Below are 128,695 nucleotides of genomic sequence, written 5' to 3'. Positions count from 1 at the left end.
TAAGCGTGAGGCGAGTCGTGTTCTCCAGTCCGTTCAGAGAAGACATTCACTATGTTATTCAACTTTGTCATTGAGGTTTTGATACTTCGCTAGTGTATTACAATTATATATCTGCTAGCTTCGATTCTTTTAAATTATCGTTTTAATAAAATGAGCAATTGTATTTATGATTATGTCAGCTTTACCTACACAGATTTCGGCAATATGCGTTGACTTAAATATAAATACTTAGACATAATTAAACAAGAAATGCTACATTGCGTGAACTGTAAGATGAATGCTTTCTCTGGACTATTGTTAATTAAATACATTAACGCTGATCCTCGCAGTGTACGACTGTCTTCAACACGTCGGATATCCAATAAAATCAAGTACACAAAGACACTAACCTGATATCTGTTATATAAATAATTGCTCTATATAAATTATTGCATTCTACTGTACTCATGTGTGGATTTTATAATAGTTATTAGTGCATTTGAATCGGAATCCCTTTTTATCCCCCGCCATTGCCCGTCCGTCCATATCTTGGAAGTGCTTTGGCGGATTTCATTGAAACTTGGCATGAGTATATATATATATATATATATATATATATATATATATATATATATATATATATATATATATATATATATATATATATATTATATATATTCTATAATAACTGTCCACAATTGTTCTCCATTATCTAGCTTAGTGTCAAATATAAGATCCAGGTTGCTAGGGTCAGGGTCAAAGTCACACACAAAGGTCAAAATCACACATTTTGATTAAATATGCCTTATATGGTAATATGAATCCCAATATATCCCGAACTTAATGATGGATGATTAACCTTAAAAACGTATTTATGTTATTTCCACGTATGTCATGGCGGTTGTTGTGTTCACTCTGCAACACTCTGAAAAATTAGTGTATATTAAGATTGAATGTTTTCGTGGAAAAGGCAAGACTTTTTAATTCACCTAAACAAATTTTGAACGCCCAAGAACCCTCCTCTGTTTTAGTTTTGAGTTATTGTCTTTTGTCATTTTTGTATGTTGTTACTTTTCGGAGCAATAACTCAGTATGTAAGATTTCTATTTAAGAAAATGATCATAACAAGCAATTTCTCCTTTTGTCATGATACTATCAATCTTATTTGATTCATGAAACATATACTATCTGCATTTTATTGTCTGCAAACCCATCACAGGTACAAATAAGTAAAAAAATGACAAAAGGCACAACCCTTCACTTATACCTTTTCTTTTAGTTCTACACCCATCCATAAACAAAACTTATTTGGCTGGGGATATCAATTCAACGAATTTGCTTGTTATAAATGACGTTATGGTCTTCAGAGCAAAAAGAAATGGGCCGAATAAGGACTTACATGTATGCGGTGATTCGGAAGTACAGACAGACGAACGGACGAATGCGGACAGTGGTCTAGTGGTAAGATGCTGGGCTAGGGATCGAAAGGTCCCTGGTTCGAATCCCGCCCAGGCACTGGATTTTGCTGAGCAAAAAATTAATCCCACGCTTGCTCCTCTCCAATCAGGTGTATAAATGGGTACCTGTGAGGGAAATAAGCCAATGTGCCGTGGCTGCCTGGTGCGCCATATGTTAACGGACGACTTAAATCCCAGTGATCGGGGGGTTGATTGTGAAGTCGGCTGAAGATGTATATCGAAGCAGACTTTAAACCGCACCTTTAACCTTTTGACGAACTCGCGGTCAACGGCAACAATAAATGCCAATTTTTGGAAATATGTGTCATATAATTTAAACTCGCTTGTTACCAACAAGCATATAGTGAGCTTTTGGGATCGCCGTTTGTCCGACGTGCATCTTCCTAAAACTTTCGTTCGTCAGACATCCGGGATCCCCTAGACCGACGCATAAGTAGTTCTTGTGAAACATCACAGGAATAATCCTCCGGTGAACCTCTTGCAAGTTTTAGGTTACTAGAACTCAAATAGATTTTACAAATAAAAAATTCACAAATCTTCTCTGAAACCGCAAGTCAGAGATTTTATCTGGTGTTTTATCAGGTACATCGCATAGTAGTTCGCTAAAAAGTGTGTAAAAATTATGGAACAGAAGCAAAAACTATCTTTCCCCACGATTTATATTATCTTGAATATATAAAAATTATCAAAATAATCTCTGGTATCACACGTTTAAGAAATTGAATGTTGGTAAGTCAAAACAGAGATGAACAACGAAGTATGTAACATGTTTTGTGGTCATCTAATACGTTCCTTCAATTCATTTCTCTGTTACAAAAAATGCATCGCCCAATGGATGAAATGCTTTATAAAGTCTTATTTTTTGCGGACGCCTATGTTGGCGCATTTCCCGCATGTTTTTTTCCAATTTATGACCACCCATTTTAAGGTAAAACAGTGGGCCTGAAAGGCCCAAAGTCGCTCACCTGAGATAACAAGATATTATTGGGACAAATCTTTTGACCAAGTTTCATGAAGATCGGAAAATAAATGTGGCCTTTAGAGTGTAAACAAGGTTTTACTATAGCCATATAAGGAAAAATGCCCCGCCCCCACCCCCAACAGCCATGTTTTTTAACCAACCGGCATCATTTTTGAACTCTTCCAAGAAATTATCGCGATGAATCTTCTGTCCAAGTTTCATGAAGATCGGACAGTAAATGTGGCCTCTAGAGTGTTAACAAGATTTTACAATAGCCATATAAGGAAAACTGCCCCGCCCCTTGGAAGCCATGTTTTTCAAGCAAACATAATTATTTTCGAACTCATCCAAGATATCAATAAGACAACTCTTCTGACCATATTTCATGAAGATTGGACAATAAATGTGGCCTCTAGATTGTTAACAGGGTTTTACTATAGCCATATAAGGAAAATGCCCCGCCCCCTGGCGGCAATGTTTTTTTAACCAAAGGGCATCATTTCTAAACTCGTCCAAGATATTATTCGGATGAATCTTCTGACCAAGTTTCATAAAGATTGGACAATAAATGTGGCCTCTAGAGTGTTAACAAGATTTTACTATAGCCATATTTAGCCATGTAAGGAAAAATGCCCCGCCCCTTGGCAGCCATGTTTTTCAAACAAAGGTTACCATTTCTGAACTCATCCATGATTTCATTGGGACAAATCTTCTGACCAAGTTCATGCAGATCGGATATAAATGTGGCATCTTAGAGTGTTAACAAGGTTTTACTATAGCCATATAAGGAAAAATGTCCCGCCCCCTGGCGGTTATGTTTTTGGCCCGCCCCCTGGCGGCCATGTTTTTTAACCAACCGGCATCATTTTCGAACTTGTCCAAGATATCATTGGAATGAATGTTCTGACCAAGTTTCATGAAGATCGGACAATAAATGTGGCCTCTAGAGTGTTAACAAGATTTTACTATAGCCATATAGGGAAAAATGACCCGCCACTTGGCAGCCATGTTTTTCAAGCAAACGTAACCATTTTCGTACTCATCCAAGATATCATCAAGACCAATCTTCTGACCACATTTCATGAAGATTGGACAATAAATGTGGCCTCTAGAGAGTTAACAAGGCAAATGTTGACGGCGCACGACGCACGATGGACAAAAAGCGATCACAAAAGCTCACCATGAGCACGTTGTGCTCAGGTGAGCTAAAAAAAACATGACACTCTCTATACGTCAGTATTTTAAGGAAGCGGAGGTTGTGAAGTAGAACTCCCAAGCGGAATGAAATGCGCATCACGTCTTCCTTCTACAAGTTAAAGTTATGGTAAGAATTGTATATTAAAAATCGTAGATGTCTATCAAAACGGTATTGCATGTTGGTACTGACTTCATTTTCTTATTATGGGAGTTTTATTCAAACACATTTAAATAGCAAAATGGGAGTTTTATACAAACACATTTAAATAGCAAAAGGAAGAATCGTTAAGCGAAGAACTAAATTAAATGGATAATTAGTAATCTATTTGCTGTTTGTGTATATTTATAATGAAATATATGAACTTCTTACGAAAAACTTTTATTATTCTAATTTCTATAAAAACGACTCGAATATTTTTGTTTGAGAACATTTTGTACCAAGTTGTATTCAAGTCATTTATCCATGACACTTAAACACATCTGGATCACCTGTGTGCTCCACATGCATACGAAAGTGCGCGAACAATATATCTTTTCTTTATTACGTTATTATTCTCTAACGACATATCGCAAAAATATCTGGTCTCATTTTGATTTAAAACATGTATTAGCAATACGACGATTGCAGCAATGTGACTGAACACACTCTCGTAGCGAACGCGAAGCACGTATATTACACGAGTTTCAGGTCACAAATACCGAACGTTATCTTAGCCACCAAAAACACCCAATCAAAAAATATAAAACATGGTTCGACAAGTTGAGAATGGTTATAAAAGCACGACTTTAATAACTCTCTGTACCATACGGGAGCTTGAATGACATATTCGGTAATGGACGAACATTCCATCGGCATACTGCTTGTTTTATGAGTTCTAGACATAGATACTGCTGACATTATGGGTTCGTGATGATATAATTTTGTTCAATCTTTAATCAGAGCAATTAGTTGTTTTAAACGATACCTAGCAACCAGGGATGGATACTCATATAGTGTGCATTTGATTGAGATAATTGTGTTTGATCATTTTCCACTGAAAGTCAATATTTGTTGACTGTGAGATTTATGACTTTTTTTTTCCAAAGAGTGATATTTCTCGTTTCGTGTTTATTCATCAAATCGTGGATTAATTCAAACAAAGGTTTAAAACAAATTAAAATATGATTTAGTTATTCATAATCTTAATGTTCAGGTGATCCGTTCTGGTCTGAAATGCCCATAAGTGTATTCATACACGTGTTTGCTCAGGCCCGTACCCAGGCACTGGGCCCAGGGGCCCGGGCCCCCCCAGCTGGCTGTCGAGTTATGATTTTTTAATAATGGGCCTACTGCAAATTTTCTCACATGAAAGGGCCGACAGTACACTTCCCTGCAATACAAATGTGCAGATGGGCTTTATTGCCCCTGATACACAAGGGGATTAGCGCTAATTTACTCGCCAGTGGAGATAAGCCCCAAGGCAATGTTTACTTATCACCTTGTACACACATCCCCGATCTGTCAATTACCCATAGTGCTCAATGCTTCATCTTTTGATGGTGGGTGTAACACGTCTTTTGATTGGACAAGGAAAGAGAAACCGCGAATGGATGGAACTGATACAGAAGGTCGTATGTCTGAACGATAATAGTGATTTCTCTTTTGAATTCAAACCTCCTCTAGAGTCATAGCTTATTAAACATTTCTGTGAAAACGGTGTTGTAGATGATAAACATTTTATAATGAATTTACTTTGAAATTTAAATAGAGGAGGTTTGATTTCAAAGAGAAAATACTAGTATGTTATATGTCTGTTACTGACATATAACCATAGTAGTATTTTCTCTTTGAAATCAAACCTCCTCTACAGTCATACTTTATGTTACATTTCATAATAAAGATTTTTTAGTTTCAAAGGTGTTTTTATATTCTTTATAAAGTGTAATACATTTCTGAAATCTAAAGCTTTAAACTTGTGTATGAATTTCACACCAAGGGGTCGTTGATAATGCATGTCACGCTTTTTTTTTTACCATTTTTACCCCGGCATGTCACAAACTTTTACAAAATCTTGGACCCCCCTCCATTAAAGTACGTCGAAAACTCACACTTTCGAACATTCTTTTTAAATCAATACTTAATTTAAATTTAATCTAAAACTCAATTCATTATAAAACCGTATTAAAATTTCACTTACCGGTAAAAGAACTTTCACATTACAGGCTTTTATAACTGTAGGGTTGTTACGATGAGCAGTAGGAATATTTATCCACGTGTTAACCTCTAATAAAAACGAAATTATAATTTAGATTTTCTTTCAACCCTTTACTAACTAAAAATGGAACAGTCCAATTATTTCGTCATTGAAATCTGTGTGGAGGTTGTGCCAATTGAATAAGCCGGCCCAGCCAAGTTGCCTATTAAACATTCGAACAACAGAATCAGGAGATACGCAATTCGTCTTATTTTGACATAAAACTAATTCAAATGTTTCACAAATTTTTGAAAATTATTGTTAAATTCTACTAAAGAAATAATAAATAAATTATACATTTTTTTAAACAAATGTGTGACATCACACATGACCTGACTCCCCTCCCCCATGGCACAAGCTGTCACTTTCTTACTCACCCTCCCCCCCACCTGGAGCGTTACATACTTTATGGACGGCCAGTAATGGTTAAAGCTTAAGACTTCAGAAAGGTGCTGATTTACTTGTTATTTATCCATAAATTTATAACACAACATATGTTTCTATATGCATTAAAATTCACCTTGAACAGTGCCTAATAAAAAATATCTATTCGGGAGGGGCATCCCTTCCCGCACCCTCCCTATTTCGGCCCCCCCAGTCAACATTTCCTGGGTACGGCCCTGTTGCTGTAAAATGTTTTTCTTTTACTCTGGTATTTTTTTCCTGACAGTTTTAATTTGATTAATTTGCCCAAAGACCTAGAATTCTAGGTCTTTAATTTGCCTGACAATTCAAGCATCAATGGCAGGAGGTATATCGCTTCATTCTATATTCTGAGCGTTTATCTGGGTCGCGTTCTGAGAAAACTGGACATCAGGGACAACACTTTCCGCTTGTATGACATTTTTCGTTTACATGAAGTCTCTTTTTAGTAAAAATCCTATTTATGCGGAAAGTGTCGTCCCTGATTAACCTGCGCTGACTGCAGTTCATCAAAAGCCGTAAACTGAGAAATAATCAAACTGCGCGAACGTCACGTTGGTGGTCCACTACCAAAATCCTTTACGATGCATTCAAACATGGCCATCCGGTGGTGGGTATTGTGTTCCTTGATAAACGTTGCTTACTCTTATGCAGCTTTCTTCAAGTCGTTTTTTATTTGTTAACGATAGGCGTTTCACATACGCTGTGGCATTGTTCTTAATAGAACTATATAGACAGAATGTTCAATAAATGAGCCGTTCTTTGTTAAAATGGAGTTAAATGCATGCACGTAGTATCGTCCCAGATTAGCCGGTGCAGTCCGCACAGGCTAATAAGGGACAACACTTTCCGACAAAACTTGATAGATTTCATGAGACTTGTTTTAGTTTTAATGTTCTATCAGTAGTTGCTCGACCTTTTACCCTATAATCAGAACAGGGTCCACGGTATCAGAACGTCAAGTTAACACAAAATGATATGTATGCGACTCCTTGGGTATATCTAGTATTGTCTAGACAAGAGTTCACAACTACTGGTCAGTTTAAATTGTGATCCAATAACATTGTTTTATGATGACTAATTTAGAAGTCAGGATCTACCTCCATACCAGCATACTTATACAATGAAACTTTAGCTGCACCAACCAGACAGAAAACTAATTATTCAATGCGGCCGTTTATGTATGGCAAGGAAAAAATTGCTAAACAATACAACGCATAGAAAAGACAATGTGAACAATTAGTCAATAAACAGGTAAGTGTGCATAAACATTTTTTTTTACTTCTGATCATCACGGCCATAATAGCCTTAAAAGAGAATACATTTCCATTTTATAACCATTAAACTACTCAATCGAGTTAAATACAGACTAGAGCAGCAGAACGGTAACTAAGTGATGAAGGATGAAATAAAACAAAGCCTTTTCTGTAGCATTCAAGCCACATCACTTTGAATGGTCTGTAGCACTTTTGAAAGGGTTGGTTGATTCTTTGACCAGAGAGGAGCATTTCTTTAGCTTTCAGTATCCTTTCCTCAATATTATGACTTATCAACATACCAGTTTCTGGTCCCTACGCAAACAGTTTCTAGATATTGCTTCAATAAAAGGTTCACAAAGAATACTTTGCTTATAAGGTTTAGAAATACTGGTGTTTGTGTTGATGAAAATTGAGCAAGGGTAAGGTACATTATAATATATAGTTTATTTCATTTGTATTCATGAGACATGTCAGGAATAGGACCACATAAGACACATTAACATTCATTTGAGAATAGCTCTGACAAAACCATGTTTTATGCATGAACATAAAGTTTTGTCCCAGATTAGAATGCTCAGTAAGCACAGGCTAATCAGGGACAACACTTTAAGTCTAAATGGATTTTCTATAAGACTTTCTTTTAGCAAAATATTCCATGAAAGAAAACAGTGTCGTCCCTTATAAGCCTTTGTGGACAGCACATACTTATCTGAATAAACAATGTACCCATATGCTTTAAACTCAGTTTCCCCAAGGAAACGCTCATGCCTATGATTTTCACTTAAACCAAACAATTAACTAATCTTTGTCACATACGTGACGTATACCCCCACATGCTGCATTGACACAGACTATTTTGCATTCTGTCTTCACAAAACAAGAGAAGCTAATTTATGGCGATTTTTAAGACTTATTATGCCATCATCATTTATGGCCAATTTGACCTTCAAACTCTTGAATTCTTTTGCATGACACGCCATCTAATGACCAGTCATTTTAAAATCTCACAATGAATGAAATAGTTATGGCCCGGACAAGATTTTTTATAGCCATTTTTTACCTTTGAACTCTAAGTGTGACCTTGACCTTGGAGATATCAACATAATTCTTTCGTGTGACACACCGTCCAATGATGGTGAATGAATGATTTTAAAATCTTACAATGAACAACATAGTTATGGCCCGGACAAGCTCATTTATAGCCAGTTTTGACCTTTGAACTCAAAGTGTGACCTTGACCTTGGAGATATCAACATAATTGTTTCGCACGACACACCGTCCACGATGGTGAACAAATGTGCCAAATGATTTTAAAATCTCACAATAAACGACATAGTTATGGCCCAGACAAGCTCATTTATGGCCATTTTTGACCTTTGAACTCAAAGTGTGACCTTGACCTTGGAGATATCGACATAATTCTTTTGCGTGACACACAATCCAATGATGGTGAACAAATGTGCAAAATGATTTTAAAATCTATCAATTAACAACATAGTTATGGCCTGGACAAGCTCGATTATGGCCATTTTTGACCTTTTAACTCAAAGTGTGACCTTGACCTTTGAGATATCGACGTAATTCTTTTGCCGACACACCGTCCAATCATGGTGAACAAATGTGCCAAATAATTTTAAAATCTCACAATGAACAACATAGTTATGGCCTGGACAAGCTCATGTATGGCCATTTTTGACCTTTGAACTCAAATTGTGACCTTGACCTTGGAGATATCAACGTAATTCTTTCGTGCGACACTGTCCAATAATGGTGAACACATGTGCCAAATGATTTTAAAATCTCACAATAAACGACAAAGTTATGTCCCGGACAAGCATTTTACCTTTGAACTCAAAGTGTGACCTTTGAGGTATTGACGTACTTCTTTCACGCGACACACCGTCCCATGATGGTAAACAAATGTACCAAGTCATTTTGAAATCTAACGATGAATAACATAGTTAAAACGCACTAAGTGACCCCGTGACCTAGTTTTTGACACGGCATGAGCCATATTAAAACTTGACCAAGACATCATCTAGATACAACTTCTGACCAAGTTTGGTGAAGATCGGATGAAATTTTCGTGACAGACAGACAGACCGACAAAGTGACTCCTATAAAGCCACCATTACCAGTAATGAGGGTATGATTATAAACAGTGACATGATATTACCAGTTATCTACAATGATTGGTCCTTACTGTACTACAAGCACTTTATTTCGTATGATTTTATAAAATTAACCATTAAACAATGCAATAAGTTCATGGTTCTTTACTGTGCACAGCCAATGAATCTCATCTAACTACAATACACAATCCAGATATGAAATATGAAAAACCTGAGAATCACATAATGTTGTCTTACCACTAGTATACCATGAACAGGTGAACCATTTTGGACTAGCCTTATTAAACATTAAATCACATTGTTACAGTAAAATACAATTTTGGAACAATTATATATACAATTGCTAGTAAAAAACATTTGTGATTATTAAATTTTAGTGATTCTATAATTTAATTCCTTGGTGTATTTTCCAAGACTGATGCGTAAGAAATATCCTGATTATCGAAGTCTTCTTTTTTTTATACTGCAATTTCAACATAACTTGAGATCTTGATGAGATGCATTCAGCACTGAGGGTTCATTTGTTTCAATTCCACTCCTCCATTTTCCCAATAGCAGAACATTACCACTCGTTCTCATCGAATCTTTTCACAAGTTTGTCTTGGTCTTCCAAATCCTTCTGAACTTTCTTGCGCATGTAGAATATCGGGCAGTCACGGCTGAAAAAAGGGGTTAAACATATTAATCAGTTACCTGATAGTGCGCACTTTGAATTGTAAAGTTGTAACACCATTAAGAAACAGGAGATATACAAAAAAGAGGGTCTATATGTGGAAAGCAACTCAACTCAAAAGAGTAGTTAAACAATATTATTTGCAGACTTTGTGATGCTTGTGAAACAAATAGGGTTTAAATCTAGGTTTTCTACTCTGAAAAAACTTGACTTGATACGGTATAAGACAGTATTATAACAAATATTTTTTTTAATTACATACTTATACAAGGGACAAAATTGTCACAAAACCAGGTTGTCAGTTGAAAAAAAGTCTGATAAAGGGAGACAATTCAAAACGTGTATTGTTAACCACCTTGTGTAAATTTGACCTTGATTTCAATTAGAAAAAAAATCTGATAAAGAGACAACTCAAAATCAAAATGTGCATTGTTACTGATTGTTCATAGTTAAATAGTTGTTTCAAAATCAATCTATTTTTAGTTGTGGTGACCTTGACCTTGGAGATATTGACGTAATTCTTTTGCGCGACACACAATCCAATGATGGTGAACAAATGTGCCTAATGATTTTAAAATGTCCCAATGAATGACATAGTTATGGCCCAGACAAGCTCATTTATGGCCATTTTTGACCTTCAAACTCAAATTGTGACCTTGACCTTGGAGATATCGACGTGATTCTTTCCCGCGACACAACGTTCAATGATGGTGAACAAATGTCCCAAATGATTTTAAAATCTCACAATGAATCACATAGTAATGGCCCGGACAAGCTCATTTATGGCCATTTTTGACCTTCAAACTCAAATTGTGACCTTGACCTTGGAGATATCAACGTAATTCTTTCGTGCGACACACCGTCTAATGATGGTGAACAAATGTGCCAAATGATTTTTTAATCTGACAATGAACGACAAAGTTATGGTCCGGACAAGCTCATTTATGGCCATTTTTGACCTTCAAACTCAAATTGTGACCATGACCTTGGAGATATCGACGTAATTCTTTTGCGCGACACACCATCTTATGATGGTGAACAAATGTGCCAAATGACTTTAAAATCTGACAATGAACGGCAAAGTTATGGCCCGGACAAGCTTGTTCCGCCCGCCAGCCGACATCGCCAATCTAATAACCAGTTTTTTCTTTTGGAAAACCTGGTTAAAAACAAGAGCGCCTGAAAGCTATGATTGGGACAAATCTTCTGACCAAGTTTTATGAAGATCGGAAAATAAATGTGGCCTCTAGAGTGTTAACAAGGTTTTACTATATAAGGAAAAATGCCCCGCCCCCGTGGTGGCCATGTTTTTCAACCAACCGTCATCATTTTTGAACTCATCCAAGATATTATTGGGATGAATCTTCTGACCCAGTTTCATGAAGATCAGACTATAAATGTGTCCTCTAGAGTGTTAACAAGATTTTACTATAGCCATTTATAGTCATATAAGGAAAAATGCCCCGCCCAATGGCAGCCATGTTTTTCAAGCAAAGGCTACCATTTTCGAACTCATCCAAGATATAATTGGGAAAAATCTTCGGACCAAGTTTCATGAAGATCGGAAAATAAATGTGGCCTCTAGAGTGTTAACAAGGTTTTACTATGCCATATAAGGAAAAATGCCCCGCCCCCTGGCATCATTTTCAAACTCGTCCAAGATATTATTGCGATGAATCATCTGACCAAGTTTCATGAAGATTGGACTATAAATGTGACCTCTAGAGTGTTAACAAGATTTTACTATAGCCATATAAGGAAAAATGCCCTGCCCCTTGGCAGCCATGTTTTTCAAGCAAAGGTTACCATTTTTGAACTCATCCAAGATATCATTGGGACACATCTTCTGAGCAAGTTTCATGAAGAACGGAAAATACATGTGGCCTCTAGAGTGTTAACAAGGTTTTATTACAGCCATATAAGGAACAAGAGCTGTCACCAAAGGATGACAAATGCCCCCTATAAACGCTTTGATAGAAGTTATGAGCATTTTACCATGCTAAATCCTTGAAATGCACTAAGTGACCCCGTGACCTAGTTTTTGACCCAGCATGACCCATATTCGAACTTGACCTAGATATTGTCTATAGATACAACTTCTGACCAAGTTTGAAATAGAGAGCTGACACGAAAAGTGTGACAGACAGACTGACAGACAGACTTACAGACGAACAGTGCGAAAACTATATACCCCCTTTTCTTCGAAAGGGGGCATAAAAATGCCCCGCCCCCTGGTGGCCATGTTTTTCAACCGACCAGCATCATTTTCAAACTCGTCAAAGATATTATTGGGATGAATTTTCTGACCAAGTTTCATGAAGATCAGACAATGAATGTGGCCTCTAGAGTATTAACAAGATTTTACTATAGCCATATAAGGAAAAACGTCCCGCCCCTTGGCAGCCATGCTTTTCAAGCAAACGTAACCATTTTTCAACTCATCCAAGATATCATTGAGACCAATCTTCTGACCAAATTTCATGAAGATTGGACAATAAATGTGGCCTCTAGAGAGTTAACAAGGCAAATGTTGACGCCGCACAATGCACGACGGACAAAAGGCGATCACAAAAGCTCACCATGAGCACGTTGTGCTCAGTTGAGCTAAAAACAAGTAACTACTAAGGTGGCGATTATTTTAACCCCAGAGGCATGATTTGAACAATAGTAGAGGACCAATATACGATTTTGCACGCCAAACATTTAACCTCTTTCCCTTGTTGTTTTCAGCAAAAGGATTTTAACAGTTATTTATTATGAAAGTCTATATAAATCATGTGACCCCTAGGGCTTGGTTAGTTTGACCCCAGTGGCATGATTTTAACAAACTTTGCAGAGTATTACCATGCCATGTTCCAGACAAATCATTCAAACCTTGACCTTTTCTATTTCTTTTTAAAATGTTTGAAGTTGTTAAATTTGTCATTATACCGGTAAATCATATGGCCCATGGGACTTTGCCAGGTTCAACCCCAATAACCCTTATTAAACAAAATGTAGGGTTATGAGTTTTGTGCAATGGGCTTTTTCTCATCACTATATATACACTCACAAAGTTTAATGTTTACCTTTATATATTGTATCTGAGATATAGCCCTTAAAAGTTATACCATACAAATACATTTACAACAACTGGCAATTACTCTTATTTAAGGAAGTGTTGGGACATTAATAATAATGTCCTCCTAAATGGCCGTTTTTGTCATAAATATCTATACACATATGAAATTTAATGATGTTTTTGAGATTTAGCCCTGAAAAGTTTGTGACTGATGGACGGACTGTCAGACAATGCCAAAACTGTATTAATCTGCCTTTTGGCAGGATAATAATATATATTTTTAGTGTAAAAGTATATCTTTTAACATAGGAAACAGTTGCAGTATTACGGACTACCTGGTACAGAGTACATCCTCGTGTAGACTGCCCTGACAGCGCTGACACTGGGTCCACAGGCGGGAAAACTTCTCCTCCAAGGCATTGATCGTGGAGATCTCCTTCTGATAAATCTCAGATTCGCGGCTTTTACAGTGCTTGCACACAGCAGCTGAAGACAATTGTAAATAATGTAAAAACGTACAGTATTGTTACTAGAAGAGTAGAGTTCCATGAGATCAGACCGTGCTGCCCTAACACATTCACAATGAAGCAAATCACAGCTCTATTTTTCCCAATCTAGTTATTAAATGAAAAGAAAATACTAAATTTTAATTGTTCAAAACATATTCCCCAAAAATCACTGATAAGGATGTCAGACCTCGTTAAGATGAAGCCAGTAAAACAGTTAATTTTAGCATGAATATCAACTCTCAACAGGGGCCAGATATCCACTTCAGAAAGTTCAAGAGTTTGGGTGGCTAGTTACATGGGACACTTAAAATTTAAGAAGTAACTTTTGCTATCAACCACAAAGCAAATATTTTCAGTGTTCAATTGTTGGAATTTTACAACAGTTAAGATAATAAGACACAAATTAAAACAAGATGTGCTTGTGAAACACTATGTCCCCCCCCCCTATATTTGACCTTTGACCTTGAAGGATGACCTTGACCTTTCACCACTCAAAATTTGCAGCTCCATGAGATACACATGCATGCCAAATATGAAGTTGCTTCAATATTGCAAAAGTTATGGCAAATGTTAAAGTTTGACGCAAACCAACCAACAAACAAACCAACAAACAGACAGGACAAAAACAATATGTCCTCCAGTAGAGACTGGGGGACATAAAAATAAGTATTTTATGTTTTATTGTATAAAATAACATAAGTGTAAACTAGTCCTAAAATATTCCTATTCAAGGGTCTAAATAACATTGATCTGCGTGGAATGTATTAATGTTGTAGTTATTTTGGTGACAGCAAAATGTTTTTTAGACAAATGAAACATTTAACTGTCATGAAACCAGGTTATCAATGTCTAACAAAATAATGTAACTAAATTAAAATAATTATTTTCAAGCCTATATAAGGCCTGCATGTAAGCTTAAAACACACAAAATGTCATAACAATACAGTTACACCTCCATCAAAGTTCCAGATTTTGAGCAGAAACTGCATCAAAGTTCCAGACTTCGAGCAGAAACTGTTGTTGTTTTAAGTAGCAATGACCTTGATCATGATCCAACTGGCTAAATAATGTACTTCTAAGCTAGGTCTTAATATTGTCAGAAACCAAGGCACATTATTTTTCCCATTACACTTAAGTTATTGAGTGACAACCATTGTTCTATTTATAGTAACAGTGACCTTGTTCCAAATTTGTACAGAAGGAGCCTAAAGCTTTGTTTGTGCGTAAGCTACATTAGACTTTTTTTTGGATAATACATTGATTCAGACTCAAGTTATTGACATACATTTTTCACTTAGTTTGAAGATATGATAAAAACAAGAGCTGTCAGAGGACAGCGCGCTCGACTATTCGAGTGCTTGACAGTATAACGTAAGCCATCATGGAGAGGGGGGGAGGGAGGGGTATAATGTGGGTGTGTGATCATTTAATAATGATCTTTCAAAAATAAGAAAAAAAATTAAAAATTTGGGGGGAGGGGGGGGGGGGGGGAGGGGTTCTGGGGGGGGGTGTGTGTGGGGGATGGTTTAGGTGGAGTGCATTGTGGTATGTCAGGTAAGCGTTTTTTTGTCAAACGTTTTCATAGATTTATCTATAATATGCATATTCTAAGTATAAAAGGGGCCATAATTCTGTCAAAATTCTTGATACAGTTGTCCGCTCTTGTTCATAGGTTGGGGTCATGTTGGTAAACAAGTATGCAAAATATGAAAGCAATATGTCAAAGGACACAGGAAATATTTGGGGTAGTACGCAAACTTTAACATAGATTTATCAATAATATGCATATTCTAAGTATAAAAGGGGCCATAATTCTGTCAAAATGCTTGATACAGTTGTCTGCTCTTGTTTATAGGTTGGGGTCATGATGGTAAACACAAGTATGCAAAATATGAAAGCAATATGTCAAGGGACACAGGAATTTGGGGTAGTACGCAAACTTTAACATAGATTTATCAATAATATGCATATTCTAAGTATAAAAGGGGCCATAATTCTGTCAAAATGCTTGATACAGTTGTCTGCTCTTGTTTATAGATTGGGGTCATGATGGTAAACAAGTATGCAAAATATGAAAGCAATATGTCAAGGGACATTGAAAATATTTGGGGTAGTACGCAAACTTTAACATTTGCACGCAAACGGACACGGGAATGGATACGGGAACGGCAACGCCGGGGTGAGTAGGATAGCTCCACTATATATATTTCATATATAATAGTCGAGCTAAAAATATAATTAAACAAGAAGAAAAGGTTTATTTTGCCATTTTTAACAATTAAAGGACCATTATTATTAACTTCTTTAGGCGATCTAGCAGGTTATCACACTAGTCCGATACATCATGCCTACAAACACACTTTGTGAAATATTTATTGAACAATGTTTTTCTGGATGCCGTGGATTTCCTAAAAGCCAGTTGGCTGAAGGGCTTCCCATAATGTTTTTTTCTCACATGAATTAGTTAATTGTACTAGGCTGCTTTTGGGATATTTCAGTCATGTTAAGGTAGCGCACCCCTAATGGGCACATATCCAAATATAATCTAATTAATTATTTTCTTAATCAGCAGCATTTCACTGAACTTCATGCAAATTTGTAGGTAGGCTTTCCATGCTTTTTAAAAAAATATACCAATTTTTTCAAAACCAACCCCACGCTCAGCTTTTGTCCAGTTTATTTTCACCCCTGGGGTATATAAAAGTTCCATAATTCATTCAAATTTCCAAATATGGGCATGCAGTTGGTGTGTACAGATGCAGTAAAGGTGTTTAAACTTTAAACAAGATGAAATAGGTAAGTATTCTTGTACAGACATTTATTTTTTACAATTTTTTATCTTTGGAAGAGCGCCATGAAATGTAAGTGATTTTAGCCAAGTAAAAATTGGGTCGGTTAAAAACAAAGTGTCATAAAATTCAAAATAGTATCATATAAGTTATATTTTAAACGTATTTTTTTTTTATAGAAACACTATATACAGCAAAAACACCATGAAATAGACAGATTTACCGTTTACTTTTTGAAATAAAAATAAAAAAGCAACATGCATCATTCGTATTTTCAGCAGTTAATCACCCAATTTAGCCATAACGTTGTTTTAATTTTAAAAATTGAAGGATAAGCATAAAAATTTCAACATATGTAACAATAAACATAGCTTATATGCTGTATTGAATCAAATTACATTACAAAAGAAATAAAACGCGTCGCAAAAAGTATGTGATGTCGGCAGGATTCGAACCTGCGCGGGAAGATCCATAAAGTTTTGTAGTCCATCGCCTTAACCACTCGGCCACAACTACTACACATTTGTGCAACCTTTAATCATATATCCATAAGTTAACAGGTAAAAAGGCTTGTCGATCTTTGAAGAAATCGCAAAATCGTATTTTTTGAGATGATATTTGGATCAAAGTCAATATTTATTGTGAAAATAATGTATTCTAAAGGAATTACGTAAACATATATCAAAATTCGAAGTTTGAAAAAAATAAAATGCATTTTTCGGAAATAACTGATCATTGAAGATCGGCAATGATAGTAAAATAAATCGCGGGAAATCATTAGGGGTGCGCTACCTTAAGGAGTAGTGATGCAGCGACAAATAACTTTTCAACTGGAAGATCAGTAACATCTTTAAAACACAGCTGACTAGACCTCACAGCAAATTATGGAAAGGGATTTTAATGATAGTTGGAGTTATATATTATAAATTCGCAAGCCATGAGAATTCTTCCAATACCATCGTTATCAAGGGGCACTTTGCAGCCGATACAGGAGCTCTTCTTTGTGGCAAAGGCCATCAGCCCCCCGACCTTGGACGTCATCATCGTCTTTGTACGTGTATGTTCACCCTCTTAAATCAATTCACAAGTCATATGTAGGAATCACATATGAAAAGCAAACTAATAATATGTTGTATATATATATATAACTGATCTAATTTACTTCCTGTTAAAACAGGAAAATGCCAATAATAAACCACAAACATTACTTTTAAGTTTAATGATTATATACAAAATATTATAGCATTTGCAACACAGCCAGCAATTTTTAGCTTAAAGTAAATCAAATTGAAACAAATTTTCAATGGGGGCCATGTTTTTTAACCAACCAGAATCATTTTTAAACTTGTCCAAGATATCATTTTGATGAATCTTGTGAACAAGTTTCATGAAGATCGGACATTAAATGTGGCTCCAATCAAAGTGTTAACAAGGTTTTACTAAAGACATATATAGCCATATATGGAACAAGAGGGCCAAGATGGCCCTAGTTCGCTCACCTGAGAGGAGTTGGTTCATTCAATCTTTACCAAATGTCAAACTTGACCTAGATATTGTCCAGACAAACATCCTGGTCAAGTTTCATCATTATTTCATCTGCGAGTCATGATCAATGTACCTATGAAGTTTCATGATCCTAGGCGTAAGCTTTTGTAATTTCAAAATGGCACAACTTGATTACATAAGATAATGCATGCAGGCTTGTATGTTGTGTAGGAGAACGTCTGCTGACAAATCTGTGTGTAAGGACAGTCAGAAGGACAGACAGGCATCCATATGGTATTTGCAAAACAGCCCCTTTTACGTTGTAATGGGGAGTACAACAAATTACAGAGCAGCATAGATTTTCAGAAAAGTAATGAATTACTTAGTTCAACAGAATCAGCAAGGGGCAATGACTTGAGCAGCAAAGACACTAGGAGAAGAATTACTTACTGAGAAGCTCAGACTCTGCCCGTTTCTCCCCAAGGATGGGTTCAAATATCCTGAGTAGGGGCTTGGAGAGCTGGTTCTCCAGGTAGTATTGTGTGTCTATGGCTATGTTGTTCTCCAGCACGTAGATCGGATCCTGAAATGGGTCGCGGAAGATTAAGATTGGAATTGGTTTTATAGAGGAAACCCACAATAGAATCCTTTTTTGCATGTTGGGAACATAATTGAATGCTGCTTTATAATAGTGATGTCTCATAATAAGTGTGTATATTCTTACATCATTAAACCACTTTGCACAACTCAGTACACATAATTTATCACAATAAATCTATTGAGATATATTTTTATCTAAAATCATTAAGCAAGCTTAAACACTCAACTCACATAAAACTCTTTATGCAAGTAATATATCCTAACTTCAGTTTTTGATGCTCACACACAACAAGAACAAGATGTGTTTGTGAAACACAATGTCCCCCTATATGATATTTGACCTTGTAAGATGACCTTGACCTTGTGAAGGATGACCTTCACCACTCAAAATGTGCAGCTCCATGAGATACACATGCATGCCAAATATCAAGTTGCTATCTTCAATATTGCAAAAGTATTCATAAAATAAGCGATTTGGGACACATATATTTGACCTCTGACCTTGAAGGATGACCTTGACCTTTCACCACTCAAAATGTGCAGCTCCATGAGATGCACATGCATGCCAAATATCAAGTTGCTATCTTCAATATTGCAAAAGTATTTATAAAATAAGCGATTTGGGCCACATATATTTGACCTCTGACCTTGAAGGATGACCTTGACCTTTCACCACTCAAAATGTGCAGCTCCATGAGATACACATGCATGCCAAATATCAAGTTGCTATCTTCAATATTGCAAAAGTATTCATAAAATGAGAGATTTTGGCCACATATATTTGACCTCTGACCTTGAAGGATGACCTTGACCTTTCACCACTCAAAATGTGCAGCTTCATGAGATACACATGCATGCCAAATATGAAGTTGCTATCTTCAATATAGCAAAAGTTATGGCAAAATGTTTAAGTTGGCGCAAACAGACAGACCAACAGACAGACCAACAGACAGACCAACAGACAGGGCAAAAACAATATGTCCCCCACTACTATAGTGGGGGACATAAAAATACGTTTTGTGGCTTGCATTTATGATAAACAAATAGAGAATAACAGGTTACTGTGCATCGTTTTGTAATATATCAGGCGAGGCTTAGAATAATATAACGGCGAATAGAGCTGCAACGATTCACCAACAGCTCGATTCGATTTCGATTTCAGACACTCCGATACGGATTTTTTCGATTCGATTCATCTTCAAACCTAGTTATCCCCACGCTTTTTGAAAAAAAGGTGGGGATATTGTGGTGATCTCCGCCGTCCGTCCGTCTGTCCGTCCGTCTGTCCGTCCGTCCTGGCCACTATCTCCTCCTACACTAAAAGCACTAGAACCTTGAAATTTACACACATGGTAGCTATGAGCATATGTGCGACCCTGCACTATTTGGAATTTTGATCTGACCCCTGGGTCAAAAGTTATAGGGGTTGGGGTGGGGCCGCGTCAGAAATTATCACTCATTTTTTTAGGTTATTTTACATTTACTTCTTTATTTCTACACCGATTCACTTCAAATTGATACTGGACCTCACCTATGACAATACGGTCAATCTCAACCATGCATGGCCCCATTCCCAACCCTGGGGCGCCCCGCCCACATAGGCCACACCCACCAAAAATTTCCATTTACTATAATTTTTTCATTTCTACACGGATTCACTTCAAATTGATACTGAACTTTTGTTATGACATTAGGGTCAATCTCAACTATGCATGGCCCCAATCCCAACCCTGGGGCGCCCGCCCACATAGGCCACACCCACCAAAAAATTCCATTTACTATAATTTTTTCATTTCTACACGGATTCACTTCAAATTGATACTGAACTTCTCTTATGACATTAGGGTCAATCTCAACTATGCATGGCCCCATAACCAACCCTGGGGCCCCGCCCACATAGACCACACCCACCCAAAATTGCCTTTACTATAATTTCTTCATTTCTACACCGATTCACTTCAAATTGATATTGAACTTCTCTTATGACAATACAGTCAATCTCAACTATGCATGGCCCCATTACCAACCCTGGGGCGCCCCGCCCACATAGACCACACCCACCCAAAATTGCCTTTTACTATAATTTCTTCATTTCTACACCGATTCACTTCAAATTGATACTGAACCTCTCTTATGACAATACGGTCAATCTCAACTATGCATGGCCCCATTATCAACCCTGGGGCGCCCTGCCCACATATGTCACACCCACCCAAAATTGCCTTTTACTATAACTTCTTCATTTCTACACCAATTCACTTCTAATTGATGATGAACTTCTCTTATGACAATACGGTCAATCTCAGCTATGCATGGCCCCATTACCAACCCTGGGGCACACCTAGGTCAAACATTCGGCGTGGGGATACGCGTCGGCCTCTGCCGCGCCATTTCTAGTTTTATCATATATTCACTCTTCTGCCTCAAAATAAACATTTCTGTTCAAAAGTGTTGCATACCTAGATATCTTGGGCATTTGTCAAATTGTGTGTTTGTTTGATATAGTTTCGTTGGTTCAACAGCAGAGCTACAGATAAGGTGCGTATTTGCGTAAATACCCAATGTAAAATTGCCCATTACGCATAGAAAAATAACACTCTGCATACCGAAACCCAATTGAAATTGCCAATTACGCATATCGTATTTTTCTTCTGCGTAACGAGTAAATCTGTCCCAGAAATACCCAGGTCTGAAATACACAGATTCTTTCCGCTTGGTCCAAGCGCTTTCAGTATAACGTTCAGCACGATAATATGTACAGAAGAAAGCGTCTATGTAACTACGTGTTATTGTTGTGAAAATGTCGAAACCGCAAGGCCTTAAAAAGGAAAATATCGTATCCCAGACACAACAAAAACAATTTTAAGTTATTTAACCGCAACAACACAAAATCAGAAGCGGAAAATATAGTGAAACTAATGTTTGACGATATTGTGTCGGAGGCAAGCACTGACAGTGCTTACATTGTAAGAAATCTGGTGGGAAAAATCTTCGAACTTTTTTTTAAATCAAGACTGTATATTGTGGATACATCTACATAATTACACAAGATCTCTGAAACTAATCAATTAAGAGTGGAACTTAAGACAATGAAAACACCCAATTTTAATACAAAAATACCCAATTGTCAAGTCAAGTAGTGGGTACCGACTTTTCTGTACCCAATTGAAAATGAAAATACCCAATTGAACTTAAAAGTAGTGGGTATTTACCCAATTACTCAGAAAAGTTATCTGGAGCTCTGTTCAACATTGTTTTAAAAACTGTTGAAAGTGTGTTAAATTAACATTTGTAAGATATATTTTGCAAGAAACTGCCAATTGTCTTTCAAACTATGTCAATATTTCAATAAAACACATAAAAAAGAAAAGCAAATTAGGACTCAATTTTAATATAACAAACTTCTGACAAGAAGATTGTGTTGAATACACAATAATATATAATTAAATAAATAATCATAAGAACATCTGGAATCAGTGGAGTGATAGTACTATCACTATTATACTTATATCCAAAACCGCTACAAGCACGTCTACCATTGTGCCGTGACAGCATCACCTGTTACCTGTAGGACAAAGCACATTCTCTAATAAACTTAACAAATTCCCAACAGAAACAGAACTACTTTTCTGGCTGGCGGCTTGAGTATTTGCACTTGTGCTACCTCTTAGTCTTGCTAAATCAACGTTATGTTTGCATCTGTGAAGCACAGTTTACACTTTGCTTTATCGGGAGGGCAACCATCCCGAAACCCAAAATACTGCCACACTTTTGATTTGTGCTTCTTAGGCACATCTGAAAATTTCAATTTGTCGGCCACAACTTGTTCAGCCATTTTGACGCTTTTTCCGAAAGTAGACCGTAACGTGCTTATTGATTGGATGACTAAAGTAATAAGCAGCCAATCGCGCGCTTCGTAATTACAGGTAAAGATAAAACCTACACCTTCCCGTATCAAATAGTCAGAATACAGCAAGCTTTACGTATCTATGTATATATATGTCTATATGTTAAAGAATCAAATCGAATTGGGTAGGTTTGGTATCGTAATTGAATCGTCGCATTTCGAACCGATTTTCGATGCATCGGATCGAATCGTTGCAGCTCTAACGGCGAAGCTTGACTAGCCGTTATTTTATTCGTGCCGAGCCTGATATATTACAAAACGACGGGACAGTAACCCATTTTTCGGTTGATCATATCACATTTTCCTAAAAATCTGCAAAACAATCAATTTTTTATATTTAAAATGTACGCTGATTATGCTGATCCGGCTTTTACACGTTGACATACATGTAGCAACGGCGTTAGAAAAGACGACACGAATAATCGCATATTTTAAACATCGTATAGAAAAAAAAAGTTGTTTGCACTAAGAATGGCAAGAGTACACCCGCTTAAATTATAAATGTCTTGAATTGGTGAACAGGAATTAACTGCAGCGACAAATTTATTCGAAGAACACACTTAATCGAATAGTATGGTGACGCCATTTTGGAGATCAGATGTGTATTGAAATTGACATTTTGATAATGGTGTCAATATTGACATAATTGTGTTAAATCCTTTGTTTAAATAGTTGGAATTAGCATACAGTTATCATTTGTCTTTACTTTCTGTGCAACACTTGCGAGTGCAATGACTATATCAATATTTAAGATTTATTGTCCCATTGATGACATCATTTAACTTCTGCAGTGCGGGCTGTGGTGATTTTAAAACAAGAAGGCCAAGATGGCCCTAGTTCGCTCACCTGAGAGGAGTCGGTTCATTCAATATATTTATAAGATATTGTCCAGACAAACTTCCTGGTCAAGTTTCATCATTATTGAACCAAAACTCTGGCGTATGGAGTGTTTTTGTTTTTGTAAGATTTGACCTTGTGACCTATATTTTGAGTTGACCACCCTTACCAAACATCAAACTTTGCTTACAAAAATAAAAATTTTGACCAAGATTCATAAAATCTGAAACAAAATTGTGACCTCTAGAGTGTTTACAAGGATTTTGTATAATATAATGAAAATTTGGACAATCTCAGGGCAATATTATGGCATTAATAATGTGATTTTGCTCATTATCAAACTTGACTGAGATCTTTCAGCAACTTTCATAAAGAATGCTTGAGAAGTGTGAATGCTAGTGTTTACAAACCAAATGTGGACGGACCGACAGCGGACAAAGACCAATCCTGAGCAATCAGGTGAGCTAAAAAGTGTGTTTCACCGATCTGAGCCATTTTCCAACTTGTCCGAGAAATCAATAAAACCAATGTATTGACTAAGTTTCAGGGTGATTAGGCAAAAAATGTGACTTCTATAGTGTTCGATCACAATGTTTCTCTCTAGTCACATAAGGAAAACTGCCCCACTCACCCCTTGAGGCCATGTTTTTGACCGATCAGGACCATTTGCGAACTCATCTGAGATATATATAAAACCAATCTTTTCACCAAGTTTCATGATGATTGGGCAAAAAATGTGACTTCTAGAGTGTTCACAAGCTTTCCCCCAGCAGCCATGTTATTCAACTGACCAGAACCATTTTTGAACACAACTCTCGTATCAAGGAGACAAATGTTCTGACCAAATTTCATGAAATTGGGCCAAAAATGTGACTTCTAGAGTGTTCACATGTTTTCACTATATACATATAGACAAAAATGCCCCGCCCACTGGCGGCCATGTTTTTCACTGATCTGGACCATTTTCGAACTTGTCCGAGATATCAATAAAACCAATGTTTTGACCAACTTTCATGATGATTGGGCAAAAATTGTGACTTCTAGTGTGTTTACAAGGTTTCTCTATAGCCAAATAAGGAAAACTGCCCCGCCCACTGGCGGCCATGTTTTTCACAAGACCAGAACCACTTTCAAACTCAACCAACATATCATTAAGACAAACGTTTTGACAAAGTTACATGAAGATTGGGCATGAAATGTGACTTCTACAGTGTTTCAAAGTTTTATCGTTTTTTTGACCTAATGACCTAGTTTTTGACCCAGCATGATCCAGTTTCGAACTCGATCGAGATATCATTGGGACAAATGTTCTGAATAAGTTTTATGAAGATCGGACAAAAAATATGGCCTCTAGAGTGTTAACAAGGTATCTCTATAGTCAAACAAGAGCACCGCCTTGCGGGTGCAGACCGCTCATCTATTTTCTTTTTAAAGGTGAAGGGACTCTCATTTTCAATCACAAAGGAGGGAGGAGTGGAGTGAAGAGGGGTGTATAGTGTGGGGTTGTGGACATTTATTACATTATCTTCCAAAAAAGCGAAAAAAAATAAAAAAATAAAAATCGGGGGGGGGAGAGGGGGGGGGGGGGGGGGGGGGGTTGGGGGGCGATGGGGGGGGGAGGGGGGGGTTTTGAGTGCGATGGTTGGACGGTATTTCAAACATAACCGTTTTTAAAAAAATGGGGGGGGGGGGTATAGTGTGAGGGTGTGGTGGTAATTTGTGAGATGATCTTAAAAAAAAAAAAAAAAAAAAAAAAAAAAAAAAAATTGGGGGGGGGGGGGGATGGGGTGGGGGGGGGGTGGGGGGGGGGGTATAGTGTGAGGGTGTGGTGGTCATTTGTGAGATGATCTTAAAAAAAAAAAAAAAAAAAAAAAAATAGGGGGGGGGGAGGGGGGGGAGGGGGGGGGGGGAGGGCACGGGGGATGGTTTGGGTGGAGTCTATTGTGGTATGTCAGGTAAGAGTAGTTTCATCAAAGTATCAATCAAATCTAATTATAAATAAAGAAGTTATGGCAATTTTAGCAAAATTTAATAATTTGACCTTGAGAGTCAAGGTCATTCAAAGGTCAAAGTAAAATTCAAGTTGCCAGGTACAGTAACCTCATGATAGCATGTAAGTATTTGAAGTTTGAAAGCAATAGCCTTGATACTTAAGAAGTAAAGTGGATCGAAACACAAAATTTAACCATATATTAAAAGTTACTAAGTCAAAAAAGGGCCATAATTCCGTAACAATGACAACCAGAGTTATGCAACTTGTCCTTTTACTGTACCCTTATGATAGTTTGCGAGTGTTCCAAGTATGAAAGCAATATCTATGATACTTTAGGGGTAAAGTGGACCAAAACATAAATCTTAACCAAATTTTCAATTTTCTAAGTATAAAGGGCCTATAATTCCGTCCAAATGCCAGTCAGAGTTACATAACTTTGCCTGCACGGTCCCCTTATGATAGTTCATAAATCTTGCAAGTATGAAAGCAATAGCTTTGATACTGTAGGAATAAAGTGGACCTAAACACAAAACTTAATCAAATTTTCAATTTTCTAAGTATAAAAAGGGCACATAATTCTGTCAAAATGCCAGTCAGAGTTACATTACTTTGCCTGCACAGTCCCCTTATGATAGTTAGTAAGTGTTGCAAGTATGAAAGCAATAGCTTTGATGCTTAAGGAATAAAATGGACCTAAACACAAAACTTAACCAAAATTGTCAATTTTCTAAGTATAAAAAGGGCACATAATTCTGTCAAAATGCATGCCAGAGTTATCTAACTTTGCCTGCCCAGTCCCCTCATGATAGTAAGTAAGTGTACCAAGTTTGAATGCAATAGCATTGATACTTACTGAGAAAAGTGGACCTAAACGCAAAACTTAACCAAAATTTTCAATTTTTTAAGTATAAAAAGGGCACATAATTCTGTCAAAATGCACGCCAGAGTTATCTAACTTTGCCTGCCCAGTCCCCTCATGATAGTCAGTAAGTGTACCAAGTTTGAATGCAATAGCATTGATACTTACTGAGAAAAGTGGAACTAAACGCAAAACTTAACCAAAATTATCAATTTTTTAAGTATAAAAAGGGCACATAATTCTGTCAAAATGCACGCCAGAGTTATCTAACTTTGCCTGCCCAGTCCCCTCATGATAGTAAGTAAGTGTACCAAGTTTGAATGCAATAGCATTGATACTTTCTGAGAAAAGTGGACCTAAACGCAAAACTTAACCGGACGCCGACGCCAACGCCAACGCCAACGCCAACGCCAACGCCAACGCCGACGCCAAGGTGATGACAATAGCTCATAATTTTTTTTCAAAAAATAGATGAGCTAAAAAGGAAAACTGCCCCGCCCACTGGCAGCCATGTTTTTCAACGGACCAGAACCACTTTTGAACTAAACCAACATATAATTAAGACAAACATTTTGACAAAGTTTCATGAAGATTGGGCATAAAATGTGACTTCTACAGTGTTTACAAGTTTTTTTGTTTTTTTTTTACCTAGTGACCTAGTTTTTGACCCAGCATTACCCAGTTTCAAACTCGACCCAGATATCATTGGGACAAAGCTTCTGACCAAGTTTCATGAAGATTGGAAAAGAAATGTGCCCTCTAGAGTGTTTATGAACAAATGTTAATGACGGACGACAGACAAAGACCGGTCACAAAAGCTCACCTGAGCAATCAGGTGAGCTAAAAATAAACGTTTTTGTGATTTATGACTTTAAACTAGAATAATATATGTACGTTCTTGGGATCAAAATGTTTGTTTTGTTGAACCTGATTCATGTTGATAGAAATTGTTGACTTTATTGCTAATCAAAAACTCCAAACATTGAATGATATAAGAACTTCCTGTTGACCATGATATAACAAGACTATTGCCAAGCAATATATGTTATACCATTGTCAGAAATTCAGCCATTGTAAGATTTTTTTTTTTTATTTGTTGCCAGTCTGCAACCAGAATTTTTGATGTAGGAACAAAATCAAATGACTTGCATAATGTCCATATTGCCATCTATCCAAGTTTCAAATTTCATGAAAAAATATGAAGTACTTTTAAAATTATCTCAGGATCCAGAAAACTACCATTTTCAGCAGTATTTTTAGTCTATTTGTTGCCATAGCAACCAGAATTTTTGACGAGGAACAAAAAGAAATGACGTGCATAATGTCCATATTGCCATCTATCCATGTTTCAAGTTTCATGAAAAAATATAAGAACTTTTTAAGTTATCACAGGATCCAGAAAAGTGTGACAGACAGACAGACAGACAGACAGACAGACAGACAGACAGACAGACAGACAGACAGACAGACACACAGAGCAAAAACCATAAGTACCCTACGGTGAAACCGGTAGGGGACAAAAACATATATCAGGCAACGCTATATCGGGCAGATATGAATGCGGTGGCATGATAAAAGTTTTAAGCAAGTCCCACCTCAGACTTCAGATATGCAGCTGTTTTCTTGGCAGCAGCGATGATCACGTAGGGAACGCGATCTCCCAGCTGGGGGGCACTACCTGGGTCTCGCTTCTTCATCCTAAACAAGAATATCACGATAGTAAGACACAAGTATTTTCACTCTAATTCCAGATTGTTTGGATAGAGGATCAGAGTTAGCCACCTTGGCACCTTTATAATGTTAAATTACCTTGTTTTACATGTTACATACCCATATATATACCAATGAGTCAAAGTATAATATTCATCATTATTATCATGAATAGTGTTAGCAAGGTTTTACAATTTAAAAAAACCTGCAGTGCCTACGGGTGGCCATGTTTTTCAATAAACCAGAACGATTTTTGTACACAATGAGTTACCATTAAAACATATATCATAAAGATTGGGCTATACATTTGATTATAAGAGTGAAAACAAAGTTTCACTAAAGCCATATAAAGACCCCCCCACCTGGCAGCTATGTTTTTATATCAAACTGGAACCTGTTTAAGACCCCCATACCTGTTAGCTAGTTCCACGTGAGCCTGTTTGGCGGAATACTCTTCGTCTGTCTTAGTGAGCTCCTTGGTGATCACAAGATTGGAGATGTCGATGCGGTTACACAGTAGGTCCGATATTGTCTGCTTTGCATGCTCCACTCCGCCCTCAGGGTTTCTGCAGACAGAAAAGTTATCACAGATTAAACAAGACTATTGCCAAGCAATAAAAGTCACCTACCGGCTCCACCATTGTCAGAAATTCCACCATTGTCAGATTTTTGTTGTTGTTGCCATAGCAACCAGAATTGTTGACATAGGAACAAAATGATATGACGTGCATAATGTCCATATTGTCATCTATCCGTGTTTCAAGTTTCATGAAAAAATATGAAGAACTTTTAAAGTTATCGCAGGATCCAGACAACCACCATTTTCAGCAGTATTTCTAGTCAACTTGTTGCCATAGCAACCATAATTTTTGACGTAGGAACAAAATGAAATGACGTGCATAATGTCCATATTGCCATCTGTCCATGTTTTAAGTTTCATGAAACAAGAGGGCCAAGATGGCCCTAGTTCGCTCACCTGAGAGGAGTCGGTTCAAATAATCTTTACCTAATGTCAAAAATGACCTAGATATTGACCAGACAAACATCCTGGTCAAGTTTCATCATTATTGAACCAAAACTCTGGTGTAGGGAGTGTTTTTGTAAGATTTGAAATGGTGACCTTTATTTTGAGTTGACCCCCCCAAACATCAAACTTTGCTTACAAGGATTTTGTATAATATAATGAAAATTTGGACAATCTAAGGGCAATAATTATGGCATTAATTATGTGATTTTGCTCATCATCATACTTGACTGAGATCTTTCAGCAACTTTGATAAAGAATGCTTGAAAAATGTGAATGCTAGAGTGTTTTCAAACCAAATGTGGATGGTCGGACAGCGGACAAAGACCAATTCTTAAACCTCACCTGAGCAATCAGGTGAGCTAAAAAGTGTGTTTCACAGATCTGAGCCATTTTCCAACTTGTCCAAGAAATCAATAAAACCAATGTATTGACTAAGTTTCACGATGATTAGGCAAAAATGCGACTTCTATAGTGTTCTATCACAAGGTTTCTCTCTATATAGTCACATAAGGAAAACTGACCCAGCCCCCTGGCAGCCATGTTTATTGACCCATAAGGACCATTTGCAAACTCATCTGAGATATATATATATAAAACAAATCTATTCACCAAGTTTCATGATGATTGGGAAAAAAATGTGACTTCTAGAGTGTTCACAAGCTTTTTTTACTATATAAATATAAGAAAACTGCCCCTCCCCCGGCAGCCATGTTATTCAACTGACCGGAACCATTTTCCAACTCAACTCTCGTATCAAGGAAGCAAATGTTCTGACCAAATTTCATGAAAATTTGGCAAAAATGTGACTTCTAGAGTGTTCACACGTTTTCACTATATACATATAGAGAAAAATGCCCCGCCCACTGGCGGCCATGTTGTTTCACTGATCTGGACCATTCATGAACTTGTCCAACATATCAATAAAACCAATGTTTTTATTAACTTTCATGTCAGATGATTGGGCAAAAATTGTGACTTCTAGTGTGTTTACAAGGTTTCTCTATAGCCATATAAGGAAAACTGCCCCGCCCACTGGTGGCCATGTTTTTCAATGGACCGGAACCACTTTTGAACTCAACCAACATATCATTAACACAGACATATAGACAAAGTTACATGAAGATTGGGCATTAAATGTGACTTCTACAGTGTTTACAAGATTCTTCTTTTTTTGACCTAGTGACCTAGTTTTTGACCCAACATGACCCAGTTTCAAACTTGATCAAGATTTCATTGGGACAAATCTTCTGACCAAGTTTCATGAAGATCGGACAATAAATGTGGCCTCTAGAGTGTTTACGAACAAATGTGGACGGACGGACAAAGACCAGTCATAAAAGCTCACCTGAGCAATCAGGTGAGCTAAAAACAAGAGCTGTCACCATAGGATGACAAATGCCGCCTATAAACGCTTTGATAGAAGTTATAGCATTTTTCAAATCCTAAACGCAGATTTCGAAACCTAAACGCGGACCCTAAGATCAAGGTCAAGGTCACAGGGGTCAAAATTTGTGTGCATATGGAAAGGCCTTGTCCATATAAACATATGCATACCAAATATGAAGGTTATATCTCAAGGGACATAGAAATTATGAGCATTTCTTGAAACCTAAACACAGATTTAGAAACCTTAACACAAACCCTAACTTCAAGGTAAAGATCACAGGGGTAAAAAATTGTAAGCGTATGGAAAGGCCTTGTCCATAAACACATTCATACCAAATATGAAGGCTATATCTCAAGGGACATAGAAGTAATGAGCACTTTTTGAAACCTAAACGCAGATTTCGAAACCTAAACGCAGAACCTAAGTTCAAGGTCAAGGTCACAGGGGTAAAACATTGTGTGCGTAAGGAAAGGCCTTGTCCATATACACATGCATACCAAATATGAAGGTTATATCTCAAGGGACATAGAAGCTATGAGCATTTTTCGAAACCTAAACACAGATTTTGAATCCTAAACACGAACCCTAAGTTCAACGTCAAGGTCACAGGGGTAAAAAAATGTGTGCGTAAGGAAAGGCCTTGTCCATATACACATGCATACCAAATATGAAGGTTATATCTCAAGGGACATAGAAGTTATGAGCATTTTTCGAAACCTAAACGCAGATTTCGAAACCTAAACGCGGACCCAAAGTTCAAAGTCAAGGTCACAGGGGTAATTTTTTTTGTGTGTATGGAAAGGCCTTGTCCATATACACATTCATACCAAATATGAAGGTAATATCTCAAGGGACATATAAGTTATGAGCATTTTTTGAAACCTAAATGCAGATTTTGAAACCTAAACGCAGACCCTAAGTTCAAGGTCAAGGTCATAGGGCTAAAAAAATGTGTGCGTAAGGAAAGGCCTTGTCCATATACACATGCATACCAAATATGAAGGTTATATCTCAAGGGACATAGAAGTTATGAGCATTTTTGGAAACGTAAATGCAAAGTGTGACGGAAAGACGGACAGACGGACGGTCCTATCACTATATGCCCCCTTTTCTTTGAAAGGGGGCATAAAAACATCCAACCTTGAATAACAATTAACACATAAATGTAACACAACTACACTTATTATTATTAAAACATTAATAATCAAAGGGGAGTAACTACTGTATTCTGATATGCAATATTTAGAAGAGTTGTCTCACATGTTACATGACCTTAATTCATGATTGTTTGCAAGCCTTTTTACTATATAAATATAAGGAAAACTGCCACGTCCCCCTGGCAACCATGTTTTTCAACAGACCGAAACCATTTTCAAACTTAACTCACGTATCTAGGAAACAAAAGATCTCACAAAATTTCATGAAAATTGGGCCAAAAATGTGACTTCTAGAGTGTTGACATGTTTTCACTATATACATATAGAGAAAAATGCCCTGCCCACTGGCGGCCATGTTTTTTCACCGATCTGGACCATTTTCGAACACGTCCGAGAAATCAATAAAACAAATGTTTTGACCAACTTTCATGATGATTGGGCAAAAGTTGTGACTTCCAGAGTGTTTACAAGGTTACTCTATAGCCAAATAAGGAAAACTGCCCCGTCCACTGTCAGCCATGTTTTTCAACGGACCAGAACCACTTTTGAACTCAACCCACATATTATTAAGACAAACATTTTGACAAAGTTACATGAAGATTGGGCATGAAATGTGACTTCTACAGTGTTTACAAGGTTTTTTTCTTTCTTTTGACCTAGTGGCCTAGTTTTTGACCCGGCACGACCCAGTTTCGAACTCGACCAAGATTTCATTGGGACGAAGCTTCTGACAAAGTTTCATGAAGATCGGACAATAAATGTGGCCTCTAGAGTGTTTACGAACAAATGTTAACGGACTGACGGTAGTACGACGGACAAAGACCAGTCACAAAAGCTCACCTGAGCAATCAGGTGAGCTAAAAATATGAAGAACTTTTAAAGTTATCGCAGGATCCAGAAAACCACCATTTTCAGCAGTATTTCTAGTCTATTTGTTGCCATAGCAACCATAATTTTTGATGTAGGAACAAAATGAAATGACGTGCATAATGTCCATATTACCATCTATCCATGTTTCAAGTTTCATGAAAAAATATTAAGAACTTAAAAAGTTATCGCAGGATCCAGAAAAGTGTGACAGACTCACAGACTGATGGACTGATGGACACACTGAGCGCAAACCATAAATCCCCTCTGTTGAAACTGGTAGGGGACTAACAAGGGCTAAACAGTGGCTTTTTCACTTTCAGCAACCTCTTGATGGTATCACACTTGAATTTACTCCAAAAAATATTTTTGTGCACAAGACAAATTTCTTAAAGAATGAATGTCACTTGAATGAACAAAGAACTGCATAACTTTCACTTTTCACAGATAAAGACTTTCATGTCCATTTCCTGTGATAAACCAGAAATAAGTTACTTTGAAAGATCTTTGAACTCACTTTGAATTGTATGAACTGTAACATAGTAAACCTAGAACATACCCAGTTGAAAAAAAGACACTTTGTCCTCTAGTCACTACAAAACCAAATATGTGGGTCGTACATGTATTTGAAAATACCGGGTAAAAATACCACCTGTATGACCATGATTTCACCATTGCAAGCCCCACCTGTCAATGAGTATGAGCTGTAGACACTGGTTGATGAGGTTGGCCACCAGGGGGCAGTTGTCTCTCCTTACCGTCTCCAGGCCCTTACAGTCCATCTTGTCATACTTGACCGGGTTGGTCCAGTACAGGCCTGCATACCGCTTCTTGTTGATCAGCAAGTAAGGGAAGTACACCTTCAACAGTAGAACAAATTGAGCTTTGTCACAAATATCACTCATACCTTTGCACTGCTTTTTTGAGCAACGTTTAATTAAACGTAAATAGTTCACAAGTGTGCGGCTCTCTGAGAAGGAAAAGGGTCTTGCTGATCTAAACTTAATTTTTAAAAGTTTCATTGTAAATGCTTGAGAAATGGGGAAGAAGATTGTCCCACAACTTATAACATAACATTTTTTATACAGAAAGACTAATGGACCAACTGAAACACGGACAGTTATTCTGATACACTCACTGTCTGCATGAGTATAAATAAAATCACGATTATATCTCTAGGATTTACATGTTTATTTCACTATTTATGTATACAGTTTACAAAAACTATTTCTGAAACTTCAACAAGAGGGCCATGATGGCCCTGAATCGCTCACTTGACTAACCTTGCTTCATCAACTTAAATTCTATCAGCCCATATACAATCCCAAGCCAGATTTCATTAATTAATACATTCTGACAAAATTTCATTAAGACGTGAAGAAAACTGTGACCTCTTTCATCTACACAAGGTTTTACTAGCATTGGCCCGGTGACTTAATTTTTGACCCCAGATGGCCCATATACAATCAGGGCTCCCCCTGGCCCAAAAATTTCTACAGCCAACATTTTAGCCAAATGTATTTTTGTGTAGCCAAATTTTAGAAACTGCAGCCAAAGTTTAAGCAAAGCATTAGGAACGACCTGTTGTAAGTCTAGGCTAAGGGGTGTAAAAGAAGAAACTACAAAACAAAGCTTTAATATGTTTATTTCTATAATCATCATGTGTGCAAAACAAAAATAAACAGTTCACAACAAACCATTTATAGAAGTACATACATCATAACTCAAGCACATGTTCATAAAATAAGCATATGATAAATTTACATTACATGAGCACATGATATCCTGAACATATATTTTAGCAGAAGGCCATAATCCACATCATGTGTGCATAACAAAAAAAACAACAGTACAGTAAATTTCAAAACAAAAAGCTCATTTTGAAAAGTGTCAATATATAGTTATTATGAACATAACAAAATATTATTGTTATTTTAATATATTATTAATAATATAAAAATTGTTCATGTTTATTCATTTTAATATTGATTGTCATTCTTTTTTATTACCTTTTGATTTTTTCGTGTTTTGAAATGTTGTCTTTTTTCAACATACTACACCCAAATCATCATTCACAATTGTAACACATTTAGCCTTTAATCATTACAAACATTACGAACTTCTCGAAATTAAAATCAATTATCAACTTCTTTACTTAGTTACGTTCATTGTGTGACTAAGTTGATAATTCGCTTACGGCTTTTACTCAAATTGATTGAAATTGGCAGCAATCTTTCATCTTTAATCAGTAATTGTTTATTTAAGCCGATGAAATGTACAATTACACCATTGTTTTGTTTTCACACCAGTGATTTTCCTTTGTCATGATGACCGGTTCTGACCGGTGTTAATGCTGACTGAATACCAATTTTTCGGGTCAATAACACTGCGATGTATTGAAGCACCGTCTACAGCTGAAAGAGTTTATTATCTGGGACGGCATTTGTCAGGGAAAAAACGTTTATTTTATTCGCTGAATTTGCTAAATTTTCGCCATTGGCAAATCTGGCAAACAGCAGCGGGAGCCCTGTAACGATTCAAAATCAGTTATTATCAGGATAAACTTTCTGACCATATTTTATTAAGATAGACAAAACTATGACCTCTATTGTCTACACAAGGTTTTTCTATTATTTGACCTAATCACCTAGTTTTTGACCCCTGATGACCCAAATACAATCCCAACCCAGATTTCATCAAGATAAACATTCTGACCAAATTTCATAAAGATTGGATGAAAACTGTGACCTCTAAACACAAGGTTTTAACAAGGTTTTTCTATTATTTGACCTAGTGACCTAGTTTTTGACCCCAGATGACCGAAATACAATCCTAACCCAGATTTCATCAAGATAAACATTCTGACCAAATTTCATAAAGATTGGATGAAAACTGTGACCTCTATTGTCTACACAAGGTTTTTCTATTATTTGACCTAGTGACCTAGTTTTTGACCCCAGATGACCCAAATACAATCACAACCCAGATTTCATCAAGATAAACATTCTGTCCAAATTTCATAAAGATTGGATGAAAACTGTGACCTCTACAGTCTACACAAACAAATTGTTGACGGACACATGCACGCACACACACACGCACGCAAAACCGACGCTGGACATCACACGGTCACATAAGTTTTAATCAATTACTGTAAATGTATAGAAATTTGTCGGTATGAAATTTTGTGGTTGAATGAAAAATAACTAATTCGTTGACACGTAATTTCCTGGATTTCAAATTTTCGGGGAATACTGACCATCATAATAATTGAACTTTTATTAAAACAACCAGAGTAATTAACAAAGCATAATCTGCTAATCTGTGTTGACAGCAAGACTTGAGGTAAATGTGCACTGAAGCATGAAAGTGTTGCCGATAATTGTCGATAGGAGCGATAAAGCGGCGCACTTGTGGGTCCCCGCTCGTTAATTGCCATCAAAGTTGTTTTGACATTATTTGAAATTCTCAGCGCAATCGGTCCCCTAGTAGTAACAATTGAGTAATAAGGTCCCCAAAATACACATTTGAAAACCGTTATATCCCTTTTAACTTTAATTGGCACTAATTGACATATGTGATAAACTGTTAACTGCTATGTATTATATGTATTAACCATGATGAATAAAACGTACATTAACGATGATGAATAAACAAAGAAAAACTCATATAGTGTAATGTGACCTACTAAAGTGAAGTAACGTTTACCAAAGACGTATACTATTGCAAAAAGCAATGTCTCGGATAACCGACAACAAAAAAAATAATATTTCAACTTTTATGAGAATATCAGGTTCAAAAGCAATGAGGGTCATAAAACAGTGTTTTTCCAATAATGCCTGTAAAAATGGGGTACTGATATTGATCAGATGGCTATCAGCCACTGTTAAGCAGACAGCTAGGTTTGGTGGTAACTTGAGAGGCTTATATTGGCTAAATGGCTGTCAGGTAAAGGGTTAAGCAGAACAATTTACCATAATATCACTCTGAAAAAATTAACCTTTTTGTTGCTACAAGTGCAAATACATAATGCATTTCTTTGTATACAAAATGATCGGAAATATTCTGCAGCACAGAACATGTAGTGTATGATATCAATTAACACAATATATTTATAACAATCAAGGACTACATGATAAGTGTCAGTTTTCATCAGAAACCAGGTTTTTTTGGGGGTTGTGGGGGAAGGGGCCTTTAGCCCTTATGTGGGGGAAATTTTACGCGGGATTTTCCACTTTGGGGAAAAATTGTGGGCGTGGGAATTTTCGCGGCGTTCCCCTTTTTGGGGGATTTGTTTACTTACTCTCTCATTATTACAATACATGTGTACATGTTTGCACTATATTCATTGTTTTTTTCATAATTTATTACGTTTGGCAAGATTAAATTGAAATAGAATTGTGATATTATAATCATGAGACAAATTTTTTTATTTTTTTTCAGGGGGAATTTTTGGTTCTGAAAGGAGAAAAAACCAGCCTAGTTTGGTGGGGGAAGACGCCGTTATTCGGCGTCTGTTATATAAGGTAAAAAAAACCTGGAAACAGATTTATTATAGAAAATACATGCATTCAACCATTTTGGATCCAATAATGAAGAAAAAGTTATGTCAAGAATTTGTGTTTAACTTAAAAAAATAAAACACAAGAAATATGACTAGTCTTAGCCTACATTTACTTGCTCCATACACATTTGATCAAAGCCCTCAGATAGGGTCTTAGAAGCTCCTGATTGCAACCAGTCTATGACAAAAATAAAATCATTATCTTTTAGTCATTTTCATAACTTGTGTGTTGGCTAATGCATGCAAGCTGGTACCTTTTCAAACTCTAGCTTGATTGGCTCCACAAACTTGGTGGAGATGTAGTCAGCCGCCTCCCTGCCCAGCTTCATGGCTTCCTGTACAGTCTCCACACCAAACTTGCACATCACAGAGTCTGTGTCTCCGTAGATCACCTTGGAAAGCAAAACCAGAATGTACTTCATGTTTTAATGAGAATTTTAAAATAAAACAGGATTAACTGCCCAGTCTCTACATACTATTTGCACATCACCATGCTTTTTCTAGCTTTGTCAATGGGTCCATAAAAAAACCAGTCCCAAAGCGAAATTGTAAAAAAATCCCTATTTAAAAATAACATAATCCATTTTGATGTTTTACCCAAATAATTTTCAAATGATTAATTTATGTATCTCAATTATATTATTCAATAACATCAAACAGGTACATAACTATTATTTATTTGTTTGTTTTCTAATAACTTGAATTATTATTAAGTTATGTTAAATTGGTTCTTCTCACATAAAACACAAAAATTCCCAGAACTGAAATTGCATTTTTTTTACAAAATAACAAGGAAAAGGCATGATCCCTGAGTTTTTGTCACCAAAATCACCTGGAAACAGGGAACCAGAATACACATCACCCTCAATATATGTGTATATGAAATATCAATTCAAAATATACTATATGACTATAATAAGGTGTCACTGACACGGATTCCCAACTTCACACAAGTCTAAAGACAGACAAGGCTCCTCCATATATTCTACAGGGGACAAGAAGACAAAGGGTCATCTCTATATATTCTATAGTGGACAAGAAGACAAAGGGTCATCTCTATATATTCTACAGTGGACAAGAAGACAAAGGCTCATCTCTATATATTCTAATGTCAGGACAAGAAGACAAAGGGTCATCTCTATATATTCTACTGTCAGGACAAGAAGACAAAGGCTCATCTCTATATATTCTACAGTGGACAAGAAGACAAGGGGTCATCTCTATATATTCGACTGTCAGGACAAGAAGACAAAGGGTCATCTCTATATATTCTACAGTGGACATGAAGACAAAGGCTCATCTCTATATATTCTACTGTCAGGACAAGAAGACAAGGGGTCATCTCTATATATTCTACAGTGGACAAGAAGACAAAGGGTCATCTCTATATATTCTACAGTGGGCAAGAAGACAATGGCTCATCTCTATATATTCTACTGTCCGGACAAGAAGACAAGGGGTCATCTCTATATATTCTACAGTGGACAAGAAAACAAAGGCTCATCTCTATTTATTCTTTACAGGACAAGAAGACAAAGGGTCATCTCTGTATATTCTACAGTGGACAAGACAAAGACTCATCTCTATATATTCTAAAGACTCTGAGGACAAGAAGAAAAGGGTCATCTCTATATATTTTACAGTGGACAAGAAGACAAAGGCTCGTCTCTATATATTTTACAGTTGACAAGAAGGCAAAAGGTCATCTATATATATTCTACAGAGGACAAGAAGACAAAGGGTCATCTCTATATATTCTACAGCAGACAAGAAGACAAAGGGTCATCTCTATATATTCTACAGTGGACAAGAAGTCAAAAGGTCATCTATATATATTCAACAGAGGACAAGAAGACAAAGGATCATCTCTATATATTCTTCAGTGGACTAAAAGACAGAGTGTCATCTCTATATATTCTACAGTGGACTAGAAACAGAGGGTCATCTCTATATATTCTACAGTGGACTAGAAGACAGAGGGTCATCTTCAGATATTCTACAGTGGACAAGAAGACAAAGGGTAATCTCTATATATTCTACAGCGGACAAGAAGGCATAGGGTCATAATGCACCTAAAACTCAGAGCCAAACTTTCTTTCTTAACATTCAACTGTGAACAATTGAGAGAGATTCAGTCAGCAGTGAGTAGGAGTTGAAAACACGAAATGTTTAAAATTCTTTTCATTACTATCATTTGTACATATCAATCAACTGTAAAAAAAATGAGGAAGATCCACATACAACTTCAGAGGAATTGAAAGAATGCTTCTGCACTCGTTGAACAGACAAAGGCAATATTTCACACGAAACTCATCGCAGCCAAAATTTCTTCAGTTACTGTCATATACACATCAAGATTATTCAACTTTAACACTTAAAGCAAAACCACCAAGCAGTAAAAGAGGGTTTGAAAACAATTTTTTACAAATGAAAAAACAGACAATAAGACACATTTCTGTGGAAATTGTCCCAGCCAAAATTCGTTGCTTTACTATAAGTTAATGAGTTTAAGCAACATCATTAAGGTCCTCAATTGTGGACAAGTTCTACCAAGAATTTAAGAGGTGTTCTAAAACCATGCTTACATACATACGCACATACAAACGGACAGAAAAGAGCAAACCTATTTGGATGATAATCACAAAGACCTTTATGTGCAAGTAGGTTGAATCCTTTCCATACAATAAAAATATTGATCCAAATAAGTATAAAACATACAAACAATGTCAATAAATTGTATTACCCAATAAAAAATATTGAAAACATTGTGAACACATTACAAGGACGCCGAGATGTACCTTAGCATTATGTTTGTATCCATTCTCGATTGTGTATGTCTCCTCCACGTAATTCTTTGTCTGCTCAATCATCATACGTCCAAATGCTGTTACACTCTGTGATATTTCCAGACATGGCAACTTTCCCACCTGAGCCCCAGTAAAACCATATACAGAATTGGCACTGATCTTCAAAGCAAGCTGCCTGCCATCCAACACCTTCTGCTTAAAAGGATCTGTCTCCATTTTCAAATCAGCTTTCGCCTTCTTTCTGGCCGATAACAGATGTTCCAGAATCTCGGGCAGAAGTCCTTTCCTCATGTTGGCCTTTATGAAGAGATTCCCTGAGGGTGTTTTGATATACTGGTCCTGGGTGAGACCCTCCTTGGCGATAGTGTTCTGGTTGAGCAGGGTGGTGTAGCAAAGGTTGTGAGCCATCATGATGGACGGGTATAGGGAGGAGAAGTCAAGGGTAGCGATGGGCATGTTGTAGTAGCCCTTGTTGGGCTCAATCACAGTGGCACCCTCATACTCCTCCCCAGGGTCAATCTTCTGGGCAGGGATCAACAGGTTCTGCTCCTTTGCCTGTAAAATAGAGAAACCAAGTCAGCTATACCAGCAGGGATAAAATTAGCAAAAGAACATGAACATGTGATGATTCCTTTAATGTGTGGCGGCTTCTGACAGAAAAACTTTTTTACAAGTACAGTCAAAATTGAGAACAGTGGTCAGTCAAGGGAAATGGCAAAGTGGCCATTGTCCACAAGTGACAGCTGTTTTTGGATCATCACTTTTTAGATGGTTGGTCAATGGCAGTATTGCAACGTCGTTACCCAACCCAGTTGTTTGCACTCAGTGTAAAACAAAGGATATTTGCCTATTACTAAGCATAATACCATAAATAACTTTTTTGAATAATACAGAATAATATCTTATAAATTGTTTTAATTTTATATTTTTAAACTAAAGCTATGACTATATCAACAAAAGTATGATTGTTTACTTATGCATCTCATTCATTCAGTAAATAAAAATTGTCAACAAGTATAAAAGAGGATTCGCTGTCATAAACCAAAAGTACGGTGTAACTGTATCGTTCTCATTCAAAGAAAAAACGCCAAAATCGTGTACAAATCTATTTGTACGCAAACATCAAGCAAACAGCATTTCATTCAAATAACCTCATACAAATCACAAACATTCATTCATTCTTTATCAAAAGAAATAGCACATCATGCACAAAAAACTAAAAACCACATCAATCAAAACAAGATAACACATGACGCAAAAAACTTCAAACACACACAATCAGTTTCACTTGCAACAATCTAATCTATCAATACTGCAAGTACAATGTACAAACTAGAAATGGCGCGGCAGAGGCCGACGCGTATCCCCACGCCGCATGTTTGACCCAAGGGCGCCCCAGGGTTGATCATGGGGCCATGCATAGTTGAGATTGACTGTATTGTCATAAGAGAAGTTCAGTATCAATTAGAAGTGAATGGGTGTAAAAATAAAGAAGTTATAGTAGAAGGCAATTTTGGGAGGGTGTGGCCTATGTGGGCGGGGTGCCCCAGGGTTGGTAATGGGGCCATGCATAGTTGAGATTGACCGTATTGTCATAAGAGAGGTTCAGTATCAATTTGAAGTGAATCAGTGTATTAATGAAGAAATTATAGTAAAAGGCAATTTTGGGCGGGTGTGGTCTATGTGGGCGTGGCGCCCCAGGGTTGGCAACGGGGCCATGCATAGTTGAGTTTGACCGTTTTGTCATAAGAGAGGTTCAGTATCAATTTGAAGTGAATCAGTGTAGAAATGAAGAAGTTAATGTAAAATAACCTAATTTTTTTTTTATAGTAAATGGATTTTTTTGGTGGGTGTGGCCTATGTGGGCGGGCGCCCCAGGGTTGGGATTGGGGCCATGCATAGTTGAGATTGACCCTAATGTCATAACAAAAGTTCAGTATCAATTTGAAGTGAATCCGTGTAGAAATGAAAAAATTATAGTAAATGGAAATTTTTGGTGGGTGTGGCCTATGTGGGCGGGGCGCCCCAGGGTTGGGAATGGGGCCATGCATGGTTGAGATTGACCGTATTGTCATAGGTGAGGTCCAGTATCAATTTGAAGTGAATCGGTGTAGAAATAAAGAAGTAAATGTAAAATAACCTAAAAAAATGAGTGATAATTTCTGACGCGGCCCCACCCCAACCCCTATAACTTTTGACCCAGGGGTCAGATCAAAATTCCAAATAGTGCACCGTCGCACATATGCTCATAGCTACCATGTGTGTAAATTTCAAGGTTCTAGTGCTTTTAGTGTAGGAGGAGATAGTGGCCAGGACGGACGGACAGACGGACGGACGGACGGCGGAGATCACCACAATATCCCCACCTTTTTTTCAAAAAGCGTGGGGATAATAAGCGGTCATTTAATGAGTAATTAGTGATTTTCTTTAAAGGAATAACATACTATGACATATCATATTTTGAAGATACCCCCATAGTTATTCCCGGAAAACAAACCATCTCAACACCCTATTATTTGTTTACTCGCAGTGGGCAGCTTTTATCATGAAATCAAAGGCAGTTACCACTATCAGATTCATTACCCGCAAAATAGACGCACAAATGATGCTTTGTGTTTATACTTTTCCCGAGTCGAAACGACTGACGCATGATCGTTGTTTTCAGTTCAAACATGACTTTTGGAGTGAAATATACTGACTGTTGGCTGTTATGGACAATTAACATTATTCTCAAAAGTAATATAGAGTTATTTTCGTCAGGGGATATCCAGACTGACAGTTGTCTGCAATTTACCGTTATTCTCAAGTGACCGGTTTAACTGTAGTATTGAAAGAGTAAAGGTGGAAGACTTCTAAATCTCGAATGTTTTGCCTTACAAGCAGTTCTTTGGTTTGAAACAACCTGACATTTCCACACTCTCAGCTCTGATAAAATTAGGAAGTTAATGTCCCTTTAATGTGTCATAATTTCTGGCACACCGATCCCAATACACACACCTTTCTGAGTAGCTGTGAGATGACCTTGATCTGCTGACCCCTGGACAGTAAGTAGGTCAAGGGAACACCGGTGACCCTGGCCATTTCCATGTAGTTGATCACACACATCAGCTTGTCCAGCAGACGCAGAGGCAGAATGGCGTCTTTCAGGCAGTACACGGCCAAACGGCGACGGGTCTGCTCATTACCATTCTAATTTAGGGAAGAAAATGGTAGAATAATTTATGAATATCATATTATGTTGTTCTTCCTTTTTGTCTCTCCTGCAGATCATAAATACACTACAAGTATTAACATGCTTGAAATAAGAATGCCATTACTAACAATTGTGAGATCTAATGCTATGTCTGCATGTAAGCTGCATACACACATTTCAGTATACTTCCACCATTTTAAATCGAACAAGGGCTGTTTGTAAAACATGCATGAAGTTTCATGATCCTAGGCGTTAGCGTTCTTGAGTTATCATCCGGAAACCATTTTACTGGTTCTAGTCACCTTGACCTTTGACCTGAAAATCAATAGGGGTCATCTGCGAGTCATGATCAATGTACCAATGAAGTTTCATGATCCTAGGCGTAAGCGTTCTTGAGTTATCATCCGGAAACCAGTCGGTGGACAGACCGACATGTGCAAAACAATATACCCCCTCTTCTTCGAAGTGGTACATAATAAGTAAGCAGGCACTATTCTTTTATTTCAGGTAACAGTACCTTGACTTAATCAGCCAGGCACCAAATGCAATCTAAAGCTAAGTGATACATAAGCCTCAAACGAATCAAATGTCAGTAAAGATCCCCTAACAAACAATGTTTTGAAATAAAGCCATTTTTAAAAGTTTAGAAACAGTGACCTATATCTGAGTAGCCAAAAATGGAAATCCAAGCTAAATTATCATTTAAGCTGAAGTGCTATATTGGCATTTTCATCAAGATTGGTCAATGCAAACTTTATGTCTGGACAGGAAACCCCCTGACAAAACCGCCTGCCATACCCCAATCTCTAAACCAGGATTTGCAAACACATTTCTGATTACCAGATTAATGATTCTAATTATCAATGTGAGCTTCGTTCCGTGAAAACTGGGCTAAATGCATGTGCGTAAAAAGTTGCCCTAGATTGGCCTGTGCAGTCAGCACAGGCTCATCACGGGTGACACTTTAAGCTTTAACAGTATTTTTGGTTTAAAGGGAGTCTCCTCTTTGTGAAAATCCCATTTAAGTGGAAATTCTCTTCCCTGGTTACCCAAGGGACAGCACAGGCTACACTGGGATGACACTTAACGCACATGCATTATGCTCAGTATTTCAAGAGCCAAATGAGAGCTCTCAACACAGTAATCAGCCTCGACCTGTAGGTCGCTGATGATGGAATGGTGCACGTCCTCTTTCTGTTCCTGCAAGAAGTGGTATGAGACGGCGTTGAGGGAGTACGAGCGCAGCTTGTAGTCTCTGAACAGGATCTGTAGCAGATCCAGCTGAACTCGGCCCTCTATGTTGATCACCTTTACAGGGGAAAGGGAAACACAGAGGTATATATGTTTGTCGTGTTCTGAGAAAACTTGCCATAATGCATGTGCGTAAAGTGTCGTCCCAGATTAGCCTGTGCAGTCTGGGACAATACTTTCCGCCTAAACTTGATTTTTGCTAAGAAGAGACATCATTTAAACCAAAAATTCCATAAAAGCGGAAATTGTTGTCCCTGATTAGCCTGTCCGTACTGCACAGGCTAATCTGGGATGACAATTTACGCATAAGCATTATGTCCAGTTTTATCAGAACGCGACACATATTTGCTGGAAGTGTCAGTAATAACAAACATATCTTAGGTATGCCGTATTTCAATTTTTTAACATGGATGAACAAAGTAAGTTATCGTGCTTCAGCCATCTGATAAAATGGCCTGAATGCTGCCTTTTTTTCATAGAAATATTAGGTATATTAGGACACATGAAGACAATACAAACTAACAAACAGCACAAGTAAAATAAATGTTAACAAAAAAGTGAACTAGTTTTAAAGGATTTTTTTGTTATGAATCTAATGATTGAAGGTTTCATTTTTAATGGAGGCCTATTCTTACATGAAATTGCGCCAAGCATATTTCAGAACTCTATGCATAATGGACAGGATTTGGGAGTTAAGATGTCAATGTGACCTCTGTGAATACCTTATTCTCGCGCTTGCCCATCTGCTTGCTCTGTATGGTGGACTCCTTGATGACTGACTTGACGTCCTTGATGCGGCCCAGGAACGTGAAGTTCTCCACCTTCAGGTGGTGTGCGCGGTTGATCAGGTATGGGAGGTCAAAGTTCTGGATGTTGTACCCAGTGATTATGTCTGCATCTACCTCCCGCACAAACATCGCCCATTTCTGAATTTGAATATGGCAAACATTATATATGTTTGTCTGTGCTTTTCATTGATTTGTACAAATAAGAATTTTAACAAGTTATTCACTGTTTCATATTGTTTGATGAATTAATACTGTAAAGCACTGCAATTCATTAAGAATGATTAACATTGTGATGATGGTGTGTGCAAATTTACTGGATGATATAATTCAATCAACATTGATTCCTCATTGTAAATAACCTAGTATATTAGCATTAAATAAGTAACACTACTTCTACATGCTCATATATTAGATTTATCAAGACCTTTGACACAGACATGACTTTTACATACATTCACACTGCTTTGTCGGCTATGTTCCAGGGCACATCACTCAGTAATCATTAATATGTAGGCATGAAAAATGGAGTCGTGTTCTGAGAAAACTGGGCATAATGCATGTGCGTAGAGTGTCATCCCAGATTAGCACAGGCTAATCAGGGACGACACTTTTCGCCTAAATTGGATTTTTGCTAAGAAGAGACTTCATTTAAATGAAAAATGTCATACAAGCCGAAAGTGTCGTCCCTGATTATGCACATGCATTATGCCCAGTTTTCTCAGAACACGACTCAATGGGTCTTGCACATCTTCACTTCAAGATGATGACTTATTTGAAGTTTCAATTTAATTGCCTTCGAAATATGGAAGTAGTTTGCAAAACAAACATATAACACTTTAGGCAACAACCTGTCTCCATGCATGGATAACTTCCGTTATGTAAAACTGAAGTTTATTTGCATGAAAAAGTATCCATCTTAACGCTCCTAATAAAAAAGTTATAGGACAGTTGATTACCTCTACCTCCCTTATACAGTTGGTATGTATTACTTAAAGTGGCAAATTGACAATTAAACTACATTGAACAACGAGAAATGCAAAAAAGTCACATGATTGTAACTGTGCAAGTTTAAAAGGCTTTAGTCAACCACTGTAAATGCAATAACAATATCCTATCAACAACTGGGCCAGTTTTTATAAAGCTCCTCTAAAGAGAAATCCTAACTTAAGTCATTCTTAAGAAAAGCCTTTAGTTTGCTTTTTGATACTAAATTCAATGCTTTCTGCTACCATAAAGATACTTACTTATCATTTGAGCAATATTCATTTGTTTTAAGCATTTTAATGTAAAAAAAGATCTATGATTTGTGATTTCACTCTGCAATGGTATAGTGGTGGTATAGTGGATATAATTTCTACCTAGCAATTAGGATCTATCCAGGAAACTAAGACTTTCGAATTCCTCAAGAAGTTGTTATAAAACATTGATATACAGCTTTTATAAAAAGGTTGAAATTAAAATTAATTTAAAAGATCTCAACACAAAATAGCCAAAACTTTTACAAATTTCTCCTAAATTTTCCCAACGGCTTCTAGAAAACAGCGCCTATGAATAAATAGTGAAATTTTGTTTCACAAGCTTACAGAAAGCAGCTCCTTCTCAGTCATAAAGGACATGACATGTGAGCCGATGACGGGGGCGCAGGTGTTGAGTGTAAACACGTTACGAATGAATGGAGAGTGCTCCCCCTGCCTCACAACCATGTTGGCGATCTGTATTACAGGGTCTTTGTCTGGCTCAGGAAACACACCTGGGGGCAAGATAGGCACATGTTTCATTGAATGTTTGGTAATACTCTTATAATGAAATCTGCAGATGTTTTACCAATCTGTTTATGCCACTCCCAATCCTTTTATGTCACTTCAATAATTTGAAGATTTCAAAGATGCGCTGATAGTTTTAACTTTTGTATAAAATGCAAATAGCTAAATTTAAAGAAATTGCACATTTTTTATTTTTAAAGTGTTTAAGGGACCGTCAACCACGAATGACGAAAAAAGAAAAGTTCTAAAATACCGTATTTTTTTTACAATTATTAGTTTTTATTGATTAAAATATCACGACTGGTATAAAACATTACTAAAGGGCAAAAATCTTAAAGACAGGAAAATAACAGGTTTACAAAACAGTCTTTTATACCTTTCCTTCCCGCACACTCAATGTCAAAACTGAGAATTCTAAAAGGAGCTACTTTGGACCACTCCCCCTCTGGGGAATGTGACACCAAGCTCTCCCATGAGATGTCCACCTCAATCTGACAACGGGACTTTAGGGGCTGGCGACTGGCATCTCCCACCGAGGAATTCTCCTTTTCACGGAGGTGGTACTTGCCAGCGGGAAGTTCTATCCAGTTGCAGCCCACAACGTTACTGTCCACCATGAATCTTCAAGAAGTTCAAGAATAAAACTCTGTGATTTTTTTAATGAGTTGGGAATGTGCAGGCCAGTGCACTTAGAAGGACTAGGATTTCATTCCCCTAATACATATATCACAGTTGAAACTTCGAAATGCATTTTCTCTGAATTTCATCCCAGTCAGTTCCAGCATTTTGGGTGAAACAGCTTTTTACTTTCATCCCTACGTCATGTGATGATTTAAAATTTTGCTATGAAAAATGTTATGACTGATTTGGGAACGTATATATTGTGCATATTTAATGCTAATAATAAAGAATAAAAGTGACCTGTGGAATAAAATGACAGTGCAATTGCATCACTAAGAAACATATTTGGGAAAAAAAATATTGATAATTCTGAAACATAAAACAATGGAATATTTAACAAAGTGTCCCATAATTCACACAACAACATACCTTATCTCAAAGTCTATGTTTGTCTCATATCCTTGTAATGCATACTGGCCATATCCTGGGCAATTGAAGCCCTGCTCTAGTAGGCGCTTGGCTGCAGCAATTAAACGGGGCAGGGCAACAGTGATCTTGATGAAGGGCACCTTTTTGTTGCCGTGGTAACCATATATGCCTGCAAAATACAAGTCTCCATTGGTTACTATTTTATAAATCTAGCTCATAAATGATGAACTTTCTTTCTACCAGGTCTGAGCCGTGAGGGGGACATGGGCGATAATTATGTCGACCTTAAATTACATGAAGGAGAAGTTGACTTTGCCTTCTTATTTTACAACATCGACGTTTTTTTCTCAACTTTTCCATCAAAATATTCTCTATTTTCACATGTCATAAAGTCACCGATGACGCTTGTTATGTTATCAGTTTATTATCATAGCAAAAGATTGACTGCTGTGAAAGCTTATCCAGGCAACTAGCATACATGGGCATTCACTCCAAACAATAACGGTTTAGATCAAAAGATCAAAGGGAGTGTCATTTCGCCGACAGTTTTGATAGTTCTCTGTTCTGCAAGTGCAATTAGTTCACGCCTTGCAGGCGGAGTTAAGAGGTACATTAACATCGATAGTAACCAATGAGAACGCGCGCATTTTTTATACAAATGCAGTAGTTTACCTGAGCGATGAAATGACGTCGTTATAGACATGTATTTACGCACAAAAAAGTTTACATGCGCAACACATTCCCAACAGTAAATATGAATACGATTTATTCTAGTATGTTCTACTGTTTACTTGCTTCGTGTTTCAAAACTCTTAAACACTAATTATCCAGTCGATGTGCAATTTATTTTGTCAGACATTAATTCATAACCATATAAAAGAAAACTAACAACTCACCCGTGCATAGTGCTAATTTCCATAATTTTATCTATCCATGATCATATACGTAACTATATTGTATATCCCGCAACCTCTTTGGGCATGCTGTAAGTTGTCTAATGATTAAGTGACAATTGATTGACCATCCGATAATTGCAGGTTTTTGGCAGACGGCACAGTTAAAGAAAGTCGGAAAAATTATTAAAGAAAAACTAAATTGATCAAAGGTCTATTAATTACGTAGGTCCACTACTGTTAAAGTCCAGCGAGTTTTGTCAGTTTGTTAATCCACCGATAATTACGAGTAACACCCATCTTATATAAACTGGTATCACAGTTTGTTTTATACTAACAAGTCCTAAAACTACACAATAGACATTGAGAAAATACATTTCCTCGATTAGATATAAATTATCCAAGTAGAATTAAATTGCTACGGCATGACCTTCGACATTGCAAATGGCGGATGTATTGTAACATTCAACCTGCGTTCAATTCAAAGCTGGCAATTCAAATTACAAGTAATTGTGATTCAATAATGGAGAAAGCATTAACTGGATTTAACAAACGTTTGATAAGGTTTGTTAAACCAGATAACAAGGAAAATTTGGATTATTAAAGTTAAACAGGTAAGGCATTCTCAAGTGTACATATTTCAGACATGTATACAATTCGAATAAACAGTAATAAATATACTATATGTCCCATGCATTAAATTTGGTGATTTCACGACGCGAACAATTACCATTGCCATGGGTACCGGACCCGTTCCCAATTGGGTGAAAAAATCACTGACTTATTATCATGTACATTACATGTACCAGAAACTAGGGTTTGGATTGTCATTGCATTATTAAAGTACTGTTTATTTGTATGATGCACATGGAAATCACAAGTTTTATTTGTATGAATTGATTTATGTGACTTCATATGTAAGGATTTATTGTATTTAAAAATATTATTTGTTTGTCATTGATGATGACAGGCTTGGTGTACTGAGGGGTATAAAACAAGTGAAGATTTTATTAAACGCCGAACAGAAACCACTTCTCCTTCTAGTGGCCTCACTTCTCCCTAATTTCAGCTCAGGGAGAAGTCACTTCTCCCTCAAGTTTGAACCAAGGCTGAGCCCTGTCTACATAATTTTGGTTATACAAAAATACATTTTGAGAGCCTGTAAGTAGTTACAAATAAACATAACCACTTTGTAAATCATGTTCAAGGGCTAATACCTCAGAATTGTGTGGATGATTGGTGATAACAAGTGTGTATTGCACCTTTACACTTCATGGTGAATACATAGTATAAGTCTCCAGTAGAGAAATGAGCAAGCAGTTTGCTACATAAACTATGTCAATTTAAGCCAACACATTGATCGAATGACAAACCAGTACCTTCTCCCTGAGAGGATTTAAAAATGTCATATCTTTAACCCTATCATAACTTCTATGTCACCTAGCTACACATTTCGAAGACCCTTTTCTCCCTCCATCATAAACCAGACGGAGCGCAACAAAACTATTTACAATATACAATATAGTCAAGTTTCTACTGCATAGACATAGCTTGACCCTGGACAAAAAATAATAAACATGGCAAGAAGTTGCTGCAAAACCCACAGATATATTTTTTTTTAGTATTTTCCTACTTTCTTTATTGACAAGGTCAACAGCAAGAACAGCCTGCTCAATGCCCTCCCTGTTGGACCGCATGTCACTCATCATGGCCGAGTTCAGGGCATTCTGAGAACAAAAATATAGTGTTGTGTCAGAATAAACAACCTGGATAAAACTAGAACTGTCACTTTCGTATCTGAAGTACCCCACTTAGTCAGAAGACATTTAAAGTTAAATGTCAAAACACTGATTTCCAAACAATTCAAGCATCTTTACTCTGAAGTTCATACCAAATATTTGAATAAAGATATTTATTTTATGCTTTCCGGTGGTTTATAGAGAAATATCAGTGAAATAAAATTGGTATTCCATTGTTTTAAACAGTGAAAAATAACAATGAAAAATATCGATATTTTTCACTGTTTTACTGTGAAATGACGTCATTTTTTCGACGAAATGACGTCATTAATCCAGCGAAATCATCCAGTTAAACTCATTTACAATGTAAATAAACGGTAAAAAAGCATAAAATAAAAAGAAAATTTGTTGGATTCGATGAAATATCGATTTTATTTCACCCGTGATCATAGAAAATATATATTTTCACTCGTGGCTTCGCCACTCGTGAAAATATTGTTTTCTATGATCACTCGTGAAATAAAATCGATATTCCACCGAATCCAACAAATATCCTCTATGCCATGGACAAAATATCAGGGTGAACATAAACAAGGTATATAACTGTGCAATTATGAAAGAAAGAGTTGTGTTTCTTCTGAACTGCCATCCCCTCATTGAGATCTATGCAGTTTTAAAGTTGATACCTACTATAGTTTGCAAAACAGACCAAGGACAAAATTTTTACATGATAAATTAAGAAAGAGCAATCTGTCTCAAAATAAAGAGACAATAAATTTCTCTCTTGTTCCCTTCACTTCCCTCTACTGAATATTGAACATGTCATTCACGAACAAGCTCAAATCTTAGCTCTATAAGCATAAAAAATATTCCTCCTCAAACCCAGGGTTGAGCCGAACTCAAAACTTAAAGCTTTTGTGAATACCGATATGTGCATGATAGTCATACTCATCACAAAAGATGAGAAACTGGAGATGTGTTTGTTAGAAACACAATTCCCCCTACTGAGCCGCTTTGAAGCCTTATATTTGACCTTTGACCTTGAAGGATGACCTTGGCCTTTCACCACTCAAAATGTGCAGCTCCATGAGATACACGTGCATGCCAAATATCAAGTTGCATGCCAAATATCAAGTTGCTATCTTCAAAATTGCAAAAATTATTACCAAAGTTTAAGTTTTGGGACAGACACACACATAGAATGACAGGCCAAAAACAATATACCCCCGATCATTCACTGTGGGCATAAAAACTCAAAGCTTATTCAGAAAACATATGTATTGACTCAAGTTACACATGTATGCCAAATATCAAGTTGCATGCCAAATATCAAGTTGCATGCCAAATATCAAATTGCTACATGTATCTTCAAAATTGCAAAAGTTACGACCAAGGTTTAAGTTTTGGGACAGACACACAGACACACACATACAATGACAGACAGGCCAAAAACAATATACCCCCGATCATTCACTGTGGGCATAAAAACTCAAAGCTTATTCAGAATACAAATGTATTGACTCAAGTACGGTCATGATACTAGGCCATGATCTATACTTACCAGAAATGACTGAGCATGCTCACTGCTGAAGTTGGGATAGGCCGGCACAAAGAAGTAAGGCAGAAATCCATAGATATGTGCAGCCACACTGTGACCCTCCATAGTGACCCCAAACATCCGGATTACAGGCACTGGACCCTTCTTGTAGGCACCAGGCATGCCAGGGATGTGGCGACCTTAATGTAAACAACTGTTATTTATATTTTTATCACAGTTTTGTGAATGGTTCTATATTACACCTCAGATAGTGAATATTAACAATATTTAAAAACTTCAATGTTGCAATTTATCGCATGAAATATATGCATGAACAAAACTGATTACAAATATAATAGGACACATCTCAACCATGTAGTTTATGCAAATATATTCCACTAGTACCAAAATCAGGTTAATTCGTATAATTGCAAAATTAAAACTCACAGAAAAAATAACAATTTGAATTTTGCTAAATAAATGTTATATTTGAATAAGATTACTTCTGAAGTTGAGAACTTTACATTTTTACTTGGTTATAATCAGTCACCTATGTAATGGTCCAGATCTATTTGCTGGAATGTGATGGTGTCCTTGGCAGGGTCTATGGGACCCACCGGCGGACGGGCCCACTTGGCGCTGGTCATTACATCGTCTGGCCCTGCCCCCACCACCTCTACCCCACCCATGTCGATGTCATCCATCATTGCTAGCTCCGCCTCAAAATCCATTTCATCTTCATCCTCCACTCTGAGATCAGAAACATTAACTGGGAGATTAACAATACTGGCAAAGTGATCTTACTTTAATTGCTACACATAACAAGAGTTGTTTTCTGGCTTTGGAGAACTGGCCTCGGGGTATAATTGTGCCTCATTCTGGAAAACTTGGTGTAATGCAGGTGCATAAAGTGCAGTGTTCTGCCGTGGATGCTCCCTTGCGTCATTGGCGCAAAAAAAAGATTTGTCCCCACCCGATTTCCGTATATGGGTCCGCGGGCCACAGAAATTAGGAATAAAAACTAATCAATTCAATTTGTAAGTCGGTAAAGTAATAGAGTGAATGTGTAACTAGAACGAATTATTTCATTGGATGGGACGTCATTTTGCAGCCAATGGTTAATTTACATTAATAACACTTTATTTCATTGGTAAGTTGAGATTATAACAACCAATCAGATATCAAGAAAATGTCCACACCTATAAAAATGGCGGAAAGTGACCGGCCGAAGAAAATAAAATCCATCTTAGTTTTTTTCCTACAGCAAGTAAAATTTAAAAATATGACAATAATAATAACACCCAAACAGAGTCTTCCAAAGTCCCAACATCGTTTAGCAATGACAAAAAAGTCTGCCCCTAAACGTACATTCCAAGCAAATTGGCTTCCAAAATTGTCTTGGTCACTGTTTGAAAACAACAAAATGACATGCAGTTTGTGCATAAAGCACAAAAAAAAAACGTCTTTACTATCTTTACTATTGGTAATTCTAATTATAGAACACATACTTTGACACGCCATGCTGAGTCCAATGACCATAAATCTGTTCAAAGTTTGTTAAATATGTTGACAATTGACAGTTTTAAAAAGTTTTAAAAATGTTAAAAGTTTGAATTAGAATGTTACATCCTGCGGACTGGCTGCAAGAAGAAATCAAGCAAGTTTAAGAGTGCAAGTAAAAGGTAATTAGTTTCTGAAAATTTAATTCTGCTACAAATATGTTTCTGTGTCCCCAGATTTTTCCTTTTTGTCCCCACTTTTTTAACTCTAAAGGGTCCCTGTCTCCAACAGTAAAGATTCACGGCAGAACACTGAAGTGTCCTCTCAGGTTAGCCACACTTTCAAAGTAGTCTCTTCTAACCAAATCACAAGTCCAGTTAAGGCTGAATAAGAAGTCCCTTTTTAGCCTGTGAGTAAAGTGTTCTCAGAAACTCAATTTATCAACAAAACTGAGAAAAAGAAAAAAATGATTCACAGTAAATTTGAAATGAAAACAAGATGTGTTTGTGAAACACAATGTCCCCCTATATGATGTTTGACCTTGAAGGATGACCTTGACCTTGTGAAGGATGACCTTGACCTTTCACCACTCAAAATGTGCAGCTCTATGAGATACACATGCATGCCAAATATCAAGTTGCTATCTTCAATATTGCAAAAGTATTTATAAAATAAGCGATTTGGGCCACATATATTTGACCTCTGACCTTGAAGGATGACCTTGACCTTTCACCACTCAAAATGTGCAGCTCCATGAGATGCACATGCATGCCAAATATCAAGTTGCTAACTTCAATATTGCAAAAGTATTTATACAAGGGACAAAATTGTCACAAAACCAGGTTTTCATTGTGAAAAAAAAATCTGATAAAGGGAGAAAACTCAAACTGAACTTTTAAAATGAACAAACAAAATTAACCCCCTTTGTAAGTTTGTTTAAAAAGAAAATCTATTTTTAGTCGTGGCGACCTTGACATTGGAGATATTGACATGATTCTTTCGTGCGACACACCGTCCCATGATGGTGAACAAATGTGCCAAATGATTTTAAAATCTCACAATGAATGACATAGTAATGGCCAGGACAAGCTCATTTATGGCCATTTTTGACCTTTGAACTCAAAGTGTGACCTTGACCTTGGAGATATCGACGTAATTATTTCGCGCGACACACCTTCCAATGATGGTGAACAAATGTGCCAAATGATTTTAAAATCTGACAATGAAAGACATAGTTATGGCCCGGACAAGCTTGTTCGGCCCGCCCGCCAGCCAGCCCGCCCGCATTCGCCAATCTAACAACCAGTTTTTTCCTTCGGAAAACCTGGTTAAAAATAAGCGATTCGGGCCACATATATTTGACCTCTGACCTTGAAGGATGACCTTGACCTTGACCTTTCACCACTCAAAATGTGCAGCTCCATGAGATACACATGCATGCCAAATATCAAGTTGCTATCTTCAATATTGCAAAAGTATTCATAAAATGAGCGATTTTTGCCACATATATTTGACCTCTGACCTTGAAGGATGACCTTGACCTTCACCTTTCACCACTCATAATGTGCAGCTTTATTAGATACACATGCATGCCAAATATGAAGTTGCTATCTTCAATATAGCAAAAGTTATTGCAAAATGTTAAAGTTGGCGCAAACAGACCAACGTACAGACCAACATACAGACCAACAGACAGGGCAAAAACAATATGTCCCCCACTACTATAGTGTGGGACATAAAAAGCATCATTTTTAAGAAATTATCTTGATGTAAGAGCCCTATGGTCAGCCCTACTAAAGCAAGAAAAAACTATAAATTAATTAAAAAAACAAGACTATTGCCAAGCAATATATGTCCCCTACCGGCTCCACCATTGTCAGATTTTTAAATTATCCCCACGCTTTTTGAAAAGCGTCGGGATATTGTGGTTATCTCCGTCGTCTGTCCGGTTGTCCGTCTGTCTGTCCGTCCTGGCCACTGTCTCCTCCTACACTACACGCACTAGAACCTTTAAACTAACACACATATAGCTATGAGCATATGTGCGACCCTGCACTATTTGGAATTTTGATCTGACCCCTGGGTCAAAAGTTATGGGGGCTGGGGCGGGGCCGGGTCAGAGATTTTCACTCATTTTTTTAGGTAATTTTACTATAATTTCTTCATTTCTACACTGTTTGTCTTCATATTGATACCGAACCTCTCTTATAACAATACGGTCAATGTCAACTATGCATGGCCCCATTACCAACCCTGGGGCGCCCCGCTCACATAGGCCACACCCACCCAAAACTGCAGTTTTACTATAATTTCTTCATTTTTACACCGATTCACTTCAAATTGATACTGAACCTTTCCATTGACAATACGGTCAATCTCAGCTATGCATGGCCCCATTACCAACCCTGGGGCACCCCGCCCACATAGGCCACGCCCACCCAAAATTGCCTTTTACTATAATTTCTTCATTTCTACACCGATTCACTTCAAATTGATACTGAACCTCTCTTATGACAATACGGTTAATCTCAACTATGCATAGCCCCATGAACAACCCTGGGGCGCCTTGCCCACATAGGCCACGCCCACCCAAAATTGCCTTTTACTATAATTACTTCATCTCTACACCGATTCACTTCAAATTGATACTGAACCTCTTTTATGACTACACTGTAACTCCAATATAACGCGCTCCGTTATAACGCTGAATCCAATTTAACGCGGAGGGTGCTTGGATCCCATTTTTTCTCCAACCTTCCATTTGATTTCTGATTCAAATCCGTATTATGCAACTTCATGTATTTTCAGACAATTCAAAGATGGCGGCAATCACATGTTGATTGCTTTATTCAACCGTCCGTTGAACCGATTATAATCGCCTCGAGGTTAAACAACACCGACAGCTAATTGGTGTTAATCTGTTATGTAATGTCAATAAAGGTGTGAAAATCTCGCGTGTCAGTGTTTATTACATGTATTCCTCATCAGAGCGGTTCAGTGCGATAATTTCCATAAGTTAAGTGCAAGCGGGATAGTTATACAATTAAAGTAATTCAAAACAATTGAAACATTCTTACTTTGATATGGTTGCGGTTTGACTATATTAAATGAGCGGCTGTGAAATATACTGCCTTCTGTATAAAACAACTTTTTCTGTCATTTCATTATCATCCTAGTATTATGTCATTTAATCTTTCAGTTTGTGTATAAGAAATTAAATAATGCAGACGATTATTTACATGCGAACGCAGTGTACCGGTAATTGTTAACAGAGTTTCACTTTCATTTTCGCGCGGTATCAGAAAGTCCCCAGGAAACACGTTTTTTGCATGCGTATGACGCAATAAAACAATTTTTTGTACATGAGTCGTATTGCATTCAATCTAAATTTAAAGTCGCTCGTCCAATGAAAGCTCTGCCCCATAATGCACTGTACTCTTAACACTTCTGAAACTGGCATATATGCGTACTGTTGTGTTTACGAATTTCTTAAACATATATCGTCATTAATATTCAAGATTATTATTTTTTAAGTGATTTTGCAATTTTATTTGATTATCGGATAAATGTGCACATAAGAAAAGCGGTATGTATACTGTTATCGATATGATTCGGTTTATATGCATGTATTTGCGTCAACACAGCATGGCAATATACATGACCTATATTATAGGCTATTCTATACCTGTTTTTTTTATAGCGCCCTGCAGTAAATGAGCTCAAAACCTATAACGCGGATCCGTTATAACGCTGTTTCGCGGCTTGGATCCCATTGACCGTGCTATATTGGAGTTACAGTGTATTCAGTCAATCTCAACTATGCATGGCCCCATTACCAACCCTGGGGTGCCCTGCCCACATAGGCCACGCCCACCCAAAATTGCATTTTACTATTATTTCTCCATTTCTACACTGATTTACTTCAAATTGATACTGAACCTCTCTTATGACAATACGGTCAATCTCAACTATGTATGGTCCCATTACCAACCCTGGGGCACCCCGCCCACATAGGCCACGCCCATCCAAAATTGCCTTTTACTATAATTTCTTCATTTCTACATTAATTCACTTCTAATTGATACTGAACTTCTCTTATGACAATACGGTCAATCTCAACTATGCATAGCCCCATTACCAACCCTGGGGCGCCCCTGGGTCAAACATGCGGCGTGGGGATACGCGTCGGCCTCTGCTGCACCATTTCTAGTTTTTTATTTGTTGCCATAGCAACCAGAATTTTGGACATAGGAACAATATGAAATGACGTGCATAATTTCCATATTGCCATCTATCCATGTTTCAAGTTTCATGAAAAAATATTAAGAACTTTAAAAGTTATCGCAGGATCAAGAAAAGTGTGACAGACTCACAGACTGACGGACACACAGGGCGCAAACCATAAGTCCTCTCCAGTGAAACCGGTAGGGGCAAAAAAAAATAATTCTTAAACACTACAAAGCACAATACTTTTTGCATACATCATATTATTTGTAATCATAAAATGATTATAAAAGACTTGATGAAGATGCAATATTAAAGCAACATATTATCAATCTATCTTTCTCTTGAGAGTGCATTTCGAAGTTTCCATTTCACCATTTTCAAGACTTGTGATATTTTCTTCCAAAACACATGGCAAATATACCTGCCAAGATCCTGCAAAAAAAGCGATATTCTTTTCTCATTAAGACCATTTATCATAGTTAAACTATCACACACAAAATGTGTCAATTCAAAAAAATAATTCCGTTAATGTCCAATAAAGCTATCTTACTTGGCCTTTTTGGATGGGGGAGCTCCCTGACTGCCAGGTCTGTTCTGACCGATTGAGGTCTTGCCTTTGCCTGTGAATGCCTTTGCCATGTGTCAATGGTTTCTTTATACCTGAAAATATTTTAAGAATTCTAAAATGAACTAATATGATAATGCTGATAACAAGATTATAAATATTTTATTTTGGCCTCTTATGGTTTTAAGAACTTAAAGGTGTTCCGACTTTTGTAAAATCAGGTTTGAAATAGTATAACTTGACCAGGTGTAAACCTTTTGAACACCTTTGACAGAGCTTTTACTTTACTGAAAATTTCCTCAAGCACATACTGCAAAAATGTTTCATGAATATAGAAGCAAGACAGTAAGTAGCTTATTGACAGTAAAGAACAAGAGCACTGCAGACCACTCATCTATTTTCTTTTTAAAGGTGAAGGGACCTATCTCAATACTTTAATCAAAAAGGGGACATGGGTGGGGGTGGAGAGGGGTGACGTGTATAGTGTGGATGTGAGGTCATTTATTACATTATCTTCCAAAAATATGAAAAACAAGAGCTGTCAGAGGACAGCGGGCTCGACTATTCAAGTGCTTGACAGAGTAATGTAAGCCATCATGGGGTAATTGTTCAAATTATTTAATATTTATGTCAAATATGATCATAAATAAAGAAGTTATGGCAATTTTAGCAAAATGTTCAATTATCTAAGTGTAAAAGGGGCAATAATTATGACAAAATGTTTGATAGAGTTGTCTGCTCTTGTTTATAGGTTGGGGTGATGTTGGTAAACAAGTATGCAAAATATGAAAGCAATATGTCAAGGAACATTGAAAATAGTTGGGGTAGTACCCAAACTTTAACATCTGCTGCATATTCTTGACCTTATGTTACTTAGTATTCCAAGTCTGAAAGCAATAGCTATGATACTTTAGCAGGGTTAGTGCTGGACCAAAATTTCTTTGAGCCAACCAGTTTTTGTTATTCGGCGCACGAAAACTGGGTTTGAAATAATAATATATACTATTATACTTAATGACAACATAAGGGCTTATCACATATCATAATATAACATACAGTTTTCAATATAAAAATAATGATTATGGTACTTGTCAAAGTACAAACATAAGTTATTTTATACATGTACATTTAACAGTGGTGTCGATTGTCCCAAATTTAGAATCCTGAAAATTAGACCGTGGCTCTAGGAACCGCAGCCGCAGGAACCCAACAGGAATAATGGGCAGAGCCCCCCACACAACCCAGAGGCCTTTCTAATTGTTATTTTTTATAGTCTTTCCAATAGCAATTTCAGGTAAATACAATTCAAAATATTATAAACCACACCGTCCGTATAACTACATGTGCATTCGTCAGTCTATTTCTTCTACAAAGAACTTCGAAAAAAATTATAATCGACAAAAAATCATGTATCTGATTACGACCATCCCAAAAATTGTACGGGTTTTGCACATGAAATAAAATGTGCATATCGTTTGACTGCAGACAATGACAAACAGTAACCTAGCAAATACGTAATTAAAATACAATTTGGTTGACATATTGATTTACAATAGCATAGTTTGTGGGTAAAAAACAACTGAATTATCACCTTTTAATTTTAAATGATAATCGGCAGAAACTTTCTGAGAATGGTGTAACATCATCGACATAGAACTAATTATTTAATTTTCAACCTCTAATTCAGATCGATAGTCGGTAGACAGGTGTAAAGTTATCAGCTTAGAAATAATTTATTTATTGTTACGCTTCTTTTCATTTGTTTATCTTTAAAGAACGTTTGCCATCGGCCGCTGTATTGTTGGCAGACAACAATTTCAACTGTGTATTCCAAGTTTACAGTGTACGTGCATGAATAACCCTATATTATTTGTGAGCGAACAAAATGTTGATTGGCCAGCTACCACGTGCGCTTCAATAACAATAAGGTCAAGCAATGTCTCATGATCTGGTGCAGACCGGTTTTTGTTTATTGTTCAAATTGCGAACACTTTCATTGAAACAAAGACAACAAGAGCACCGAATAACTGGTGCCACGCTTGGCTGCGATAGCTTGTTAGAATTTTTTTTTTAGAGGTCACAGTGACCTTGACCTTTGACCTAGTGACCCAAAATGGGTGAGGCGTGTAGAACTCATCAAGGTGCATCTACATATGAAGTTTCAAAGTTGTAGGTGGAAGCACTTTGATTTTAGAGCCAATCTAAAAGTTTTATCACGACCTGGCGGACGGCGGACGACGAGCAGGCTATGACAATACCTCAAGTTTTCTCCGAAAACAGCCTCGCTAAAAATTAAAAAAACCAGTCTGAATTTAAATGGCGGCTTTTTTCAATAAAAATGTATGAGATTTTAGCATTTTCGCAAATCAGATTTTTCTTGTGCCAAATTCTCAATATTTGCAAATGGCAAACGACAGCGCGAGCCCTGTTTAGGAGTTAAGTGGACCAAAACAAACTTAACGAAATTTTCAATTTTCTACGTATAAAGGGGCCATAATTCTGTCAAAGTGCCAGTTAGAGTTACATAACTTTGCCTGCACAGTCCCCTTATGATAGTTATTATGTGTTACAAGTATAAAAGCAATAGCTTTGATACTTTAGGAATAAAGTGAACCAAAAAACAAAAATTCACAAAATTTTGAATATTCTAAGTATAAATTTATAAAAAGGGGCATAACTCTAAAAATGATGCTGAACAGAGTTATGCACCTTGACCTACACAATTGTCTTGTTGCCAAAAAGAAGTATTCCAAGTTTGAGTCAATTATCTTTGATAGTGTTAAAGTCATTTGACTTTCTAAAGAACTTTAACCAATGCCAACGCCGGGGCGAGTAGAATAGCTCTCCTTTTTCTTCGAAAAGTTGAGCTAAAAACAGTGCTAGAACCTCGCACATCACGTTACATGATTTACACATGCCTCTGTCCCACTTAGATGTCAAATAGATGCATGCCCCCCATTTTATGTTATGTAGACATCCGCAGAGTGCACATGTGTGTTTACTTCCAGTTAATGGAGAACGTCTGTGTTCATGAAATTCTAAGACACATTTATCGTCAATATTGGCAAAACATGCTTAGGTTTAGGAAGAAATATACTGACTGCTGACTAAAGTAAAGGTGGCATAATTGATCATTTTAGATGCCTCACTTTTGGGTCAAATGTCCTGACATTTTTTTATGAATTGTTCCAATTCCCACCTGGAAAATTCTGGCATGTATGCCTGTATGTGTCTGGAGTACTTTGATATCTTTGATTGGAAGCTAAGTTAAAAGACCAACTTTTGCGGGGGGTGTTTCTATTGTATGGGACTTTTGTTGAAATAAGGGTTCCGAAACACTGTTTTCTAAGGTGGATGCATATGACAGCTAATTATTAGAAGTTTCAAGACGGTAGGTTTTTGATTGCAATTATTGGAAGAGGACAGATCCCTCTTTAACATGATACCAGGTTCAGAAAAATTGATATGTCGGAAAGTCAACATAAATGCTTTGAAAGCTGTCAGTTTAATAATGGGACCCTATGGGAATCGGATTTAGTGTAAACTAACCAGAAGAAACGTCCGGAAAAATACTTGTCAACCAGTAAAATTTGGCCTAATAGAGAAATCATATCGTTTGATTTCCTACACTGCGCTTTTTAAACATATTTATTTAGAGCCTTTAACAATACTTTTGACATATATATAAACAATCCAAATAACCATTTAATGCAAAGAAATGCAAAGTTCTTCACCTTGGAAGTTCAAATAGTGATTTACGCTATTCCATGAGAGACCCGGACGCAGTGCCATAGATAATTATTTGGGCAATAGGGTTTTCACCCATTGATTTTGAAAAATAGGGTGATTTCATTCTTGAAATAGGGTGAAATGAGTTATAAAAATGAAAACCTTAAAATCATTGTTGCTTAACTTCTGTTGAAGATGCACACTTGTCATGCTTGTATTGATTCAATAAAACTGTAATCTAGCCTAATTAACTTAAATAAACTGATGTTTCATAGCATCTTTAATCCTTGAAACTGTTCATAATATAAACTTTAAAAAAATTCTTATGTTAACTGAGATCTTTGCTACTGTCAAACATATAAACATGTTCTAGCAATTGTTCACTCAATCAAGGAACCCTTAGGCTGAACATTTTTATTTTGCATCGTAGTAGAAGCTGAAAGTACAGATGCTTTACTACTACATGCACAATGAGCGACGGACTAAGTCAGATTGAAAATACATGCATGTCATAGTAAATAATTGGGTCAGACGCATTATTTTTGACTATGAAATCTACACTGTAGAGCTTTTAAATTACTTTGACTGTTGTCCTGCTCCGTTATCCAGGCGCTTGTTAAATGTTACGATAATAATTCAAACTAGAAATGGCGCGGCAGAGGCCGACGCGTATCCCCACGCCGAATGTTTGACCTAGGTGTGCCCCAGGGTTGGTAATGGGGCCATGCATAGCTGAGATTGACCGTATTGTCATAAGAGAAGTTCATCATCAATTAGAAGTGAATTGGTGTAGAAATGAAGAAGTTATAGTAAAAGGCAATTTTGGGTGGGTGTGACATATGTGGGCAGGGCGCCCCAGGGTTGGTAATTGTGCCATGCATAGTTGAGATTGACCGTATTGTCATAAGAGAAGTTCAGTATCAATTTGAAGTGAATCGGTGTAGAAATGAAGAAATTATAGTAAAAGGCAATTTTGGGCGGGTGTGGTCTATGTGGGCGGGGCCCCAGGGTTGGTAATGGGGCCATGCATAGTTGAGATTGACCGTATTGTCATAAGAGAGGTTCAGTATCAATTTGAAGTGAATCGGTGTAGAAATGAAGAAATTATAGTAAAAGGCAATTTTGGGTGGGTGTGGTCTATGTGGGCGGGGCGCCCCAGGGTTGGTAATTAGAGCTGCAACGATTCGATCCGATTCATCGAAAATCGATTCGAAATGCTTCGATTCGATTACGATACCAAACCTACCAAATTCGATTCGATTCTTTAACATAAATACATATATATACATAGATACGAAAAGCGCGCTGTATTCTGACTATTGATACAGGAAGGTGTAGTTTCTATCTTTACTTGTAATTACGACGCGCGCGATTGGTTGCTTATTACTATAGTCATCCAATCAATAAGCCCGTTACGGTCTACTTTCGGAAAAAGCGTCAAAATGGCTGAGCAAGTTGTTGCCGACAAATTGAAATAATCAGATGCGCCAAAGAAGCTAAAATCAAAAGTGTGGCAGTATTTTTGGGTTTCGGGATGGTAGCCCTACCGATAAAGCAAAGTGTAAACTGTGCTTCACGGATGTGGCGTACGCTAAGTCCGGCTCAACCACTAATCTAATGCAATATGTCAAACGCAAACATAACGTTGATTTAGCAACACTAAGAGGTCGTACAAGTGCAACTACTCAAGTCGCCAGCCAGAAAAGTAGTTTTATTTCTGTTGGAGCTTTGTTAAGTTTATTAGAGAATGTGATTTGTCCTACAGGTAACAGGTGATGCTGTCATCGCACAATGGTAGACAAGCTTATGCGGTTTGGGTAAAAGTATAATAGTGATAATACTACCATTCTACTGATTCCAGATACGTTCTTATGATTATTTATTTTATTTTTTTCATTATTGTGTAATCAACACAGTCTTCTAGTCAGAAGTTTTTATATTGAAATTGAGTCCTAATTTGCTATTCTTTTTTATGTGTTTTATTGAAATCACATTTGAACAGAAATGTTAATTTTTAGGCATAAGAGTGAATATATGATAAAACTAGGTTTGAAGATGAATCGAATCGAAAAAATCGGTATCGGAGTGTCTGAAATCGAAATCGAATCGAATCGAGCTGTTGGTGAATCGTTGCAACTCTATTGGTAATGGGGCCATGCATAGTTGAGATTGACTGTATTGTCATAAGAGAAGTTCAATATCAATTTGAAGTGAATCGGTGTAGAAATGAAGAAATTATAGTAAAGGCAATTTTGGGTGGGTGTGGTCTATGTGGGCGGGGCCCCAGGGTTGGTTATGGGGCCATGCATAGTTGAGATTGACCCTAAATGTCATAAGAGAAGTTCAGTATCAATTTGAAGTGAATCTGTGTAGAAATGAAAAAAATATAGTAAATGGAATTTTTTGGTGGGTGTGGCCTATGTGGGCGGGCGCCCCAGGGTTGGGATTGGGGCCATGCATAGTTGAGATTGACCCTAATGTCATAACAAAAGTTCAGTATCAATTTGAAGTGAATCCGTGTAGAAATGAAAAAATTATAGTAAATGGAAATTTTTGGTGGGTGTGGCCTATGTGGGCGGGGCGCCCCAGGGTTGGGAATGGGGCCATGCATGGTTGAGATTGACCGTATTGTCATAAGAGAGGTCCAGTATCAATTTGAAGTGAATCGGTGTAGAAATAAAGAAGTAAATGTAAAATAACCTAAAAAAATGAGTGAAAATTTCTGACGCGGCCCCACCCCAACCGCTATAACTTTTGACCCAGGGGTCAGATCAAAATTCGCACATATGCTCATAGCTACCATGTGTGTAAGTTTCAAGGTTCTAGTGCTTTTAGTGTAGGAGGAGATAGTGGCCAGGACGGACGGACGGACGGACGGACGGCGGAGATAACCACAATATCCCCACCTTTTTTTCAAAAAGCGTGGGGATAAAAAGTAAATACCGAAAATAAGCAAAGCATTTTAGATTGTATCGTACGCATCTAATTTCACAGATTTGCGTTAGAGCCAAATTGGTTGCGTTTTCAATACGCATGATATTGTATTTGTTTGCGTTTTTTAACATTTTAATAGGGTGAAAGACGCAGATACGCAGCTTATCTGGGACACTGCCCGGACGGAAATTACACAGCCTTTGAAGCAGTCACAAATGCACAAGATTTAGGTGTGACTTTTGACGAGCGGCTTAGTTTTTAACCAACACATTACAAATATTACGTATAAAGCACAGCGAACTCTTGGCTTAGTACATAGATCCTTTGATTGTCTTGATGAAGAAATGTTTCTGCCTCTTGATAAGACTTTAATCAGACCAACCTTATAATATTTGGTGGCACATCTACCATACGACAAGAGACTTCGAAAGTTGGGACCAGTCACACCTGTGTACAGAAGGGACAGGGCGGATGTGATACAAATTTTTAAATCTTTACATAAGCTGGATGATTTAAACTGGTAAAATAGTTCGATCTGGCTGAGGATAATCTTCGTGGTCATCACTTGAAACTAAGAGGCAAGAATTCCAAAAGTAATGTAAGTCTCAACACCTTTAGTCAAAGATCAATTCATTACTGGAACAGTTTGGAAGAATCAACAATAGCTGCCACAAGCGTTAATCAATTTAAATCGTTGCTAAATTCTGAGAAATGGGACAGTTTAACCCATCTGTAAATTAAGTTAAATTAACAATATTTACTTAAGCGCACTCTAGAGAAGTTTTAACAAAATAGTACATATCAGAGAGAGATTCTAAAGAAAAGACCATTTATCAGAGGGGCCATTACAGCAAAGCTAAATTACGGCCCAACAGTTCAGGTATCCAGGCAAAATCAAATGTCGTACCTTTCGAATTATTGTAATTTACAGTGGTTGTATCTTTTTCCGCGAAAATTCTGTTTACTGGTTCCGAGCATATCAGCTAATTCTGTCCAGTGTAACCTACCGTTCAGGTAAACGGCTTTGTGTAAAAACGGTCCTTTGTGACCGCACTTAATTAGGCAGTAACGTTGCCAGATATTTATAGTGTGAATTAAACTGTAGACAGTTTTGAGTCCGTTTACCCAGGGACCTATACATTCACATATAGGTCCCTGATTTGCCCTGATGAATTGTGGGCGAAATTTGTACAATTTTTCCAAATCAATTGCGATAAATCAAAGAAAAAAAACATACACACACACACCAGTTGTCAATTTCATAATTAGAAATTGCTAGTAAGGGCTGATTATTTTGATTTATGTGAAAGTAATTTGTCAAAATGAGTGAAGCAGCAGACAAAAGAAAAGGAAAAAAACTTAAATATGCAGTTGCGAAAAGTGATAGTTATTATTAATGTGCACCGCAACTACGTGCAATGATAACTATATACCTATATGAAGTTTCATGTTTACCCGATTGAATTGTTAAAACAATCGGCTGCAGACGAGAGATCGTTTAGTAAAAATATCAGATGAGGCTTAAAATGAAATAACTGAGAAACTTATCAACCCTTTTTTAATTAATACAAATTAAGATATATCCAAAAATGATAGGACACTAACCCCGTTTTCATCATCTATGAACCAATTGGTTTAGAAATAATACAATGTATTAGCTAAGACTTTGTATGTATTTCTTTTCGTTGATCATAATGTTATATGCACAAGCGCTAACTTTTCGTAATTTTTTTTTAGCAGTTTTTGTTGATATTTGTGTACAAAATGCAACACATCTTGATATCATATTGCTTGTCTTGTTAAAATAAAAGAACGGTGAGGCTTGCATATACTAGGGCAGTATGGACATCACTATTCTGCGGCCACTGCGGCCATATCTGCGGCGCTAAATGCGTCTTTGAAACGCCGTTGAAACACCTTTATCATTTGACTTGTCCCTTATCATGTAAATTGATTTGAAAACTTTATGGTGATCCGCATTTCTTGGGTATTGCTTCGTCCCGTCATGTCTCCAAAAGTATCTGTCATATAAAGCGTCTTTTCTGTTTGGTAATACGTCAGTGTCCATTAAATATAACTCGCCTCCGTTCGGTTTAATAGGTACCTCTGTTGAAACTTTTTCGCCAACTTCGCCGCTCATGGCGTTGTTTAATATGTCGATTGTGTCCTTGGTTTTAATGCCATTTGATAGGTTTTTGTACACTTCCGAAGTACCGCCGCCACATTGAAGAAAGTTGTTGCCATGTTTATGTTTCGTTTTGCGTCCTCGTGTATAGATTGACTGCCACATGTCATGTCGGGGGTTTCGTCTTCGCAGTCAGAAAAGTCACTCTCTTCTATTTCCAAAAGTTCGTAAATGTTCGAAGGTATTTTGCATGGAGGTTTGGTCGTCTCTGTCACTGTCTCGTCATTTTTAATTTGTACAGGTAACACTATCAGTCGTTGGTTGTAATTTAATGTAGTTCTTCTTGGAATAGCCAAATTTTCCAATTTATACGGTTCTGATGGGATCCTGATACTTCCGTTGACGCTTGCGCTTCTTCTCAGTCAACGTCGCCGTAATGGTACCAGAATCACGCGGCGGTTCACATACTATGTTTTGGGTTTTACGGACTATCGAACTATATGTTACGGGTCCATAGTCTGATGTCGGTGTTGGATGTGATGACTGAGTAGCTGGATCAGGCCCGGGGCAAGTCGGTCTCGTAAGAGACATGACGGCTGTCTCTATGTTGCTGGCAAACGTGTGCGTACCGTCAATAGTCAGATGCAGACCATCTTTGCAGAGGAGATTGACGTTGTCTCCTGCAATGAGACCATGCTAAGATTTTATAAAAATGAAAAATAATGTTTTTAAAGAAAAGCATGGATAAACGAAAATAAGAACAGCTGGTAACTGTTTATTCAAAATATTAAATATCGTATTGTTTACGAGACATCCATGTGATATGAATGTGCGTTTTTCGTCATATTTTAAGATGATGGACCTGTATGTCGAGGTCGATATTTCATGATAATAATGCCACAGTTTTTGAATTTCAAAACATCCTGATGTTGGCGGTATTCGAACCCATAACCTCCCGTTTCATATGCGACCTCTCAAACTCTACCCTACGGAAGCTTGATATACGGTAAGTAGGCCAATGGTTAACAAATCTATACAACTGATAAAACACCCACAATTAAAAATATAAAAGTTTTTTTTACCGAATGTGGTTTGGAATTCGGGATGTTCAATGACACGAACCCACGGCACCGCGCGGGCAAACTCGCTTTACAGTTTGTTGAGAACGCCAGCATCGAAGTTCCAGTGGTCTAAGAAGTCTTGTCGGTAACCGTTTCCGTTGAATCGGTTCCGTGTCCTAGGAAGTAGTTTGGAAATAAGAATAGTCGCGCCTGGTGTAGCATTGTGTACCTCTTCACAGAGTGCCACGATGTCATCGAAAACTCGATCCGGGGTCTTTGTGCCGATGTCGTTTGCACCGACAACGAACACAACATCCTGTAATTATGGTTTGATGTACAGTGAACAGGATTTGATGTGAATAAAAGATAATATATACAAGCGTGTTCTTAAATTGCCACTATCAAAATTACATTTTCAACGAAATATTTACCGGTACTTTTTAAAATAAATCATTTGGTGAATACAAATTTTATGGAAATTCCAAGTATTGTAAGATTAAATTAATTTAATAAACTTGCATTTACTACATTTGATCATGAAAAATAAATTTCACAATTCGGAAACTTCACGACTCATTTTTTCACAATTCTGAAGAATTCGCGACGCATGTTTTTCACAAATTAGCGGCCAACGGACTACTTGCTATACAACCAGTATCATGCGAAGATAGATGTTATGTTATTGTGGCTCCCTCTTTGAACTTATGTTGTCTGTCGACTTTTAGAATAATGCGTCAGTAATAAATGTATTGCTTCAGATTCACACGCTTTTTTAAGAAATGAAAATTGCAAATGTGTCTTATCTATATTTTTTCTGTGTCTTTAATGTATCTTATTTATGTGACTACGTGCTAATTTGTTTGAAGAAATGAGATATTCAACGTGTCTTAATTATATTTTAACCATGTCTTAAATGTGTCTTTTTTTATATAAGACTACATGCTATACTGCCCGTGTCATGCGAAAATGGCTCTTATATTTTAACCATGCCTTAAATGTGTCTTTTTTATATAAGATTACATGCTATACTGCCCGTGTCATGCGAAAATGGCTCTTACTTCTTTATATCCACCTTCACACTTTATTAGCGCCGTCTTTAATTAGGCTATCTCTATTTAAAGAACAGGTTACTGTGAATTTAATAAAAATGTGCAACGGTGAATTGGATCCATTCTCGTTGTTAATGTTAAATGTACAAAACAATTTAGCAATAAATGAAATCAGTTATTTCGGCAGTAATTCCAATTTTTCCAGTACAGTAGCCAGGTGCCGGTGTATTGAGCTGATAAGATATGGATCACCACAGCAGGTTGCTAATATACAGTGTAAATTCCCCTGTTATATTATTGTAATTGCTATTTACCTGATTGGAATAAAATAAGTTTATTCATTCGGGTCTGCTGGCGTAATGTTAAAGATCATTTAATGTGAAAAGCTGGATTACTGACATCGTTTAATCGTTTTGCTTTGATACACAATTTCATGAAAAAAAAATGAATACATTGGCGCGACGGAACATGATTTATAAATCAAGTTGACAGAATAGTATCAGTTTTTAATAATGTGTAATTTAATTCGCATCTCTTGCAATGTGACACCTTATGTACAAGTTTTTTTATGTACCACTTTGAAACTTACCACCTATATATTATCCATTTATTTATAGCAGTATAAATGGGCAATAATTACCTGTGCAAACAACTCTGATTAATTTGCCTCAAGTGTTGATTGAGTCAAATTTGAGTTAATCAGATATTGTTCCCACTATAACATTGCAATTCATTGTACTGAATCATTTACTTTTTTTATCAGAAAAGTTTTAGTTATTTGGAAAAAAAGTTAAATACAATTTGATTAAATTAATGTGTTCGCGTAAATAATTTAAAAAAACTGTATCAGATATAAAACTGAGTAATTTAGTATCTCAATTCTTACTAAATACAATATTGCTGATTTATATTTAATATCTATATTGTTACGGTAAAGAACCAACAATTGGAATCTAAATTTGAATCTAAAAATGTAGAAAATAAAAAAATATGAATTAAAATCAAAAATTTGTTCACATAAGTAGTCATAAACTGTTTTTGTTTCCATTGTGAAGAACCAACATTTTGAATCTAAATTAAATGTAGAAAATTAAAAGTGATTTACAATTGAAATTTTGTTCACAGTCATAAACTTCCAATAGCAAAAACAAAATGATTCAGCTTTAATTAAATAAAATAATTATTGTTCTCTATGTATTATATATAGGGTCCATAAAGTGTCAGATAGTGTTACACAAAGTGCCGGTACATAAACGGACTGGTACGTAATGTGTGACATTCCTCGCTTCACTCAACATTCAATGGCACGCGCAAAATTCTAAAACATCATGTGAATCGTTATATTTCTTTTTATAAATCATGTACAAAAATTATATGTTATACATTTTTTGTTTTGTTTTTCTAACGCAACCAGAAAGAACTTATAAATATAAAGCGCTTTGCTTTTGCAAAATTCTACATTAAATAAAGAAATATCGTATTTTTTGTTAAGTGTTTTTTTGTGTAATATACTCGGAATTTGACCTTTAATTTTATGCAATCCACATTTTTTTTATTGTAATACACACAATTATGATAACAAACAGTACAGGCATTCACTACAGGCATCATGTAGATAAGACGAACTGATGTATTTATTGAACGTGACTAACACCACCAACTAAAAATGTTTTGAAATTATAAATTTACGCAGAATAATTGTATAACATTATTCATCTATCAATGATACTTAAATGCTCTGTTTAAAAGCAAAAATATCAAAATGTTGGCAAAAATAAACAATTTGGTTGTTTGTGTAATATTTCACGCTCTAATTCTTGGTATTAAGTAATTAACTACAGTCCACTCTCGCTATCTCGAAGTCGGCGGGAATAAGAAAATATATCGAGATAACGAGAGTTCGAGATATCCGATTTGGCGTTTTTAAAGAAAAAATAAGACAAATATTTACCTTGTTTTTAACATAAATATACCTGCTAAGTGGTCTAACTAAAGCCGTCACCGTGTGGCAGAATACTCTCTACCTGATATACATGTATACGTGTTTTTACGAGGCATGATTAAATTTAAATGCTTAAAATGACGTTTTAAGTATTACATAATTGCATGAACACATGCGGTTATAATTTTTCTAAACTGTCGAGTAAACATCCGGTAATGTTGCTATTTATAGTTATGATGCAATTGACGTCCAATCAAAACGAGGGTTTTCCATCTGAACATGCGTAAATCACGTTCCAGAATACTGAACATTTTGTAGTTTGAAATGCAAAGTTCAATCGGTTATAAAATAAAAAATTAGTCTTTCGGCCTTTCGGCAGGCGGTGCATTAATTGCAGTTAATTGATGTTAAAGTGACAGTTAAAGTGACAGGCCTTACTCAAGTTTTAATTGCTAACGACATTACACACGTGTGATCATTGGTGAAATCAACGGATCGATTTCCTACCGCACAGTATCGGGAGCAGCCGGGCGAAGCGGGGCGGTGAAGTATCAAAGAAAATTTTTCTCACTTTTTGCCGACACTGGGACAGTTATTCGCACTTCGAGACAAACCACAGTAAATACATGTAAAATCTGGACTCGGGACAAAATTTTATATCGACATATCGAATTATTCGACATAACGAAAATCGAGATATGCGATGTTTATTTATATAGATAAAGAAGGAAAAAAGTTGGGACATTGAGCTTACTTCGACATATCGAGAATATCGAGATATCCGATGTCGACATAACGAGAGTGGACTGTATGTATAGAAATCGTGAATAATAAATAGTGAACATTTTTTTGTATCATTAATCTACCCATTTATACAATATATAATCATATCGTATTATATACGCATGTATGTGTACTGTGCTCGGTACTTACCGAAAAGAAAGGCGCAACTTCAAAAACGTCTTTCTCGCAAACAAACTGGAGCGTTTTATATCCATAATACGAGAACACTGAGTACGAGCCCTTACACAAATAATCAGACAAGAACTTTGTCTGGCTATGTCCCACAACTAAAGGCATTGTTAGTTAATCACACACAACAATTCGAGCACAAGGTCAATTAACACACTTTATATTACTATAGATTCAAGAAATGTTTGAGCAATTTTTATATCTATCTATATCTCTCTCTATATATAACGTATATATAGTCGTGATCAAAGCTAGACTTGTATTGCAGTTATGCTTGCGTAGATCTTATCATCTTATCAGTCAATAAATTACTGATACTGCACTCGATTTTGCCCGCAAAACGACCGCATTTAGCGCCGCAGATATGGCCGCAGTGGCCGCAGAATAGTGATGTCCGGGCAGTATCAAGTTTTTCTGTTAATCAAATCTTGAAGTCCCGTATTTTTTTCGGCGTAAGCTGCATAAGCCAGCTTTTCACCCTGACTTGACCTTTGTAAGTGTCCAATAAAATTCAAATAAAATTTCCCGCGGCTAAGTACGAATGAATACACTTCATTTATTCCATTGGCTGATTTGAGTATACCACCAGAACATTGGAAACATATCCGCGTCTTTGTAACACTGTTTTACTGTATGAAACAATTTTATCTCTAATGAAAAGGCTTAATAGATAGAACAGTTTTACACTCAATTCTCGACATCAATACAGTTTGTGCGTACACCTTTTATTTTCAGAGTATTACCAGCGCAAAAGCGTTTATACTTAAAAGGCTATGTTCTCATATTTAGTACTTACTTCCATATTCCTGTCAACATGTTAACATGTAAAAGTATAAAGAGCAGTGGAAGCGAGGCGTCACTTTAAAGAATTGCATTTCAACCCGCGAGGTTTCGGGTCAAGTCGCGGACATTCAGAGTTTATATACAGGTCATCACCGGAGTTCGCGGTCAGTAAAATAATCGTTATATAATAAAGACGCTATCCGTGAACTAGGTGACCTGGAATTTTCTTTAGACCAGAAATATGTTAAAAGAAGATATTCAGCAATATAATTATGGTATGTCAATAATAGATTCTTAATGTGTTTTCAACAATACAATGATAAATATTATTTTTAATAAATTTAACAATAATTATTCCACCATATTGCCTAATGTACTAAAGTGATATTATGAGCATGTAACAGTTTATAGGTGTCTATCGCAACCGTTGATTATTTTTTATGTTTCTACTTCATATACACTTATAGTAATTAATGCAGCATCAACATACTAAAACAATATACCAGAAAGAGAAAAATAATGCATTTGAATATTAACCGTACTTTCGTTTGACAACTGATCATGCGTTTACGAGTTGAACCTAAATTTAGTTTTAGTGCAGATTTGTTCATACGACACAAAGACACAATATTGTTTTACGGATCATTTCGGCTTACAGGACTGGGTGGGTCACGTAAGAATATCGAATATAAAATATATTTTTATAAACAACTGGTAGCAAGGTGAGTTGCAGATAATTGATCAGTAACCACATTTTAACTAACTATTTTGACCTGTTAATTCTTTTCAGCTCAATTCAACAGTGCAAAATGCCCATAATATCACTTTAAGCATGAGCACGATGATTCTCGATACTGTTAATAATCGAATCAAATAGCAATGCCCGACAGACCACTAAAACAGGTTTGTTCTCGTGTGGCCGGTTGACTCATATGTTTAAATTTCACTTCCATTCTTCTTTTGGTTTTCTGTTTTGTATCTATAGGTTTATGACCAGCAATATGTTATAATGTAAAATAAGCCGCGAAAACTCCCCGTAACATCCCGTACTGCGTGTGATGCAGCTAAGAACTGCACAGAAAAAGACATTCGCTATCCTTGATCTCATTCATTAAACTATTTACGCCGTATATCTTTTTTAAAGATATTTCTTGTTTTAAATAATGAAATATAATCGTTTGTACGCGTGAATTTAAGTATGATGTTTGAAGTATCAACCATCATATCATTAATTAGCGCTTGCGCTTCATAGTTGTAAACTATTTTTTTTACTACGTTATTGTCACCTCTATGCTAAGACGCATCACATTCCCCTGGTTTGGGGAATTATGTTTCCGCCAAAGTTGTTCTGCGTAGGAATGAAAATGTTAATAATGAAAGAAAAATCGTTATTTATTATGTGTTTTAAACGGAATGTTGTTTAAAGAAATGTTATTAAATTATGTTAAAATGTGATTTTGAATCTCTATTAAGACTGATAGCGATTATCAGAAGCACGATTACCTGACATGCTTTCGCTTTCACTTTTCAATCGTAAAAGAAGTGCTACCCACAATTCCTTTCGCGTTAGTACACAGGTCAGTAAGACCGGTGTGTACACAATGATTTTTTTCGTTTAGAGTTGCAACAGGTTACCAAATGCATTAACCGATTCTTATCCGGTGAACTGAACAACATTGAAAAGGAAAAATGTCAGAAAAAAGTAGACTTTTAAAATGTCATATTGCTTAAGAATTTAAGATCGTTTGCGTTAATTTCATATGCGACCATTTCAGTTTCTTCATAAAATTGTATAAAAACATTACTTTAACAATTGCGTAAACTTTTGTTAGACTTTGTTTTCATTTATCCTGCTTAGGAGAATGTTAGTAAAAGGTACAAGAACCACATTATGGTCAATTTCTCGTGCCATTTTTTTTGGAAGGGCCGCTTATGTTACTTCAAAGGCGTCGGGAAATACGTTCAGGCTTGTCAAACTCTTTCCTCGCTACAATCCGAAAAGATATCGAATATTCTGAGTTCGGTTTGCCACGCGCCCGAATTTTTCACATAACTATTTTTCAATATATTTTGGAAAAAACAACATTTTTTTATGGAACATACAGATTATATTTCATTTAACAGTAAATGATAAAAAATGACATAATCAATCGTTTTGATCGTGGCCGAAACGAAACGAGAACATACTTTTTTCTAGTTGCTTAAAATCCATCGGTAACATATGTTTGTGCAAATTATTTCGCTTGGTGACCATTGCTGCATGCAGGTTTAATAACGTCGCCCGAATGATTTACATTTATGACAATGCGAAATGAAGTTTGATGGTTTGGAACAAATACAGGTATGAAGCGCTAACAAACGACAAAGTCAAATTTTGTTGATACATAAAAGCTCTTTGTACTTTATATAATGAGCTGTCGATAACGGCTGCAAATGGAAGGCTTAAATTGTTGCTTTTGGATGTTGGTGATAGGCCTCCGATTATGACAGCTAACAGAGTGGAATACCTCAAAAACTACATATGCAGTTTTTAACAATCAATTACACACTTTAATGAACAATACTAGGTAATCTAATGCCGAAAGTATTGGGAAACATGTAAGGCATTGAATATGTTTGATAAAAAAGTTCAATTAAATGGGCATTTTCACAGATGTTTTCATGTATTGAAGTTGGTCATTAAATGCTTCATATTGATAAATGTATACATTGGATCTAAAAAGCTTAAGTAAAAAAAACAAGAATACAATTTTAAAAAAGGAAAAAAAAGTAACCCATAACTGGGCTCGAACAACTGACCCCTGGAGTCCTAAAGTAAAAGTCTACCGCTTTATTCCACTCGGCCATCCGTGCTCATACAATGAGGGATGTATTTTATACTTTATATAAGCAATACTCGTAGAATCACACAATATAACGACTACAACAGAACTTTCCAAATTATTCAATCGTTTCGCTTTATAATTTTCAGGTTTTCAAATCGTCAAAAGATGCATACAATTGATATTTTAGAGCATGGTAAATGTTCAGTAGTACTGTTTCCTCACTAATGTTATACTTTGAACGAAAATTTGCGGATCTTTTGTTAATTTTGTCAATTTACCAAACACGTGAAAAGGCCCTTTAATATAGTCTTATACATTTATCAACAATGTCATATTCTGAGCCGCTCTCCGTTCGCAATTGATTTTTTATTAAAGTAGATATCTAAATGTTTGTATTTCACGCGCACGCTTCATTTTGACCCACAAGCATCTGATCAGTTTGAAAATGTTGTTTCGGGATTTTCAGTTTTCTTGGACAGGTCTAGAGGACTTTCAATAAAATATTAACAATTCGAGGATAAAAGGAAAAACTGATAACGTTACAAAGCAGGGATGATGTGATATCTGATCTGGTGAGTATTTGAGGAATGTTATAGTTAATTATTCAAAAACAGCATCTAAATTTTTCGTTTAAACCTAGCATTCTTGACGGTTTACATTTTTTATATGTAAAGAATCAATTGAACCTCAAACAGACTGTGATCATGGCAATAACGTTAGATGTTTATTTTGCGATTATGCCGTAAAACGCACCCGTTTATTTTTGATTTGAGAAAAATCAGCAAACGTTAGGAATGCAGTTAAAAGGGGAAGTCATCAAACCATTTATAATTTACAGTACATAAAACTTTAAAATTGTGTTGCCCATCGAAGTTGTTTCATTTGTTATCAATGAAACGGCGATGGGAGCTGCTGCGCTCCGGTGCGTAGACATCAGAACTAACTTGAATCGTTAGAACCGTTCTGTAGAAAGGAAGCTTTATAATTCGTATATTCTCAATATTTTACAGTATCTTTGCAAGAAATAAATAAAGAATTCTTACAAATATTATCTTAAGACCGCACCAAACTTAACTGGTTCAATAATAATATTATGCTCCCTTGTTTGGTCATCAACGAGTGACAGAAGAAACTACTATTGGAAAAAGTCAACATTTGTATTGTCTAAAGCGTTTTCGTTCGCATTTATTTAAACTGAAATGGTATACAAATAATTATATATATTTTAGCTCGCGCGCTCCAAATTGTTTGGGCATAATTTCGTCAACTGATCAATTTGTTGTGACCCGGTCTTTTCCATGCATGCCATTTCGACTTAATTATTGTTAAATATGTCATCAGTATTTTGCATCTGTTAATACGTTATAAAATTATGCATTTATTCATCGTCCTGTATGATTGGTTAGCAAGAATAAAGGTTAACTGTTAAATGCTTTAATAAGATTTTGCGTTTGTTGAAAAAATGGTTCACTGCACTTAAACCATCGCGTTTCATATTATTTTTGTATAGTTATGTATATTTTGTAATCTCCGTTACCATACGAGGTTCATTAAGTTTGACCTTGTCATTAATTGTGTTGCCTCTTGAATTATTTTTTTTGAAACTGAGATAATGAACGAGATAAGTCACAAACTGATGACGAGACCAGGAGTTAGCATACGGCCTATGAGATAAGTCACAAACTGATGACGAGACCAGGAGTTAGCATACGGCCTCCGAGATACATACATTAAGTGTGATTAAGAGATGTCGATAAGTGATCATAAACATGTTATTTAATTCCGACTCAAATGTAATCAATTTACAGCAATGATAAAAAATGAATACCGATTTGGAATGTGATCGTTAAATAATTTTAAGACAAGTTTAAATAACAAATTATTTAAATATGCAATTGTTGAGATCACTTAGATATATTATTTTATTCTTTTTCCGTGTTTGTGCTTTTATGCGAGTCATTTCCCTTACGTAAAAAAAACTTTTCTATGAAATAAATATTTTAATTTTAAGAGATGATGATATTGGTTTCCAATTTGTTTCCAATGTTTCTCGAGTATAAAACTGAAATCCAAATGCTTCCTGTTTTTCACAATATTTGGAATTTCAAAACATGAGTCCATCCGAAATTGCATAAGGGGTGTGCCTGGAGTGCAATTCACTTGCCTTCTCCACGATTTAAACATGACCAGTCGTTTGTTTTATCGTTTTGTTGCGTTTAACTTTCATTTGCTTCAATAAGGTTTTGCGTTTGTCGAAAAAAATGTTTTCTCGTCCGATATTATTTTAATCGGTAAATTGCGTTTTATTAAATTCTAATCCGGGAACCATGCAAGTGTTTTTTAACAACTTTCTACTGGAATGTGGCCTTTGTTGTTGTTGTCGCTTTTGCAAGCAAAGACCATGTGTCTCAATTAGGCGGGAAACATTTGGTGTTCGGCTATACTTCTACATTACTTTTCGGGTTAGTTTCTTGTTCGTGTTTAGCTACTATGTTTTTCTTAGTACCTTTAAAACAAGTGGAAAGTATTGGCAATACTAGTCCAACTTGTTGACGCTCTCAAATATTAGGCTACTTTTTATATTGGTAATATTTGCACACAATACCAAACTTCCAGATTGGTGCCAGACATTCGGTCTGACGGATTGACAAATTCTGTCAGACCGGATGAGTGTTTGTCAGACCAATCAAAAAGAGAGAAAACACAATGTATTGACGGTTACACATAGTATTTATTTATATCATAATGACATATATCAAGTATGTACTATCTAGTAATATCATAAAACAAGTATGTTACTATCTATTACTAGATATCATCAGATATCGGAATAGAGATTGGAATACAAATATTTGATTATCTTCCTTATTGTCTCCTTCCTCCTAAAATCTGAACAGTAATCACTCTTGTCATCTTTACAGTATTGATAATTATGCCCCCCTTCGAAGAAGAGGGGGTATATAGTCCAAATAATTAGACGTAAGCTACCCCGCTTACGTCTAAACGGCTACCGTCGTTTTCCTATAGCAAATTGAGTTCAACTTAAACTTCAGTTTTTCTCGTTAAATCTTTGCTAATGCATAAATTTATCATTAATTAGACATAAATGTGAGCGATTACCTCTTAAATGTGTAAAAATTGTGCTTTTAAACCACTTATGTACATTTATAAAAATAAACATACACAACACACAAAGTGTGTTTGTCGTTTATAGAATTACATTGAATTATCTTGAACGAAATTATTTTTTGAATAGGTTACACATAACCAATTGTTGTTGTACAACAAACCACATCACTTTTTAGCTTTCTGTACTCTTTAATTAAATGGAACCTATATGTGTGTGTTAAAACTACCAGTTGTATCACGGAGTGTATATTGATAGGAGATGAATCGAGTATTTGACCCTTACTGTAGTAAATTCAATCTTATGCAAAAACTATTCATCCGATTTTATTGGTTTATACGTTATCTTGTTGCTTATTAATTCCTCATTCAAAAAATATACGTTTTAGTATATTCCCGTTGTTATTAATGGATTTATAGCAAGATAAACACAAGAAATACACATTTTATGTTTTACCACCGCGCGTTTTACCGTGTTGTGGCTATCGATCTTGTACAATTAGCGTACAGCGAAGCGCCGAGGTTATACATTTTGATGTAACCACTCACGTCTTTTTTTGAATTATAGTTTCATTTCTCGGCCGATTTTGACAAATTATATATCATTAGAAAGCTTACGTTACGTAGTAAACAGATAAATATATATCAAGTTTTTCTTCTGATTTCGACAGCCCGGCGAGTTATAACTTTAACTTTTGCAAATATCATACCGTTTTGGAGTTTTAGAATCTAGATTTACAGTTGACATGTTCGTACTTTATACCAATTTGTAGCGTTTATATTTGGAGCTCAGTTTTAAAAATTACATCTTGCTTAGGAGAATAGAATTCTGTATACGATAGAAAAAACTTGTTTAAAAACGAAAGTAATTAAGGAATGAAGGCGGAAGAAAGTAGCGCGCGTTCCTAACGCACTGAACTGATGCTACGGTCTTGGCGATTATGCTTTTGTTTAGAAACCGGCCATTGAATTTCCTTTGCCATGATTATTATATTTTTTATGGAATATATTGTAGTATTTTGTTCACGAAACATATCAAAAAAGCTTCTAATAAATAAATCTTAATAAATTAACGATTTCAGCTCATGTTTATAACACAGAAAGGGTGTTAAATTTATGATGAACGGCGTATATAGCGGACCCTCTCGATTTTATTCGGCTTTGCATGCATACTTGAAATAAAATGGGTGTAAAAAACATTCATCGTTTGCTGTTAATTATCATCGAGGGAATTATGTATAATTATATGAAATGTTATTTACCTTAAATTATCAATTTATTAAAGATTCTTGAAATTCACGGTCGGTGTTACGCGGGTCATTACGTATTTTGACATCAGGGCATCATGTCCAACTATTCAAAATCAGATTTTTTTTCACTGGGACGATGACGGCTTAGATTTAGACAGGCAGACAGATAGTTTATTCAGACTTATACAACAGTACATCGTCTTCAACTCAAATATATAAATTATTTTTAGACGAATTGTTAGGTGATTACACATATAGCAGTGATGATTCTGAGAATGTTGCCATGTTTCTTATCCGTGTAATATAGAGTCCGTGGTTTGAGCATTTTTATCGCGGTGTTCAAAAAAAGATATCTCAATAATCTTGTTTATTGATAGATCTGTGGTTTTATTGCCCCTGTGTTCAGCACAAACCAATTATCTCGTTATGATCAGATACTGTGCCGACCAATACTAAATAACACTATGGTGTCATACGCCACAGCAGGGACCTATACTTGTGATCATGGAGTCTAAGTGCAAGACTTAAAAAAAGTATGTTGTTTCGCTTGCGGTTGTTAAAGCCAAAACGGGGCTTCCCAGCTGGAACAGCTGCTGATATTCGGATCTGAATACTTAAACTTATTTAGACCTTATTCTTAACCGTTGCGCGTGTTACGACATCGGATTTTAGGCGGGAATACAACTCAGTGAAACTATTCAATTTCTTATACAACATTAAGCATATTAACAGTTATTGAAATTAACAATATCAGCGACATCTTTTTAAAGACTAAACACCTTTTCAAGCATCGAATTTAACATGTCAATAAAATATATTAATACCAAAAAAGGTTTCATTTAATATTGTTCACATTAAACCTTTAAATGAAAGTGTCGCTTTAACTATTTTCCGTGTCTTATTAAGCCGCGAATCGTTTGCTAAAAACAGTTAACAAAAAGGGCTACACGTTCTAATTCTTAATGAAATACAAAAATAAGTATAACATAATTAATAATGTCCATAAACACACACGGCAAGATCAAAGTTTTAATGGAAAACTAATATGACATTCCACGTAAATTATTATTTTCGTCTAAATCGAATACTATATATAGAGAAACAATGTATTTATAACCGACCAATGAGGTAACATTATGCAACTTTCAATTTACACAGTGCTATATGGCAACAATATGGAATTTGAACAGTGGTAGTGTTTTAAGGTCTGGACTATCATTACTTGTAAGTTTGTATAAACATTTTTCTAATGCAATTAGTAAAATAATGTTTATATTTTATGTTTAATAATTTATTGCATGATTATTCCGTGCTGTTATATGAATTCGATGCCGTTAAAGCTTCCGACATGAATTCATGTCGGAACGATGCTATTGCAAAATAACGTTAAACGATATGAGGTCGATGTAAATCGACCTCATATTTATAGGAGTAAGGGGGTATATTGCTTTGCTCATGTCGGTCGGTCTGTCTGTCGGTCCGTCCACCAGGTGGTTGTCAGACGATAACTCCAGAACGCTTAGGCCTAGGATCATGAAACTTTATAGGTACATTGATCATGACTAACAGATGACCCCTATTGATTTTGAGGTCACTAGGTCAAAGGTCAAGGTCACTGTGACCGGAAATAGTAAAATGGTTTCCGGATGGTAATTCAAGAATGCCAGGCTTTTTCCGCTCCATTTTGGGAAAACGCCACACTGGAATTTTGGGAATTTCGCGTCCCATTTTGGGAAAAAAATTAATCGCAAAATTGGCTCAATTGGGAAAAATTATCGCATGTAAATTATTTAAAACAGTGTTTCTTATATTTCAAAGAAGCCGTTAACTGGAAAATAACGACTATTTTGATAACTTATTATTAACATTTTACAAAATATTATGAACATGTGTGATTAGTGCAGGTTTTTTAATCTGAAAGTGGGGAAAAGGCTTGGCCTTTTTGAGGTGAAAAAAATCGCGGGAAGCGCCGGATTTTGAGGAAAAAAAGGAAAGTCTTAAATAATCATTAACTTATTTTACAGTTCTTAAAACAAATTCAAGGCAACAGATAATTTAATTATGCAATACTTTCTATTTCCTACACCAGATCAGGTCAACTTATATATCTAAAGGGTAAAAAAAAATAAAAAAAAAATATTTTTTTTTTTTTTTTTTTTATGAATTGGGAATTTTTTTTTCAATTGGGAAAAAAACAACCAGATTTGCATTGGGAATGGGGCCGAATTTCGGACCCGTGGCATAGGGCGGAAAAAGCCTGAATGCTTATGCCTAGGATCATGAAACTTCATAGGTAGATTGATCATGACTAGCAGATGACCCCTATTGATTTTCAGGTCACTAGGTCAAAGGTCAAGGTCACGGTGACCCGAAATAGTAAAATGGTTTTCGGATGATAATTCAAGAACCCTTATGCCTAGGATCATGAAACTTTATAGGTAGATTGATCTTTACTGGCAGATGACCCCTATTGATTTTCAGGTCACTAGGTCAAAGGTCAAGGTCACGGTGACCCGAAATAGTAAAATGGTTTCCGGATGATTACTCAAGAACGCTTATGCATAGGATCATGAAACTTGATAGGTACATTGCTCATGACTGGCAGATGACCCCTATTGATTTTCTGGTCACTAGGTCAAAGGTCAAGGTCACAGTGACCCGAAATAGTAAAATGGTTTCCTGATGATAACTCAGGAAAGCTTATGGCTAGGATCATGAAACTTCATAGGTACATTGATCATGACTTGCAGACGACCCCTATTGATTTTCAGGTCACTAGGTCAAAGGTCAAGGTCACAGTGACAAAAAACATATTTACAAAATGGCTGTCACTACAACTTAGAGCCCATATGGGGGGCATGCATGTTTTACAAACAGCCCGTGTTGATTTGTTGAGTTTCTGCGTCAAAGTCTACGACATTATCGTATGATTACCGTAAGTCGACCATGACCTAATTTAGACCACTTTGTTTACATTAAGAACACGGCCATTTGGATGACGTCACACGCAAGCGCTCCGAGTATTTCGATGAAGTGACATAACTACGCTTATAAACAAAAACAAATAAAAACAAAATGAGGTAAAATTGCATTTTAAAATAAAAATTTAACTAAAATTACACAAATTTAAATATATCCCATACATTTTATTGGTCCTATTCATTAAATTCCCACAAAAATTGAAATGTAAAGCAGACGATCTTAACATAACACTTTCATTGAAAGCGCTTCATATCGGAAATAGTAGTAAATCGTAGTAACTTTAAGGCAAAGCTTTATTTATTAAATTGGTTTTCAGACCTCTTCTTAATGGTGATTTTTTAGCTCATCTATTTTTTGAAAAAAAATTATGAGCTATTGTCATCACCTTGGCGTCGGCGTCGGCGTCCGGTTAAGTTTTGCGTTTAGGTCCACTTTTCTCAGAAAGTATCAATGCTATTGCATTCAAACTTGGTACACTTACTTACTATCATGAGGGGACTGGGCAGGCAAAGTTAGATAACTCTGGCGTGCATTTTGACTGAATTATGTGCCCTTTTTATACTTAGAAAATTGAAAATTTTGGTTAAGTTTTGCGTTTAGGTCCACTTTTTTCAGAAAGTATCAATGCTATTGCATTCAAACTTGGTACACTTACTTACTATCATGAGGGGACTGGGCACGCAAAGTTAGATAACTCTGGCTTTCATTTTGACAGAATTATGTGCCCTTTTTATACTTAGAAAATTGAAAATTTTGGTTAAGTTTTGTGTTAAGGTCCATTTTATTCCTTAAGTATCAAAGCTATTGCTTTCATACTTGCAACACTTACTAACTACCGTAAGGGGACTGTGCAGGCAAAGTTATGTAACTCTGACTGGCATTTGGACGGAATTATGGGCCCTTTATACTTAGAAAATTGAAAGTTTGGTTAAGTTTTGTGTTTTGGTCCACTTTACCCCTAAAGTATCATAGATATTGCTATCATTCTTGGAACACTCGCAAACTATCATAAGGGTACAGTAAAAGGACAAGTTGCATAACTCTGGATGTCATTTTTACGGAATTATGGCCCTTTTTTGACTTAGTAACTTTGAATATATGGTTAAATTTTGTGTTTCGATCCACTTTACTTCTTAAGTATCAAGGCTATTGCTTTCAAACTTCAAATACTTTCATGCTATCATGAGGTTACTGTACCTGGCAAGTTGAATTTTACCTTGACCTTTGAATGACCTTGACTCTCAAGGTCAAATTATTAAATTTCTCTAAAATTGCCATAACTTCTTTATTTATGATTAGATTTGATTGATACTTTGACAAAACTACTCTTACCTGACATACCACAATAGACTCCACCCAAACCATCGCCCGTGCCCCCCCCCCCCACAACCCCCCCCCCCCTATTTTTTTTTTTTTTTTTTTTTTTTTTTTTTTTTTTTTTTAAGATCATCTCACAAATGACCACCACACCCTCACACTATACCCCCCCCCCCACCCCCACCCCCCTCCCCAATTTTTTTTTAAACGGTTAAAAAACAAAACTATTTATTTGATTATTTTATGTTTGAAATACCGTCCAACCATCGCACCCAAGAATCCCCCCCCACCCCCCCTCCCCCCACCCGAATCCCCCCCCCCCCCCTATATTTTTTTTTTTTTTTTAAGATCATCTCACAAATTACCACCACACCCTCACACTATACCCCCCCACCTCGCCCCCCCCCCCATTTTTTTTTATGAAACTGTTAAAAAACACAAATATTTATTTTTATTATTTTATGTTTGAAATACCGTCCAACCATCGCACCCAAGAATCCCCCCCCACCCCCACCCCCCCCACCCCCCCCCACCCCCCCCCCCCACCCCCCCCCCCCCCCCCCCCCCCCCCCCCCCGATTTTTTTTTTTCCTTTTTTCGCATTTTTGGAAGAAAATGTAATAAATGTCCACACCCCCACACAATGCACCGCTCTTCACTCCACCCCTCCCTCCTTTGTGATTGAAAATGAGAGTCCCTTCACCTTTAAAAAGAAAATAGATGAGCGGTCTGCACCCGCAAGGCGGTGCTCTTGTTTTACTTGTTTTCTTTTAAGGCTTATCCAAAACGACTTTTGTAAAATGGGCACAGTGTGACATTAGAGCCTGCAACCACTGGGTACACCTCTCATTTTGTACAGAAATTAAAGTCATCAGAAGAGGTGCAACATTAATGTGCCCATGCTGTGCTAAAGAAGAGTGAAAATTGTTCTAAAGAAAAGTGAAAGAAACTTGTTCAATTGTATTTATAAAATATTGAAAACATATTTAATATAGATTTACTGTTTTAGTTCGTGTTAAAATTGTTCAGAGAAGCAAAGTTTTAAGTTAAGTTGGCCTAATCCATTACCACTAGAGGTCTGTCCCTTTCTCGGATGTGACGTATCGACTTAAGGTAAACAACGCGCAGAGTTAATGTTCTTGTAGTGTGTATGGAACTATCGGCTTTGTGTAGTAAAACATGCTGTAAATAATCATTTTTGACATTGATTTAACGGGAATTAAATAAATCTCTGAAGGTAAATAGTATATTGCTGCATTTTGTTGCGTAAATTCAGAAATTCTTTTACTTGTTTCCTTAACCGGTTGACTTACGTTAATTGGTTGGTATATGGTTCAGCAGTCTCCTGCTCATCTGAGGTACCTTCAATTAAAATATGATCAATCACTGGAGTCTTGTCAAAATTTGTTTGCCAATATTCTCAATATAATAGTATCAGTACCAGGTAATACGCTGGTAAGAAACCTCAGCTTATCAGGCAAATCTCACAATTCAAAATATAAAGACAATAAAATTAGTTGTGAAATAATCTTTTGGAATGAAGACAACAATATTTTGAAAACGAAATCACCTGAAAACAAATATACATCAACATTATTTTCGCTTCGCAATGCTGTTTACATTGAAGACAATTGACCTCTAACATATGCGAGCACCTTGCTGCATGGTCCAGGCTCTCGGATTTTGCGAATTGACATGCACATATGAGTGTGGAACTAGTACTTTATAAATATCCGTTTGGAAATTTCTAGACGCTGTCACGGAATATTCCGAGCTGCAACAGTTTGTATTTCAGATACATCAGAACACACTTGGCAAATTCTGTCTCTACGTTCGGAATATTTTATGAATATAGTACAGGGACTACCCTGCAGGCGACTAGAGCGATAATTTCGCTCTAAAGCCGGTGATTTCGCCCTACGAGCCCAGAAAAGCGAAGATAAAGTCGCCTGATTTTTTTAGTACACAAGACCGGAATAGCGAAAATCAAGCCGCCTGATTATTTTTGATAAGGCGTGCTTGCCCACAGGCGATTAGCAAGTTTATTGTTTATCTAACAGTTAAACAATTGACCCCCCCCCCCCCCCCCCCCCCGCACTGATCGTGAATTGACCGCAACAAAGTAGTCCCTTAATATTGGTTGCTATAACAACACACTCGTGCCTATTCGATTGACCCTCCGATAACTGCGGGTTTTGGCAGACTGCACGGTTGAAAAAAGTCGGCAAAAATAATGAAAGAAAAACAAAGTTGATCAAAGGTCTATTAATTATGTAGATCCACTTTACAGTCCAGCAAGTTTTGTCAGTTTGTTAATCCACCGATACATGTAAGGGTAACACACATCTTATATAAACTGGAATCACAGTTCATTTTTTATACTAACAAGTCATAATACTACACATAAATATTGAGAAAACACATTTCCTTGATTAGATATAAATTATCCGAGTAGAATTAAATTGCTACGTCATGACCTTCGACATTGCAAATGGCGGACCTATTGTAACATTTAACCCGCGTTAAATTCAAAGCTGGCAATTCAAATTACTAGAAATGGGGATTCAATAATGGAGAAAGCATTAACTGGATTTAACAAACTTTTGATAAGATTTGTTAAACCAGATAACAACAAGGAAAATTTGGATTATTAAAGTAACAGGTAAGGCATTCTTAAGTGTACCTATTTCGGACATGTATAGTATTCGGATAAACAGTGATTGATATACTAGATGTTCCATGTATTAAGATTGTGTTTTGTTACAAAATCATCATAGGGATGATGATAATATAATGACGATTAATATGTGAAGAAAAGGTGCTACCTGTACATATCTTAAATTACTTTAATGTGTTAAATGACTTAAATGTGTTCATGATGAAGAAGATTTTAATGAGAATTTATTGTTTTTACAAATGAACATAGTTTAATGATAGAAATAATAAAAGTTGTGAAATGAACATGTTTTGTTTTTGATGTTGTTCGCACAAACGTCTCCCTGATTTTCAAAACTTCTCCCTGTTTCAGAAAAAAGGAGAAGTCACTTCTCCCTACTTTTAAGGCCTAGGGTAGTCCCTGTAGTATCGCGTGATCCGAGTTATTTTGGAAAATAACGCGTATAAACGAACATGTGCGAGCTATTCTTATTGGAGGACACAAATAGATCGAAAACATAAAAACGACACTGGTATTAACGTATATTGATATTTAGTTCTACATGTTTTGATGGCAAATATTGGAATCCCACGGAGCATCAGACGATGATTAATAAGATATTTATTATATTTTTTGAAGTCGGACATTTTGGTCTGACGGAATTGCAAAATCGATCGGACCTTGTCATAATCTGTCAGATATGTCCGTCGGTCCGACGAAGTTTGGTATTGTCTGTATTTGTAGTCCATATAAACGGACTCCCAGAGCCTTTGGTAATTTTTGCTATGGCGGGCACTGGCTCTGGGAGTCCATATGCACCCCTTCTTAAACATGGTTGCAGTTCAGCGCAGAGAATCCGTGCGCGTCACTAAACAGACGTCGTTCAAGACATATCGATAAAAATAATGAATAAACTTGATAAACATGTTAAATTTACCTGAACGGCAACATAAGGACGTTATCCTTTGCATGCATCCTAATAAATACGACAATGTTTCAACACACTATTCTCGTTGACATTTTTATGTTGAAATTTGAAACAGTTTTTCTGTGTCGAATATTCAATATCGTTGTCGACTTAGGCTGCTTAACACTTCTGAATATATAGGAAAGTTTTTTAATGCTGTTCTGAACAGTATACATTAGCCATCTGGCACACAACATGTTTTGTTTTGTTAGTATTTTTGTTGTATGTGTTGTATTTTGTCTGTATTTGTATTATTATACCTCATATAGCATTTGTTAATGTGGTGAGTGTAATAATAAACTGGTAACCCTAGTTCATGTCACGGCCAACGAAGCTATCTACATTAGATTTTCTTGGTGTGGGTTCTACAACCCGAAATGATGCTCTTAAAATATTTAACGATAGTATGTTTTCATTTCATACTTTGATTGATATTACAAGCAGACTATCGAATGTCCGTAATATAATTAAATGAACAACAGCGGTCCTTTCGTTTAAGCTGTGTAACATTATGGAGTAAAATTATAAAATATAAAAAATAAAAAAGTCAGTTATATTCGGAAAGAAATATATTCAACATTATACGTAACACAATTCAAATAATAATTCAGAATTATATGCAACAAAATATGAGTAATAATTAAATACAGTGATTCATTTTGCCGTGCGTCCCGAGTGCCAGACGCACGTTTTGTTCTGGGGACGCATCATTCTCAAACAGGTGCGTTCTCGGGACACATTGTTTACAAACATATTTTCATCATCGTCAAAGTTGTACATGATACCGAGTACGATTCGTGGATATAAGCAAAACACATGTCAACACTGTTCTGAAAAGAAGAACGGAAGTCACATTACTACATAGGGAATGTAATATGCGTATTTTCATTGGTTAAAATATGTCAATTATCCAATCAGTTACGGCGTTTTATTAAAAGTAAACAAAGAAATTGCGACTGAAAAAGGTTTTGAAATTGATCCTCAACAATTTAAACTCTCTGTGTAGATATTTATCGATGACGCAGCCTCGATGTAAACCATGTGGTTTAAATATGAAGAAAATATGGCGGAAAACACAGTTTGCGTTCGTCTGTTGTGAGCGCAGACAGTTATTATTTATATAGTGAAGCGATGTTATTATACTTTCTTGATTTATATAGCAGTGTTTTTTTTTGTAAAGTGACAATTAAAATTTGCAAGTTCTGAAATAAATAGCATATTTTATTTTTATACGGTACATAATGATACATAATAGTGATACAGATCGTACAGTATTCCGTCCTATGTTACGTAGAATGTAAGTACATATAACAACACAGACATCTGCTGTTTATACTGCAGGATGTGAGAGGCGTTTTTCTATACAGATTAAGGTTCTTGACCAAATTCAGGAACAGGTTAAATGTAGGGAAACAAGACAAACTCATGAGAGTGAAGTTGTGCAATTTTGCCCGGAATAAATTTGTGGAAAAAGCTCTCCCTGTTTGGAGAAAAAACAAGGTGAGAATTAGGCCATATACCTTAAATACAGTATGAGTGTTGTTACACTAAATCTGTATTGAAGTTGTAAACCTTTTGACCAAAGGAAAAATTGTATTTTGTCACACTGTTTGAAAGGGCTAATTTTGACCAAAAGATTATAAACACTAGTCATCCAATTTATTAAAAGTCTAGACAGTCCAAATTGTTAGATGTTAAAAGTTCTCTGTTTAAGATGTTATATGTGTCACTGTTTGTTATTAAAAGTAAAACAAATAAAGATTTTACTTGCTATAAACCTATTTCTGTTTTTAGCTGTAAAATTGCATGAAAGAGCCCCTCGCTAAGGTGTATCATGTTAAGTAGATTATTTGTAACGAATTTGAAAAGACACACTCTGGGATCCATTATTTTCAGTTTGCACCCATTGTTTCAAAATATGCGAGTCCCAGGGACTCGTTGATATAAATTTCAAAATGAAATATGATAACAAAATAAAATTGTTTTGCATATAGAGATGTATTGTCACACAAAATTAATTAAAAGTATCCAATTGTGATTTCCCATATGGTACATAATTAACAAAAAGAATATTGAAAAACGTGGCATACATGTACAATCACACACAAAATTACTATTAATTAAAACCATGCAAATGTAATTTCCCATATGTACATAATTAACGAACAACCACCTTCAACCAACCACCTTCTGTCTACTGATATTAATTAAAACCATGCAAATGTAATTTCCCATATGTACATAATTAACGAACAACCACCTTCAACCAACCACCTTCCGTCTACTGTCCAATACCTGCGATAGCTGCCTCATCTTTGTCACAAACGCTTTCCGTGATACCGATCGTTTTTTGATTTGCATATTTGTAATTGTTTTATGGGACCTCGTCCCAACGACTCTGCATAGATTCTCTGCTTGTAAAAAAGTGACGAGGGCTTCGAAGTCCTCTTCCCGGCGGAATTCTTTTTTCCCGGAGAACTGTTTGACGCGTACCCAGGGTCCATAACGGATTGCGATGACGCTATGAAGACCATGGTGAAAGGGACGGAATGCGTCAGACGAACCGTTCTGAAGGAGCTAAGAACTAAAGACATGAATCCTATTCCAGCCCAAGGTGATGGTTGTCAAGATGACACATGTGAAGTCTGTTTTTTCCAGTTGTGCATTTGTTGTAACAGATGCTCACGAAGCTGTACCTGTTTTGGAGCGTGTTCGGACAATCTATTATGAAGTTCTCTTTATGTTGATGTGATTGTTTGTGACAATTATCATGGGTTTAGCGTTATTTCGATTGATTTATGTTAGTGTGTGTCTATAATTCACTGTTTACTGACAGGTAGTAACATTTGTGCATGATATTGTTGATATTTATAATAATAATTGCCAAAGTACTTTGTCATTGGGGATACACAGCGTTGGGACAAGAACCAATTAATATGGTAGCATATTTTTCATTTGACATGTAAGACTTGTTTCAATGTTCAGTGTAGATGTATTCATTTTATGTTGTAACATGTTATTTTCATTGATGAAGTAAAGTTTTCTAATGTTGATGTGATCGTTTTGTGACAAGTATTGTGGGTTAAACGTTTTTCGATTGATTTATTTTCTTAAGTTTGTGTTTATAATTTAGACTTACACCAAAACGTCGGTAAATACGGACCCATAACATCATATTGTAATGGCAAGCTCCTATCAGAGTTGTCGTTCGTCCCTCACCCTTTGTGCAAACAATTGGTGTACTGCGCTAGCCGACAGCGACACTTTAATTCGGCAAATTGGGAACTGTTCCAATATGGTAGATAGAAAGTACGAAAGAAAGACGAAGTCAATAAAAAGCAATTATTGCTTGCTTTAATGGTACGTTCTTATGAGTTTGTGGTTTAGACAGGTTAACTTTGATATCATAAGATCTTGCAGTTTCAGTGTTCCTTAACCCTTACATTGTATCAACAGACAGTTCACACACTTCGCTTATCATAAAGGACCAGCAAAGTTAGAACACACATTCGCACATGATCATTTGAAAGCCCCATTTAAACTTAAAATCTATGTAAATTTCATTCAATATTTCATAAAATAAAGCTTACCAAAAAAAATCAAGTGTTCCATAAAGCAATATCCAAAATTTCAACGCCAGATATGGTCTAACATAGATTTGTGTAGGTACAAAATGCTTGTTTTAATTTTTTTTGTATCACAATAAATTCCATTTTAATTTCCAGCAACGATATCTATTCTACACACAAACACTAACATGGTACCATTTTGCTGCCTACCAGTGCCGTTGCTTTCAATATGGAATTTTCAATACAACTACGCTCTGTCATGAGGCGGGCTTCGGTTGGGCAAATATAATTGACAGACAATCGTAAATTGGCTCTTAAAATTTTCCCTGATTTCAATATTGCTTTCATCTTGAGGAAAAGCGATTTCTGCAGCTTATAGACAATTTTTAATGTGAATTTTGCAGACTGCTTAGATAATATACATTGAAAATAAATAAATAAGCATTGAACGACAAAGGGGGCCATGTTTTTTTTATGTCCCCCACTATAGTAGTGGAGGACATATTGTTTTTGCCCTGTCTGTCTGTTGGTCTGTTGGTCTGTTTGCGCCAACTTTAACATTTTGCAATAACTTTTGCTACATTGAAGATAACAACTTCATATTTGGCATGCATGTGTTTCTCATGGAGCTGCACATTTTGAGTGGTGAAAGGTCAAGGTCAAGGTCATCCTTCAAGGTCAGAGGTCAAATATATGTGGCCAAAATCGCTCATTTTATGAATACTTTTGCAATATTGAAGATAGCAACTTGATATTTGGCATGCATGTGTATCTCATGGAGCTGCACATTTTGAGTGGTGAAAGGTCAAGGTCAAGGTCATTCTTCAAGGTCAGAGGTCAAATATATGTGGCCCAAATCGTTTATTTTATAAATACTTTTGCAATATTGAAGATAGCAACTTGATATTTGGCATGGATGTGCATCTCATGGAGCTGCACATTTTGAGTGGTGAAAGGTCAAGGTCATCCTTCAAGGTCAGAGGTCAAATATATGTGGCCGAAATCGCTTATTTTATGAATACTTTTGCAATATTGAAGATAGCAACTTGATATTTGGCATGCATGTGTATCTCATAGAGCTGCACATTTTGAGTGGTGAAAGGTCAAGGTCATCCTTCACAAGGTCAAGGTCATCCTACAAGGTCAAACGTCATATAGGGGGACATTGTGTTTCACAAACACATCTTGTTACCAACCGGAAACTATTTTTTTTATCTGGGCTTAGATATCATTTGCACAAATTTATAACTGAAAGGAGAACATCTTGAAACAAATCATTTTTAAATACATAGACAACTTAAAGTGACAAAACTTCAAACAGTTTGACTAACAACTTTCTGAATAACTTTCATACTTATTGCCTAATCAGTAGTGGGTGAGAAATTTTCATTTGTTGTTTGTTACAATTTATTGTATTGATCTCTTTGAATTAATTTAATTTACTGTATTATTATTAGCTCGGCTGTATTCATAGAAATGCCGGAGGTATTGTCATAGCCAGCTCGTCGTCCGCCGTCTGCCGTCCGCATCGTGCTAAAACCTTGAGATTTGTCTCTAAAATCAAAGTGCTTCCCCCTACAACTTTGAAACTTCATATGTAGGTGCACCTTGATGGGTTCTACACGGCACACCCATTTTTGGGGTCACTAGGTCAAAGGTCAAGGTCACTGTGACCTCTAAAAAAATAAAATCTGACAATCTTTCTTTTATTCAAAACTGCACCCCCAGCCGAGCGTTGGCACCCGTTATGCGGTGCTTTTGTCGTAAAAGATTATTTCTGTTGAGTAAAATTGACTGGACCATGTTTGAAATATCTGTTATACTTGTTACGGACGAACACAACAACAAACTCCCACTTAACACCCACCAAAACCATGTTACAATCTTTTATTGTCATCAATTCAAAAGTATTGATAGAAGCCTAAAAATCTACTGTTACTTTTTCAGAAAACTGCAGCATACAGAGAAAGATATCGGTCTACTTCCATCGCTACATCAACAGATACTTGACTCCACTGGGTACCTGGTAAGCTCCCCAGACCAGACTATCAGGCCTAGGACCTAGGACCTCTAGCTGTTGGAAGCACCCTTTCACATCAAGTAACATGTTAGTCTTGCACAAGTAGCAGGTTGTGATATAAAGAGTCACTCAGCAGGTATGTTTTATAGATGTTTTATTATGCCCCCCTTCGAAGAAGAGGGGGTATATTGTTTTGCACATGTCGGTCCATCGGTCCGTCCACCAAATGGTTTCCGGATGATAACTCAAGAACGCTTACGCCTAGGATCATGAAACTTCATAGGCACATCGATTATGACTCGCAGATGACCCCCATTGATTTTCAGGTCACTAGGTCAAAGGTCAAGGTCACGGTGACTCCAACCAGTAAAATGGTTTCCGGATGATAACTCAAGAACGCTTACGCCTAGGATCATGAAACTTTATAGGTACTTTGATAATGACTGGCAGATGACCCCTATTGATTTTCAGGTCAAAGGTCAAGGTCACGGTGACTCGACACAGGAAAATGGTTTCCGGATGATAACTCTAGAGCGCTTACGCCTAGGTCACGCTTACGCCTAGGTCACGGTGACTCCAACCAGTGAAATGGTTTCCGGATGATAACTCAAGAACGCTTACGCCTAGGATCATGAAACTTTATAGGTACTTTGATAATGACTGGCAGATGACCCCTATTGATTTCAGGTCATTAGGTCAACGGTCAAGGTCACAGTGACAACAAACGTATTCACACAATAGCTGCCACTACAACTGAGAGCCCATATAGGCGGCATGCATGTTTAACAAACAGCCCTTGTTTATGTCAAGATGGTGTGAAATAATAACATGCGTTAAGGTTATCAATTAACAATCAAAATTTATTGTTATACAGTCCACTCTCGTTATCTCGAAGTCGGCGGGAACAAGAACAAATATCGAGATAACGAGAGTTCGAGATATCCGATGAGGCGTTTTCAAATAAAAAATGAGACGAAAATTTACCTTGTTTTTAACATCTTAATACCTGCTAAGTGATCTTACTAAAGCCGTCACCGTGTGGCATAATACTCTCTTCCTGATATATACGCGTTTTACGAGGCACGATTAATTTTGCTATTTAAATGCTTAAAATGACGTTTTAAGTATTACAGAATTGCATGAACACATGCAGTTATAATTGTTCTAAACTGTCGAGTTAACGACGGTGTATATACGCAAAAATATAACTCAATGCATTTTGGAATGTTGTTTGTAAAAACAATTAGTCTTTCGGCCATTCGGCAGGCTGTGTATTAATTGCAGTTAATTGATGTTAAAGTGACACTTAAAGTGACAGGCCTTAATCAAGTGTTAATGGCTAACGACATTACACACGTGTGATCATTGATGCAATTAACGGATCAATTTCCTACCGCACAGTATCGGGAGCAGTCGGGCGAAGCGGGACGGTGAAGTATCAAAGAAAAAGTTTCTCACCTTTTGCCGACACTGAAAAAGTTATTCGCACTTCGAGATAAACCACGGTAAATACATGTTAAATCGGGACTCGGGACAAAATTTTATATCGACATATCGAATTATTCGACATAACGAAAATCGAAATAAGCGATGTTAATTTATATAGATAAAGAAGGAAAAAAAATGGGACATTGAGCTTACTTCGACATATCGAGAATATCGAGACAACCGATGTCGAGATAACGAGAGTGGACTGTACATGAATAATCCAAATTACATAAATCACAATATAATAACAATTTACTTAATAACACAAAATTCAAGGATTACAATAATATGAGCATTTTCCAGTGCCAAACCCAATCAAATTGTTAAGACTCTTTTTTTTTGCTCAGGCCTTTACATTACTTGAACTTAAACAAGATTTAAACTGTCTTAATTCTTAACTTATCCTTAAACATTTGAACGGTATGAATATTTATTGCTTTGCTCATGTCGGTCTGTCTGTCGGTCTGTCGGTCAGTCCACCAGGTGGTTGTCAGACGATAACTCAAGAACGCTTGGGCCTAGGATCATGAAACTTCATAGGTACATTGATCATGACTCGCAGATGACCCCTATTGATTTTGAGGTCACTAGGTCAAAGGTCAAGGTCACGGTGACCTGAAATAGTAAAATGGTTTTTGAATGATAACTCAAGAACGCATATGCCTAGGATCATGAAACTTCATGGGTAGATTGATCATGACTTGCAGATGACCCCTATTGATTTTGAGGTCACTAGGTCAAAGGTCAAGGTCACGGTGACCCGAAATAGTAAAATTGTTTCCGGATGATAACTCAAGAACGCATACGCCTAGGATCATGAAACTTCATGGGTAGATTGATCATGACTCGCAGATGACCCCTATTGATTTTGAAGTCACTAGGTCAAAGGTCAAGGTCACGGTGACCTGAAATAGTAAAATGGTTTTTGAATGATAACTCAAGAACGCTTGGGCCTAGGATCATGAAACTTCATAGGTACATTGATCATGACTCGCAGATGACCCCTATTGATTTTGAGGTCACTAGGTCAAAGGTCAAGGTCACGGTGACCTGAAATAGTAAAATGGTTTTTGAATGATAACTCAAGAACGCATATGCCTAGGATCATGAAACTTCATGGGTAGATTGATCATGACTTGCAGATGACCCCTATTGATTTTGAGGTCACTAGGTCAAAGGTCAAGGTCACGGTGACCCGAAATAGTAAAATGGTTTCCGGATGATAACTCAAGAACGCATACGCCTAGGATCATGAAACTTCATGGGTAGATTGATAATGACTCGCAGATGACCCCTATTGATTTTGAGGTCACTAGGTCAAAGGTCAAGGTCACGGTGACCCGAAATAGTAAAATGGTTTTCGGATGATAACTCAAGAACGCATACGCCTAGGATCATGAAACTTCATAGGTAGATTGATCATGACTTGCAGATGACCCCTATTGATTTTGAGGTCACAAGGTCAAAGGTCAAGGTCACGGTGACCCGAAATAGTAAAGTGATTTTCGGATGATAACTCAAGAACGCTTTTGCCTCGGATCATGACACTTCATAGGTACATTGATCGTGACCGGCAGATGACCCCTATTGATTTTCAGGTCACTAGGTCAAAGGTCAAGGTCACAGTGACAAAAATCGTATTCACACAATGGCTGCCACTACAACGGACAGCCCATATGGGGGGCATGCATGTTTTACAAACAGCCCTTGTTTACAATTGACAAAAAAGAACTTGGTAGAATTATAGCTGCCCATGTGAAGCACTTAAGTTGGCGATTGCTTTTGGGGGAAACTCCCCGCTTGAATGGTTACTTCCAGGGGTGATTTTTTAACTGAATCTGATTCTGCTATCAGCTGCCTCTTAGGGCATTGGCCATCGTCGTCTATTTGCTGCAAGGCTTCAACGTCATCTTGGCTCATTTCCCTGGTGGGTGTGGGGGGGGAGGGGAGTCCCCTGAAGTTCAAGATATTAAAACAATTAGAAACCATTTTAAGTGAGTTAAAAGTACTTCTCATGCAACTTCTAAAGATCATCTTATGATACCAAATTCACACTCATTAGTTTGAATTTAACACATTTTCTTTACCAAAAGAAGTAATTCCTGCATTCTTTTGTTCTTACATTTTCTATCAGATGCAGATGCATTAAACTGAGTTTATAGAAAGAAATGAACTCGAAGTTGCCAGATACAAATGTGTTTAGAGAGATGAGTTAAGGTACTAAATTCAAATAAGCCTTTCTTTTTCCATTAATATGCACATTAACTCATCTGTAACTGGACGACTAAAAAAATAATTGTTCGAAAAGAAGCAATTTCTTGTAGTGACCATATCTTCATTTGTAACAGGTTTTTAAGAAGTTTTCATATCAAATGTAAGTACACTTTTAACACAATGTACCTGATTTTCTTTTATTGTTCTCATGTTTTTTTTTTTATGTTGTGACTCGGCTTCATAAAACTTGTAATTTTTCTTTCTGCTAGATTTATAACTTCTTGGCCTTCCACACACTTCACAAAACTCAGTCCTCGCCATGTCTCACTTTTTTTAACCACTGTCCCCATTTTTCTCCTTAGCCATTGCCACTGCCACATATTTTTCTTCTACTTCAATTTCTTTGGTATAATGCCTAGGGGTTAATTACCTCATATTGTCAAAAAAGATTTTGGAAACTCACGATTGTATGTAAACAAAAAGATTTCCGATTAAACTATAAATGTCAGAGGTGTCGCGCGTGAAAATTTAATACTGCGAGCTTATGTTACTATTGGTTGTAATCTCATAAGCTTCAACTCTACTTGTCAAAATTGTGTGACTTTAAACGACTGAATTCCCAGAGTTGTGTTCAGGATTCTGTATGTTTTTATTCTCATTATTGCTTGTTCAACATGAATTTTTACAGAAGCTTTCTTGCTGGACTTGATTGTCTCTTGTTCTGATAGCTGTGACCTTCCTGTCATAAAAGTGTTTATGTTACGTTTCACGCGTCTTGCACAGAGTTCTTCCGAATTTGTGAAGCCTTGATCTGCCATAACTTAGTCACCAGGCAGTAGATAACTAAGGAAACCTCTGGACTTTGTTGTAAAGTTGTAACTTTCTCTGCCTCCATATAATGGGGATACATACATGTATATTATAAATCCATTTGGGCAAATTTCAACCAAAGAAGTGGTTGTGTTGTTGGAATTGTATGTGCTCCATGTTCCATGTGTATGAGCCTTTAAAGTAAAAGGGTTGTAAATAAAAATATCAGAACAATCTATTATAAAAGTCGTGACTGACTACATTTCATTGAAAGATCCAGGCAATGTCCTTGCCTGGGTTCTACTTATGGTTTCACATGGTAATCAGCTTGCACAGTCATTCAAATTATTATTTACAGTTTACAAGCTAGTTGAGATAACACTCCAAACCTTCTTGTGCATGATAAACAGGGAAGGAGTCAAATAAGAATTTGATCGCGAACATTCAGTTTGCATGGCAACTTATTCCCAAAGCACTAACATGAGAAAGTCAAACACTCATAAGTCAGACCCATGTAAAATCTGGCATCACTGTCATTTTTTGTAGTACCAACACTGAATTCGTTTGTAGTGTGTTGTGTTATCGTTGATCAAGTTGAGTTAAGGTAGGAGTATGCATGGTCCAGAACAACCAAAGTTTGTGTTTGTGTTCTTGTATCAACAACTTTTTCTTGCACATCTATGCATGTGAATGGCAACACTCAGTCAAACCCTTAACTTTCTTAGCAGTTGAGGTCTCTGGTAGTTTAGTAATCATCAGCAGCAGCACATACTCCTTTTTTGGGTACTTGGGGATCAATTTAATTCAAAAGGGCAGCATCCACAATGTTTTCTTTGAATTTGGGCACAATGGCTTTTGTTTCCACTAGGCGACCCGCCGCGATCACGGTCAAACGTGGTGAAGTACTATTTTCCTATGTTACATGTATGGTCTTCACAGCGATTCGCCGTGATTCATTTTCTAATACAAAAAGATGAAATTTGGAAGTTTTGAACTGACGTTAATTTTCACATAACACTTTCAATTGCATTTGTTAAAAGTGTGTCATCAACAATAATATTATTGCTCAAGATATGACTGACTTCGAATTATTTCCATTGACAGCACAGTGCACACACTGATTTTTAGCTCACCTGAGCACAACGTGCTCATGGTGAGCTTTTGTGATCGCCTTTTGTCCGTCGTCCGTCGTCAACATTTTGCCTTGTGAACACTCTAGAGGCCACATTTATTGTCTGATCTTCATGAAATTTGGTCAGAACATTTACCCATTGATACCTCGACTGAGTTCGAAACTGGGTCATGCTGGGTCAAAAACTAGGTAACTAGGTCAAAAAAAAGAAAAACCTTGTCAACACTGTAGATGTCACGTTTGATGCCCAATCTTCATGTAACTTTGTCAAAATGTTTGTCTAAATGTTATGTTGGTTGAGTTCAAAAATGGTTCCGGACGGTTGAAAAACATGGCCGCCAGGGGGCGGGGCAGTTTTCCTTATATGGCTATAGTAAAACCTTGTTAACACTCTAGAGGCCACATTTATTGTCCAATCTTCATGACATTTGGTCAGAAGATTGGTCTAAATGATATCTTGGATGAGTTTGAAAATGGTTACGTTTGCTTGAAAAACATGGCTGCCAAGGGGCGGGGCATTTTTCCATATATGGCTATATATGGCTATAGTAAAATCTTGTTAACACTCTCGAGGCCACATTTATTGTCCGATCTTCACGAAACTTGGTCAGAAGATTCATTCCAATAATATTGTGGACAAGTTAAAAAATGATGCTGGTTGGTTGAAAAACATGGCCGCCAGGAGGCGGGGCATTTTTCCTTATATGGCTATTATAGTAAAACCTTGTTAACACTCTAGAGGTCACATTTATTTTTCGATCATCATGAAACTTGCTCAGAAGATTTGTCCCAATGATATCTTGGATGTGTTAAAAAATGGTAACCTTTGCTTGAAAAACATGGCTGCCAAGGGGCGGGGCATTTTTCCTGATATGGCTATAGTAAAATCTTGTTAACACTCTAGAGGGCACATTTATTGTCCGATCTTTATGAAACTTGGTCAGAAGATTCATCCCATTAATATCTTGGACGAGTTCGAAAATGATGCGGGTTGGTTGAAAAACATGGCTGCCAGGGGGCAGGGCATTTTTTCTTATATGACTATAGTAAAACCTTGTCAACACTCTAGTTATGTTATAAAGTGCTGCTTTAATGTATTCTTACAATGAAGACAATGTTAAGTTAACATCCTTCCTATTTTGCATATTAAACTTGCAATTATGTATATATTCTTAAAATAAAATATCACCATTTATTCATAAAGTCTTTATTTTTAGCTCACCTGATTGCTCAGGTGTGCTTTTCTGACCAGTCTTTGTCCGTCGTACGTCCGTCCGTCGGTAAACATTTGCTCGTAAACACTCTAGAGGCCACATTTGTTGTCCTATCTTCATGAAACTTGGTTTGAAGCTTTGCCCCGATAAAATCTCGGCCGAGTTCGAAACTGAGTTGTGCCGGGTCAAAAACTAGGTCAATAGGTCAAAAACAAGAAAAACCTTGTAAACACTGTAGAAGTCACATTTTATGTTCACTCTTCATGTAACTTTGTCAAAATGTTTGTCTTAATAATATCTTGATTGAGTTCAAAAGTGGTTCCGGTCTGTTGAAAAACATGGCCGCTAGTGGGCGAGGCAGTTTTTCTTATTTGGCTATAGAGAAACCTTGTAAACACTGTAGAAGTCACAATGTTTGCCCAATCTATGATGAAAGGTGGTCAAAACATTGATTTAATTGATATCTCGGACGAGTTCAAAAATGGTCCAGATCGGTGAAAAAACATGGCCGCCAGTGTGCGGGGCATTTTTCTCTATATGTACATTGTATATAGTGGCAGTTTTCCCTATTTGGCTATAGAAAAACCTTGTTAACACTCTAGAAGTCACAATTTTTGCCCAATCATCATGAATGTTGGTCAAAACATTGGTTTTATTGATATCTTGGACTAGTTAAAAAATGATCGGTGAAAAAACATGGCCGCCAGTGGGCGGGGCATTTTTCTCTATATCAGGGATCATATTTTCCCGCAACCCCAATCGGTCCGGATTAAAATGGGGAAAAAGTATCCGAAAAGTTTACATCCGAAATCATGAAAAATACGTTATTATATATACCATTGCTTTGCCATGCACTTAATACAGGTAATAAACGTACAAGTTAAATCCCTTATGCATTTGTTTTAAACTGAACATACGAGTTTTCTCAATTGGTTTTATCATTTGCTATATCATTGTTTTTTCGTGTGTCGTTTTCAACAGACATTTTATTCATCGTTGTCAACTATTATAAAGCTGCGTAACAGTCTTCGAAATTAGCTTTGAAAAGTTACATGCCAGTCGGGCCAGTTACTTAAGAATTTTTACATGCCCAACATATTTTTTACATGCCCAAACTTTTTTAACCAAAATTATAACAAATCACAACATTTTAACATTTACATGCTACACATAGTAAAGCAGAACATTTGTTTTAATAGTAGTGAATACAATTACATCTAATCAATCACTAGAATTAAGACGGTCGATCGTTACACCAGTGCTCTTGAAAAGAGCGTTCTCTGGTGTCCTCGTACCATTTATTGGCTTCCTTTTTCTCTAAATCATTGTCAATTTTCTATTTTGGAAGAGCTTTATCGGGCTTAGCCCCATCAACATACCTAAGATACTGCCTCTATGTCGACAATGACATTTGTTTACATTGACAAAAACGGAAGCGTATTACTTGATTGAAATGATCGATTCAAAAAGCATCTTCTCGATTAATGTCTAGAGAAACAATCGATAAGAACCAAATGTGACCGAACTGCATCGGTCAAAAACAATAACGATGACGTGTGCAAGCAGGTGCGTGTTGTTAAACCAATCGAATTTCATTGTTTTACAACTTACGGCAAGGTGTTTGTTCGCAAAATTGAAAAATAGATCTGCAAATATCAAGAACCGCTTACGATTTTTTTTTATAATCTGTCAATTGGCTTCAATAATTTACATTCCCGGCGGCCACAAACGTGAATTTTTGTATGTGCCCGGCAGTAATTTGACTCGCCACGGGCGATCGGGCGTGTGCTAATTTCGAAGACTGGCGTAAGTCGTAAACGATGTTTTAAATCGTTGTCAACTTGATAATAGCTTACAAACATGCTTGGAAATAAACACGTTTGTGCGGATGTTAGCTACTGACAACAAAACCAAATAATCGTTTTTTACTTTTATCTCTGATATTATCAAATTTATTACCGTTCAAAGTGATAACAATACATTTATAAAACATAAAGAAACAACGCAATAGTAATCGTGTGCTTAATACATAAATACAAATAAATATTTAGGACTAGGCAACAGGATATAGTACAATCATACATGAATGTCATTAATAATGAGATAAGATAAAGATAAGATTTATTTCTACTAGTTTTTATATAATTTTAAAATGTGCATGAAGCCGCTGACCTGCATCTATATACGTAATCTAAAAAACTGCCATAAAATTTGCGAGCATAAAACTAAGAAGAAACGAAAACAAAATGTGGTACCGCTAAGAAAGTGGGTAAAAACAAATTATTTAAGTATCAGATCGAATCAATTTCGGAGTGAACTGGTCAGCAGCTTCCTCACAATAAAAGGTTGCAAGTACATATATGCATTTCAGCACAAGCAACAGGCAATACAAAATATTTAAACAATAAAACTCAGCAAGATAATGTTGACATGCAATACAAAAGCACAAAACGTTTAAAAAACGCAAAAAGCACCAAAAGCACAAAAAGCATGAACAAATAATGAATAGCAAATGCACGCAATCCTGTCATTGTCTGCACATCTTCAACACAATGAACAATATGGGATTACATGTTTATTAACTGAACAAGCATCTTGTTGTTGCAAAATATTTGCCGATTCTTCACTGAACGCCACTTCTGGTAAATAACCTCAGGCTGGAATGCAGACAAGTCAGGGCCATTGATGGCAACGCGCATTAAATTGTCAAGATTTTTTCAAACCCATTCTGCATCTTAGACGAGTTTTTATGAGGTTTTGAGCTGAAAACCCACGTTCACAGTCTACTGTACTGACAGGGAGCACCCTGCAAATGGCAAGAAGTCCCGTCATGTTTGGGAACTTTGCCCACATCTCTTCTCAGCGTTTTTTTTCCCCAAAGGGGAAAGGTACCTGTACCCCTACAATTGGGAATTTTTCGAGTCGTGAAATCTTCAAATTGGGAAAAAACGAGTCGCGAAATCAATGAATTGGGAAAAATTCGAGTCGCAAAATTGATGAATTGGGAACCTTTAAAATGCATGTAATCTATCATTAGGGGCTATATTCTGCATCACAAAGCATTTTAAACTCTAGGTTTTGACAGAAAAACTACAGTACGGTTATGATATTTGGCTATCGTATCATGTCATGTGAAAATTGTGTTATTGCCACTTCAGTTAGAATGTGCCCGTCAATTGGAAAAATATCTTCCAGTGATAGGCATAAGCACTGAGGTTGCATAAAAAATAATATTAATAATTTTGTTTTAGCCCTTAAAAGTCTTACAAGCCCTGCAATGTTTCATGTGAGTTAAATTAAAAACTTAAAACTAAACAAAAACAACAACAATGGATCTTGTACTGGTTTGACATCTTTTAACAATAGACAGTGAGAATAGTCACACGTAACCAAAATGAGTTTTTAGAGTGGAATGCTTTAACAATAATTTTCAAAGGTAAGTCTTATATTTTGTTTTGATTTTTTTTCAAATCCTCAAATAAGATATTAAGATCATCTGCCATTAAATGCTTATGTATATGTTGTAAATAACTATAGGATTTTACACCCATGTCTCATTATTTTTAATTTTATGTTAAACTTTTATTTGTTTATATCCGTATCCGAATAGTTACTGTCCGGATTTGACACTTAAAAAACTATACATAGAAGTAATATGCGCATTTAACTCAATACGGTTACGTTTTTTTTAATGTCAACGAAAAATTAGTGTTGAGAAAGTTTATTGATGTAAGGAAGACTGGTCTTAGCGATGGAATTCTTTCACGGGAAATATCGATCACTCGTCGCGGTTATGTAATCCATTCACATTTTACACAGCGGTTAGAGTTGCGCCCCATTTGAAAAGTTTTGTTTACTTTCTACGCAACAATGTCCTGCGAAAATTAATGGCCGAAAATGAAAGGCTCGACAATATCAAAAGATATTCTCAGCGAAAATAAAAGGCACTGGCTATTGGGAACGGCACCTAAAATCGTTCGGAACGGTACTTATCGAGATTGGGACAGGTCCGGTGCTAAAATTGGGAAGCCTCCGGTAGGCTTTGGGAAAGGTACCGTTCCCCGGTACTAGTTAAAGAAGGAAAAAAAACGCTGCTTCTTGAGACAGTATTTTGTCAGCAAGCCCCTCGAATGATGACACTTTGAGGTCGAACATGTGATTTTTGAACAGAGAAAATTCTCGGAGGGCTCCCTCTACACAAACGGGCGGCGCTTTGCCACCGATCTCTTTTCTGAAATGCTTCAAAAGCACAGAGATTTGCTTATTGCCATAATCAGCCATGTCTTTAGTGGAGCTTGGAAAGTCGGCCGGGTTGAACAGCATCATTGCTTCCCATATTTCAATTTTTGGGAAACGCTCCTGAATGCTGTTCAACAGGGCGAGGTATAAAACCCGGAACTATCCGGAAATCTTTATGGTAAAACCCGGATCCGATATAAATGGTTATAACTTCATTATTATTCGTCCGATATTAATTATAATGGTACCGTTGTAAAGAAGATCCTCTACAGATTCTAACCATATCAAAATATTTTATGGCAGGGTCGTAGTCGGCCTGTAAATCGCGGACAAAGTCGGCCTGTTTTAACGTTTTTTTTTACACACGCAAATGCCGAAAAGAAAACCCGGATCCGATATAAATGGTTATAACTTCATTATTATTCGTCCGATATTAATTATAATGGTACCGTTGTAAAGAAGATCCTCTACAGATTCTAACCATATCAAAATATTTTATGGCAGGGTCGTAGTCGGCCTGTAAATCGCGGACAAAGTCGGCCTGTTTTAACGTTTTTTTTTACACACGCAAATGCCGAAAAGAAAACCCGGATCCGATATAAATGGTTATAACTTCATTATTATTCGTCCGATATTAATTATAATGGTACCGTTGTAAAGAAGATCCTCTACAGATTCTAACCATATCAAAATATTTTATGGCAGGGTCGTAGTCGGCCTGTAAATCGCGGACAAAGTCGGCCTGTTTTAACGTTTTTTTTTACACACGCAAATGCCGAAAAGAAAACCCGGAACCGATATAAATGGTTATAACTTCATTATTATTCGTCCGATATTAATTATAATGGTACCGTTGTAAAGAAGATCCTCTACAAATTCTAACCATATCAAAATATTTTATGGCAGGGTCGTAGTCGGCCTGTAAATCGCGGACAAAGTCGGCCTGTTTTAACGTTTTTTTTTACACACGCAAATGCCGAGAAGAAAACCCGGAACCGATATAAATGGTTATGACTTCATTATTATTCGTCCGATATTAATTATAATGGTACCGTTGTAAAGAAGATCCTCTACAGATTCTAACCATATCCAAATATTGTATGGCAGGGTCGTAGTCGGCCTGTAAATCGCGGACAAAGTCGGCCTGTTTTAACGGTTTTTTTTACACACGCAAATGCCGAGAAGAAAACCCGGAACCGATATAAATGGTTATAAATGCATTATTATTCGTCCGATATTAATTATAATGGTACCGTTGTAAAGAAGATCCTCTACAGATTCTAACCATATCAAAATATTGTATGGCAGGGTCGTAGTCGGCCTGTAAATCGCGGACAAAGTCGGCCTGTTTTAACGTTTTTTTTTACACACGCAAATGCCGAGAAGAAAACCCGGAACCGATATAAATGGTTATAAATGCATTATTATTCGTCCGATATTAATTATAATGGTACCGTTGTAAAGAAGATCCTCTACAGATTCTAACCATATCAAAATATTTTATGGCAGGGTCGTAGTCGGCCTGTAAATCGCGGACAAAGTCGGCCTGTTTTAACGGTTTTTTTTTACACACGCTAATGCCGTAAAGAAAACCAGGAACCGATATAAATGGTTATAAATGCATTATTATTCGTCCGATATTAATTGTAATGGTACCGTTGTAAAGAAGATCCTCTACAGTTTCTAATAATGTTAAAATATTTTATGGCAGGGACAGTGTTAACCTGTAAATCGCTGTGCGGTAAAAGTTGACCGAAAAATACCGTGTTTTTTTTAACACAGAACAATGTCTTGAGGAAAACACGGAAAAGCTAAAAGGGGTTATAAAAGCATCCTTTTCCCAACCGACCATACATTTTTGGTACCGTTGTTACGGTATTGTTCCACTGTTTCTAAATATGTAAAAAATATTGTGAGAAAGCATAATATGAAATAAGGCGAAGCATCAAAGCGAAAATGGTTATAAATGCATTATTATTCGTCCGATATTAATTATAATGGTACCGTTGTAAAGAAGATACTCCACAGTTATTAACCATGTCAAAATAATTTATGGCAGGGTCAGAGTCCGCCTGTAAATCCCGGTCAAAGTCAGCCTGTTTTAACGGTTTTTTTTACACACGGAAATGCCTTAAGGAAAACCCGGAGAAGGTAAACGGGGTTATAAAACAGTATTATTGACTCGATATTAATTATAATGGTATTGTAGTACAGGAGAACCTCCACAGTTTCTAACCATCTAAAAATATTTTAAGGCAGGTTCAGATTCAGCCTGTAAATCGCGGTCAAAGTCGGCCTATTTTAACGTTTTGTACACGCGCAAATGCCTATAGGACTACCCGGAAAAGGTGATAAAATCATCACTTTCCCAACCGACCATACATTATTTGATACCATTGTAATGTAAACAATGGACCTATTCCTACGGCCGTGTTAATACCAATATGAAAAGATGCCATATCAATCCACAACCCCTGGGTAGGTAGATGGGCACCTTAGACCACTAAGTCACGGTAACTATGTCTGTTACTGCTACTTTTGACATTGATATTACCAGTTAAATGTCAATTTCGTGACATGGTTCATGCAATACCCTGAAATTTTCCGGGGACACAGTAACAACAACTGCCAATTAAGGATACAATGGTCGCGATCACAGGTTAGTGCCACCCTTGTATATCTGCTCTTGGCATGTTGTTCTTACTTACTGTCAATCGAAGATTTGGGTCTTGGGTAGATATACAGCTTGTTGTCAAACCGTTCCGATCCGAATACTTAAATAAGAAGTTTTTTGTTAAGAAAAAAATCATAACTGCAATACAAGTCTAGCTTTGATCACGATATAAATCATATAAACATTTTATGAATCGGTGTTGATATAAAGTGTGTTAATTGACCTTGTGCTCGAATTGTTGTGTTTGATTTTATTTACTAACAATGCCTTTAGTAGTGGGACATAGCCAGACAAAGTACTTGTCTGATTATTTGTGTAAGGGATCGTACACAGTGTTCTCGTATTCTGGATATAAAACGCTCCAGTTTATGTACGAGAGGGACGTTTTTGAAGTTGCGCCTTTCTTTTCGGTAAGTACCGTGCACAGTACATATATATATATATATATATATATATATATATATATTATGATATGATTATATATTGTATATATGGGTAGATTGCTCACTATGTATTGTTCACGATGTCTATACATAGTTATTTACGGGTGCATACAATCACCGCAAAGTACCGAAAAGCATCGAATAGCACCGAAAAGCACCGAAAATACACTCAATTTCTCGCTATATATATGCAATATATCGTTTCTAGTGTGTGTTAACGGGTTTAATTAGTTAATTAATGGTTATATGATTGTATGTCTATACTACAAAATTGGATAAATATCGGCAATATACCGACCGAAATGCTTTTCCTGTGAAGACCGAAAAGCACTCAATTTCTCGCTATATATATATATATAGAGTTCCTATAAACGGATTTAAATTAAATAAAAGTTAAGAAAAACATGTGTGGAAAAATACCAAATAAGCCAGATACTTCATTCTGATTTCGTCAATACTGTACAGATCTTAAATTTACGGATCATTGTAATTTCCTGCAACGATATCTATTCATACGACACACGAACACTAACACGGATCTTAATTAAGCAGACAAATGCTTCTGCTATTCACAAATTCACACGAGCCGCACTTTTATAAAGGATAATAACTGAATATACACTTATTGACAGAGATCAACGCAAATGTATATTATGTAACCTAAATGACATCGAGGATGAATTTCACTTTGTTCTTAAATGTCCTTATTATAATGATGTTAGGAATGCATTAATTCCGAAATATTATAGAATCCGACCGAATATGTTCATGTTTATTAAACTACTTAATAGCACAAACAAAACTGTATTAAGAAAGCTAGCCATGTATTGTTTAACATGCTTTAAAATAAGAGAAAATGTCATATATATGTAGTGTTAAATAGAAGTACATTTTTCACAAAAAAAAATAAGGTCAGAAATATGTAACTGTATCTATATTTTTGTAAACCTATATGCATAACATTGTGTGACCACTGTGTATTAAACCCATCCATGTACCATTCTCACGAAATATGTTCACGAAATATATTTCGTGTTTATTTAGATTATTTATTCTTTAAAATTATGTGTGTTTTTGGGTGTACTTCAACGCATGCTGTTATTTATATGTATGTTAATAACGATGAGCTTCACATGCTTAAGTCAAAAATAAACTATTCTGTTATATTTGCAAAGGCAGCAGCATCATACTAAAACAATCCCAGAAAAATAATGAATATCAACCGACATGACCGACAGAAATGATTCGATGCACGATGTGAATCAAAATTTAGTTTAAGTAATACGACACAAAGAAACTTTTTTAGTTTACGGATCATTTCGGCTTAGAGGACTAAGACAGTCATGTAAAATATCAAATAAAATATATAGTTATAATCAACTGGTAGCAAGTTATAAATATATCGGCAATGTACCAACCGAAAAGCACTTCATGCTGTTTATCATCTTATACGTAAATTGATGTAAATGTTTTAAGTTTTTCTAATTGACGTGAAACTCTTAAATAGAAATTGCAGCATGAATTTTAGTTCATGTGCTTTGTATTAATAATAGCGATTTTAATGGTTCCATTAAAACCATTTATTGCGCGAGCATCGAGACACTTTTGAGTTATTGATGTTAGCACAATGCAAGGTGACACAATAGTATCAGTTTTTAATTACGTGTAATTTCATTCGCACCTCTCGCTTAACTCAACGTTCAAAGGCACGCGCACTTTCACACTTTATTAGCGCCGTCTTTAATCTGTTCTATCTCTTTGTACAGAACAGATTGATGTGAACTTAATGAACACAATTATTTTAACTAATGCAAGTTTAGCTAGAATTAATATATGACTTCTTGCTATACAATCATTATCATTCGAAAATGGATCTTATTTAATTGTGGTTCCTTCTTTGAACTTATGCTGTCCGCCAACATATAGAATAGGTAGTGTCAGTAATAAATGTATTGCTTTAGATTCACATGTTTGTTTTTTTTAAGATATGTAAGATGCAAATGTGTCTAACTTATATTGTTTTCTGGTCTTTAAGCTATCTGATATATGTGACTACGTGCTATTTTGATGGAGAAATGAAAGATTCAAATGTGTCTTATTTATATTTTATCCATGTATCGTGTGTATTCAGTGTCATGCGAAAATATATCTTATTTCTTAATTTCCACCTTCACACTTTATTAGCGCCGCCTTTAATTAGTTCATTAAATTAATTAATTTAATATAATGTGCAACGGTGAGGTGGATCAATGCTCGTTGTTAATTTAAGTACACACCACTTCAGCAATAAATGAAATCAGTTATTTTGGCTGTAAATCCATTTTTTTCCGTACAGTAGCCATGTTCCTGTGTATTGAGCTGATAAGATCACCACAGCAAGTTGCTAATACACAGTGTAGACTTAAACGAAATTGGTTATTTTGACTGTAAATCCAATTTTTCCAGTACAGTAGCCATTATGACCATGTTCCTGTGTATTGAGCTGATACGATACCCACAGCAGGTTGCTTATACACAGTGTAGACTTCCCCTGTTTTATTATAGTATTTGTTATTTACCTGCTTGGAATAAATGACGTGTATTCATTCGGGTCTGATGGCGTTTTGTTAAAGGTCATTTAATGCAGCAAAGCTGGTTTTCTGACTTAATTTTTTAATCATTTCAATGTAAAAAAGAAATAATGAAACAATGAATGTGTAATTTAATTCTCAACTCTCGCTTAACTCAACGTTCAATGGGACGCGCATAGTTCTTTTTATAAATTATGTACAAATATAATATGCTGTACATTGTTGTTTATTTACTCAAGAAGTACCAGAAAGAAGCATTGTTATGTATAAAGCGCTTTACTTTTTCAAAATTCTACATTAAATAAAGAAATATCGTATTTTTTGGTTAAGTGTACGTGCTTGATATATATTCATAAAATAGCAGTTTTTTTTTTAAACATTCGGTCTTTAACCTTTAATTTGATGCAAATGAAAAGAAGAACTGCCTTTTTTATTTTTATACTTAAATCAACATTTAACGAAGTCATTATTGACTAAATAAATATGTACATTTTTTCACTCCATTAAAACCGGCCCTTATAGTTTACTTTCATGTATATATAGAATAATTGAGTGCTTTTCGGTGATTCTATGCTGGCGCGATAGTGCTTTTCGGTTGCAAATAAAAATACTTTTGTGCGTGATCTTTACACTTAAATCAATATTTAACGAAGTGATTAATTACTTAATTAATACGTACATGTTTTCAATCCATTATAAACGGCACTTATGGCTTACTTTCATGAAAATATGAAGAAATTGAGTGCTTTTCGGTGATTCTGTGCTGTCGCGGGAGTGCTTTTCGGTCGTCACATGAAGTGCTTTTCGGTCGGTATATTGCCGATATTTATCCAATATGGGGCATTAATACATCATAATAAACACAAGGTAGTATAAATATGCATGAAATATAACCATTTTTATCTAATTTAGTCCATTAACACACAATAGAAACGCATTTTTGCATATATATTGCGAGAAATCGAGTGCTTTTCGGTCTTCACATGAAGTGCTTTTCGGTCGGTATATTGCCGATATTTATCCAATTTTGGGCATTAATACATCATAATAAACACAAGGTAGTATAAATATGCATGAAATATAACCATTTATAACTAATTTAGTCCGTTTACACACAATAGAAACGCAAGTTTTCATATATATAGCGAGAAATTGAGTGCTTTTCGGTCGTCACATGAAGTGCTTTTCGGGCGGTATATTGCCGATATTTATCCAATTTTGGGCATTAATACATCATAATAAACACAAGGTAGTATAAATATGCATGAAATATAACCATTTATAACTAATTTAGTCCGTTTACACACAATAGAAACGCAAGTTTTCATATATATAGCGAGAAATTGAGTGCTTTTCGGTCGTCACATGAAGTGCTTTTCGGGCGGTATATTGCCGATATTTATCCAATTTTGGGCATTAATACATCATAATAAACACAAGGTAGTATAAATATGCATGAAATATAACCATTTATAACTAATTTAGTCCGTTTACACACAATAGAAACGCAAGTTTTCATATATATAGCGAGAAATTGAGTGCTTTTCGGTCGTCACATGAAGTGCTTTTCGGGCGGTATATTGCCGATATTTATCCAATTTTGGGCATTAATACATCATAATAAACAAAAGGTAGTATAAGTATGCATAAAATATAACCATTTATAACTCATTTAATCCGTTACTCACACAATAGAAACGCAATTTTTCATTTATATACAAGAAATTGATTGCTTTTCGGTCTTGACATGAATTGCTATTCGGTCGGTATATTGCCGATATTAATCCAATTTTGGGCAAAATGTAGTATAGACATACATTCATATAACCATTAATAACTAATTAAACCCGTTAACACACGCTAGAAACGATATATTGCATATGTAGAGAGAGAAATTGAGTGCCTTTCGGTGCTTTTCGGTGATTGTATGGACCGACTTAAATACCAATAGAGCGTGACACAAACACAGCACAATTGTTTATTTCGGCAAACATTTTGATATTATTTGCTTTTAAACATAGCTTTTAATGACTATTGATAGATGAATAATGTTATACTATTATTTGTAATTTCAAAACATGTTACTTGGTGATTTTATTCACGTTCTATAAATACATCAGTTATTCTTATTAATCTGATGCCTGTTGTCTGCTACTGTTACAATACGACGCTTAAAAATGTGGATTGCATAAAGTTAAAGGTCACATTCCGTGTGCACTATATTACTTGTAATAATGCATTATAAATATGTCAAGCATGTTCACTTTAACAAATACGATACTTCTTTATGTAATGTAGAATTTTGCAAAGGTAAAGCGCTATATATATGACAATGTTTTATTTTTTCTTGTTGATTAAAAACAAAAACAAAATATAACAATACATATCATATGTGTACATACTTTTTTAAACCAATATAATGAATCACGTGATGTTTTTATAATTTTGTTAAGCGTGCGTGATATTGAACGTTGATTTAAGCGAGTTATGCGATTTAAAAACTGATACCACTCAGCTTGATTTACAATTCATGTTCCAACGCGCCAATGTATTTAATTAAATGGTTTCATGAAATTGTGTTTAAAAGCATAACGATTGAAAGTCAGTAAGAAACACAGTTTTGCACATAAAATGATCGCCAACAGACCCGAATTAATACACTTCATAAATGCCAATCAGATAAAAAACAATTCCAATAATACAACAGGGGAAGTCTACACTGTGTATTAGCCACCTGCTGTGGTTATCCCTATTTATCAGCTCTATCTCAGGCACCTGGCTACTGTTATGAACAAATTGGATTTACTGAAAATAACTGATGTCATTTATTGCCAAATTGTTATGTACATATAAAATAAACAACGAGAGTGGACCCACATCATTGTTGCACATTAGTATAAACTTCACTGTAATCTAGGCGCCCCGTAATCTGTTCTTAAAATAGACATAGCCTTAATAAAGACGGCGCTAATTAAGTTGGATATTAAAGAAGCTACATTAAGCGCACTGAAAAAGATGAATTGGACACATTTGCATCTTTCATTTATTACAAAGCATGTGAATATGTACAATACTTTTATTACTGACACATTATTCTTAAAGTCGACGGACAACATAAGAGGGAACCACAATTAAATAAGATCCATTTTCGCAGGATAGTGGTTTTTTTAGAAAATATTCACATATTATTTTTAGCTTGCATTAGTTACAATAATAAGTTCGCGTGCCATTGAACGTTGAGTTAAGCGAACGGTGCGAATTAAAATCTGAAACTATTATGTCATCTGTACTAACAGCATTAACTCAATGGTGTCAAATCCTCTATAGTCAATTAAAGGGGCATTTTCATTTTTTGAAGTAGTTAAAAACCAACTTGTAGTGAGTGATATTTTGATGCAACCAATTGAAACTTTTGACTTTAAATGACGAAAAATCGGATATGGGTGCATTGTGTGTGCTATGTATAAAACATGACAGTCACTACAAAATCGTATATATAATATACTCTGTAAGAGACGTTACATATTATGACATTTCAAATTTAAACCACAAAATTGACAATTATCCAAAGATATATCATTCATTTTAGTGAAGGAATGATATATTATAATAACCATGAAAAGTTTTTCCGTTTGACTATGCCTTTAACGAAAGAATTTTTCATAATAATATATATAAAATAAACGAGAGTAATGATACCTTCCTTTCATGTATAGTGTACATGTAAGACAAACAGATTCTTTAAATTCATCGCTGTCATTACACATACAACACCGACATACGAATATGGACCCCGGCGTTACAGTGATGTTCTATCAGGTCAGGGCGTAACGTCACATGGTGGTGGTGGTGGTGGTAGTAGGGGTGGTGGTGGTAGTGGTGGTGGTTGTTGTGGTGTTGGCGGTGGTGGTAGTGGTAGTGGTGGTGGTGGCGGTGGTGGTGGTAGGGGTGGTGGTGGTGGTGGTGGCGTTGGTGGTGGTGGTGGTGGTGTTGGTAGTAGGGATGGTGGTAGTAGGGGGTGGTGGTGGTGGTGGTGGTAGTAGGGGTGGTGGTGTTGGTAGTAGGGTTGGTGGTAAGTAGGGGTGGAATTGGTGGTGGTGGTGGTGGTGGTGGTGGTGGTGGTGGTGGTAGTAGGGGTGGTTGTGGTAGTGTTGGGGGTGGTGGTAGTAAGGGTGGTTGGGGTGGTGGTGGTGGTGGGCGGTGATTGGTGGTAGGGCTGGTGGTGGTGGTGGTAGGGGTGGTGGTGGTGGTGGTGGCGGTGATGGTGGTAGTGGTGGCGGTGATGTTGTTGTTGGTGGTGGTGGTGGTAGTACGGGTGGTGGTAGAAGGGGTGGTGGTAGAAGGGGTGGTGGTGGTGGTGGTGGTGGTAGTAGTAGGGGTGTTGATGGTGGTGGTGGTGGTAGTACGGGTGGTAGTAGATGGGGTGGTGGTAGAAGGGGGTGGTGGTGGTGGTGGTGGTGATGGTGTTGGTGAGACGCGACACGAGCAGCACGCTTCTCCATATACTCATCTCGAACTTGATGAGATAGTCCGATGGATTGAAGATGCTACAAAAGTTCCGCACGGTAGAAAAAGACAGTCCGGTGGGGGCGGTACTGCAGTAGTACATTCAAACCAGAAGGAACCATTGTCTGCACAGATTGTTGACGACATAATGGGTGCTTGTGAGGCTGGGCAAGGTAAGGTATCAACTGACATGCCTTTCAACATAAGTGGTGGGGATATATATGTGGTAGCTTTAGACTCATTAGCAATGAAAAAAGACGTTCGCGTGGACAAATATATGTGGGTAAATGACGGTCGCAGACGCTTTCCAAAGAAAAAACCAACGATGTTTAAGTCATTTTTCAAAATTAAATTAGTCGAAAACCAACATTCACAATCTTTTCAAAAGCATATATACGAACGCTTAGAAAATGGAAAATTTGCAATTATACATTACCTTGGAGACCCCACCATATATACACCACTAGCACATGGGAATTCTAAGAGTAAGGAAGCGGTGTTTATAAGAACAAATCCTTCTGTTATTGAACATATCAAGTCACGTGCTGATGATGAAACCGTTAGTGCTAATTTTATAGACAAAGAATTGAAATGCAAAGCTGAGAAAGGTACAGATTTTGGTGTAAAAACAGCAAGAAACGTTCGCCAGGTAAAAAATCATTTATACAAAAGTAGAAGTGAAAAACGTTATAGCAACGACGAAATATATAATCTCTGTGAAATTTCAATAGATTTAGAAAATTTTAACAAACAAATTGACGTCTTTCCATCCCTGGTGTGCATATCGGGGTTGGAAGAAATACTGACAGAATTCAATGAATTACTAATGTTCGACTCCGATACACCCCTAAAAATGTTTTATGACACAACTTATAAAATGGGGCACTTGTTTGTTAGTGTTCTGTCATATCAACATATTTTGTTTGAAGGCAATAAAATAGTGCCCGTAGCATTCATGATGCACGAACGGCGAGACGCAAAATTCCATGAAAGGTTTTTCAGTGTTTTAAAGGAACATATTCCAAATTTAAAAAGAACACATTTTCCGCTAATTTGTGATCGCGAGGCCGGAATAAAATTAGCAATTCAGAATTCGCTACCCAACATACAAATTATTCACTGCTGGAATCACATACGAACAGACGTAACTACTTGGCTTAAGAAAACTAATGCAAAAAGTGATGATTTCTCCGTGTACACTAAACATGTGCAAGACTTAATGAAATGTGCAACTGAAGACGATTACACTGACCATAAATCTAAAATAGAACAAGAGTGGAGCCAGGAATTTAAGAACTATTTTGACAGACATTTGCATCAAACCATTTTGAATAATTCTGGTCGTTGGGTGTTAGAAAAATTAGGCATATACAATCCCTACTCAGGAATAACCAGTAACCCCGCCGAATCAATTAATAATATGATAAAAGCAATACAACACAGGAAAGAGCTACCGGTAGATTTAATATGTTTAAACTTACTAATGTGTCAAAAATCAGTTTATGCAGACATACAATGTGGTCGAGCAGGATTTGGTAATTTTAAATTAAGAAAAGACTGTGAATACGCCAGATTAGACAGAAGTGAAATTAATGTACCCCACATATCCGGTACACCGGATGATATTTTAAGACAAGCGAAAGAAGCACTAGAGCATTTCCAAAAATCAGGTGAAATTACTGATAAACCGATTGAAACCAATTTAATAACAAGAGAAAATGTCATCGACGGAGAAAAAAATAATTTGGAAATATTTAAAGATAAAAACATTACTTGTATTGACGATAAGGAATTAGGGGAAAGGAAGGGTATTGAAAAGAATATGTCCCAAAAAGCTTTGGCGGAATTTATTATAAATAATGATAAAATAAAATTAATCCCATCCATGAAAACCTTTATTGTTGAGGGAATACATGGCTCCAAACGTTTGGTGACAATCAAGCCAAAAGAAACATGTAGTTGTCCGTCAACTGGACTTTGTTATCACCTACTAGCGGTTAAAATGACTCTGAATATTGATGGAATCTGTGATAAACGCACGGTTAAAAATCTCACGCTTCTTCGAAAAAATAGCAAACCGCGTGTTGCCAAAAAAACGGGACAAAAGAAACCGAAAAAAGCCGACTTCGAAATTAACCCAGCACCCGATTCAATACTCATGACACCAACTGGAAAATCATGCGACACATCGCTGAAACAAAAGCTCGCCAATTTAATAGCATCAACCCCAAAAACACCAACGTCTAAAAAAAGAAGCCGGAACACCAACAATTCATTCACTTCTTGTAAACAAATAAAGTTTGACAACAATTTAAGTTCAATTGCAGAAGACGTTCTCGAAGAAGAAAACCATTTAAATATAAGCAGCGATGATTCATTTACCAGTGAACAGACGTGTTTTAATCAAATGATCATTGATGACGCGGAAGACGATAATGTAGAAATTGCAAATATATCTACAATAGATTTAGAGCTAGTTAAAAATCCATCCGGGTGGCTGAACGACCCAATAATAAACAAATGTCAGCAAATGCTAAAAGAACAATTCGCGCTTGACAGTGGGATGCAGAACACACTTCTTGCTCCGTACTTTAATCATGATTTAGGTACCTGGGATATAAATAAACGTTTAACGAAACAAAATCCCCCGTCCGCCCAAATACATTACAACGCCAGTAATCACTGGGTATTATCATACCAATCACAGAAAGATCGACATGTTATTGTGGTGGACAGTTTAAAATCTCCAAGAACTCTAAACAGTAGTATTTCAATTCAAATCGCTCAAATCTATGAAAATGGAGAGCGCAGTGTACAAGTACAAATACCCGACGTACAACGTCAACCTAATTACACAGATTGTGGTGTTTTTGCTATTGCCAATCTTACTGAGGTGTTACACAACAATTATGATGTAGATTTTTCAATTATCAGATATGATATACCAAGAATGAGAGCACATTTATTAGAATGTATTACTAAACAACAGTTTACAACATTTCCAAAAATAGAAAAAATGCCAAAAATGCCGTGTAAAGTAGCAAAAAGTTGTTCTATTAAGATTTTTTGCGCTTGTAAGTTGCCTGATATAGTTGGCGATATGGTGGAATGTGACAATAAAAGATGCAAAATGAATAGATGGTTTCACAAAAGATGTGTTGGGTACACAATGACAAACCAAGATGAAAAATGGTTGTGTCCATACTGCACATGGTAATTTGAGATGAACAAGCACTGAGATAAAGGTATGTGATTATGGTACAACAATTATATCTTAATGTTTATAAATATGATATCTATTTAGATATAATGTAATGATATCCTCCAGTACAGTTACTTTTATCGTGTCATTTCCATTATAACAAATTAATCTATCTCGTCCAATAAAATGCAATTTATGCCTTCGACATCCAGCCCCGGAAAAAGGGGGGGGGGATAACTTCCTATATACGGGTATATAGGGATGTGCCGAAAATACGGGGTGAGTTTTTCGACTAAAATTACTGATATGGGTATGGTTTTGAGAATCTAAGTATAGATATGTGTATTGAAATCCGAACTTTGCTTGTATTTAAATGCATATATATTTGAAAGTATTTTAAGTATCAAAATGGGTTTGATAAATTTCATACTGGATTTACAAATAGACAGATAATTCAATAAGTATACTGGACAAATCGTCATTGATTGCATTGGACTCCGAATATACAACGAAAAAAAGTCTAAAGGTATATTTACAATGATATGCACAACCATTTTTGTACTGCCGTCACTTTTTCGAAATGTAATTTAAACCACACCATTATTGATAACGTTTGTTTCGAACGCTAACCATTCTGACCATATTTTTTTTACAAACCCGCGATCACGTAGAAGCGAGTTATTTTATGCCTATGGAAGTTTTCTAGTATGCATGACAAACACAAGATCCAAAATGCGTTTTGGGCTCGTTCGAATTTTTAACAAATATTTTACTGTTAACTAAAATGCCACGTCCGACTTGTCATTAAAATCCAGAGAGTCAAACGAAATGCACATCCACATTATGCTCTCTTTCAATTTATCTTACATTTTTTTAACCACATACACATGTCTGCTCTTTTTTTAATCTTATCGAAGTTTACAATAATGCATGACAAACAAACAATCCTAAATACGTTTTGCATTTGATGATGCTTTGAATAAATAATTAACTGTTAAAAACAAACCACGTTCATATGTCGTCGCTAATTCTATCGAAAATGCGTTTAAACTATGTGTCGTATTCTGAGAAAACTGGGCATAATGCATGTGCGTACAGTGTCGTCCCAGATTAGCCTGTGCAGTTCGCACAGGCTTATGAGGGACGACACTTTCCGCCTTAATGGTATCTTTGCTAAGAAGAGACTTCATTTAAACGAAAAATGTCATAACAGCGAAGAGTGTCGACCCTGTTTAGCCTGTGTGGACTGTATGTTAAATATTTTGAGGTTAAACTAGTTTTTTTCGTCACTGAAATGACCACACACGATATACGTCACAAATCTCCTAATTTAAATGTAAAGCTACAAGGCAATGCAAAATTAATAAAACATTATCTTATGAAAATGAATGCAGATGTTTCGATTAAAGATTTATAAATTTACGGAAAAAGATTTTATGTTAGTCAATTGTGTTTTGCTATGAGCAGGGATGTGCGAATAACTGTAAACTTTTGCTGAGCAAGTCATTCATGCTATTATACAGAATTGCAGTTTACCTACATATTTTTCAAAAGGTCAGATAGCTTAATTGGTAGAGCAACCCAGGCCGGTATCATTAGATGGCTCATGGGTGGGTTCGGGTTCGAATCCCGATCTGAACTTCGTAGGTAAACTTGTGGTTGCAAGGCTGGAAACGGATAGTGTGACAATTTGTTTTCGGCGGGGTTTTGGGCTAACCGTTCAGTTCATCAGTTCGTCTAGTCACATGAAACCGTTTAATATGGCCTGTTTGTTGTTTAATTGCTGATTAACATATTTGACACAAATCGTGCAGTCCCGCTTTAACTCCTTATTTATGTTGGCTATATTGCACTTTACCGGTACGCTGCCATCATGGATTCCGAAATTTGCGCAACTTAACACTAATTATAAGGGCTTGGGTTATAGTGCGTACCGGTAAAGTGCAATTGCCCCGGACTGTTTAGTTGCTCTTATCCGCAGATGGTATTCGAACCATATATACTTCAGATGAGTGCAGACATAAGGTGATTTTATCTATTTTACAAACAGCAGCTTTTGTGCGATTTTAAAACAAAAAAGTTACTTAGTTACAAGGACTGTTACGTTGCTCTTATCTGCAGTTGGTTTTCGATCCATAAATGTTTCTTCCCGATTTGTGCAAAATAAGGGTTTATATGAACTACACGGTCGGCAAATTATCACCATTTTACAAACGGAAGCTTTTGTGGGCTTTTCAAACATTGCCTCGTGTGACCTTTTAAACTGCAAATATATCGTTCTAAATCATAAAACAATTTCAATGAAATGTACATGTAATTCTTTGGAAACGTTTTTCTAAGCAAGTTAATCATGCTATTCAACAGAATTGCAGTTTACCCATATATTTTTCAAAAGGTCAGAATAGCTTAATTGGTAGAGCAACCCAGGCCGGAATCATATCTTATTTAGATGGCTAATGGGTGGTTTCGGGTTCGAATCCCGATCTGACCTTCGTAGGTAAATTGTGGTTGCAAGGATGGCAACGAATAGGATGACAATCTGTTTTGGGCGGGGTTTTTGGGCTAACAGTTCAGTTCATTAGGTCACATGAAACCCTTTAATATGGCCCGTTTGTTGTTGAATTGCTGATTAAAGTAATAATTGAAAGTTCATTTCCTTACTTTTTAATAAAAGTCTTTACGAACTCCAGGTTCTTCTGCTAGAAGTGCCTTTAATGATTTAATTCAAATATTTTCTGTATATAAGTTGTGAGTTAGTTTCTTCACGGTGCGTATATTGTATATTGTCATCTAGATTTGCGTGTGTAAAAAAACCGTTAAAACAGGCCGACTTTGTCCGCGATTTACAGGCCGACTACGACCCTGCCATACAATATTTTGATATGGTTATAATCTGTAGAGGATCTTCTTTACAACGGTACCATTACAATTAATATCGGACGAATAATAATGCATTTATAACCATTTATATCGGTTCCGGGTTTTCTTTACGGCATTAGCGTGTGTAAAAAAAAACGTTAAAACAGGCCGACTTTGTCCGCGATTTACAGGCCGACTACGACCCTGCCATACAATATTTTGATATGGTTAGAATCTGTAGAGGATCTTTTTTACAACGGTACCATTATAATTAATATCGGACGAATAATAATGCATTTATAACCATTTATATCGGTTCCGGGTTTTCTTTACGGCATTTGCGTGTGTAAAAAAACCGTTAAAACAGGCCGACTTTGTCCGCGATTTACAGGCCGACTACGACCCTGCCATAAAATATTTTGATATGGTTAGAATCTGTAGAGGATCTTCTTTACAACGGTACCATTATAATTAATATCGGACGAATAATAATGCATTTATAACCATTTATATCGGTTCCGGGTTTTCTTCTCGGCATTTGCGTGTGTAAAAAAAAACGTTAAAACAGGCCGACTTTGTCCGCGATTTACAGGCCGACTACGACCCTGCCATACAATATTTTGATATGGTTAGAATCTGTAGAGGATCTTCTTTACAACGGTACCATTATAATTAATATCGGACGAATAATAATGCATTTATAACCATTTATATCGGTTCCGGGTTTTCTTCTCGGCATTTGCGTGTGTAAAAAAAACCGTTAAAACAGGCCGACTTTGTCCGCGATTTACAGGCCGACTACGACCCTGCCATACAATATTTGGATATGGTTAGAATCTGTAGAGGATCTTCTTTACAACGGTACCATTATAATTAATATCGGACGAATAATAATGAAGTCATAACCATTTATATCGGTTCCGGGTTTTCTTCTCGGCATTTGCGTGTGTAAAAAAAAACGTTAAAACAGGCCGACTTTGTCCGCGATTTACAGGCCGACTACGACCCTGCCATAAAATATTTTGATATGGTTAGAATTTGTAGAGGATCTTCTTTACAACGGTACCATTATAATTAATATCGGACGAATAATAATGAAGTTATAACCATTTATATCGGTTCCGGGTTTTCTTTTCGGCATTTGCGTGTGTAAAAAAAAACGTTAAAACAGGCCGACTTTGTCCGCGATTTACAGGCCGACTACGACCCTGCCATAAAATATTTTGATATGGTTAGAATCTGTAGAGGATCTTCTTTACAACGGTACCATTATAATTAATATCGGACGAATAATAATGAAGTTATAACCATTTATATCGGATCCGGGTTTTCTTTTCGGCATTTGCGTGTGTAAAAAAAAACGTTAAAACAGGCCGACTTTGTCCGCGATTTACAGGCCGACTACGACCCTGCCATAAAATATTTTGATATGGTTAGAATCTGTAGAGGATCTTCTTTACAACGGTACCATTATAATTAATATCGGACGAATAATAATGAAGTTATAACCATTTATATCGGATCCGGGTTTTCTTTTCGGCATTTGCGTGTGTAAAAAAAAACGTTAAAACAGGCCGACTTTGTCCGCGATTTACAGGCCGACTACGACCCTGCCATAAAATATTTTGATATGGTTAGAATCTGTAGAGGATCTTCTTTACAACGGTACCATTATAATTAATATCGGACGAATAATAATGAAGTTATAACCATTTATATCGGATCCGGGTTTTACCATAAAGATTTCCGGATAGTTCCGGGTTTTATACCTCCCCGTTCAACAGTATTTCTGCAAACTCCGATACCGCAACAGGCAGTCGTGTGTCTTTGTGGGATCGTTTTATTAACACCTCTTGCGTCTCGTATGTGCTCAGAAATTCACGCAAGTTTGGTCCATAGGAAGGTTTCTCAACCAAATACTGCTGTTCAATGGAACAACATGCAGTTCGGATAGTACCAGTAAGTTGACTGTATGAAAGCTTCTCTAATTGCAATGCCTTTGAAACCAAAGCAAGTTCTGACATGATGTCAGAAAAGAAGTGTGTCAGAAACAGAAACTTATATGTTCTGCAAACTTGAAACAATGACAATGCCATGACATCATCATTGGAATCGCTTTCCATTGAATTAAAAAGCGAGTGCAGTGTTTTTCTAACATTTGTTACACTGTTAGCAAAACTTAACCAGCGAACTTGGTGCACAGCTGTAGGTTTGACTTGTGGGTCTTCAAGAACATCTTGCCAAACTTTCAAATGCTCAAGTCTTTTACTCGATCGATAAAAAAACGAGTAAAGTGAATGAAGCATGCCTTCGTAATATGCGACTTCTTTCACAGACTTCGCTGCATCAAGGCTACTCAATGCCAGTCTGTGGGCAGCACAATGCATGTCAAGCATGAATGGGTTGTCCGATTTCAAGCGAACAGACACACCATTTTGTTTTCCGGTCATGACTGCGGCCCCGTCAGAGTTAAACCCATACACACGTTCTAGGTTTATGCCACGGGCCTTGAGAACACCCACAAGCGAGTTGTATACCACGCCAGAATCTGCAGCACTGAGTTTTATCAACGTAAGGAAACTAGTGTGCATGTCTCCATCGTGCAAATAGTTCACATACACAATCAAGTGTTTCTCCAAACCAATGTCTGTGCTCTCGTCAATCATGATACAGAGAGCAGGGCTACTTTTCACTTTTTGTAACAAGGTGTCGTCTATGTGGTTTGATATTATCTGTATGAACTCCACGCAAGCATTTGCATCATGGTACAAAGATCTTGTAAGAGGCGTGTCGTTGCTGACTTGTAACTCACAAAGTATTGGATACTTTTCGATAGGCATGTATGACTTAGCAACTGTAAACGCTGTGCGAATCAATCTACACACCGCCAGTCTAATGTTGTCAGCATTTTTGCACATACTTTTGTCAACAGACGACATCCTTTGTGCTAACATGTCTGATTCCATTTGCATGGACGTTTTGTGACCACTTATTCTCGTGGTCTTTCAATGTAGATTTGCGAAAGTTGGTAGAATCTGACGTAAATTTGGACAGGTTGTTGTGTTTTATGCACAAAGTGCACAACATGGCTCCATTGTAATACTGTAGCCAACTAAATTTGCTCAGCCAACTAGATGTGAAATGTTTACTTTCACTACTACTGTCATGCCTTGCCTTTTTGGAACCATGCGCAGGGGACTTGTCCCGCTTGCGCTTTGATAATGGATTGGCACTTAAAACAACCGAATCTGTACCATTGCCACACCCGCTAGAGAGAATTTCGGAATTCGAATCGACAATCCGAGTCTCGTTTATGCAACTTTCATTTCTTAGTTGCAGACTAATCGGTTGCTCAAGCCGACAGTCTGTTTGAGAATCCGGTTTGCCAGACCGGTTCTCATGTGAACCTGGGTCGCTACTCCCAGTCACTGAATATGCACGTAACACCGGTTCGCTTGTCCTTTTTTCATTCAGTTTCAATTGAGTTTGAAACCACGCAACAATCTTGCGTTGTGCCATTTTACAATGAAAATGACGAAAAATCTAAGATTAACGGTCTAAAAGTAATATCTTGGTGTGATAAACATACACATCAGTAAACAAATAGATTACTTATTCGCGCATATGAGCTACAAACATTTCTTTTTAATGCAATTACAATCGCAACAAATTGTTTTGTTTCACATTCACGTCAATTAACATCAAAGACCGATTATATACCAGTGCGCGCTGTCACCTTAGCCTCTACACCAATAATAACTATCAATATACACACAATGATACCGATAATCGATTGATATGTACATCACAGGCCTTAAGTCTCTTTAATTGTTTTGCGGTTTTTACAGTTTGAGAAATTTTCAAACACCCTCATTAATTTCGGACGCGTCTTTAATCCCCTATTCACAAGTTTGTTATTCTTGGTCGGACGTGCAATAAACCGGTCCAGACCGGTTTAGAGACTGGACTGCAGCGATTGATTTATCAGTTTATCACACCTAATCAAGATAAGACTGTTATTAGGGTGTGCGTTGACATGTATATTGTGTAAGTTGCAATCGATTTTATGGGAATTTTAGCAAACAGAATCGGACCGACTGTTTGGGATTTTCAATCGGTCTTTCATGACCCCAATCGGTCTAGGACCGACAAAACCGAAAAAACATGATCCCTGCTCTATATGTATATAGTGAAAACATGTTAACACTCTAGAAGTCACATTTTTGGCCCAATTTTCATGAAATTTGGTCAGAACATTTGTTTCTTTGATACAAGAGTTGTGTTCAAAAATGGTTTCGGTCAAACCTTGTGATAGAACACTATGGAAGTCACATTTTTATGCCCCCTCTTCGAAGAAGAGGGGGTTTATTGTTTTGCTCATGTCGGTCCGTATGTCTGTCCACCAGATGGTTTCCGAATGATAAGTCAAGAACGCTTAGGCCTAGGATTATGAAACAATATAATGGTCAAGTTGATAGAATTTTCTTATTAAATCGATCAAAAATGGAATATATCGTGTAGATGTTTTGAACACCTTATAACTTTGTTATCCATCTGACATGTGTGCATTATAATCATTGCATGTTTTTAGCTCACCTGATTGCTCAGGTGAGCTTTTGTGACCGGTCTTTGTCCGTCGTCTGTCGGTTCATCCATCCACATTTGTTCGTAAACACTTCAGAGACCACATTTATTTCCGATCTTCATGAAACTTGGTCAGAAGCTTTGTCCCAATGAAATCTCGGTCAAGTTCGAAACTGCAGGGTCGTGCCGGGTCAAAAACAAGGTCACTAGGTCAAAAAAAGAAAAAACTTGTAAAAACTGTATAAGTCACATTTCATGCCCAATCTTCATGTTACTTTGTCAAAATGTTTGTCTTAATAATATGTTGGTTGAGTTCAAAAGTGGTTCTGGTCTGTTGAAAAACATGGCCGCCAGTGGGCGGGGCAGTTTTCCTTATTTGGCTAGAGAAACCTTGTAAACACTTTAGAAGTCACAATTTTTGCCCAATCATCATGAAAGTTGGTCAAAACATTGGTTTGATTGATATCTCGGACGAGTTCGAAAATGGTCCAGATGGCAGGCTGTCAAGCGGTCATACTTTTTCCTACTTTTCATCAGGATCCTACTTTTTCCAATTTTTTTACCAAATCTTCCTACTATTCCTACTTTTTCATTTTCAATGGAGATTTTTTTTTTTTAAAGAGTTTATTTAGTAAACTTGCAGGATGAATGAATCTATGGCATGACTGTATCCCTGTTAAGGTGCATTCATCTAGATGAGACCTGACAACCCATGCTGACTGTCTGCTAGCACCTCTTCAGGAGCATAAATATTTATTTCTTATGTAACTTTTAAAATTATTGACAAGTTTTTTTTAAAAGAAACAATAGTGCCTTGTTTACTTCCTTAGCATTTGTTCACTGCAGACTTCACTACCTTACACAGTTCTCAGTGATGCAAGAGCTGAGGGAACCTATTGTTTATTCCAGTTTTATTTTGTTTCCATTGACAACAATTTGACCAAACCTTATGCATGTTTACATGATATTGCTGTTTGGAATGTAGAGATATAGAGATACATGTATTGTATGAGTGGTTACAATGTATGTAATATGGAATTTATTACACAAGTTATTGGAAAAAAGATAAAACTGATACTTTGCCGAGTTTTCATCATTTACAAATATAATGTAATAAATTCTGTATTACATGACAACGGATATGATGTTCTATTGATATCATAGGTACATCATGTTTAGTAATTAAAGATAAATGCACAGAGCCTAAATGCCCTGATACATTTTTATGCTCCCGGTAGGGTGGCATATTGCAGTTGTACTGTCAGTCCGTTTGTCTGTCTGTCTGTGTGTGTGTGTCCATCCAAAAACTTTAATATAGCCATAACTTTTGCAATATTGAAGATAGCAACTTGATATTTGGCATGCATTTGTATCTCATGAAGCTGCACATTTTGAGTGGTGAAAGGTGAAGGTCATCCTTCAAGGTCAAAAGTTTAAAAATCCAATCCAAGGGAAGTAATAAGCTTTAAAAGGGAGATAATTTCTAAACCTGCCAAATGATATATTGAAATTTTATTTCAAAGCTGCGCAATAGTGGGCATTGTGTTTCGGACAAACACAATTCTTGTCTAATGATGCTATAGCTAGTGAGGTAACTTCAAGGTGTTAAAGCGAAGTATTAAAATTATTAAACGGCATTATTACACTCCCGCAAAGTCATCAATAATGTAAAAGCCATTATTTGAAACTGGAATAAACAATGTAGTGCAACTGTTTCATTGCCCAATCAATGCTGTCATAAAAGATGTCAGGTGATAAGGTCCTATCTCCAGTTGCATAATCTGCTCTGCAATGACCAGTCATTTTGAATGTAACTTAAGTCATTATAACTGCACCCTATTGTCAATTTAAAGGTTTCACAATGTAGCTGTAGCAGAGCATTTACACTGCTTTATATACTAGTATTAATCTTGAACAACAAGTTGGTGTATCACTAAATAAATTTGGTCTTCTGCTTAAGGATATAACATGCACAATATAATTACCATTTTTATATCGATACACAGAAGACCTCTAACCACTTATTTGATGATACACCAAAATGAACAGCATCTAATTACATGTATACTTCTTTATCAGGGTAGCTTTGCTTGAAACTTAATTATCATAGATACACTATAAGTGCTAAAATTCCTAGCGGGAAAACAAAGTTTAACCCTTCATGGATGGAGAAGTTGGACAACAGTGGAAAAACACTGGGATCATGGTGCAAGAGAGATACCGGCAATGAGTTTGCAAGATATTGTACTGTCTGAATGAAGTCCATCTTGTAGTAATTCTGGTGCTAATCAACTTATAAGTCATGCAGATGGATAAAAACACAAGGAAAACATGAAATACATGCATGATTATTCACAAAAGCGTTTGTTTGGAAGTGCCCAAAAGCCAAGCAGCTCTCAGGGTTGTGGGGATAAATCTATCTGTATGCAAGTACATCCATCACACAAGGAACAGGTACATGTACAAAAGGCTGAAATCTTCTGGGCCCTTAAGGTAGCTTCAAGTGGGTATCCATACAGAACATGTGATGGCACTCCTGCTCTGTTTCAAGCTATGTTTCCTGCACCTGTGTCTAAAAAATAAGTATTATGTATTCCTACTTTTGAGGGAAAAGTTCCTACTTTTTCCTACTTTTTTCCTACTTTTCTTGCAAAAGTAGTTCCTATTTTTTCCTACTTTTTGAAAAAAGGTCACTTGACAGCCTGAGATGGTGAAAAAACATGGCCGCCAGTGGGCGGGGCATTTTTCTCTATATGTATATAGTGAAAACATGTGAACACTCTAAAAGTCACATTTTTGGCCCAATTTTCATGAAATTTGGTCAGAACATTTATGTCCTTGATATGAGAGTAGAGTTAAAAAACGGTTCTGGTCAGTTCAATAACAAGGCTGCCGGGGGGGGGGGGGGCAGTTTTCCTTATTTGGCTATAGAGAAACCTTGTAAACACTTTAGAAGTCACAATTTTTGCTCAATCATCATGAAAGTTGGTCAAAACATTGGTTTGATTGATATCTCGGACGAGTTCGAAAATGGTCCAGATCGTGAAAAAACA

General features: G+C 36.5%; 1 protein-coding gene across 4 annotated transcripts; it reads right to left on the bottom strand.

Annotated features, from left to right (window-relative positions):
• Nucleotides 1–7,956: 7,956 nt before the first annotated feature.
• LOC127840856 (DNA polymerase delta catalytic subunit-like) lies at nucleotides 7,957–72,449 on the bottom strand. 4 transcript variants are annotated; one of them, XM_052369292.1, is made up of 22 exons: nucleotides 72,175–72,449; nucleotides 68,272–68,566; nucleotides 67,169–67,869; nucleotides 58,387–58,496; nucleotides 52,660–52,859; nucleotides 52,134–52,309; nucleotides 50,467–50,560; nucleotides 47,941–48,109; nucleotides 47,267–47,511; nucleotides 46,711–46,877; nucleotides 45,062–45,265; nucleotides 44,244–44,396; nucleotides 42,893–43,084; nucleotides 39,887–40,450; nucleotides 37,343–37,480; nucleotides 33,212–33,384; nucleotides 28,500–28,652; nucleotides 27,972–28,074; nucleotides 18,631–18,763; nucleotides 17,652–17,765; nucleotides 13,733–13,883; nucleotides 7,957–10,322 (listed from the first exon to the last, which is right to left on the bottom strand). In XM_052369292.1, the coding sequence occupies exons 4-22, from the start codon at nucleotides 58,473–58,475 to the stop codon at nucleotides 10,226–10,228; spliced, it is 3,315 nt and encodes a 1,104-aa protein (XP_052225252.1). In that variant the 5' UTR covers nucleotides 58,476–58,496; nucleotides 67,169–67,869; nucleotides 68,272–68,566; nucleotides 72,175–72,449; the 3' UTR covers nucleotides 7,957–10,225. The 4 variants fall into 4 exon arrangements, with proteins under 4 accessions (XP_052225252.1, XP_052225261.1, XP_052225251.1 ...); XM_052369301.1 differs by lacking the exons at nucleotides 67,169–67,869; nucleotides 68,272–68,566; nucleotides 72,175–72,449 and adding exons at nucleotides 65,447–65,511; nucleotides 65,972–66,033; XM_052369291.1 differs by lacking the exons at nucleotides 67,169–67,869; nucleotides 68,272–68,566; nucleotides 72,175–72,449 and adding an exon at nucleotides 65,972–66,087.
• Between the last annotated feature and the right edge of the window lie 56,246 nt (nucleotides 72,450–128,695).

This window comes from Dreissena polymorpha, chromosome 1 (genome assembly GCF_020536995.1).
Source record: "Dreissena polymorpha isolate Duluth1 chromosome 1, UMN_Dpol_1.0, whole genome shotgun sequence".
Classification (NCBI taxonomy): domain Eukaryota; kingdom Metazoa; phylum Mollusca; class Bivalvia; order Myida; family Dreissenidae; genus Dreissena; species Dreissena polymorpha.
This window is presented reverse-complemented; position numbering and strand designations above follow the sequence as displayed.

Bases quoted from the DNA above. Each gene is read 5' to 3' on its own strand.
- LOC127840856 (XM_052369292.1), bottom strand. From the start codon at position 58,475: ATGGCAAAGGCATTCACAGGCAAAGGCAAGACCTCAATCGGTCAGAAC. The intron at 45,266-46,710 runs GTAAGCTTGTGA...ATTCAAATTCAG, and splicing joins CTGAGAAGGAGCTGCTTTCT to AAATGGGCGATGTTTGTGCG. The intron at 43,085-44,243 runs GTCGAGGCTGAT...TCCCTAAATTAG, and splicing joins CCATCATCAGCGACCTACAG to AATGGTAATGAGCAGACCCG.